We start from the raw sequence: 104,276 nt of genomic DNA on the forward strand, positions 1-104,276 counted from the left end.
CTGGAGATCCATGATGTCTGCTACCACACAAAGAAATCTGAGGGATGCCTGTAGTAAAGAAACCTTGTGAGCTCTGTTTACTCCTGACTTTCCCAAACCTTCTCTGTCACAGAACCCCTTTGAAGTGGACAGCATAGTACTGAGAGTGTGGGAAATGCTGCTCTGTGTTAATAATAGTCTGGCCTTGATTTGTTTAGGATGATTGTTCAGTTCTTGAAAAATCATATTAAATAAAATCCTAAATTATCCAGAAAATTGAAGACAAGCAGTGGTATGTCAGCTAGAAAGGGAAGATTCTAAATCTTTGTACTGCTCTAGTTTACCACTGCCTGGCTCAGCAGGTGATAACCCTTTCTCCTGGGACTGACTCAGCGAAACGTTGCATGGCTTTGCTGGTTAAACACCTGAGAATCAGTCTGAAACTGCAGTTATGTATAAAAATACTCATCAACCATCAACCTCTATTAAATGCAGTAATGGCTGCAAGCTGTTGGAAATAAGAATTTGATGGCAAGGCTGAGTGCAAACGTGATAGAATCCAAAATTCTCAATTAAACTGGAAAGAGATTTGACTTGTCGGCTCTTTCGATTTCCCATCCTTCTTACTTTGTTCCTTGTTCATTCCTTTAAGATTGTCAAAGCAGTTTACAGGCTTAATAGAACAGGTGAGACAACTGCATGGAAATTATCTAATCAGCATTGGTAACAGTGGCAGGTGTTGTTAGGCCAGTAGCTTCTTGAGACAAAATGCTTGAGCTTAGTCATTAAAACATTTTACGAAGTGTCAGTATTGATTCATGTTTTCTGCTGCAAATAAGAGTTCTTTCTAAATTCCAATTTGGTGGAATCTGTGGACTTAGCAAGTTCTACTCCCTGGTGTAATGTGATTTTCCATGCTGTCAAGTAATTAAAAATTTTCTCTATATATAATCACTAATGAACTGATGATGACCAATTTGGTTATTATATTTGGCGGTTCCAAGTCCTTCTGCCAGTCTGGTGTACAATATCTGATGGGTTCCTAAGCTACTCCAAAGTGAGCAAATAACAGTAAACACTGGTCTGGCAACGAACAAGGTGTGTTTTCTGGGTTCTCAGCCAGGTGTCAGAGAGGAAGGTTTAGTGGTAATAGGGAGACCATTTTTAGGAAGACTATCTTCCATCTGTCTTAGAAATTACAATAAATTAAAATATTTCTGAGGAAGAAACTTAAAATACATCTTTTTTTCCTTGAATTCATTTCAACCACTCTGTCAAAAATAATCTCTTCTCTATAATTGTTTTGCATCTAACTTTGCCAACCGGTCATTGCCTAGGGAACAAAAGCAAAAATAAACTCAAAAGATTGAAACCCAGCAAAATATTGATTAATATTTATATTAGCAAATTAGGATTAGATTGGAGTGAAAAGAATCCTGCTAAAAATAAGACCTGTGAATTTGGGGCTGCATTCAAAGACTTTTCCTACATTCCTTTCCTGGAAAAACTCTTATTTGTTCTTCAAGATCAAACAAATGTTACTTCCTTTATCAAACCATCCCTAACTTCCAGGTAGATACAGTCCTCTATACTTATAATACTGGAATTATTCCTTTACTATTGCACTAAAACCATTGTAATTACTTGTTAACATGCTTCCCTCCCCCTACTAGACTAGGATGCCCATAGAGGGCAGGAATTATCATTCATTCAGCACAAATTTATTGAGTGATACTCAATAAATATATGTGCCAGCAGGCCATTTTGCCACTCCTCAAGAACATAGTATTCATCTTTTTATTCCCAACACTTAGTACGTGCCGGTCCCATTATTATTATTTTTTTTTTTGGCGGTACGCGGGCCTCTCACTGCTGTTGTCTCTCCCGTTGCAGAGCACAGGCTCCAGATGCGCAGGCTCAGCAGCCATGGCTCAGGGGCCCAGCCGCTTCGCGGCACGTGGGACCTTCCCGAACCGGGGCACGAACCCGTGTCCCCTGCATCGGCAGGCGGACTCTCAACCACTGCGCCACCAGGGAAGCCCCCGGTCCCATTATTGAGTAGGCACTCAATAATGAGTTGCTAAATAATTGAATAACTGAGTGAAAGGATGAATGAATGAATTGAATGTATTGTGTAATGTAGAAAAGGTACCAGTTTTGCAATACAGTTTAAGTTTCCCAGTTTGCAAACAGAATCAGTACAAAGCGAAGTTAAGCTCCCAAGGAGAGCAGGAACTGTCATTCTGTAAGGAGACACAGTGATTCAATTCCTGGTGGGCCTTTAGGGTTTAAAGAGACCAAGGCTATAAGGTGGTATAACTGGGAGAGGGCAGCCTTAACCTGGCCTCTTCTATGTGCTGGAGCTCCACCTTGTTCTGTGATAAAGATTGATAGCTGGCTAAGTCAGGAGAATTCCCAGGGCTCCCTTGCTAATAACCAGAGAGGAGGGGCAGAGGGAAAATGGACCAAGGATGAAAGAATAATACAAATGAGATATTTAAAAGACTGTAGGGCTTTCCCTTTACTGCAATATGCTTGTGGCAGAATCCATAAGGCCTGTCGATTTTTCTCTTATAATATTTCCCTCTGATAGTCTATCCCTCTTCATAAGTAATATGTTAGGCTCTATACAGCTGTGGCTAATCATTCTTGACAGCAGGGAGTACTTTCCCAAGATGAACCTGAGCCATCCTCAGCCCTGAACTCACTCATTAGCAGTTTGCCCAAACAGGCAGTCTCTGGGGCTGGCTCAGACAGGCTGCAATGCCTCTGAATTTCACACTTGAGGTGAAGGCTCAGTGCATGGGGGCTGATCTAGTTCCAATATCAAGTGTGATTTCTGTGGTTGCGTTTGGCATAAAGGAAGAGAGGCACGAAAGGGAATCATTAATCTTACTTGTGTTCCTAGTAGATTCCCTTGCCTATTTTCTGCCTGTCTCTTCTGCCAGTCTCATCAAGCTACCTCATGGTCAGCAAATAACATGTCTTGTATTGTAATCTTAAGAGAAAATAGAGACCATCAGGCACCTACCTTTTCTCCTTTCCATATCATGCCTGTCCTCACCTATCATTCTCCACTTTCTGTCTCAGAGAAAGAGGGAGTGTTCGTTTTCTATTGCTGTGTAACAAGTCATCCCTAGATTTAGTAGCTTAAAAGTATGCTTATTATCTCAGAGGTCCCATGAGTCAGGAATTTTGAAGTAGCTTAATTGGGAGAGCCTGGCTCAGGGTCCTTCATGAGGTTGCAGTTAAGAGGTCAGCTCGGGCTACACTCATGTGAAAGCTTAACTGGGGCTAGAAGACCAACTTCCAAGATGGATCACTCAGCTGGCTGTTGGCAGAAGGCCTGAATCCCTTACCACATGGGCCTCTCCACTGAAATGCTTGCATGTTCTCATGAAATATCAGCTGGCTTCCCCCAGACTGAGTAATCCAAAGAACAAGTATGGCGGCCACAACAGCTTTTATAACTTACTCTCAAAGTTGCATACTGTCACTCCCACCACATTCTATTAGTTAGAGACGATTCACCAAGTACTACCTACACTCAAGGGGAGGGTAATTAGGGTCCATTTTTTGAAGGAAAGGGGATCAAAGAGTTTATGTACATCTTTTAGTACCACCACATAGGGATCCCTCCTCCTTTTCAGGGCTAATTCCTCCACCTATGAACTTGATTCCATCCTTTCCCACCTGCATTTGGCTAATCAGTTATGTTCTTTCTTAATCTCTTAACAGTAGATCTCATTTATTGAGCATTTAATACGTCCTGGCCACTGTGCCAAAAACTTCATTAAGTGGATAATCTCACTTAATACATACAACAACTCCATGAAGTAGGGGAATGATTACCCTGCTGTTACAAATGAGTAGACCAAGGCTCAGAAGGTCTAATTGAAACGTCCAGTGTCAGATAACTAGTAAGTAGAAAAGTGACTACTTAAACCCAGCCCCGACTGACTCCACAGCTGTACCCCTCTCCACTAATCTACTCTATCCTGCCCAACATGGACCTTTGGTCTCTACCTCTCCATCAGCTGCTTCTTAACTTTCAAAGAGGCTCAGTTCTTCTTCATACAAAAATTACCTTCATTTGTGTCCTGCCTCTTTCAAGCTTCATCACATCTTCCCATTTGTTAAGTAGTGGTCAGCAAATAGTTCCTACTTCCACACTCCCATTTGCTCCAACTCACAGCCATCCAGTTCTGCACTTACCAACTTAGTGAAATGGATTAACCAATGACTCCCTAATTTCCAAATCCAATGCCTCCTCTTCAGTCCACATTCAGAAATACATTCTGCTGTATTTCGTCAATGCTAAGATGCTCAATTTTCAACATTTCTGAAATAGAGATGTCTTAAAAGCAATGGCACTTTGTATGTGATCAAATAAATTTCTTTGCTCCTCTTTAATTTCATTGCATGGCTCAGTCCGTCTTCTTTGCCTGCTCCTCTCCTTCAGACATCCCTCAGATGGTGGCGTAGTTAATTTGTTGGTGTAGGAGAGCAAAATTTGCCACCCCAAAGTATCTCTTTGGCATGTGGATTATTTCGAGATGAAAACAATCAAGGCCCAAAAGACTCATGAAGAACCTCTGGCCGGCCCCCTAACTGCCTAAAGAATGTAGACAGAGGACCTGTTCCAGGAAAGGAACTATCACCATAGAGAACTATAGTGTGAACTAGGTGTATAGACAGGGAGGAAGCTAGCAAAGTCTGTTTGTTAGAATTTCTCTCTCTGTGTCCCATTGTCTCTCTGTGGCCCAGCAAACATTTGTTTACCAAACACTTGCTTTTCCGTCTTCACGTAAATTGCCTTCTTCTCCTTTGAGGTCCGAAACAACAACCCCCAACATCCTCTTTTGTCTTTAGCTAAAAGAGGTATTTAAGGTGAGGGTTTCAGTCATTTATGAGAGTTGTTCAGTTTTCCTGGGCTCTCCCATGTATACATGTTATTAAACCTTTGTTTGATTTTCTCCTGTTAATCTGTCTCATGTCAATTTAATTCTTAGACCAACCAGAAGAACCTAGAAGGATAGAAGAAAATTTCTTCCTCTCAGACAGTGGTGACTCACCATTTTAACATTATGCACTACTGGGTAATCTATTACAAAATCTTCCGTACCACATCTGTGTTAATCACCTCTAATTTCTGCTTCAGCCTCCATCTTTCCTTTAATTAATTGCTTATCACCTGTATGTCCTTTACAAGTACCACAAACTCAGCATGTTCCAAACGTTAACCCCTTTCCAGACTAACTTCCCTGCTTTTATTCCCTATCTTGGATGTTGACATCACCCTTGTTAAAGAACATCTCAGAGACATTAATTTAAAGCACAGCTGACATTTACTCATCTATAAGGGAGATCAGTTGTATACAGATTGCCATCCAATAGACAAAACAGGGTTTATGGAGGGAACACTCTCAGTCAGGGGAGAAATGACAAAATGTTTTGTTTTGTTTTGTCCTTGGGTGTGCTGATTGGCTAAAACTATCAAGAGGGCAATTTGCACCCAAGCAGACTGCATTATTATCAGGGAAGGTAATTTTAGTTATTCGTCATTTTTCCAAGAAATCTTGTGACTCAACTGTGGAGTAGGAAGGTGGTATGTTCACCTTGCATATTTCCTGCTGATGTCCTTCCTTTGGTATCTACACCATAGTCGAGCTAGGACTTATTATAAATACTTACTCCCTTTTTGTGGTCAAATTCAGATCAACGTCTGTGGTTGACCACGAAGAATTTTGTGTCTTCTTGATGTGGTATCATCCACTAGATGTTGGTTTGAGATAACAGTTTATAGTAATATTTGAACACATATTGGAAGTGCTCAAGAAATAGAATAATTACAAATATAATTTTAAAATTTGGAACCATTTGTATCCAGTTTCCTAGTCGGCCTACACCTAATCAGGAGAATTAGTCTCATGTCTCTTTATCCCTCATATTCCTTGGATTCCTTTGAGGCCTTTGTACATTTTAGGAACAGCAGCTAACGGTTGGGGGCCTAGGTTCAGTGAAGACATATGGATGTATGTTAGCAGGTCTTATTAAAGGAGTCTGAAGACAGATGGTAAAACCACTTGCTGGAAAAATTGGCAGCCACTACCATTGTTGGAGACAGGTAAATAAGGGCGTTCAAAGAGTTTATGGGAAAGAAGACAGCTGAGAGAAAGGCAAAAACAACCACGGCATTTATTTTACAGTCTAATACCTTGACCCATACAAAGGAAAGAAGTAATAAAAGGAGCCAAATGTTAAACTGTTATATCCTAATCACAGATCTTAATCTAAAAGTCTTGTATAGGAACTTGAGTAGCTACCCACTTTCAGAGCTCTGTGCTTCTAAAGCTTTTTACTGAGCCTTAGGTTTATACATCTCCAGTGGGACTGGATGTCCAGGTTGTAGAATCCTTAGTGACTTCACACTGGGAATCATAAACCCATGAGTATATACCCTGGAGTTTAAGAGCATTATTTGTGGTTAAATATACTAGATGTGACCTTTCCAAGGCTGACGTCTTGGCATCCTCAGTACATTTCTCTTTCTGACTTACTTCACTTAGTATGATGATCTCTAGTTGCATCCATGTTGCTGCAAATGGCATTATCTTTTTTAATGGCTGAGTAGTATTCCATTATATATATATATATAATATATATATATCTCAAATCTTCTTTATGCATTCATCTGTCAATGGACATTTAGGTTGTTTCCATCTCTTGGCTATTGTAACTAGTACTGCTATGAACACTGGGGTTCGTGTATCTTTTCGAATTACAGTTTTGTCTGGATATATGCACAGGGGTGGGATTGCTGGATCATATGGTAGTTCTATTTTTAGTTTTTTGAGGAACCTCCATACTGTTCTCCATAGTGGCTGTACCAATTTACATTCCCACTGACAGTGTAGGAGGGTTCCCTTTTCTCCACACCCTCTCCAACCTTTATTACTTGTGGACTTTTTGATGATCGTCATTCTGATATATACCGGTGTGAGGTGGTACCTTATAGTTTTGATTTGCATTTCTCTAATAATTAGCGATGTTGAGCATCTTCAGCAAGTGGTTTTGAATCCTTAAATCTTTAACAAGGTGGCGTGCTCTTGTTAAGAGGCAGAGAGTTCAGAAGTTACAGCTTATGCAGCACAGAATGTACTTTATTTTAAAGATAAGAACTATGAAAAAATAATGTATCAGCATTGGCCAGGGGACAGAGAATGCTGAGTTTGAAGAGCTATTCAGCAGTCGTGGGGTTCATTTTTATTAGGAGGGGGAGCTAGATTGGTTTCCTTAGGTTGGAAACTAAGGAAATAGGATTACTATTTCCTAGGATTACTAGGGAAAAAAAACCTAGGATTACTTAGGTTAGAGTGTTTCTTGACAATTATGTGGGAATTAGACAACGAAAAAATGCCATAGGTGAAATGTGACTATTGTTTTGAAACAATTAGGTTTGAACAGCAAATCTTATGAAGGCAGTGAGTGAGAAGGAGAGTCGAATAATTCCCGCTGAGGCACCAACTAGCTTAATTGTTTCTGCCACAACACCACAGCAATAAACAAGGTAGCTAAACCTACCACAGGCTTGCGATGAGATTTTAGCTTTTGCATAAGCACTTTTAAAGCACAACTTGCCTTTTCTGTACGAACAATTATGAAGGATTCAGTATAGTCAGGCTGCCCAAAGTCAGGCGTTGCTCTAATGTCCGAGTAGGAAAGAAAAAGGCCTATTTAACATTTGGCTCCCAAGGGAACATCTGTTTTAGTTTGCTTTTGTAGTGACTGAGCTAAAAGCAATATGGAAAAACCCAACATGCTAATGATCTCTAGGAGACAAACAGTGCTGCCCAGTGCCCTTCTGAGGAGGGTCTAGATTGCAAGAAGTTCTTAACAAATTTGCTAGTTTGAATTGAGGGCTTGAATATGGGAAATGCAAAATAAAAGAGTTATCACAGGTGAGATGTGAACATACATAAAGATCAGAGCATAAGTAATGGGTGTCTAAAGATAAGAAAATTGTTACAATCTTTGTAAGATGGACAATTTAAAATAAAATTTTTAAAGTAACAATAACTACTAGGAATCCTAAGTTAGAAGTAAAGAATTTTTGTTTAAAAATGATTCAAAAGTATGACAAAAAACAAAAAAAAGGTATCCAAAGATCATTCTTTTTCTGAACTGTCATTAACAAACTCCTTTACTAATTCACATGCCATATATATATATATATATATATATACACACACACATAATACACACATGCACATATAATTAAATGATAAATTTATAGTTTTATAAGACATATATATCACATTAAACTTACCATCTTAATAAAACTACAGCAATTTCCTTGAAAACCCAACAAAACAATTACCTTACATATTTGTATGTCTTTGCAACTACTATTTGAATACTCATTTAATTACAACTTTTAACCAAAGAAACTAACTTCTGTTCCCTCTCAGGCACAGAGAAAACTGGAAAGGAAGCAAAGGAGCACTGTCTGCCATTCTCAGGTACCTAGCAGCAGACCACAGCTCTACAAGGATGTCTGCTTGTGTACCACCAGCTCACATGCCACATTCATTCATTCTGCATGTTGATGCTATAAAATAATACAGTCACTGCTGATATCAAAAAGATTGTCAGACAGATGATATTATGAAATTTATATAGACAGTGGAAATAGAGTAACTAGTTTTTAACATTTTTTGAAATTCTTAAGAGCAAATACTTTTAAAAGATATAATTATAACTCAGTGTAGTTGGACATACAAATTTCTTACGCTTTTATGTTATTAAATAATTACTAATGTAAGCTTATCTGAAGAACAAGACTAGTAAAAGATTTAGGGAGTCCAGATTAATATGGATTTCTATGAGTAAACAAATCCAGGTCTTGCAAAAGTTAGAATATTAGCTAACATGATTTTTTACCCTGTTAAAAACAGAGAAAACTTATTATTGTTTTCAAATCAAAATTGTCAAACCGGTAGATTCAAAGTGTATGGAATTAAATCTTTCTTTTCTTGAATTCTATTTATATGAAAGAGGATTAGCTTCCTAAGTCAATCAAAATAGAAGCTCATTTACTTTTAAAGGGCTTTATAATTTATAAGGTTTCTTGGAGATAGGCAAAGACACACCAATCTATTTGTTTAGAAATTATTTATGCCCTAGATTTGTCAGAGTTCTCCAGAGAAACAGAGCCAATAGGATGTGGACCTATACGGAGATTTATTATATGGAACGGGCTCACACAATTCTGGAAGCTGCAAGTACCAATCTGCAGTGTGGGGCAGCGGGCTGGAAACCCAGGAGAGCTGATGGTACAGACGAAGTCGGCAGACAGTTTGCTGGCAAACTCCCTCTTGCTCAGGGAGGCCAGTCTTTTGGTCTATTCAGATCTTCAACTGATTGGATGAGGCCTACCCACATTATGATGGGCAGTCCAGATTTAAATATTAATCTCATTCCAAAGCACCCTCCAAGACAACAGAAAATTAACCATTACATACCCATACAATGAGAAAATCTTATCAAACTCTCAGGAAAGCTAGGTAATTATAGAGGGATATAGAGCTGAACTTCTACTTTATGATATGCTATTTTTCCATACTTGTTCAGTCCATCTGTAAGTTGAGCTAGGGGTTCAGCTTTCAGATTTATTGACACCTTGCTGTTGGGTCACAAAGCTTTCCCTCAAATCTTGACATTGCTCATTTGTATTTGTATGTTCTTCTGTAGAACTTCCCTATTTCTTTTACTAGAGAATGGAGGAATAGTCTTGTACTTAGAACCCTTTCAATTTCTTAGGATGTCATGAAGCTAAGGACAAGCCAGAAGCAATCATTCTTATTCCATCTGCATTCCCAAGACACATGTTTAGATACATTTATACAACTGCTATACAATTAGAGTTCTTTATTTTTCAAGTCATAAAAAAAGTTTCAATTTTTTCTTTTTTCTTTGCCAACGTTTCCCTCCCATCTGATAGCAGATGTGTCTGAGTTAGATATAACCTATGGTGTTCACAAATAACAAATTCCTGTGGCTAATCTCCGGTAATTACCAACAACAACCAAAAGAAGCTGTCTGATGGGACTTCTGAGATGCTGGTGCGAGTAGCCAAATAAATTTGAAAAGAACACAATTGGGAGATTCACACTTTCTGATTTCAGAACTTATTACAAAGCAGCAAGACAATGTGGTCCTGGCATAAAGAAAAACATACAGATCAATGAATTGAGAGTCTAGAAGCAAACCCTTGTGTTTATAGTCAATTGATTTTCAACAAAGGTAATTCAGGGGGGAAAGAACAGGCTTTTCAACAAATGGTGCTGGGACAACTATGTATCAACATGCAAAAGAGTGTAGTTGGACTCTTCTCATATCGTATACAAAAATTACCTCAAAATGGTCATAGACCTAAACATGAGGGTTAACACTATAAAATTCTTAGAAATATAGGGGAGTGTCTTCATTACCTTGGGTTAGACAAAGCCTACTAAAATGTGACATTGAAAGCACAAGTGAAAAAGAAAAAAAGTAGATAAACTGAACTTTATCAAAATTAAGAACTTTTGGGCTTACCTGGTGGCGCAGTGGTTGAGAGTCCGCCTGCCGATGCAGGGGACACGGGTTCGTGCCCCGGTCCGGGAAGATCCCACATGCCGCGGAGTGGCTGGGCCTGTGAGCCATGGCCGCTGAGCCTGCGCGTCCGGAGCCTGTGCTCCGCAACGGAAGAGGCCACAACAGTGAGAGGTCCACGTACCGCAAAAAAAAAAAAAAATTAAGAACTTTTGTGCTTCAAAGGGCATCATCAAGAAAGTGAAAAGAAAACACACAGAGTGGGAGAAAGCAAAAATCACGCAGTAGGTGAAACACTGAGCCTTGGATTTTGCCTTTGGGCAAGTTGATTGCCTGAAAACTACCAAGGAGAACAGTTTGCCCCAGAGGAGCAGAAGGGAATTTCAGTTATTTCTTGCTCTAGTTCAGGTCCCTATCATCGGCAGCCTCTTAACTGGATGCCCCCGTCCATCTGCCACATGGGTGCCAAAATTATCATAACAAAACACAGATGTTTGCCATCCCTCTGTTTAGCAGCCTGGATGGACTCTATATTGCCAGTAGAATTAAATCCAAATGACTTATAAAAATGGCATTCAAGGCTCTTCACAATCTAGCCCCTATGAACTCGGGCAGCTACATCTCCACCAGAACTCCAGCCCCACCTGCCCTTCCCTGGATGCCATCACCTGAGCTCCTCTTTCTATCACAGTTCCCTCTACCTGGATGCTCTCTCCTTCTCTGCAAGGAAAACCTCCACTCAGCCTTCAAATGTTACCTCTTCCGTGAAGCCTCCCCTGATTTGCTCATCAAAGCAAGTCACTTCCTTACTTGTGTTCCCAAAGCACTTCGTACTTACTTCCACGCCATTACTTAGCACTTACCACATCGTATGGCAATTATGTGGCTGCTTTGCTCTCACCCTGAGGCCAGGGGCAGTGACTGTGTTGTCTCTGTACCCTTTAGTGCCTATCTTCTGATTTGGCTCCGAGAAGCTTCTCAATTCGTATTTGGTCAATGAATGTGTCATCCATCACAGGGACATTGATCAGTGAGCGTTTTTCAGTGTCTGTACTAACACTGCAGGTGAAAAAAAAAAAAAGAGTTTATAGTCTGGCGAAGGTTAAAAGAAGTAAATATGAATAGCATAAACTATACAGCAAGCTAGAAGCCATAAGAGAATTATGAAGCAAATATTACGGGGGTCAGGTAAGGGAGAATGAATCCTAGAGAAAATTCTAAAGATTTCTACAGTTAGCGATGGGGGCCAGGTGATGGTAGGGAAGGGGCAGCCGAGGAGCTGTTTACAAATTGGACACAAGCCAATGTTGACAATTTCAATAACTTTCAGTGTCATACGCTATTGCTGAAATTAAAAGTCAGGGGTATTAGGGATTTTATAAAAGGGTTTCCCTCTCTGGGAACTCCCTCCACTTATACAGACAATATAACGGGAGTGCGTCCTTTGGCTGTCAAGGTGACCTTCCACTTGTTGGGGAAGAGTTGTTCTCACGGAGACTCCTGAGTCTGTCCACACTGCAGCAGAGGCTCCCTTATTGTCCCCAAAACTTTCAGCTTTGGTTAGTGGCAAAGCCTGGAACTTCTGGACCACTGTCCCCACCTTGATCTGATATTTCTATGACTACACTGGCCTGAGTGGAGGAAGGAGCAAAGAAAGCTTCACTCCTACAGCTCCACCACCACTAGACTTTTGGGCTGAAACACCTCAAGCTTTTGTTGACTGAAATAAGGACGCACAGCATAAAAGTTGTGAGTCAAATTTTATTTGGGGACCTTACGGAGGACTATAGCCTCAGAGACAGCCTCGCAGGTAGCTCTGAGGAACTGCTCTGAAGAAGTAAGGGAGGAACCAGGACGTATATGAATTTCTTTGGGCTGGAAAAAAACATGTAGTTGAACATCAAAAGATTACTGCAAATCACAAAGAACAGACATCTCAAGTTAATGATGTTAGTGCTTTTCTATATATGGGAATATGCAATAATCTAGGGTCATTTGAAATTTGTCCTTAGAGATGCATCTTAACTATCTAGGGGCCAGCACAGAATGCAGAATGCTTCCTGTTTTTCTCCATCCTGAATTCCTCTCAGGAATACAATAATAGTAGGAGACTTTAACACCCCACTCACATCAATGGACAGATCCTCTATACAGAAAATCAACAAGGCAACAGATCCTAAATGATACAATAGAACAGTTAGACTTAATTGATATTTTCAGAACATTACATCCAAAAAAACCAGAATACACATTCTTTTCAAGTGCACATGAAACATTCTCTAGGATTGACCGCAAAACAAACCTCAACAAATTTAAGAGTATGGAAATGATTTCAAGCATCTTCTCTGACCACAACAACATGAAACGAGAAATCAACCACAGAAAAAGAAATGAGAAAAAAACTATTACATGGAGACTAAACAACATGCTACTAAAAAAAAATGGGTCAATGAGGAAATCAAAAAGATAATTAAAAAATACCTTGAGACAAATGACAATGAAAACACAACCATACAAAATCTATGGGATGCAGCAAAAGCAGTTGGAGGGAAGTTCACAGTGAATTCCCCTCAGGTGCACTGTCAGTGGGCAACTCCAGTGGCTAATGGCTTTATCCTTGTAGAACTGGAATAGCAGGCAACATATTTTTCTTTACAGTCTGGTAGTGAGAGACTGAATATACAAATGGACAATGGCCAGACCATATATAAAACAGAACTCTGACCCACAGTCTGGAGCAACCAGCCCAGGAAGCCAACCTACTATCTGCAAGTCAGACTTCTATCTCTAACAACTAGTCCAGGAAGTGAAACAATAACTCCTGTAACAATCGGTCCCAAATGGCCAGGACTTTATTAATATCTGATAGCCTCCCTAATTTTTGTTGCAGCTTCCAACTTGGGATCAACTGGAGAAAGCACATATGCTCCCCTGACCAATCACATAGGATGCCATGCTTCTGGTTAGCCTGCCTTCAGCTTCCCATGTCAACAGCCTCCAATCAGGGCACACCTGCAGGGTTCCTCTTTGTCCAGTACAAAGCTTTCCCACTCCTCTGCCTGCCTTTGGGTGTCTGCCAAAACCTAAGTGATGTTGGCTGACTCTTGCTATAGCAAGCCCTGAATAAACAGCTTTTGCTTGATCTCAATCGGTTGGTATTTCTTTCCACAGTAGAAAAGGGTTTTTAAAACCAGATGCTAAATATTATTTCCAGAATCAAAGTGGGGAAAATGGTAAATGACTTATAAGAGTTCTCTCATGGGATAACCAGCTTTCGCCTCACTTTTTTCTCAGATTTAACCACCTTGTCAATTCCCTAGGCTGTGTAGGGAAGCATACACAGGCTGATCTCGCCCTGGTATCTCTTCCTCCACCCTGAACAGCACAGTGGAGCGTGGTAATCCACAGGAATCCCTTTCCCCAAGTATGAGTCTAGTTTAGAATCATATCACCAAGGAGCTCCAACAGAGGAGCATGGGGTAGGCACTGGCCCCCCACCCAGGGCAAGGTGAGGTCACAGCTCCTCCTGTTGCCTATAATCTTCCTGCCCCTGAGGGTGACTCTTGGACGGAAGCCCACAGCTCGCATGATAAACAATGCTCAGAGACAGTACACTGGGGAGCCTCATCAAGGAAGAAGAATATTTTCCTACAGCAGCATGATTGGAAAAGAATGTCCTCTTCCTTCTATATGACCTCGCAGGGAAGTTTTACTTGCACCGCCTCTCCTCCACTGCCCGGCCTGCCCTGGGTCCTCTTGCCCACAACGGTGTCCTGCTGTTTCCCCTTCCCTACACACAAAATTTCCATCTTAACCATTTTAAGCGTACAGTTCAGTGGTGTTAAATACATTCACATCGTTGTGCAAACAATGTCTAGAACTCTTTTCATCTTTTTTTTAGACATTCTTTTTTAATATTCTTTTCCATTATGGTTTATCACAGGATATTGAATAGAGTTCCCTGTACTATTGTTGTTTATCCATCTTATATATAATAGTTTATATCTGCTAATCCCAAATTCCCGGTCCTTCCCTCCCCCAAACTCCTCCCCCTTGACAACCATAAGTCTGTTCTCGATGTCTATGAGTCTGTTTCTGTTTCATAGATAGGTTCATTTGTGCCATATTTTAGATTCCACTTATAAGTGATATCATATGGTATTTGTCTTTCTCTTTCTGACTTAACTTAGTATGATAATCTCTAGTTGCATCCATGTTGCTGCAAATGGCATTATTTCATTCTTTTTTATGGCTGAGTAGTATTCCACTGCATATATGTACCACCTCTTTATCCACTCATCTGTCAATGGACATTTAGGTGTTCCCATATTTTGGCTATTGTGAATAGCACTGCTACGAACATAGGGGAACAATCCAGTGGGATTGCTGGATCATATGGTAACTCTATTTTTAGTTTTCTGAGGAACCTCCACACTGTTTTCCATAGTGGCTGCACCAATTTACATTCCCACCAACAGTGTAGGAGGGTTCCCTTTTCTCCACACCCTCTCTAGTGTTTGTTATTTGTAGACTTTTTAATGATGGCCATTCTGACTGGTGTGAGGTGGTACCTCATTATAGTTTTGATGTGCATTTCTCTAATAATTAGTGATGTTGAGCATCTTTTCATGTGTCTACTGGCCATCTGTATGTCTTCTTTGGAGAAATGTCTGTTTAGGTCTTCTGCCCATTTTTCGATTTGGTTGTTTGTTTTTTTGTTGTTGAGTTGCATGAACTGTTTATATATTTTGGAGATGAAGCCCTCGTCTGTCACATCATTTGCAAATATTTTCTCCCATTCTGTAGGTTGTTTTTTCATTTTTTTTATGGTTTCCTTTGCCGTGCAAAAGGTTGTAAGTTTGATTAGGTCCCATTTATTTTTGTTTTTATTGCTATTGCCTTGGGAGACTGACCTAAGAAAACATTGGTACGATTTATGTCAGAGAACGTTTTGCCTATGTTCTCTTCTAGGAGTAGAACTCTTTTCATCCTGAAAAACTGAAACCCAGTACCCAGGATTAAACAACTCCCCATTCCCCCCACCCCTGCCCCTGGCAACCACCCTTCTACTTTCTGTCCCTGTGATTTTGACTACCCTAAGTACCACATATAAGTGGAGTGTCAAACAGTATTTGTCTTTTTGAGACTGGCTTATTTCACTCAGCATCATGTCCTAGAGGTTCATCCATGTTGTAGCACGTGTCAGAATTTCCTTCCTTTTTAAGGCTGAAAAATAGGCCATTGTATGTATTTACCACATTTGGTTTATCCATTCATCTGCCAATGGACACTAGGGTCGTTTCAGCCTTTTGGCTATCGTGAATAATGCTGTTATGAATATGGATGTTATTTTCTTTATTCCTTTGTTCTTGACTCTGGCCAGAGATACTGATAGTACCTCAAGCAGTGTTATTAGGATGAAAATAATCAATGTTCAGTTTATAAACTTATTATATTGTTTTACTTCTGAAATACACTTTAAAGGAAAGTCTGAGGAGAACAGATCCGCAAGTTTTTGCCAAACAATAGATTTTGAAAGAAAACAGAACAGAGCTTCTCAGCTCTGGCTGCACTGAGGAAAGTTGAAAGAGCACCTATGCCCAGATCCTAGGCCCCGGAGAGTCTGAAGGAATTGATCTGGGCTTGTTAGCGTCACCTGAGAGCTTTTACATGGCACAATGCCCAGGCTCTACTCGAGACCCATTAAATTAGAGCTTCTGGGGGTGGAGCCCAGGCACTGATGTACTTTAACGCTTCCCCAGGTGAGTTTATGGCTAGCTGGGACTAAGAACCACTGGCACAGCCCACACCTTCACCCCTAGAGGGACTAAAGATGGGCCACTTGGACTGGAATGGAGTAGGGAGAGGGCTGGGGCATGAGCTTATAGAAAAAGGGACACCTGGGTGGGATTCAGGTAGAGGGAGGTCATCCCCTGAACCTATTCACATCTGTATAAGTGTCCTTTCATTAAACTCTCCTCAATTACCTTGTCTGAGTGAGTCACCTTTTCCTGCTAGATTCTGACTGATAGTTGCCCTCACCTTGACAAGGTTGCAAAAATCACTGAAGGGGCTTCCCTGGTGGCGCAGTAGTTGAGAGTCCGCCTGCCAATGCAGGGGACACGGGTTCGTGCCCTGGTCCGGGAAGATCCCACATGCCGTGGAGCGGCTGGGCCTGTGAGCCATGGCCGCTGAGCCTGCGCGTCTGGAGCCTGTGCTCCGCAATGGGAGAGGCCACAGCAGTAAGAGGCCCGCGTACCGCAAAAAAAAAAAAAAAAAATCACTGAAGGTCAGTTTGCCATGCACAGATGCTCTAAGGCTACATCTGGAAAAGACCTGGATCAGGAAAGCTGTTAAGAGCCGAGCATGTTGAGAGACAGCTACTACAGCCACTCCCTCCCCGAGCCTCTCTCACACTCTCATCTCTGCTGCTTCTGACTCTGCTCTCTCTTTGCTGCCCCCAAATCTGCAGCCCCAATGCCGGCAGAGGGCACCTGGTCAGCCTCTATCTCAGGTCCTGGCCGACCTGGTGCAGTGGCTGCCCCCCCCAACCCCACCCAGAGCAGCGCCTCGAGGTCCGCTGGGCAGAGGACTACAGGCAGGGCAGTGCCATCTAGAAGGGAGCACAAGACCAAACTGTGACTGACATTTCTGGGACACAGAGCCATCACTATCCGTTAGCCTGATGGATTTCAGACATTATTTTCTTTTTACTTTTTTGCGGATTAATAAATTACACAAAGTGCATAAAACTGGATGCAGATGAATACAGTTTTACGTAAGTGTACACCTGTGTAACCACCACTCAGAAGATAACAAAATTTCCAGCGCCCCAGGAGGCTCTCTTATACCCCTCCCAGTCAGCCTGCCCCCACAAGGGCAAACGCTATTTTGCCTTCTTTCACTAGAGATTAATTTTGCTTATTCTTGAACTCCACGTCAATGAAATCACACCCTATGTACTCTTTCGGGTCTGGCTTCTCTTGCTCAATATTACATCTGTGAGATTCAGCCATGTTACTGCATGAAGCAGGAGTGTGTGTTTTTCATTGCTGCGTGGAATTTCATTTCAAATACGTCACAATTTATTTATCCATCCTACTCTTTTTTTTTTTTGCTATACGCGGGCCTCCCACCGCCGGGGCCCCTCCCGTTGCGGAGCACAGGCTCTGGACGCGCAGGCCCAGCGGCCATGGCTCACGGGCCCAGCCGCTCCGCGGCACGTGGGATCCTCCCGGACCAGGCTACGAACCCATGTACCCTGCATCGGCAGGCGGGCTCCCAACCACTGCGCCACCAGGGAAGCCCTATCCAACCTACTCTTAATAGACATTTGGGTTGTTAACAGATTGGGGACTATCATGTATAAAGCTGCTATGAACATTTTCCAATGCATCGTTTGGTGAACATAAGCACTCATTTCTCTTGGGAATATACCCAGGAGTGGAACTGCTGGGTCATAGGGTAGACATAGAAGATGCTGCCAATTTTCCAAAATGACTGTACCAACTTACACTCCCACCAGCAATATCTGAAAGTTCTAGTTGCACCACACTCTCATTAATACTTGATATTATCAGCTGTCCTAATTTTAGCCATTCTGGGAAGGGTATGGTTATACATCATTGCGGTTTTAATTCGCATATTTAGTATACTATTAAAGAAACTAGTGAATTTATAAAACAGAGATATCAAGGAGTTTTTTATGTTGTTGCCACTGTCAGGGAGGAAGAAATTGTCGTCTATCCTTTTAGGTTCTTCTGGATGGTCTAAGAATTAAACTGACATGTGACAGATTAACAGGAGAAAATCAAACAGAAGTTTAATAACATCTATATGTTGGGGCCCAGAGAAGCTCACCCCAAAATATGCAATGACATAATGATTATTTTGAATTAAAGTTACTTAATAAACAGTCATTACAAGAGGGACACTCTGACCCTCCTTTCTGTCTCCCTGAAAGCAGGAAATAAATCTCCCATGTGAAAGGTACACCCCTGCATCTGGAGGTAGAAGGACACCCTTATCCCCAGAGGTGGGGGAATTACAGGCCTAGAAGCCTCTGGAAACAAACCTTCTTACTTCTTTAATTTACTACCCCAAGCCCACATTCTGTTTTGATTCTTCACTAATTGGGCACCCAAAACCCAAGTTTCTTTGTCCTGTCAATTCCTCACAAATTTATTGTCTCTTTGTCTAAAAAGTATAAAAGCTGCCTGCTTCGGCCACTTCTTAGGTCCCATTTCCACGAGACCTCTGTGTGCATGAATTAAAATTTGTTGTTTTTTTCTCCTGTTAATCTGTCTTGCATCAATTTTGTTATTAGTCCAGCCACAAGAACTCAAAGAGGGGTAGAGGGGGAAATTTCCCCCTCCCCAACATACACATGGGAGAGACTCAGGAAAACTAACTCTCCAAGATGGCCAAAACCCTCGCCTTAAATACCACCTGTGGTTAAAGACAAAAGGAGATGTTGGCGGGGAGTGGTTTAGAACTTCAGAAAGGAGGAAGGCACTCCATATGAAGATGCAAAAGAAACTGTTTGGTAAATAAACGTGGGCTGGGCCACGCAGGGACAATGGGACACAGAGTGGACTCTGATCTTTATGCTTTTGCAATTCAAGTAAAAAAAAATGACGGAGGCAGAGTCAAGATGGTGGTGGGGGAAGACACCGAGTTAGCGTCTCTCCACAACTAGGGCTCCTGCCGGCCACTGGGCAGGGTCTCTGATGCCCAAGGAACCTCAGAGTGAACTGGTAGGACGTAGCGGGACTGAGGGGGGGAGGAGAAGTGGAGGCCAGACAGGATCGTCGCCCCTGAGGCCGGGGAGATCAGGAGAGGCAGGCAGGAGGGACTCTGCAGGAAGAGTGGGAGAGAAGTGGAGGGCGATTGCCTGGCCCACTCCGGCCGGGGAGCCTGCTGAGCTCCCAGGCCAGTACCCCGCCCTCCAAAGCCCCATCCAGGCCTCATGGGTCCTGGGGGCATAGGAGGGAGGCCGGGGAGATCAGGAGAGGCAAGTGGGAGGAGCCATCCTGGAGGAGCAGGAGAGGCGCGGAGGGCGACTGCCCTGCCCACTTGGGCATGGGGCGCCTACTGATCTCCCAGTCTGGTTCCCTGCCCTCCAAAACTCCCTCCAGGCCATGTGGGTCCTTGGGGGCATAGGAGGGAGGCTGGGGAGATCAGGAGAGGCAGGCGGGAGGGGCCCTCCCAGACTGGAGGAGAAGGAAAAGAGAGAAGGGCATTTGCCCCGCCCACTCGAGCCCAGGAAGCCTGCTGGGCTCCCAGGTGAGGTTCCCTGCCCTCTGAGACGAGGGGTTGGGGGCACGCCTGGGCCCGTTCTGTTCCTTGAGCCTAAGCCCCACCGTCCGCAGCCTCCAGGGCCTTTTCCAGCCCTGTGGGTCCTGAGCATTGGCCCCATTCACCACCCAAACCTCACCCTTTCTTAGTTCCCGCCCTCCATAGCCAAGGCCTCCCCACCCCCCACCCCTTTTTTTTTTCTTCCTTTTTCCTCCTTCTCTTTTTTACTATTGTGGTACTGATGTACCTTCCGGTTGTTGATTCATCTATATTTTTATTTTTATATTCTTCTTAACATATCTGCTGGTTCCCTAGTCTAATTTTATTCCTTACTTTGTTATTGTTTTTTTTTTTTGCCACCCCAGGCGGTTTGCAGGATCTTGGTTCATGAGCCCAGGGTTGGGCCAAAGCTCCTGTGGTGGGAGCTCCGAGTCCGAACCACTGGACTAACAGAGAATCTCACACCCCAGGGAGTATTCATCAGAGTGAGGTTTCACGGAGTTCCTCCTCTCAGCTCCAAGACCAAGCTCTACCCAATAGCCTACAAACTCCAGTGTTGGAAGCCTCAGGCCAAACAACCAGTAAGACAGAAACACAATCCCAGTCATAGAAAAAAAAGGGGGGACGGCAAAAAAATATGTCACAGATGAAGAAGCATGGTAAAAACCTACAAGAACAAATAAATGAAGAGGAAATAGGCAGTCTACCTGAAAAAGAATTCAGAGTAATGATAGTAAAGATGATCCAGAATCTTGGAAATAGAATGGAGGCACGGACTGAGAAAATACAAGAAATGTTTAAAAAAGATCTAGAAGAACTAAAGAATAAACAAACAGAGATGAACAACACAATAACTGAAATGAAAAATACACTAGAAGGAATCAATAACAGAATAACAGAGGCAGAAGAACAAATAAGTGAGCTGGAAGACAAAATGGTGGAAATAACTGCCAAGGAGCAGAATAAAGAGAAGAGAATGAGAAGAATCGAAGACAATCTCAGAGACCTCTGGGACAACACTAAATGCACCAATATTTGAATTACAGGGGTCTGAGAAAAAGAAAGGGTCTGAGAAAATATTTGAAGAGATTACAGTTGAAAACTTCCCTAACATGGGAAAGGAAATAGTCACCCAAGTCCAGGAAGAGAGTCTGTATGGGACTTCCCTGTATGGGAAGAGAGTCCCATACAGGATAAACACTAGGAAAAACACACCAAGACACATATTAATCAATCTAACAAAAATTAAATTCAAAGAAAAAAATACTAAAAGCATCAAGGGAAAAACAAAAAATAATATACAAAGGAATCCCCATAAGCTTATCAGCTTATTTTTCAGCAGAAACTCTGCAGGTCAGAAGGGAGTGGCAGGATATACTTAAAGTGATTAAAGAGAAAAACCTACAACCAAGATTCCTCTACTCAGCAAGGATCTCATTCAGATTCAATGGTGAAGTCAAAAGCTTTTCAGACAAGCAAAAGCTAAGAGAATTCAGCACCACCAAACCAGCTATACAACAAATGCTAAAGGAACTTCTCTAAGCAGGAAACACAAGAGAAGAAAAAGACCCACAAAAACAAACCCAAAACAATTAAGAAAATGGTAATGGGAACATACATATTGATAATAACCTTGAATGTAAATGGATTAAATGTCCCAACCAAAAGACACAGACTGGCTAAATGGATACAAAAACAAGACTCATATATATGCTGTCTACAAGAGACCCACTTCAGACCTAGGGACACATACAGACTGAAAGTGAGGGTATGGAATAAGATATTCCATGCAAATGGAAATCAGAAGAAAGCTGGAGTAACAATACTCGTATCAGAAAAGATAGACTTTAACATAAAGACTGTTAGAAGAGATAAGGAGGGACACTACATAATGATCAAGGGATCAATCCAAGAAGAAAATATAACAATTATAATGTTTATGCACCCAACATAGGAGCACCTCAATACATAAGCAAATGCTAACAACCATGAAAGGAGAAACTGACAGTAACACAATAATAATAGGACTTTAACACCCCACTTACACCAATGGACAGATTGTCCAAACAGAAAATAAATAAGGAAACACAAGCTTTAAATGACACAAGAGACCACATAGATCTAATTGATATTCATAGACTATTCCACCCAAAAGTGGCAGAATACATTTTCTTCTAAAATGCACATGGAACATTCTCCAGGATAGATCACATCTTGGGTCACAAATCAAGCCTCAGAAAATTGAAGAAAATTGAAATCATATCAAGCATCTTTTCTGACTACAACGCTATAAGACTGGAAATCAATTTCAGGAAAAAAACTATAAAAAACACAAATACATGGAGGCTAAACAGTGTGCTACTAAATAACCAAGAGATCACTGAACAAATCAAAGAAGATATTTAAAAAATACATAGAAACAAATGACAACGAAAACACGACAATCCAAAACCTATGGGATGCAGCAAAAGCAGTTCTAAGAGGGAAGTTTATAGCAGTACAATCCTACCTCAAGAAGCAAGAAAAATCTCAAATAAACAATCTAACCCTACACTTAAAACAACTAGAGAAAGAAGAACAAAGAAAACCCAAAGTCAGTAGAAGGAAAGAAATCATAAAGATCAGAGCAGAAATAAATGAAATAGAAATGAAGAAAACAATAGCAAAAATCAATAAAACTAAAAGCTGGTTCTTTGAGAAGATAAACAAAATTGATAAACCCTTAGCCAGACTCATCAAGAAAAAAAGGGAGAGGACGCAAATCAATAAAATAGAAATGAGAAAGGAGAAATCACAACTGACACCACAGAAATACAAAGGATTATAAGACACTACGACAAACAACTGTATGCCAATAAAATTAACAACCACGAAGAAATGGACAAATTCTTGGAAAGGTACAATTTTCCAAGACTGAACCAGGAAGAATTAGAAAATATAAACAGACCTATCACAAGTAATGAAATAGAAATTTTAATTAAAAATCTTCCAACAGGGCTTCCCTGGTGGCTCAGTGGTTGGGAGTCCCCCTGCCAATGCAGGGGACGCGGGTTTGTGTGGGTTTGTCCAGGAGGATCCCGCATGCCACGGAGCGGCTGGGCCCGTAAGCCATGGCCACTGAGCCTGCGCGGCCGGAGCCTGTGTTCTGCAGCGGGAGAGGCCACAACAGTGAGAGGCCAGTGTACTGCAAAAAAAAAAAAAAAAACTTCCAACAAACAAAAGTCCAGGACCAGATGGCTTCACAGGAAAATTCTATCAAACATTTAGGGAAGAGCTAACACCGATCCTTCTTAAACTCTACCAAAAAATTGCAGAGGGAGAAACACTCCCAAATTCATTCTATGAAGCCACCATCACCCTGATACGAAAACCAGGAAAAGATGTCACAAAAAAAGAAAATTATAGACCAATATCACTGATGAGCATAGATGCAAAAATCCTGAACAAAATACTAGCAAACAGAATCCAACAGCACATTAAAAGGATAATACACCATGATCAAGTGGGATTTATCCTAGGGATGCAAAGATTCTTCAATATACACAAATCAATCAATGTGATACACCATATTAACAAATTAAGGAATAGAAACCAGATGATCATCTCAATAGATGCAGAAAAAGCTTTTGACAAAATTCAACACCCATTTATGATAAAAACCCTCTAGAAAATGGGCATAAAGGGAACCTACCTCAACATAATAAAGGCCATATATGACAAACCCCCAGTAAGCATCATGCTCAATGGTGAAAAACTGAAAGCATTTCCACTAAGATCAGGAACAAGACAAGGATGTACACTCTCGCCACTCTTAGGCAACATAGTTTTGGAAGTCCTAGCCATGGCAATCAGAGAAGAAAAAGAAATAAAAGGAATACAAATTGGAAAAGAAGAAGTAAAACTGTCACTGTTTGTCGATGACATGATACTATACATAGAGAATCCTAAAGATGCCACCAGAAAACTACTAGAACTAATCAATGAATTTGGAAAGGTTTCAGGACACAAAATTAATGCACAAAAATCTCTGGCATTCCTATACACCAACAACGAAAATCAGAAAGAGAAATTAAGGAAACACTTCCATTTACCATTGCAATAAAAAGAATAAAATACCTAGGAATAAACCTGCCTAAGGAGGTGAAAGACTTGTACTCAGAAAACAATCAAAGATGACATAAACAGATGGAGAAATATACCATGTTCTTGGATTGGAAGAATCAATATTGTGAAAATGATTATACTACCCAAAACAATCTACAGATTCAATGCAATCTCTATCAAACTGTCAATGGCATTCTTCACAGAATTAGAACAAAAAATTTTACAATTTGTTTGGAAACACAGAAGACCCCAAATAGCCAAAGCAATCTTGAGAAAGAAAAACGGAGTTGGAGGAATCAGGCTCCCTGACTTCAAACTATACCACAAAGCTACAGTAATCAAGACAGTACGGTACCAGCACAAAAACAAAAATATAGATCAATGATACAGGATAGAATGACCAGAGATAAACCCACACACAAAAGCGCACCGAATTTATGACAAAGGAGGCAAGAACATACAATGGAGAAAAGACAGTCTTTTCAATAAATGGTGCTGGGAAAACTGGACAGCTACATGTAAAAGAATGAAATTAGAACACTCCCTAACATCATGCACAAAACTAACTCCAAATGGATTAAAGACTTAAATGTAATAGCAGACACTATAAAACTCTTAGAGGAAAACATAAGAAAAACACTCTTTGACATAAACCACAGCAAGATCTTTTTTTGACCCACCTCCTAAAGTAATGGAAATAAAAACAAAAATAAACAAATGGGACTTAAAAGCTTTTGCACAGCAAAGGAAACCATAAACAAGACCAAAAGATAACCTTCAGAATGGGAGAAAATATTTGCAAATGAAACAACAGACAAAGGATTAGTCTCCAAAATATACAAACAGCTCATGGAGCTCAATATCAAAAAAACAATCCAGTTAAAAAATGGGTGGAAGACCTAAATAGACATTTCACCAAGGAAGACATACAGATGGCCAAGAGGCACACGAAAAGCTGCTCAACATCACTAATTATTAGAGAATTGCAAATCAAAACTACAGTGAGGTATCACTTCACACCAGTCAGAATGGCCATTATAAAAAAAAATCTAGAAACAACAACAACAACAAAAATCTAGAAACAATAAATGCTGGAAAGGGTGTGGTGAAAAGGGAACCTTCCTGCACTGTTGGTGAGAATGTAAATTGATACAACCACTATGGAAAACAGTATGGAGGTTCCTTAAAACACTACAAATAGAACTACCATATGACCCAGCAATCTCACTACTGGGCATATACCCTGAGAAAACCATAATTCATAAAGATACATGTACCACAATGTTCATTGCAGCTGTATTTACAATAGCCAGGACATGGAAGCAACCTAAGTGTCCATCAACAGATGAATGGATAAAGCAGATGTGGCACATATATACAATGGAATATTACTCAGCCATAAAAAGAAATGAAATTGAGTTATTTGTAGTGAGGTGGGGGGAACTAGAGTCTGTCATACAGAGTGAAGTAAGTCAGAAAGAGAAAAATAAATACCGTATGCTAACACATATATATGGAATCTTAAAACAAAAAAAAAGTGGTTCTGAAGATCCTAGGAGCAGGACAGGAATAAAGACGCAGACGCAGAGAATGGACTTGAGGACACGGGGAGGGGGAAGGGTAAGCTGGGACGAAGTGAGAGAGTGGCATGGAGATATATACACTACCAAATGTAAAATAGATAGCTAGTGGGAAGCAGCCGCGTAGCACAGGGAGATAGGCTCAGTGCTTTGCGATGACCTAGAGGGGTGAGATACGGAGGATGGAAGGGAGGCTCAAGAGGGAGGGGATATGGTGACATGAATACGCATATGGCTGATTCGCTTTTTTGTGCTACAGGAACTAACACAGTATTGTGAAGCAATTATACTCCTATAAAGATCTATTTTTTAAAAATGAGGGGCTTCCCTGGTGGCGCAGTGGTTGAGAGTCCGCCTGCCGATGCAGGTGACACGGGTTCGTGCCCCGGTCCGGGAAGACCCCACATGCCGCGGAGCAGCTGGGCCCGTGAGCCATGGCCGCTGAGCCTGTGCGTGCGGAGCCTGTGCTCCGCGGCGGGAGGGGCCACAACAGTGAGAGGCCCGCGTACCGCAAAAAAAAAAAAAAAAAAAAAAAAAATGAGGACCAGGGGAATTAAGCACCCAAAGTCACCAAGATTTTATGAGCAGAGCCAGGCTCAGAACGTAGGACCCCCTTATTGTCACCCAGGGCCTCTGACACAGCCTCTGATGATATGATTCTCACACAACCTCTGATGATCTTTAGTTCTGTCTGGAGGTCTCAAGGCTGAAAGGAAAAAAGTCTGTCTGACCCGTGTCCGGGCTGACCCTTCATCACTTGTTGGATTCCTCAGGCAAAGCCGTGTAAATCAAAATGTTTATTTAAAAGTAAGTTATTTCAAATCAGTTTTAATGCTAATTAGTTTAACATAATTCATACTAATAGTGCATGTGGTGTGGATCATTGGAGCACCCCATAATTAGAAGGACCCTCTGAAGGGTTCCAGGCAACGATTGCGAACCTTTGGGTAGGTATCATTTTCAGAAGCAGTTGAAAACTCTCAAATTTCTCCCCAGGGAAAAAAAGCACGCATTTTCTGACAAATTCCATCTTGCCTAATATTTCACGGGGCATATAGACTCCTTGAAGCCAGCCCTGAACTTGAGATTGTGTTCTATAGCATGTATCTCCTCCCACAGACATCCTGGACTGGACTTTTCATCTACCTTTGACAGAGATCCATATACCAAAAACTTTATAATTTTGGACATACATCTCTTTATTTTAAACTTATTTTTATCTAATTAATAGAGATATAAAACAATGATCACGATTCTCTAAGTTTTTGTGTTAGAAAAGGGAATAATAAGGAGAATTGCATCAAGTAGTCAGTATACATGGGTCCAATGGCAGGGGGGCTTTTGCTGTCATCAGTACCAGGATGACTAAGATCTCCTATCCTAGGCAAAGAGTGAGACGAACAAACCCAACGGATAGCACTTTAAAAAAAATTATTATTTATTTTATTTTTGGCTGCGTTGGGTCTTCGTTGCTGCATGTGGGCTTTCTCTAGTTGCGGTGAGCGGGGGCCACTCCTCGTTGCGGTGCATGGGCTTCTCATTGCGGTGTCTTCTCTTATTGTGCAGCACGGGCTCTAGGGGCACAGGCTCTAGGCTCGTGGGCTTCAGTAGTTGTGGCACGCGGGCTCAGTGTTGTGGCGCATGGGCTTTGTTGCTCCGAGGCATGTGGGATCTTCCCGGACCAGGGCTCGAACCCGTTGTCCCCTGCATTGGTAGGAGGATTCCCAACCACTGCGCCACCAGGGAAGCCCCGTGGATAGCACTTTTTGATCACTTACTTTGTGCCCTGTTCTTGATGTTAACTGCCAATCAAATGGCTCCTGATAATGACCTCGTATAACATTTGTTGTCATCTACTAAGCATTTAAGGTGTGTGAACATCAAAGGTAATTTCATTACAATAAAGTATAGGGAAAAAACATTTTAATTTAATTAGTACAGGGACATATGCATAACCTGTTTTTCCAAGCCTGGTCAGGATGTGGTGAGAGTTACGGGGTCACGGTAGCAGTTACAACTCTTGTCCCTACCTGTTAGTGCAAGGCTTCCCACTTCTTGCAAATTTCTCTCCAAATACTTCTTCTCCATCCCTGGGAATGTTTGTCTCTCAGGGCTGGTTTTGCGGGACACGGTGTCCTACACCACTTTCTCCACCAGGTGGCAGCACTACAGTAGCAGGGACAGCCTTCAATTCACCAAGCCCTCCTCTCAGATTATAAGGAAGAATTCCTTTCTCCCCTTTGCATTACTTTTAAGAGTTCCCAAGGAGACCAAGTTTTACACCATTGTAAAGCAATTACACTCCAATAAAGATGTTAAAAAATAAAAACAGACCAAGTTCTTTTGTTTTTAGAGGATATAGCTTTCTCAGCCCCTGTCTCTCCATACAAATCAGACATTAGTCCCCTGAAAGCCAAATCTGAGTCACAGCCATAGGGCTGTATTCAGAATAGCCTTGCCCCTCTAATAGTGAAGTCTTTGCTGCTGGGTCCTTCCAGTCCCTGGGCTGGTTGAGAGCTTGGGAATAAGACAGATCTCAAATGAGTCCTACCTCTTCCCATCCCTAACTATGAGATTTTGAGCAAATTAATCTCAAAACCTCTGTGTTCTCATCTGTAAAATGGGGACAATGATGGTACCCACTTCATCATGCTGACGTGCAGATTAAGTGAGACTATATCATAGTCCCTGGCACATGGAATGCATTGATCAGTGTTAGCACTTATTATAAACATATATACCTACAAAAAAGATATAAATTATTAACAGGGGTTATTTCTGGTGGTGGGATCGGAGTGGATTTTTAATTTCTTCTTTGTTTTCCAAATTCTTTTCCCTAGGCATGTACTGTTTTTAAAATCAGGAAAAAAAGGCAATTAAAATATGATAGATTGTTAACTCCAGTTCCTGATGATTCCACTGAAACACTGAAATACTTTCTCCACTGCTCAATGAGATCTGGAGGGCTGGGCCTATGTCTTATCTACTTCGGTATATTTAACATTAAATATATCATCTGATGCCCAGTAGGTAGTCAATACTCATTTCCTGAACAAAATCTGCATGGTAATTGCTTCAGATTTTAATTTCTCAGTGTAACTGGACATCTTTTCCTTCTTCATGAATTCTTTTTTCTTACTTAGGTCCTATTTCGAATCCTTTTACGCATTTAATTGAATCCTCTCCAAATTCTCCCCATCAAAATTCCTCTTAGACTGTTGAGTTGGTTTCAGGCGAGTTTTCAGAAAGCCTTTCACCTGAGCTCCACACAACTCTTACCAGGAAGGGATATGGATGGGGTCACTGAGTTGGGATCAATCTTTTTAGTAGCTAAACAAAGACACAAGGGCTGTTTCCTTCTGCGAGAGCACAAGAATCACAACTAACTGCTGAACAATCATCGACAGGAAGACACTGGAACCCACCAAAAAAGATACCCCACATCCAAAGACAAAGAAAAAACTGCAATGAGATGGTAGGAGGGGCACAATCACAATAAAATCAAATCCCATAACCACTGTGTGGGTGACTCACAAACTAGAAAACACTTATACCACAGAAGTCCACCCACTGCAGTGAAGGTTCTGAGCCCCATGTCAGGCTTCCCAACCAGGGGGTCCAGCAATGGGAGGAGGAATTCCTAGAGAATCAGATTTTGAAGGCTAGTGGGATTTCATTGCAGGACTTTGACAGGACTGGGGGAACAGACATTTCACTCTTGGAGGACACACACAAAGTAGTGTGCACATCGGGACCCAGGGGAAGGAGCGGTGACCCCATAGGAGACTGAACCAGACATATCTGCTAGTGTTGGAGGGTCTCCTGCACAGGCAGGGGGTGGCTGTGGCTCACCATGGGGACAAGGATACTGGCAGCAGAACTTCTGGGAAGAACTCACTCCTTGGCGTGAGCCCACCCACAGTCTGCCATTAGCCCCACCAAAGAGCCAGGTAGGCTCCAGTGCTGGGTCATCTCAGGCTAAACAACCAACAGGGAGGGAACCCAGCCCCAACCATCAGCAGACAAGCAGATTGAAGTGTTACTGAGCTCTGCCCACAAGAGCAACACCCACTTCTACCCACCACCAGTCTTTCCCATCAGGAAGCTTGCACAAGCCTCTTAGATAGCCTCATCCACCAGAGGGCAGACAGCAGAAGCAAGAAGAACCACAATTCTGCAGCCTGTGGAAGGAAAACCACATTCACAGAAAGACAGACAAAATGAAAAGGCAGAGGACTAGGTACCAGATGAAGGAACAAGACAAAACCCCAGAAAAACAACTAAATGAAGTGGAGATAGGCAACCTTCCAGAAAAAGAATTCAGAATAATGATAGTGAAGATGATCCAGGACCTCGGAAAAAGAATGGAGGCAAAGATCGAGAAGATACAAGAAATGTTTAACAAAGACCTAGAAGAATTAAAGAACAAATACATAGAAGAATTAAAGAACAAACAAACAGATGAATGCTACAATAACTGAAATGAAAAATACACTAGAAGCAATCAATAGCAGAATAACTGAGGCAGAAGAACGGATAAGTGACCTGGAAGACAGAATGGTGGAATTTACTGTCACAAAACAGAATAAAGAAAAAGAATGAAAAGAAATGAAGACAGCCTAAGAGACCTCTGGGACAACATTAAATGCACCAATGTTCACATTACAGGGGTCCCAGAAGGAGAAGAGAGAGAGAAAGGACCTGAGAAAATATTTGAAGAGATTATAGTCAAAAACTTCCCTAACATGGGAAAGGAAATAGCCACCCAAGTCCAGGAAGTGCAGAGAGTCCCAGGCAGGATAAACCCAAGGAGAAACATGCTGAGACACATGGTAATCAAACTGACAAAAATTAAAGACAAAGAAAAATTATTAAAAGCAACAAAGGAAAAATGACAAATAACATACAAGGGAACTCCCATAAGGTTAACAGCTGATTTCTCAGCAGAAACTGTACAAGCCAGAAGGGAGTGGCATGATATATTTAAAGTGATGAAAGGGAAGAACTTAAAACCAAGATTATTCTACCCGGCAAGAGTCTCATTCAGATTCCATGGAGAAATCAAAAGCTTTACAGACAAGCAAAAGCTAAGAGAATTCAGCACCACCAAACCAGCTCTACAACAAATGCTAAAGGAACTTCTTTAAGTGGGAAACACAAGAGAGGAAAGGACCTACAAAAACAAACCCAAAACAATTCAGAAAATGGTAATAGGAACATATATATCGATAATTACCCTAAATGTGACTGGATTAAATGCTCTAACCAAAAGACACAGGCTCACTGAATGGATACAAAAAAAAGACCCATATATATGCTGTCTACAAGAGATCCACTTCAGACCTAGGGACACATACAGACTGAAAGTGAGGGGATGGAAAAAGATATTCCATGCAAATGGAAATCAAAAGAAAACTGTAGCAGCAATACTCATATCAGATAAAATAGACTTTAAAATAAAGAATGCTACAAGAGACAAGAAGGACACTACATAATGATCAAGGGATCAACCCAAGACGAAGATATAACAATCATAAATATATATGCACTCGACATAGAAGCACCTCAATACATAAGGCAAATGCTAACAGCTATAAAAGAGGAAATGGACAGTAACACAATAATAGCGGGGGACTCTAACAGCTCACTTACACAATGGACAGATCATCCAGACAGAAAATTAATAAGGAAACGCAAGCTTTAAATGACATAATAGACCAGATAGATTTCATTGATATTTATAGGACATTCCATCCGAAAACAGCAAATTACACTTTCTTCTCAAGTGCACAAGGAACATTCTCCAGGATAGATCTCATCTTGGGTCACAAATCAAGTCTCAGTAAATTTAAAAAATTGAAATCATATCAAGCAACTTTTCTGACCACAAGGCTGTGAGATTAGAAATCAATTAAAAGGAAAAAAACGTAAAAAACACAAACACATGGAGGCTAAACAATAAGTTACTAAATAACCAGGAGATCACTGAAGATTTCAAAGAGAAATCAAAAAATACCAGAGACAAATGACAATGAAAACACGACAATCCAAAACCTATGGGATGCAGCAAAAACAGTTCTAAGAGGGAAGTTTATAGTAATACAATCCTACCTCAAGAAACAAGAAAAATCTCAAGTAAACAATCTAACCTTACATCTAAAGGAACTAGAGAGAGAAAAAAACAAAACCCAAAGTTAGTAGAAGGAAAGAAATCATCAAGATCAGAGCAGAAATAAATGAAATAGAATCAAAGAAAACAATAGCAAAGATCAATAAAACTAAAAGCTGGTTCTTTGAGAAGATAAACAAAATTGATAAACCTTTAGCCAGACTCTTTAAGAAAAAGAGGGAGAGGTTGGAAATAAATAAAATTAGAAATGAAAATGGAGAAGTTACAATGGACACTGCAGAAATACAAAGCATCATAAGAGACTACTACAAGCAACTCTATGCCAATAAAATGGACAACTTTGAAGAAATGCACAAATTCTTAGAAAGGTATAACCTTCCAAGAATGAACCAGGAAGAAATAGAAAATATGAAGACCAATCACAAGTAATGAAATTGAAACTGTGATTAAAAATCTTCCAACAAACAAAAGCCCAGGACCAGATGGCTTCACAGGTGAATTCTATCGAACATTTAGAGAAGAGCTAACACCCATCCTTCTCAAACTCTACCAAAAAATTGCAGAGGAAGAAACATTCCCAAACTCATTCTACTAGGCCACCATCACCTTGATACCAAAACCAGACAAGGATGTCACAAAGAAAGAAAACTACAGGCCAATATCACTGATGAACATAGATGCAAAAATCCTCAACAAAATACTAGCAAACAGAATCCAACAGCACACTGAAAGGATAATACACCATGATCAAGTGGGATTTATCCCAGGGATGCAAAGATTCTTCAATATACACAAATCAATCAATGTGATACACCATATTAACAAATTAAGGAACAGAAACCAGATGATCATCTCAATAGATGCAGAAAAAGCTTTTGACAAAATTCAACACCCATTTATGATTAAAAACCCTCTAGAAAATGGGCATAGAGGGAACCTACCTCAACATAATAAAGGCCATATATGACAAACCCACAGTAAGCATCATGCTCAATGGTGAAAAACTGAAAGCATTTCCACTAAGATCAGGAACAAGACAAGGATGTCCACTCTCGCCACTCTTAGTCAACGTAGTTTTGGAAGTCCTAGCCATGGCAATCAGAGAAGAAAAAGAAATAAAAGGAATACAAATTGGAAAAGAAGAAGTAAAACTGTCACTGTTTGTCGATGACACGATACTATACATAGAAAATCCTAAAGATGCCACCAGAAAACTACTAGAACTAATCAATGAATTTGGTAAGGTTTCAGGATACAAAATTAATGCACAAAAATCTCTGGCATTCCTATACACCAGCAACGAAAATCAGAAAGAAATTAAGGAAACACTTCCATTTACCATTGTAACAAAAAGAATAAAATACCTAGGAATAGACCTACTTAAGGAGGTAAAAGAACTGTATGCAGAAAACTATAAGACCCTGATGAAAGAAATCAGGGAAATCAGATGGAGAGATATACCATGTTCTTGGATTGGAAGAATCAATAATGTGAAAATGACTATACTACCCAAAGCAACCTACAGATTCAATGCAATTCCTATCAAATTACCAATGGCATTTTTTACAGAACTAGAACAAAAAAATCTTAAAATCGGTATGGAGACACAAAAGACCCCGAATAGCCAAATCAGCCTTGAGGGAAAAAAAATGGAGCTGGAGGAATCAGACTTCCTGATTTCAGACTATACTACAAAGCTACAGTAATCAGGTCAATATGGTACCAGCACAAAAACAGAAATATAGATCAATGGAACAGGATAGAAAGCCCAGAGATAAACCCACGCACCTATGGTCAACTAATCTATGACAAAGGAGGCAAGGACATACAATGGAGAAAAGACAGTGTCTTCAATAAGTGGTGCTGGGAAAACTGGACAGCTACTTGTTAAAGAATGAAATTAGAACACTCCCTAACCCCATACACAAAAAGAAACGCAAAGTGGATTAGAGACCTAAATGTAAGACCAGACACTATAAAACTCTTAGAGGAAAACATAGGAAGAACACTCTTTGACATAAATCACAGCAAGATCTCTTTTGAGCCACCTCCTCGAGTAATGGAAATAAAAACAAAAATAAACAAATGGGACGTAATGAAACTTAAAAGCTTTTGCACAGCAAAGGAAACTATAACAAGACGAAAAGACAGCCCTGAGAATGCGAGAAAATATTTGCAAACGAATCAACGGACAAAGGATTAATCTCCAAAATATATAAACAGCTGATGCAGCTCAATATTTAAAAAAACAAACAATCCAATCAAAAAATGGGCAGAGGACCTAAATAGACATTTCTCCAAAGAAGACATACAGATGGCCAAGAAGCACATGAAAAGCTGCTCAGTGGATGAAAGGCTCTTGGTGCTGCAGCCAGGAGTCAGGGCTGTGCCTCTGAGGTGGGAGAGCCAACTTCAAGACACTGGTCAACAAGAGACCTCCCAGCTCCACATAATATCAAAAGGCGAAAATCTCCCAGAGATCTCCATCTCAACACCAGCACGCAGCTTCACTCAACGACCAGCAAGCTACAGTGCTGGACACCCTATGTCAAACAACTAGCAAAACAGGAACACAACCCCACCCATTAGCAGAGAGGCTGCCTAAAATCATAATAAGTCCACAGACACCCCAAAAAACACCACCAGACGTGGACCTGCCCACCAGAGAGACAAGATGCAGGCTCATCCACCAGAACACAGGCACTAGTGCCCTCCACCAGGAAGCCTACACAACCCACTGAACCAACCTTAGCCACTGGGGACAGACATCAAAAACAACGGGAACTACAAACGTGCAGGCTGCAAAAAGGAGATGCCAAACACAGTAAGATAAGCAATATGAGAAGACAGAAAAACACACAGCAGATGAAGGAGCAAGATAAAAATGCACCAGACCTAACAAATGAAAAGGAAATAGGCAGTCTACCTGAAAAAGAATTCAGAATAATGATAGTAAAGATGATCCAAAATCTTGGAAATAGAATGGACAAAATGCAAGAAACATTTAACAAGGACCTAGAAGAATTAAAGATGAAACAAACAATGATGAACAACACAATAAATGAAATGAAAAATACTCTAGATGGGATCAATAGCAGAATAACTGAGGCAGAAGAACGGATAAGTGACCTGGAAGATAAAATAGTGGAAATAACTACTGCAGAGCAGAATAAAGAAAAAAGAATGAAAAGAACTGAGGACAGTCTCAGAGACCTCTGGGACAACATTCAACGCACCAACATTCGAATTATAGGGGTTCCAGAGGAAGAAGAGAAAAAGAAAGGGACTGAGAAAATATTTGAAGAGATTATAGTTGAAAACTTCCCTAATATGGGAAAGGAAATAGTTAATCAAGTCCAGGAAGCACAGAGAGTCCCATACAGGATAAATCCAAGGAGAAATACGCCAAGACACATATTAATAAAACTGTCAAAAATTAAATACAAAGAAAGCATATTAAAAGCAGCAAGGGAAAAACAACAAATAACACACAAGGAAATCCCCATAAGGTTAACAGCTGATCTCTCAGCAGAAACCCAACAAGCCAAAAGGGAGTGGCAGGACATACTGAAAGTGATGAAGGAGAAAAACCTGCAACCAAGATTACTCTACCCAGCAAGGATCTCATTCAGATTTGATAGAGAAATTAAAACCTTTACAGACAAGCAAAAGTTGAGAGAGTTGAGCACCACCAAACCAGCTTTACAACAAATGCTAAAGGAACTTCTCTAGGCAAGAAACACAAGAGAAGGAAAAGACCTAAAATAATGAACTCAAAACAATTTAGAAAATGGGAATGGGAACATACATATCAATAATTACCTTAAATGTAAATGGACTAAATGCTCCCACCAAAAGACACAGATTGGCTGAATGGATACAAAAACAAGACCCATATATATGCTGTCTACAAGAGACCCACTTCAGACCTAGAGACACATACAGACTGAAAGTAAGGGGATGGAAAAAGATATTCCATGCAGATGGAAACCAAAAGAAAGCTGGAGTAGCAATTCTCATATCAGACAAAATAGACTTTAAAATAAAGACTATTAGAAGAGACAAAGAAGGACACCAGATAATGATCAAGGGATTGATCCAAGAAGAAGATATAACAATTGTAAATATTTATGCACCCAACATAGGAGCACCTCAATACATAAGGCAAATACTAACAGCCATAAAAGGGGAAATTGACAGTAACACATTCATAGTAGGGGACTTTAACAACCCACTTTCACCAATGGACAGATCATCCAAAATGAAAATAAATAAGGAAACACAAGCTTTAAATGATACATTAAACAAGATGGACGTAATTGATATTTATAGGACACTCCATCCAAAAACAACAGAATACACATTTTTCTCAAGTGTTCATGGAACATTCTCCAGTATAGATCATATCTTGGGTCACAGATATAACCTTGGCAAATTTAAGAAAATTGAAATTGTATCAAGTATCTTTTTCGACCACAACACCATAAGACTAGATATCAATTACAGGAAAACATCTGTAAAAAATACAAACACATAGAGGCTAAACAATACACTACTTAATAACGAAGTGATCACTGAAGAAATCAGAGAGGAAATAAAAAAATACCTAGAAACAAATGACAATGGAGACACAACGACCCAAAACCTATGGGATGCAGCAAAAGCAGTTCTAAGAGGGAAGTTTATAGCAATACAAGCCCACCTTAAGAAACAGGAAGCATCTCAAATAAACAACCTAACCTTACACCTAAAGCAATCAGAGAAAGAAGAACAAAAAAACCCCAAAGTTAGCAGAAGGAAAGAAATTATAAAAATCAGATCAGAAATAAATGAAGGAAACAATAGCAAAGATCAATAAAACTAAAAGCTGGTTCTTTGAGAAGATAAACAAAATTGATAAACCCTTAGCCCTACTCATCAAGAAAAAAAGGGAGAAGACTCAAATTAATAGAATTAGAAATGAAAAAGGAGAAGTAACAACTGACACTGCAGAAATACAAAAGATCATGAGAGATTACTACAAGCAACTCTATGCCAATAAAATGGACAACTTTGAAGAAATGCACAAATTCTTAGAAATGCACAACCTGCCAAGACTGAATCAGGAAGAAATAGAAAAGATGAACAGACCAATCACAAGCACTGAAATTGAAACTGTGATTAAAATCTTCCAACAAACAAAAGCCCAGGACCAGATGGCTTCACAGGCGAATTCTATCAAACATTTAGAGAAGAACTAACACCTATCCTTCTCAAACTCTTCCGAAATATAGCAGAGGGAGGAACACTCCCAAATTCATTCTACGAGGCCACCATCACCTTGATACCAAAACCAGACAAGGATGTCACAAAGAAAGAAAACTACAGGCCAATATCACTGATGAACATAGATGCAAAAATCCTCAACAAAATACTAGCAAACAGAATCCAACAGCACATTAAAAGGATCATACACCATGATCAAGTGGGGTTTATCCCAGGGATGCAAGAATTCTTCAATATACGCATATCAATCAATGTGATAAACCATATTAACAAATTGAAGGAGAAAAACCATATGATCATCTCAATAGATGCAGAGAACGCTTTTGACAAAATTCAACCCCATTTATGATAAAAATCCTGCAGAAAGTAGGCATAGACAGAACTTTCCTTAACATAATAAAGGCCATAAATGACAAACCCACAGCCAACATCATCCTCAATGGTGAAAAAGTGAAAGCATGTCCACTAAGATCAGGAAGAAAACAAGGTTGCCCACTCTCACCACTCTTATTCAACAGAGTTTTGGAAGTTATAGCACAGCAATCAGAGAAGAAAAGGAAATAAAAGGAATCCAAATCAGAAAAGAAGAAGTAAAGCTGTCATTGTTTGCAGATGACATGATACTCTACATAGAGAATCCTAAAGATGCTACCAGAAAACTACTAGAGCTAATCAATGAATTTGGTAAAGTTGCAGGATACAAAATTAATGCACAGAAATCTCTTGCATTCCTATACACTAATGATGAAAAATCTGAAAGTGAAATCAAGAAAACACTCCTATTTACCACTGCAACAAAAAGAATAAAATATCTAGGAATAAACCTACCTAAGGAGACAAAAGACCTGTATGCAGAAAATTATAAGACACTGATGAAAGAAATTAAAGATGATACAAATAGATGGAGAGATATACCATGTTTTTGGATTGGAAGAATCAACATTGTGAAAATGACTCTACTACCCAAAGCAATCTACAGATTCAATGCAATCCCTATCAAACTACCACTGGCATTTTTCACAGAACTAGAACAAAAAACTTCACAATTTGTATGGAAACACAAAAGACCCCGAATAGCCAAAGCAATCTTGAGAACGAAAAACGGAGCTGGAGGAATCAGGCTCCCTGACTTCAGACTATACTACAAAGCTACAGTAATCAAGACAGTATGGTACTGGCACAAAAACAGAAAGATAGATCAATGGAACAGGACAGAAAGTCCAGAGATAAACCCACGCACATATGGTCACCTTATCTTTGAAAAAGGAGGCAGGAATGTACAGTGGAGAAAGGACAGCCTCTTCAATAAGTGGTGCTGGGAAAACTGGACAGCTACATGTAAAAGTATGAGATTAGATCACTCCCTAACACCATACACAAAAATAAGCTCAAAATGGATTAAAGACCTAAATGTAAGGCCAGAAACTATCAAACTCTTAGAGGAAAACATAGGCAGAACACACTATGACATAAATCACAGCAAGATCCTTTCTGACCCACCTCCTAGAGTAATGGAAATAAAAACAAAAATAAACAAATGGGACCTAATGAAACTTCAAAGCTTTTGCACAGCAAAGGAAACCATAAACAAGACCAAAAGACAACCCTCAGAATGGGAGAAAATATTTGCAAATGAAGCAACTGACAAAGGATTAATCTCCAAAATTTACAAGCAGCTCATGCAGCTCAATAACAAAAAAACAAACAACCCAATCCAAAAATGGGCAGAAGACCTAAATAGACATTTCTCCAAAGAAGATATACAGACTGCCAACAAACACATGAAAGAATGCTCAACATCATTAAGTATTAGAGAAATGCAAATCAAAACTACAATGAGATATCATCTCACACCAGTCAGAATGGCCATCATCAAAAAATCTAGAAACAATAAATGCTGGAGAGGGTGTGGAGAAAAGCGAACACTCTTGCACTGCTGGTGGGAATGTGAATTGGTTCAGCCATTATGGAGAACAGTATGGAGGTTCCTTAAAAAACTACAAATAGAACTACCATATGACCCAGCAATCCCACTACTGGGCATATACCCTGAGAAAACCAAAATTCAAAAAGAGTCATGTACCAAAATGTTCATTGCAGCTCTATTTACAATAGCCCAGAGATGGAAACAACCTAAGTGTCCATCATCGGATGAATGGATAAAGAAGATGTGGCACATATATACAATGGAATATTACTCAGCCATAAAAAGAAACGAAATTGAGCTATTTGTAATGAGGTGGATAGACCTAGAGTCTGTCATACGGAGTGAAGTAAGTCAGAAAGCAAAAGACAAATACTGTATGCTAACACATATATATGGAATTTAAGAAAATAAAATGTCATGAAGAACCTAGGGGTAAGGCAGGAATAAAGACGCAGACCTCCTAGAGAACGGACTTGAGGTTATGGGGAGGGGGAAGGGTGAGCTGTGACAGGGCGAGAGAGAGTCATGGACATATACACACTAACAAACGTAGTAAGGTAGATAGCTAGTGGGAAGCAGCCGCATGGCACAGGGATATTGGCTCGGTGCTTTGTGACAGCCTGGAGGGGTGGGATAGGGAGGGTGGGAGGGAGGGAGACAAAAGAGGGAAGACATATGGGAACATATGTTTATGTATGACTGATTCACTTTGTTATAAAGCAGAAACTAACACACCATTGTAAAGCAATTATACCCCAATAAAGATGTTAAAAAAAAAAAAAAGAGAGATTAGATCACTCCCTAACACCATACACAAAAATAAGCTCAAAATGGATTAAAGACCTAAATGTAAGGCCAGAAACTATCAAACTCTTAGAGGAAAACATAGGCAGAACACTCTATGACATAAATCACAGCAAGATCCTTTTTGACCCACCTCCTAGAGAAATGGAAATAAAAACAAAAATAAACAAATGGGACCTAATGAAACTTCAAAGCTTTTGCACAGCAAATGAAACCATAAAGAAGACCAAAAGACAACTCTCAGAATGGGAGAAAATATTTGCAAATTAAGCAACTGACAAAGCATTAATTTCCAAAATTTATAAGCAGCTCATGCAGCTCAATAACAAAAAAACAAACAACCCAATCCAAAAATGGGCAGAAGACCTAAATAGACATTTCTCCAAGGAAGATATACAGATTGCCAACAAACACATGAAAGAATGCTCAACATTATTAATCATTAGGGAAATGCAAATCAAAACTACAATGAAATATCATCTCACACCCGTCAGAATGGCCGTCATCAAAAAAATCTAGAAACAATAAATGCTGGAGAGGGTGTGGAGAAAAGGGAACACTTCTGCACTGCTGGTGGGAATGTGAATTGGTACAGCCACTATGGAGAACAGTATGGAGGTTCCTTAAAAAACTACAAATAGAACTACCATATGACCCAGCAATCCCACTACTGGGCATATACCCTGAGAAAACCAAAATTCAAAAAGAGTCATGTACCAAAATGTTCATTGCAGCTCTATTTACAATAGCCCAGAGATGGAAACAACCTAAGTGCCCATCATCGGATGAATGGATAAAGAAGATGTGGCACATATATACAATGGAATATTACTCAGCCATAAAGAGAAATGAAATCGAGCTATTTGTAATGAGGTGGATAGACCTAGAGTCTGTCATACAGGGTGAAGTAAGTCAGAAAGAGAAAGACAAATACCGTATGCTAACACATATATATGGAAATTAAGGGGAAAAAAATGTCATGAAGAACCTAGGGGTAAGACAGGAATAAAGACACAGACCTACTGGAGAACGGACTTGAGGATATGGGGAGGGGGAAAGGTGAGCTGTGACAAAGCGAGAGAGAGGCATGGACATATATACACTACAAAACGTAAGGTAGATAGCTAGTGGGAAGCAGCCACATGGCACAGGGATATCGGCTCCTTGCTTTGTGACCGCCTGGAGGGGTGGGATAGGGAGGGTGGGAGGGAGGAAAATGCAAGAGCGAAGAGATATGGGAACATATGTATATGTATAACTGATTCACTTTGTTATAAAGCAGAAACTAACAGCATTGTAAAGCAATTATACCCGAATCAAGATGTTAAAAAAAAAAAGAAAAAGAAAAGCTGCTCAACATCACTAATTATTAGAGAAATGCAAATCAAAAGTGCAAAGAGGTATCACCTCACACCAGTGAGAATGGGCATCATCAGAAAATCTACAAATAACAAATGCTGGAGAGGGTGTGGAGAAAAGGGAACCCTCTTGCACTGTTGGTGAGAATGTAAATTTATACAGCCACTATGGAGAACAGTATGGAGGTTCCTTAAAAAACGAAAAATAGAATTACCATATGACCCAGCAATCCCACTACTGGGCATATACCCAGAAAAAACCATAATTCGAAAAGACGCATGCACCCTAATGTTCATTGCAGCACTATTTACAATAGCCAGGTCACGGAAGCAACCTAAGTGTCCATCGACAGATGAATGGATAAAGCAGATGTGGTACAAATATACAATGGACTATTACTCAGCCACAGAAAGGAATGAAACTGGGTCATTTGTAGAGACGTGGATGGATCTAGAGACTGTCATACAGAGTGAAGTAAGTCAGAAAGAGAAAAACAAATATCGTATATTAATGCATAGATATGGAATCTAGAAAAATGGTACAGATGAACCAGTTTGCAAGGCAGAAATAGAGACAGAGATGTAGAGAACAAACGTATGGACACCAAGGGGGGAAAGTGGCAGGGTGGGTGGTGGTGGTGGGATGAATTGGGAGATTGGGATTGACATGTATACACTAATATGTATAAAATAGATAACTAATAAGAACCTGCTGTATTAAAAATAAGTAAATAAAATGAAATTTAAAAAAAAGACATCAGGGCCAGGGTAACCTAGATTATGCAAAAAGATTTTAAAAGGAAATAGACTTTTTGAGAAACGTATCATATTTTAACTTGAAATCCATGGTGAAGAGGGTGGTTGTCTTTTACCTATAGGGTAAAGAGTGAAGGGTTATTGATGATGAAGCTTGGCTGTTGCTCTCCTTTGGTTCCTTTGATCTTCACTTTGCATGAGTGGAACCGTCAGGATCTCTCTAGAGAGGACAGGTTCCGGCACAATGCTGCACCGGCGTTTCTTCTACTGAAGCAAGAGCAAAATAGATGACATCAGGCTTTGGCAACTGATACATTTTAGTTCTTTCCACACATTGTTGATACACCTTAGCTTCTCTCTTTCCAGGGAATTTGAATCTGATGGGGAGTCCAAAGATGATTATCACTGAGCCACCTGCAGCAGGGCCTCTGAGAGACATGGAAACTCTACAGCAGCGCCCCATCTCTTCAGAGTCTCGATATTCAATCCCTCTTTTGACCCCACGATCTACATTAGATACTTCTTCGATTAAGATGTCCAAACACTTAGACTCCTAACTGGGTCTTAAAATATTCTAAGCCAGGCTTGGGTCCAGGGCCCAGGTGGAGGTGGTGAGAGGTGTTGAGATGTGACAAGATGTGGCGATGGTGGCCCTGTCACTGACGGCTGCATCAAGACCATGTGGAAGGTGGAGGGAGAAAGGAAAGTTGGGTGCTTGCACACGTTGGTCAGGCTGGTTTCTGTCCCCAGTGACCTAAGATTTCAGTTGACGTGATGCCAAAGCAGGGCTGTGTTCCCTTTGGCCCCTGCACCTGAGCCCCCGATCTTGGCAGGAATGTGAAGAAGCTCTTGCCGCCTCTGCCGTGCTCTTGCATCTCACCTGGGCATGTGGCCCCCTGACAAAACAGCTCTGTCTTCTGCTGCCTGGAGGCTCCTCTCTGCAGACGGCTCAAACCTGGTCCTTGTGAGGCTGAAGTGCAGACACTGTCTTTCCACCCTCTGTCTCTGCCCCCAGGCACTAGGATGTAAATGTCCTCTCCCAGCATTTAGGCAACAAAGGAATAAATAAGTGAAAGTCAAATCATGCAAGTCTCCTTGACAGAGGCCAAGTATCTCTGTGTTGCCAAACTTGCCCTGACACGCCTGAGCTGAGAAGTAAAGGCCGATCAAACTCACATCTAAAACCCTGGATCATAAGGAAAATTCCAGCTAACAGGGACCGTTGCCCTGACCCCTCCCCTACGATGCTTCAGCAAAGAGCTGCTCTGGGAAAAACTCTACTCGTTCAAAGATGAGTCAGCAAAAAGGAAGCTGCAAAGGATCTCTCCAAGCAGAGGAAAGGGATAGGAAACGCAAGTGGCAAATGCAGAATCCTCACCAGAAACACTGCCTTAGAGCAGACGAGAGCTGTAACCAAACAACTGCCAGGCATTTTAAAAAACTTAATGAAATGGTTGCCTCTAAGAAGACAGAGTACAGGGAAAAATGGTGAGACATCTGGAGGCGAAACATGAGCTCAGGAAAAAAAAGTGGAAAAAGAAAAGAAAATAGAAATTAGCCCAAGGAAGGAAAAACACTGCGGAAAATGTAAGGACATAGAGGGCAGTAATAACAAAAAGTCAGCAAAACGAAATGGAAATAAAAGGGTTTAAAAGGCAAAGTCACCTGATGTTTATTAACTGATTAAGCACCTATGATGTAACAGGCATTATTCTAGGCACTAGTGTAGCGGAGCAAAACTTGCCCACCCCAAAATATCTCTTTGCCATGCAGATTATTTTGAGCTGAAAACAATCAAGGCCCAAAAGACTCAGGAAGAGACTTTGATCTTCTCCTTAACTGCCTGAAAGAATTTAGATAGAGGCCCTGTTCCTGGAATAGAGCTATCACCAGGGATATCTGCAAAGAATATGGGCCAGGGGGCTTTCCTGGTGGCGCAGTGGTTGAGAGTCCGCCTACCGATGCAGGGGACACGGGTTCATGCCCCGGTCTGGGAAGATCCCACATGCTACGGAGTGGCTGGGCCCGTGAGCCATGGCCGCTGAGCCTGCGCGTCCGGAGCCTGTGCTCCGCAACGGGAGAGGCCACAACAGTGAGAGGCCCGCCACCTGGTTATCAAACAGTCGCTTTTCCATCTCCATATGAATTGCCTTCCTCCCCTTTGTAGCCCCAAACCACTTCCCCCAAAGTTGTCTTTTGTCTTTAGCTGAAGATAGTACTTAAGGTGAGGCTTTCACTCATTTTGGAGAGTTACTCAGCTTTCCTGGGGCTCACCCATCTATACATGTTATTAAACTTTCATTTGAAAGTTATTAAACTTTCGTTTGATTTTCACCTGTTAATCAGTCTCATGTCAATTGAACTCCTACACCAGCCAGAAGAACCTAAAAGGGTAGAGGAACATTTCTCCCTCCCTGACTCTGGGAATACAGCAGCTCCATAATGACACTGGCCAGGCCCTTACGGCCCTTGAAACAAAATTGGGTCTCGTTTTCTGCTTTCTACACCATCTACGGTCGAAAATGCAAAGACCGCTGTCGAAGGATCAGGGGAATGGAAAGTGCCCATTGAACTGAGAAGGTATCTTGAGACAAAAAAATAAGGCAGGCAGCTCCGTATAATCAATGGATCCGTTGATTATAGGGTAACTTACTCACAGGGTGGGATCTGGATCAGGTGGCCCACAATCCAGAGCATTTACAGCGGCACTCACACCACCGAGGGGCCACGGGGACAATTTTGTAGTTAACCTAAGATATGGGGGCAGGTGCTTGGAAACAGGACATGCATTCCCAAGGCAAGATTTATGAATGGGTAATTAGTCTCATGGGTGCTGGGAATAGGTCAGCAAAGGTTTTCATCATTGTTTGGGGACTGACTGAGCATAGAGGCCACCTGGTCTTAATGATTATTAAACAGTATCTATTAACTACAAAGCCCTTGATGACACAGAAGTGATTTACTGGACAGTACAGTCCCGGGTAGGGTCAGCAGAAGGAAAGGAAACTGTAAGGTCTCAAGACGGGGTCAGTTATGCTAACAGCCATACAACCACCCAACAGAGGATCCATAGTCAAGGTATTCCATGGACCTCTCCTGCTCCCTCCCATTGACAGGCATCTGGTATGACCCAGCATTTGAATAGCCTCCTCAAAAACGAATTTTCCCAAGATTTCTAACTTTACCTTGTCATCTCCTCCACACCTTGGTCACTGTTATGGGCTGAATTGTGTCCCCCCACGCTGCAGTTTATAGGATGAAGCCCTAATCTCCCCAATGTGACTGTCTTTGGAGATACGGCCTTTAGGGAGCTAATTAAGGTTAAATGAGGTCATAAGAGTGGGGCCCTGATCCAATATGACTGGTGTCCTTATAAGAAGAGGAAGAGACACAGGAATGGGTGCACACACAGAAGAGGCCAGGTGAGGACACGTTGAGAAGGAAGCCAGCTACAGGCCGGGTAGAGGCTCTTAGCTGAAACCGAATTTGTGGCACCTTGATCGTGGACCCCTAGCCTGCAGAACTGTGAGAAAGTAAATGTCTATGGTTTAAGCCACCCAGCCTGTGGTATTTTATTACTACAGCTCAAGCAATCTATGTAATACAGTCACTGAATTAGATAGATTACAATCTATCTAATACAGATGCCCAGAGAGGGACCATCTCCTCTTTTTGTTTCCTGGGTAATGATCAGAACAAAAGTGGTGGTGAGCCATATAAGCTTATTTTGAAATTTTGAGATTCCACCCTGACCATTCCTAGGCATGATGTTTCTTTTTTTTCCCTAGATGCAACACCAGGCCAGGCTGGTGTATACCCTCCTGGTGGCAGATCAACCAAAAAGGGACTGAGGGGATCCAAACTGAATTCTGGTTCAGCCACGCAGATTTTCTTCTTGGCTTGAGATGGTCCTAGAGCATAAAGATAATAGCTACTTGGTTGAGAGCCCTGCTTGGGGCTCCTCCTGGAGCAGCCCATGTAAGCACTCTTGTGGGTCTCTGTGAATTTGGTAAAAGTGCCCTTGTCCCTCTCGTATGTGACCCTTCTGGACGGAAGGTCTGGGCAGGTTGTGGGGATGACTGAAGGAAAGATGAAGGTATAGGCACTGGAACAGGGTGTGCCAATTTTGCAGTGGTAGAGGAAGAACAATAACCCTGGCATCCATGGAGGGCACACCTTGGACCCTGGAGCTGTTGAGTTGCAGGGTCAGGGGTGCAATTAATGGCTTCTTGTCCACAAGACCTGGCACAGTCACACTGTCTGCCTAGACCAGGCAGCAGCTATTACTACAACCTGCCCTTCTGTGGGTTTTGTCACCCCGGTCTGAATACAATGAAAATAGGAAAATTCATGTGGGCACGGCCGCTTCTGAAGTACCCTTCTGTCCCTGACGCTGCCAGGCGCAGCCCCAGTCACGCCTCCCAGAGCCCCCTCACACTGCTCAAACACCCAGACTGGTACAACCTCGTCTCTACTTGACGGACACAAAATTCACATGCTTCTTCTGATGCCCAACTCGTTATGCCATATGTGGTAATCAAGGCTGCATCAACCTGGTGACCTGTTTATGTTCCTATCTAAACCACCACAGTGGTGACACAAATCAAACTGAACAACTAATCCCAAACTGGAGTGACCCATGCCCCCTTGGATTGTCTCTTTGTATGTGAGGGAGAATGGGTCACAGAATGTCTCTCCAATGGGGTCTGAGTCTCAGCCCTGGAAAAGGCCTTCTCCAAGGTGATTTCTTCCTTGGGTACTCCTTCAGTCCTATCCACTCTTCCTGTACTTTTTTTTTTTTTTTTCCTGTTGTGGTAAAATGAACATAAATTGTACACTTAAAATGGTTAAAATGGTAAACTTTGTGTCATTATGATGACATTCACGACATTGGATTAACCATCACCGTTACCTATTTCCAGACTTTTCCATCACCCCAAACTGAAACTCTATACTCATTAAGCAATAACTCCCCATTCCCCTTCCATCAGCCCCTGGTAACCTCTACTCTTCTTTCTGTTTCCATGAATTCACCTCATATAAGTGGAACCATATATTTGTCCTTCTGTGCTTGGCTTATTTCACTTAGCAAAACATTTTCAGGGTTCATCCATGTTGGTGCATGTGTCAGAATTTCCTCCCTTTCTTCGGCAGAATGATATTCTGTTGTATGTATATACCATATTTTGTTTATCCGTTTATCTCTTTCTGTGCTCTTCAGAGTTTTTACCCTTTAGTGGTTAACCCTCTGTTATCAGTTAATAATTATTCATATTAAACTTTCCTTGTTCACATAGTGTAGTTCCTGTCTCCTGACTGGGACCCTGACCGACACACCTGCCTTTGGGAACTGCCTTTCTCTTCTCACTCAGTGTGACTTTGATGGGGCCAACCATGGAACCTTGTTTCCCTCATCATGAATCATACTGCCCCATCAATCTAGTAACGGTGATGAGTTTCAGGGCAGGAACACGACCCAACCAGTGCCCATCAGAATCCTTCCCCAGGATGGATGGGTGAATATGGGAATCCCCATGGGATTGCTTCTCTGGAGTTCTTGCAGCCACATTCCCAGACACGTACAGGAGGCTTATCTTGTGGTAGGATAAACTGAGACCAATATTCAAAGAGAACTAGAGATGGAAATGAGAAATGAAGAGGTTTCTGATATACCTAGAGGCAGTGTAGCTAGAGAAGAAGGTCAGCATTTAAGGAAGTGGGGGAGTCAATAAGAATAGTGAGAAAGGGCAGCCAGACAGCAGAGGAAGCATCAGGAGCTGGTGGTATCCCGCTATTGTGATCAAGACAGGATCTTTCCTTTTTCTTCTTTTTTTTTTAACATCTTTATTGGAGTATAATTGCTTTACAGTGTTGTGTTAGTTTCTGCTGTATAACAAAGTGAATCAGCTATGTGCATACGCATATCCCCATATCCCCTCCCTCTTGCATCTCCCTCCCACCCCCCCATCCCACCCCTCTAGGTGGTCACAAAGCACCAAGCTGATCTCCCTGTGCTATGCGGCTGCTTCCCACTAGCTGTCTATTTTACATTTGGTAGTGTATATATGTCCATGCCACTCTCTCACTTTGTCCCAGCTCACCCTTCCCCCTCCCCGTGTCCTCAAGTCCATTCTCTACGTCTGTGTCTTTATTCCAAGACAGGATCTTTTAAGAGAAAGGAGGGGGTGGGAGTTCCCTGGTGGTCCAGTGGCTAGGAGTTGGGCTTTCACTGTCATGGGCCTGGGGTTCAATCCCTGGTTGGGGAACTGAAATCCTGCAAGCCACGCGGCGCAGCCCAAAAAAAAAAAAGAAAGAGAAGGAAGGGGGTTAAAAAATGGGCTGGAGAATGGCCCCTGGACTGGGCGCTAGCTGATGGTGGACCCCAGTGAGAGCAGTGTGGGCAGAGCACTCTGGTTTAGCACCGTGGGCCTCTCCCTGTCCGTCTCTGGGACCCTCGAGGGCCCTAGTCTCAGGAAATGCTTGCTGCTCCTTAAAGGTGCTCTCAAGCTTCCCCAGCTCATCCTTTTGACCAAGTCTGACTGATTCTCCCAAATTCAGCTTGAGCTCAGCTCTTCAGAGAGGCCCAGCAGACCAGCTTCTTGATCCAAAGAGGAGAAGCGATTCCCGTGGCACTCGGTGTGTTCTTTCCTCGGTCAATCACTTATCACGCTGTTGCCATCGCAGGCTTGTCTCCTGCTCCAGCCTGTGGACTCCTTTAAATCGGGGACTTTGGTTTATACATCTCTGTGTTCCAAGCACTCAGCACAGGGCCTGGCCTTGAAAGGAGCTCAGTGCACACAAATGGATCAATGTCTGCAGGGGCGCACTTGTGATTCTTCTGTGAGAGGAGAATGCGATCTGGTTGCCATGGTGCTGAGAGAGAGATTTCTCCACCTGCTGTTTCCAAAAGGAACAAGGCACAGTGAGCTGACTGCATTTGGGCATCTGGCCAGCAGGGTCTGCAGAATCCAGCAAGATGGATGCGGTGCTAACCCTGAGGTGGCCGAGACACTTTTCCAGCTATGCAGACCTTTCTGCCCTTTTCGCCCAGGCAGGTAAGCTGTCAAGTACCAACAAAAAATTGTCTTCTTTCTGTCCTTGGCAGATTTAAAGGGCTCCTCTTTTGCCAATATTCCCTTAGCTCTCATGGCAGTTTTTTCTCTCCCCTTGCACTGTTCTTTCTACCTCCTTGCCCACTGCTACCCTAAGACAGGGGCTTCCAAACTATAGCCTGTGGGCCAAATCCTCAGAGGACCTCAGTCTTTTCCTAAAGGCTGTCTTCACCTGATTGGATGAGACCCACCTACATTGTGGAGATTTACTTTACTCGAAGTTGACGGATTTAAATGTTAATCTCATCTAAAAAATTCCTTCATAGCCACATCCAGATGTGTTTGCCCAAATATCTGGACACTGTGGCCTAGCCAAGGTGACATAACATTAAACATCACACTGTATGGCCCAGTGCTGGTCAACGGGATGTCAGCAGAAGTTGTTGAGCGGGGAGGGCTCCTGAAGAGGGAGGCAGCTATGCTTGCCCACGTTCTGTTATTTCTTCCTCATCCTTCCTGCCCAAGAGGTGAGCCTGGTGTTCGGCACTTCACTAGCCATCTTGAACTCGCCCTGGAAAAGTCAAGAGAAGCTCAAAGAACTCAATATCCTCAAGCCCCGCATCTGCCCTGGACTTGTCACCTTTGGGCTTCTTCTCAGATGAGAGAAAAACAGAGCACTGTGTTATTATGCCTGCTGTTCATGTCTCTGTTGCTTGCGGCCAGAAGCGATTCCTGACTAATACTCTCTGCTTCTTGGCCATTCAGACCTCTCTCAGGTCTGAGCATTCTTGAGCCAGGCCCCCAGGCTCCCACTGAGACTCCCGGCTGTCCCTCCAGTAGGTGTCCTGTCATTTGGGCTAGCCTGAATGGGATCTTGTTTGTATCCAAGAACTCTCCCCGGTATAAAGCATAAGCCAGGTGGGAAGGACTAAGGGGATGAGGGGCATGATGGGGGTGAGGGGGCGGTGGAGATGAAAGAACATGTTCCAGGTAGAGATATGAGTATGTGCAGAGGCCAAAGGTGAAAGACCATGCCTCCTGCAGGATAGTAAGGCTGGATCATAGAGTGCAAGGGAGGACTGGCTAGAGTGAGGCTGAGAGGTAGGCTATGGTGAGAATGGATTTTAACCCCAAGGGTAAGGGGAGTCGTGGGCAGGTTCTATGTGTGTATGTATAGGTCACATGACCATATTTCCAAACTGGGAAGCTCACTGCAATTGTAGCAAGGAGAAAGGATTACAAGGGGCCAGTCTGAAGACAGCAACCTGTTGCAGGGATGCAGGTAAGGAATGATGGAGGCAGTGGGGAAAGAAGAAACAAATTTTAGAGAGGTTTGGAGATAAAAGAGTCAAGAACTATATTTGAAGGGTAAAGGCGAAAAAGATGTCAAGTTCAGAATCAAGAATTCTGTCTTGATGAATGGATAAAGAAGATGTGGTATATATACACAAAGCAGTATTACTCAGCCATAAAAAAGAATGAAATATTGCCATTTGCAATAACATAAGTGGACTTATAGAATATCATACTAAGTTAAGTAAGACAGAGAAGGACAAGATTATATGATATCACTTATATATGGAATCTAAAAGATATGAATGAATTTATTGACAAAACAGACACAGACTCACAGAAAACAAACTTATGGTTACCAAAGGGGAAAGGGGAGGGGAAGAATAAATTAGGAGTTTGGGATTAACATATACACACTACTATATAGAAAATAGACAAATAACAAGGATTTACTGTATAGCACAGGGAACTATACTCAGTATCTCATAAACTTACAATGGAAAAGAATCTGGAAAAATATATATATATACACAATTGAATCACTTTGCTGTATACCTGAAACTAACATAATACTGTAAATCAACTATACTCCAATAAAATAAAGAATTCTGTCTTGAGCACCCAGATGGATACCATTTTTTCCCTCCAGCAGGCAGTTTAGCATCCTCACACCACACCCCTGTACCTGTGGAAGTGTTCTCGGACCAAAGAACACACTGTCTCTCATCTCTCCCCTGGAGTCACAATGGTCACAGCCTTTCAGATGGTCTCAGGCTGCATCATCAAAGGTACTGAGTTCAGAACAAGGCAGGTGATGCTCCTGCCCTCTTGACTCTGGTTAGAACATATACCAGGTGTATTGTGTCTAGTCTTGGTCCCTAACCACAAAGAGAAGTTTAACAACTGGAGCTTGTCCAGGTAAGGCGACCGTCAGGAAACCACAGCAACGAGGGCGTTCTGAGGGACCGGGGACCAGACAAACTTTAAGGGGATGAGCCTCCTGTGCGTAAATGTCTAAAGGCGGAGGGAGCAGAGGGTTCTCAGTGGCCCTAGGACACAGCAAGGACTGCTGGGCCGAAGCTGTAGGGATGCAGATTTTTGCAACGTAAAAACCCCGTGTGGACAGGAAGCCTGGGGACGGAATGAACAGCCCATGCTGAGAGGGGTCTGGAGGGCAGCCGAGGGGTTCCCCCTCCCAGATGCCAGGGACATGTGGAACAGAGACCACAGATCAAATGCCCACGGGTGCCAGGTGAGGCACTCAGAGGAGCGGTCCAGCTAAAGGCACAAAAATTCAAAATTAAAACCAATGGCAGCAACAGCAAGCACTGTGCACGTGGAACAAAGTCTGCTGCAGAGGTGGGACTGAGTGGATGCACAGCCTCTGCGCAGGAATGTGGGGCGGCGTGTATCATTTCCTGGGGCTGCCATAACCAAGTCCCCCAAACTGCGTGGCTTCAGAGAAATTTATCATCTCTCAGTTCTGGAGGCTAGAAGTCCAAAATCAAAGTGATGGTGGGGTCGTGCTCCCTCGGAAGCTTCTGAGGAAGGATCCTTCCAGCTTCTAGCAGCCCCAGGTGTTTCTTGGCTTCTGGCAGCAGGACTCCAATCTCTGCCTCCGTCTCCACGCGGCCATCTTTCCCCTGTGTTTCCCTCTTCTTACAGACACCAGTCACATTGGAGTAGAGGTCCACCCTACTCCAGTAGGAACTCATCTTAACTTAATTAGTTACATCTGCCCTGACCCTATTTCCAAATGAGGTCATATTCTGAGGTGACCTTGTCTTTTTGAGGGACACAATTCAAACCATAACTGGGAGTCTGAGGTCCCGTCCAGCTGGAGACATGTCAACCTAGAGGCAGCCACTAGCTTTGGTGAATTTGTGTGGTTTTGCTGTCTTGTCTTCCCAGCTTGCGTAAGCTTTCTCCTCCCCACCTAACTGGCAAAGCCAGAGCCCCACTGATATTTAGGGACTGACCCACCCTGTCTCTGCCAGACAGGTGTAGAGGGTCGGGATGCCTTAAGGAAGGGCTGAGAAGGGGCTCCAGGGCTTCCCTGTGGTCACTCTCTGGGGCCTGGGTCTCTGGGGCTCAGAAGTCTGGCTCAGAGGCTACTTCCCGCACGAAGGCCCCAGAAGCTGGGCCTGCATAGGGCTGTCACAGCGCTCACGCTGCGTAGCTGCTGGTTTGTGCGGAGATGCTCCCCTCTGCTGGGCAGAGGGAAATCTGCTGTCCTTCCATTTCTTAGGGGTTTGTCTCCCTAAGTCGCAAGTTCACAAACCCACAGTAAACACAGTCAGGGGCCAGAGGCCAGCAGGGCCAGTTCCCCCATTTTTCAGTGGGGGAGATTGAGGCTGGAGAGGGGAAAGGCCTTGTGTAAGGCCACACAGAGACCAGACGTGTGCCACCTCCCTCCCACACCAAGGTCTGGGAAGCATCTCTTAGGATCCTGGAGGCGCGGGCTCGAAGAAAGCCAGGGTGGGGCTCCTGGGAAGCCTGCATACAGCTGAGCTTGGAGGAAAAATGGCCAGAGAAGGAGAAGGCAAAGAAGGTGGGCACCTTACTTCAAGTACAGGCCTCAGAAAGCTGGCCAGGTACCGACCCGGCGAAGAGAACCAGGACCGCCAGTCAGTCCACTCACTGGACGATTCCCCATCAGCCTGTGTGAGTGATCCCAGCATAGCCTAACTCCATACTCCTAAGAAGTCATGTACATACAGAACTTTTGTAAGTCAGATGCTCTTTGTACCCTCTCCCTCCTTCTCCTGTGTCCCAGATACCCTGACCATCTTTCTCATACGTGGCCCAGTGGTAGCACAGTAGTTAGGGCAAGTTTACTGCTCTAACAGGTAGCCCAGAAGGCATCACAGCTCAAACGCAATGGAAACTTACTTTTTGCTTGTCAACAGTTCACGGAGTTTATCAGAAAGGGTTGGGGCGAGGGGCTCTGTCCCCCATAGTCTCTCAGGGACCAGGCTCTGCCGTCTTTAACATATGGACATCGAGAGACAATCAGCAGAAAAGGGAAGAGCGTAGAGGATGACACACAGGAGTTCTCCTAAGCCAGGCTGGGAAGTGCTGTACAGTACATTTTAGTCATGTTCCATACGCTAGAACACAAAGGATCCAGAAAGGCCAAGAACAACCTGGGTTACATGGTGGTCTGATGGGAGGTGTGGCAAGAATACACCTCACAGACCTCCTCCCACAGCTGCTGCTCTTTGGAATCCATGACAGAGCTTGTGCCAAAGCACGCCTCCTACAGGCTGCTCCCTGCCAGTGACTGAGTGCAGCTGATGCACTGAGGCAGCTGGCTCCTTGAAGTACAGCGGACTCCTGTACTGTCAACTTTCGTTCCAGAACTCCCAGTGGCTTTGCTGAACCTTCCTTAGACTATGTGGCAGGTTAGGATGCTTCACCCAACTGTCATTCCCTCTTTCCTTCCCTTGGGGTCAGACTTGCATCATGGTCTGGTGGTTCTCCCAGTCTCCCTGGCTTCCTCCCGCTTTCCTTTCACAGAGGTGTTTCTCTTAATAAAATCCTTGCACACTCAATCCCATCTTGGTGTCTGCATCTTGGAGGACTCAGTCTAGCACAGGAGACTACGCCCTGGTATTCGGACTACCCCAACTCTCGTTGGGGTCATTTAACCCAGGTGGTGAAGATGGACCAGACTTGTTTGAACAAAAGATGCTCTGGGTAATCCCAGAACCTGCTAATTTCATATAGACAGGTACCAGGGGTTAGGATTTCAACATACTTTTTTGGGGGGAGGTGCAATTCAACTCATATCAGTCTTCACCTTTGGTTGGGCCTCCAGTACCAGCCTGACTCCTGTCCACATTTCCCCAACAGGGTTACTCTAACTGTTCTTCACAAGGGCTTTTCCAAACCTTCTCCACCCTCTTCAACATTTCAGCCCTGCAACTTTTCCTTTCATATTCAACAAATGACTTTACCTACCCCTTCACAGAAAAACAGACACCGACAGAAGGGGGGTCCCTTAATCTCACGCCGTGTCTGCCTATCACTTTCTCCATCTGAAGGCTTTTCCTGTCCTACTCACCGTGTTTTTCCTCAAGTCTAATCTATGTTCTCTTTTTTGGATCCCTTTCCTCTGATGTAGGGGCCCTGCATGTCTCCCAATTTTCTCCACATCAGGAAATGACACCACACCACAATCTACCCCACTGGCTCATGCTAAAATATCTACAAGCCCATCTTTTTTTTTTTTTTTGGCGGTACGCGGGCCTCTCACTGTTGTGGCCTCTCCCGTTGCGGAGCACAGGCTCTGGACGCGCAGGCTCAGAAGCCATGGCTCACGGGCCCAGCCGCTCCACGGCATGTGGGGTCTTCCCGGACTGGGGCACGAACCCGTGTCCCCTGCATCGGCAGGTGGACTCTCAACCACTGCGCCACCAGGGAAGCCCAAGCCCATCTTTATTATTTGCTTTTCCTGACTCTCCTTCATCCTCCAACACAACTAATCTACAGCATGTATGATTTGCTTTACCTTCAGAATATTTCCTAAATCCAACCCCTTTCAGTATCACCACTATTACTACTCTGATCTAGGCAATCTAATGGGCAACTATGGGTAACGACCTCTTAACTGGTCTCACCACCTCCACTGTTAAGTTATTTCAGCCCAATCTCCACACACAGCCAGAATGATCATCTTAAAAGACACATCAGACCATTCACTCCCCTGCTTCAAATGTTTCAATGACTTCCCTTTGCACTGAAAATAAATAATTTTTTTTTTAACCATGGCCAACAAGGTCTATATGATCTGGTCTCTGTTTACTTCTCTGATATTATTTCATGCTTCTCTCCTCTTCACTCACAACATTCCAAGCACGTGGGTTTTCCTACTGTTCTTTACACAGACCAAGTAGGTAATGCTATTACCTCAGATCTTCTCATGGCTGATTCCTTGTCAGCTTTATAGCCTTCAAATGTCACCTCCTGAAGGAGGCCTGACCATCTATCTACAGACCACCTTGACCTCAGATCATGCTCTATACAATTTCTCCACTTTGTTATTTTTAGAGTCTTTATCACTGTCTGAAACTATTTACAAATCAGTTCATTTTTATCTTGCCAGTCTGGTCCCAAAGAACGTAAGCTCCTTGTGAACAGGAAGTCTGTCTGCCTTGTTCATTGCTGTCCCTCCAGTGTCTAGAACAATGTCTGGCACCTAGTAGGCACTCTGTAAATGTCACTGAACGACTATGTGACAGGTGCCAGGGTTTTTAAGCAGCATGAAAGATTCAGGTAGGCCACTGTCTCTCTGCTGGGACATTCACTGAACGAGTCCTAAGAAGTCCCTTGAAGGCTAATCGTCTGGTCACCTGCATGCCAAGCTGGAACACAGGAAACCTTTCAAAGGCTAGGAGTCCCGGCACTTGGATCCAGCCTCCCTAGGGGTACTGCATAAGCGTTTCTCACCGAGACCCTGGCACTGTGGCCAGAATGGTGTTTCGGAACACTTGCTGGTCTCCGTTTCTTGAGATCTGCAGACCTTGGTTCCCTGTCTCAGAGAAAATCCTGCCACTCTAGCCACTTCTGCTCCTCACTTTCCAAGCCCCTGGTTGGGCATCTTTCCCCATGCCCCCTAATTGCACAGTGTTAGAAGGTAAAAGTCTTCCTTTAACTATGCCCTGGGAATCAAGGAGGGAAGAAAAGGGAAGCAGTTTTCTTTCTCCTGATGCTTCTACATCAGTAAAATCAAACCAGAAATTAATCTGATGATAAACTCATCTGCCTCAGCCATAGACGACTTCACTCAGGTTCAAGGGATCTTGCCTCCTTATTCTTAGAGGACAGAAGCTGAAATAAACCTTTGCTAAGGCAGGCTGGAGGCTGAGACAAAACTTTGTTAATGACCCAGGAGCCAGAAAAGAAAGTCAGTGAGACAGAAGCAAGGAAGCTAGATCAGCCGGAGCACAGGGTGTGTTCACTCACCCTGCATTTAAAATCTTTTTCAGGCCATCTCCCTGCTTGAGCCCCCATTTGAGCTGCCTGCACCTAAGGGAAGAAGACCCAGAAAATCAAGCCTTGGAGACCTCTGCGTCTCAAGTAAAAGGTAAATGTTTACCGAACAACTGTATGACAGGTTCCTGGCTCTTCTGTACATAGTAACGAGATTCATGGAGGACACTATTCTTACGGCTGTGACACTGTCACTGTCAAAGCCCCACAAGGTCTCTTGAAGGCCAACAGTTTGGCCACTCACTTCTCAAGAAAAGGGATTGTATGGTCAATTCAGGGGAGAACTCTGTATTAGTTATCTATTTTTTGTGTAACAAATGACCCCAAAATCTAACAGCTTAAAAACCAACAAATATCGGGACTCCCCTGGCAGTCCAGGGGTTAGGACTCCACACTTGCACTGCCGGGGCCTGGGTTCCATCCCTGGTCGGGGAACTGAGATCCCACAAGCCACAGGGCAGGGCCAAAAAAAACCCCCCCAAATGCCCAGAAAACCAACAAAAAAGAAAACCAACAAATATTTATTACCTCACAGTTTTTGTAGGTCAGAAATTTGGGAGCAGTTTAGCTGGGTGGTTCTGGATTAGGACCTTCCAGAAGGTTGCAGTCAAGATGTTGGCTGGAACAAAACAAGGCTGCCCACTCTCACCACTCTTATTCAACAGAGTTTTGGAAGTTATAGCCACAGAAATCAGAGAAGAAAAGGAAATAAAAGGAATCCAAATCGGAAAAGAAGAAGTAAAGCTGTCACTGTTTGCAGATGACATGTTACTCTATGACATAAATCACAGCAAGATCCTTTCTGACCTCCCCTCCCAGAGAAATGGAAATAAAAACAAAAATAAACAAATGGGACCTAATGAAACTTCAAAGCTTTTGCACAGCAAAGGAAACCATAAACAAGACCAAAAGACAACCCTCAGAATGGGAGAAAATATTTGCAAATGAAGCAACTGACAAAGGATTAATCTCCAAAATTTATAAGCAGCTCATGCAGCTTAATAACAAAAAAACAAACAACCCAATCCAAAAATGGGCAGAAGACCTAAATAGACATTTCTCCAAAGAAGATATACAGATTGCCAACAAACACATGAAAGAATGCTCAACATCATTAAGTATTAGAGAAATGCAAATCAAAACTACAATGAGATATCATCTCACACCAGTCAGAATGGCCATCATCAAAAAATCTAGAAACAATAAATGCTGGAGAGGGTGTGGAGAAAAGGGAACCCTCTTGCACTGTTGGTGGGAATGTAAATTGATACAGCCACTGTGGAGAACAGTATAGAGGTTCCTTAAAAAACTACAAATAGAGCTACCATATGACCCAGCAATCCCACTACTGGGCATACACCCTGAGAAAACCATAATTCAAAAAGAGTCATGTACCAAAATGTTCATTGCAGCTCTATTTACAATAGCCCGGAGATGGAAACAACCTAAGTGTCCATCATCGGATGAATGGATAAAGAAGATGTGGCACATATATACAATGGAATATTACTCAGCCATAAAAAGAAACGAAACTGAGCTATTTGTAATGAGGTGGATAGACCTAGAGTCTGTCATACAGAGTGAAGTTAAGTCAGAAAGAGAGAGACAAATACTGTATGCTAACACATATATATGGAATTAAAAAAAAAATGTCATGAAGAACCTAGGGGTAAGACAGGAATAAAGACACAGACCTACTAGAGAATGGACTTGAGGATGTGGGGAGGGGGAAGGGTAAGCTGTGACAAAGCGAGAGAGAGGCATGGACATATATACACTACCAAACGTAAGGTAGGTAGCTAGTGGCAAGCAGCCGCATAGCACAGGGAGATCAGCTCGGTGCTTTGTGACCGCCTGGAGGGGTGGTATAGGGAGGGTGGGAGGGAGGGAGACGTAAGAGGGAAGAGATATGGGAACATATGTATAACTGATTCACTTTGATATAAAGCAGAAACTAACACACCATTGTAAAGCAATTATACTCCAATAAAGATGTAAAAAAAAAAAAAAGATGTTGGCTGGTGCTGCAGTCATCTGAAAGCCAGACTGGGGCTAGAACTTGTTTCCTAGGTGGCTCAGTCACTTGGCTTATGGTAAGAGGATTCAGCTCTGCATTGGCCATTGGCACTAATCATAAAAAAGCTGGACTGCCTATACTCACATGAGACTAAATAGGTTTAAAGATAAGAGGTATATTTAGAGATGAACATTTCAGAATAACAAAAATGTCATTTGGCAAGAAGATGTAACAATTACAAATGTGTATGTGCTGAATAAATTCAAAATATGTGAAGCAAACGTGACAGAACTAAAGGGAGAAATAGACAAATTCACAGTCATAGAGATTTTCACATCCTCTTAGTTATGGATAGAACCAGTAGACAAAAAAATTAATAATGAAGAGGACCTGAACAGCATCATGAACCACCTTGTCTAGCTGACATTTATAAAACACTAAACATAACAACTGCATAATGCACGTTCTTTTTAAGGCATGGAACGGTCACCAAGGTGTGCCATATGTTGGGTCATAAAACTGATCGGAGTCAGCAAATTTCAAAAGTTTTTCCCAGAGCACAGAAGAATTAAACTAGAAAGTAATTCTAAAAATAATAAGATATGTTTAAAAGCCCCAACTATTTGAAAATTAAATAATGCTCCTCTCAAGAACTAATAGGACAAGGAAGAAATCATAAGGAAAATTAGAATTTTGGACTAAATGGAAATAAAAACAACAATCAAATTTTGGGGATTCAACTAGAACAGTACTTAGAGGCAAATCTATAGTTTTAAATGTTTGATTTAGGAAAGGAGAAAGGTTTACAATAAATTATCTAGGTTTCTACGTTGAGAAGCCAGAAAAAGAAGGGCAATTTAAACCCAAATTAAGTAAAAGGAAAAATGATAAAGATAAAAGTAGAAATCAATGTAATAGAAAATGGACAAAACAATAGAGGGTATTAACAGAGCCCACGAGGGAACTTTGTGAGTTGAGGGAAACGCTCATTATCTTGTTTGGGATGTGGGTTATAAGTGGGAATTCCTTTGTTAAAATCCATTGAACTATGCTTAAGATTTGTACATTACAATGTATGCAAATTTCACTCCTTCAAATAAAGAACTTTAATAAAGAAAGAAAATAATATGACCATGTGTAGTCAGTGCTAGGGCCTCTTCCAGAGCCTTGAGAGAGTGCATCCAAACGAGGAGGTTCCCATGCTCACTAAAAGCTTCACCAGCTTCGTGAGTTGCACGGCAAAACTGCCACTCCCCTCCACTCCCTGCCCCAGCCTCATATTCTGGTCTCCACTCTCAGTAGTTGTGTGACCATAGCTGTTTAATATCTTAGTGTCTTCAATCCTGAATTTGTAAAATGGGAATTATGTAGCCTGTCTCACTGGATTGGTGAGTAAATTACACGAGGTAACTCAGAACACTAACTGGTACCTAGTGAGCGTTCAAAGAATATAAGTCATTATTACTGTCTTGCAGAAGTAGTTTCCTAAGGAAAACCACTTAGGAAATTCTACTAAGGGCCATGTGGACCTAATGGGGTGTCCTGAGCAGAGGTGCAACAAGCACAGCTTTGTCTTTTAGAAATACTCACTGAGGCAGCAGTGGGGAGGATGAACTGGAGCAGGGAAAGGATAGATTTGGAGACTAGTGATGAGACTATCCTCACATGAACACAGATGAGACATTACTGACCCAAAGAATTTTTTTTTTTTTTTTTTTTTTTTTTTTGCTATACACGGGCCTCTCACTGTTGTGGCCTCTCCCGTTGCGGAGCACAGGCTCCGGACGCGCAGGCTCAGCGGCCATGGCTCACGGACCCAGCCGCTCCGCGGCATGTGGGATCCTCCCGGACCGGGGCACGAACCCGTGTCCCCTGAATCGGCAGGCGGACTCTCAACCACTGCGCCACCAGGGAAGCCCCGACCCAAAGAATTTTTAAAAATATGTAACTGTATTCAAAGTGTACAGAATTTGAACATACACAAAAATGTAACTAAGAGTATGTGTAAAAATTTTAACTGCTTTGCATATTGAAAACTATTAATATAAATTCAAAATTACCTTTAAAATACAGCCAAGGGGCTTCCCTTGTGGCACAGTGGTTGGGAATCCTCCTACCAATGCAGGGGATATGGGTTCGAGCCCCGGTCTGGGAAGATCCCACATGCCGCGGAGCAACTGGGCCCGTGAGCCACACCTACTGAGCCTGCGCGTCTGGAGCCTGTGCTCCGCAACAAGAGAGGCCGCGACAGTGAGAGGCCCGCGCACCGCGATGAAGAGTGGCCCCCGCTCGCCACAACTAGAGAAAGCCCTCGCACAGAAACGAAGACCCAACACAGCCAAAAATAAATAAATAAATAAATTTAAAAATACAGCCAAATAAAAATTACGGTTAATAAATATCAAATTTTGAAATAAAAGTTGTAAAAATGCAAATAATTGTAAAATTTGTATGGAAATACAAAAGACCCTGAATAAACAAAACGATCTTGAGAAAGAAAAACAGAGCTGGAGGAATCATGCTCCCTGACTTCAGACTTTACTATATAAAGCTACAATAATCAAAACATAGTACTGGCGCAAAAACAGACAGATCAGTGGAACAGGATAGACAGCCCAGAAATAAACACACACACTTACGGTCAATTAATCTATGACAAAGGAGCCAAGAATATACACTGGAGAAAAGATAGTCTCTTCAATAAATGGTTCTGGGAAAATCAAACAGCTATATATAAAAGAATGAAATTGGAACATTCCCTCACACCATATACAAAAATAAAATCAAAATGTATTAAAGACCTAAATGTAAGACCAGAAACCACAAAACTCCTAAAGGAAAACAGAGGCAGAACATTCTTTGACATAAACTGTAGCAATATTTTTTTGGGATCTGTCTCCTAAAGCAAAGGAAATAAAAGCAAAAATAAACAAATGGGACCTAATTAAACTTAAAAGCTTTTGCACAACAAAGGAAACCATCGACAAAACAAAAAGGAACCTACTGAATAGGAGAAATATTTGCAATGCTATGACTGTTAAAGGGTTAATATCCAACATATATAAACAGCTCATACAACTCAAGATTAAAAAAAAAAAAAAAGGCAAAAACCCAAACAACCCTATTAAAAAAATGGGCAGAAGAACTGAATAGACATTTCTCCGAAGAGGAAAAGCAGGTGGCTAACAGGCATTTGAAAAGATGCTCAACATCGCTAATCCAAGGAAATGCAAAACAAAACCACAATGAGATGTCACCTCTCACCTGCCAGAATGGTTATCATCAAAAAGAACACAGATAACAAGGCTTCCCTGGTGGCGCAGTGGTTGAGAGTCCGCCTGCCGATGCAGGCGACACGGGTTCGTGCCCTGGTCCGGGAAGATCCCACATGCCGCGGAGGGGCTGGGCCCATGAGCCATGGCCGTTGAGCCTGCGCGTCCGGAGCCTGTGCTCCGCAACGGGAGAGGCCACAACAGAGAGAGGTCCGCGTACTGCAAAAAAAAAAAAAAAAAAGAATACAGATAACAAATATTGGTGAGGACGTGAAGAAAAGGGAACCCTCATAAACTGTTGGTGGGAATGTAAATTGGTGCAGCCACTGTGGAAAACAGTATGGCGGTTTCTCAAAAAACTAAAATATCACTTATATGTGGAGTCTAAAAAATTAAACTAGTGACTATAACAGAAAAGAAATAGACTCACAGATATAGAGAACAAACTATTGGTTACCAGTGGGGAGAGAGAAGGGGGAGGGGCAATATAGTGGCAAGGGATTAACAGGTACAAACTATTAGGTATAAAATAAGCTGCAAGGATATATTGTACAACACGGAGAACATAGCCAATATTTTATAATAACTATAAATGGAGTATAACCTTTAAAAATTGTGAATCACTGTCTCGTACACCTGTAACATATAATATTGTGTATCAACTATACTTCAATTAAAATTTTTTAAATTACCTATTAAAATAAAGCCAAATAAAAATTCTGATTAGTAAATATCAAATCTTGAAATAAAAGTTTTAAAAATACAAATTGTTTAATATTGCAGAAGGTCCTTCTGTACCTGCTCTGCTTATGGGAAATTGTGTGTACTTCTCCAGAACCACAAACCGGAACAGGAAGAGAATATGAAATTTCACAGTTCTGGGAAAGGTGACTTCACTCTGTTGAGCTTGTCTACTCTTGTATACTCCTAGGGTGGAACTGCTGGTCACCCATAAGGTGTGTATGGTTGGCTTCAGTAGCCACTGTCAAAGAGTTCTCCAAAGTGGCTGTACAAATCCACATTCCTCTCAGCTGTGTGCGAGAGTCCCAGAGCATCACTGCACTTTCCATCATTTCCATTTTAGGCATTCTGGTGGGTGTGTGCAATGCTATTTCTATAACTAATACATTCTTTATTTTTCTATTCCCTCTGTAGAAAGGGAATCCAGCTTTTGCAGCCAACCCGCCCTTGGGGCAGGAGGGAGGGAAGAAGCCATTTCCGGAGGGTCCATCAGCGGGGGCCTAACTACAAGAGGGAGGTCAGCTGAAGCAAGGCCAGGCAGAGGGAATCCCAGGCACCTGGACACTCATCTCCACTCTCTGGCACATTATCTTTTCCCAGACTTTCCTCATCTCTGCTGATTCAAATCTTGTTCGCCCTTCAAAGGCTGGTCAGCACTGATCTTCTCCAAAAAGCCCGTCATTCTTCCCCTTCCTTTCCCCAACTTTTGTCTTGACATTGGAAGGCATGGATGGGTGAAGGTGGGCAAATCATTAACCTCTCGATCTGTTTCCTTATCGGAGGATCATCTGAGCTGAGCAACACTGAGTCTAAGTCCTTATCTGATGTGATGTCTAATGAGCCTTTAAGAACCAGGGGGCGAAAGAACACAAACAGAAGTGTGTACTCCCGTCGGTCAGCCAGGGCGTCAGTGCCCCTGTACAAGCCTGTGCTCTGAAGGTCCTCGTGAGTTTCGGTCAGCATGTGTCGGATGGAGCTGCGTCCTTGAAGGCCCACTGACGCATAATCGTGCAAATCTGTTCGCTGGGGGGGGGGGGGGGGTCTACCTGGGACCTCGCAGCCCTCCCGTGCGCCCACTGTGGGGTAAGCCCTCTCGGGGCTCTGAGGGACTCCGGGTCCTTCCGGGATTTTGTGTCGAATCGGCTGGTGGCGACCCGACGCCGCGTCGGGGGTGGGGAATGTGCGGCTGCGCGCGCACCGCGGCGTTTACGCGGCGATTTCATCATGCACCCGGCCTGGCCGCGCGCGCCGCTTCCGCCGCCGCCCCCTCCGGACTTCCCAGGGCAGCGATCTCATGCCCTCTCTGCGCCCGGCGCTGCTTAGAGCCACCCGCGCCGCTCTGCTGCTGTCGCCGCTGCCCCGGCTCCCGGCCCGGCCTCCTCTTCTGCCCTGCCGGCCCATCAGCAAGCCAGCCCGCGCCCCGACCTCGTTCCCCGCTGCCGCCTCCCGGAGCAGCATGGATGGTGCGGGGGCTGAGGAGGTGCTGGCACCTCTCAGGCTAGCGGTGCGCCAGCAGGTACCGGCATTCTTCGCCTTCCCCTCAGCCCCGGCTCTCCTCTCCCTGGTCCCCTCCTTCTCCTCCTCTCTCTCTCTTCCCCGGGCACCGGTCCACCTCACCGATTATCCCTCTCCTTCATTCTCTGGAAGCCCTTGGTTTCTAGGCATCTTCCTCGCCTTCCCCACGTTGGACCCAAGTCCCCGCGTGCGCCGGCCACCTTCCCTCCGGTGGACCCCTGTCCTCCCCTCTCCTGGGGTGATTTCCTCGGATCCCTCGACGTTCTGCCTCCCTCCTCATGCGATCTGTTCTCCCTTCCCAATCCTTGTTACTGCCCGTACCACTTGCTTCTCCGATGGCGCTGGGATCTGTGACCCTTTGCTTCTCCTCCTGTCCTAGCTCAATAGCCTCAACTGAAGATTTCCAGTCCCTGCTGTGTTCTTTGTGCTTCCTGGGTGGCGAGATTCCTAATTCTTCCCTGATCAATTACGTGCCGAAGCTGCGGGTTCTCCTCTTCTCACTGCCTGACTCTTGTTTTTTAATCTTCAGGATGCTTTGAATAGTGTTTCCTCCTTGACATCTTCCTTCATTCGGTGCTTAGTTAGCAGAATGGTCCGTTGAGGAAATAAAAATAGTTGAAACGTGGATGTGGGGAGGTGTTGAACTTTTTTTTTTTTCGTTTCTAATAATGTGAGTTGATCGTCCTTCACTTCTGTCACCTTTTCTGGGTTCCCCAGAATGAGTGAGCTTTCAGATCGTAAACGTGGGAAGCTGTAAATGTCCCTGAGTGACTCGGTGAAGTCAGCCATCCTTCGTATGGAACATTTTGAAATTTGATTTTGCGGAAGGGAGGGAGGTTTCATGGGCTGGAGAGCTTGGTGATCTAATACAGGCCTCCTTTTCCTAGGGCACTGCATGAGTGTCAGAATTTAGAGAGGACAAGGAAAAGATTATTTCAAAGGGATTCTCACATCCAGTCAGGTAGAGCCAAAAGCTCGGAATAGGACCCCGAGGATTGATGACCTAGTAGTGAACACCGAATGGGTTTCTCCTGCACGGGCGCCTGATGCAATAACTTGCCTTAGCTATGGAGGGTGGATCCCTCCCTCGGAAATAATTCATTGGGGCAGAGCTGCCGAAAATTCGGCAAATTCTGCCACTTTATCTACTTCTTTCTAGTTTGAGCCTGACTGATTCAGTAGTGTTTTATTTTGAAATTTCACTATGGGCTTAATTTTTTCTTCATTCTTGATACCAAAGCTCTGTGAATGCTTATTCTCCATGTCCCTCCACCCACCCTTCCCAAATGAAATTAGGTGTGGTTCCTTTGTCTTTTCTCTAACTCTCAACTTTTTTTTTTTTTCCACTTCACTTTAGAAGGGAGAATACATCTAATTTGGAAAAACATACACCCAAACCCCTCCCTCTGCCACGTTAGCCTGGAACTGCAGTGCAAATTATCCATCTGTAGTAAGACTGTGGAACTAGTTAACTGAAGTAAACTTTGATGATGGAACAGCCTTCCGATGTTATTACTATCTTGTGTATTGTTTATGTTGGCTTGATTGTTAGTTTTTTGGTACTTCAAGGTATTTTTTGAATATGTAAGTTAGTTTTTGTTTTTTTCCGTACTTTTCCAGGACCACACATATATTAGTTAACTACCTGGAACTTTGAATCGCACTGATTCCAGGGTCAGTTGGAAGGGAATTTAAAGATCATCTAGTTAAACCGTTTTTTTTCCTTGGTTTTTTTGTTTGTTTGTTTGTTTGCTTATATGAGGAAATGAGACACACGGTCACTTCTTCTCATTCTACATACTTCCACTGTGAAGTTTGTGCAGTTGAAGGCATCCTTGGAGTGGGATTTTTTAAGGTGCTTAATAACTGGTCTTGTTAGTGGCATGTGTTTCCGATAAATATGTATTTCATATAAATTTCCCAATCTGCTATGCTACGTGGATGCTGTTTTTTAATGATTTGGTTTGTTGATTGACTGAAATGTATCAACAAACTACCATCTTATTTCCCCTTTCATTTCATAAAAGGAAGTGTATTTTAATACCAAAGAAAGGACAGACCATAACTCAGAATAAAGAACAGTCTTTTATATTTAGCAGGTTTAGCTTTGAAAAAAGGTCTAATACATTGTCTTTTTTTTTTCTTTTTTTCCCCCCTTTTACTGCATATTGGTGAAAACTTTGTCCTGGAGTATCTTGTTTGGGAACTATTGCTCTAGGGCAGTGGTTCTTAAAGTGTGGTCTGCAAATTCTTGGAGGTCTCCAAGGTCAAAACCATTTTTATAATAAAACTAAGAATGTTATTTGCATTTTACACTGTGTTGACATTTGCACTGATGGTGCAAAGCATGGTGAGTAGAACTGCTGGCCCTGAGCACTAATCAAGTCAGGGATACTAAGCCAAGTCATTATATTCTCTGCCACACTCTCACGTGTTTTAAAAAAAACCAAAAAACAAAACAAAACCTCAGTTTTGCTTTAGAGTATCCTTGAAAAAGCAGTAAGAATTATTATTATTATTTTAAATATTTATTTATTTATTTCTTGCTGCATTGGGTCTTCGTTGCTGTGCACGGGCTTTCTCTAGTTGCGGTGAGCTGGGGCTACTCTTGCGGTGTGTGGGCTTCTCATTGTGGTGGCTTCTCTTGTTGCAGAGCACAGGCTCTAGGTGAGTGGGCTTCAGTAGTTGTGACGCATGGGCTTAGTTGCTCCGCGGCATGTGTGATCTTCCCGGACCAGGGATCGAACCCGTGTCCCCTGCATTGGCAGGCTGATTCTTAACCACTGCACCACCTGGGAAGTCCCAATAAGAATTATTAATTTTATTAAATTCGGACCTTTGTGCACACATCTTTTTAATATTCTGTGTGACTAAATGGGAAGTATGCATAAAGCGTACCCACGTATGATGATTGTCTGAGGAAGAGCACTTATGATTGTTCGAGTTGCAAGAATGAAACACTCTAAAATGTCTGACAAAAAATTGTTATTCAGTCTTGGGTTCCGGAAAATGAGTGAAGTGAGACTGTCACTTCAAAAAGCAACTGATGGTATTTGTGGCCAATAATAAAATTCAATTTTGGGAAATTTTAGAGCCCTGGATTTTTCTCTGCTTTGATTTTCTGAACTGAGAGTGCCCATTAAAACTGTTGCTTAATCCACAGAGGACAAATGATAAGTTTATGAAGTTTTTGTCAATGGTTATAAAACTTGGAAATCTGAAATTAACTTTTTAATCTTAACAAGAACCTTCTAGGCCCATGTGTAAAGCCAAACATCTTAAAAAGGTGAGGAAATGTTTTCTTGTTTTTCCTTGGCCAACTGAATATGCATCATGATATATATGAAGGATGCATGAAAAAGATCCCTTGAAGTGATTTCTCACCTAATAAGTATTCTGCTTTATAATCACAGACTCTTAGTTCTAATATATGTCTTTATGGTAAGAATTTATACAGGAATTAAGCTTCTAGATGATGTTTCTTAAAGGTAATTTAGAAATATTGATGATGTTTCACATCGGTTTCGTTCAACACACACACACACTATAGTTGGTGGTGAAGAAAGAGGGAAGAAAATAATTAGAAATTAGGAATCCTTAAGTACTTACTTTCCATGTTTCGATCACCTCCAATTCTTTTGTTTACACAATTAAATCATTATAAATCATGGTTTTAATTATTCCATTATTCAAAATAAACACAATTATTTCCTTAATTCACTGAGATTTTTTAGAGATGATTAACTCAGTGTAGGAATCCTCACTTTCCCACTGCTTCTGTTGATAGCTAGCCTATCCTTGAATGTATGTGTGCCTGATTGTGTGCCTGAACTTTAAGAGACAGAAAAATGATTCAGGAAAACTAATTTTAATTTTAAAAATTTTAAATTCTTCCTACCTTTACCTTTACCTACTTGTGGCCTTGCTTACCCAGTGTCCTTTGAAAAGCTCCAAAAGAAAATATGGGAGTGCCAATACTTGACACATCAGGGTAGGTATTCAAAAGAACTGCTTGCTTACTTCTTTAAGACATTCAAAAAGAACTGCTTGCCACTCTCTTTTCAGAACACAGACCCTCACAAGGTTCTTATCCCCGTCAAAAAGCACTGTCAGTGAACATTTATGAGATAAGTGTTCTGACGGGTAGAGGAAGGGAAAAGAACCACTGAATGAGTAAAGAATAAGCCAGTAGATATTTACCAAGTACTAAGTGCTTAGCGTTGTGCTAGGTTTAGGTTGTGATAGCAGGCAACAAATATTTGAGTGCCAGAATTGACATGCCGGAGTTCCTGTCTTAAAAGAGCCTGCTTTATAATGACAGGGACAGATAAAATGTGTGTAAATAAAGAAGCCAATCAATTGATAGGGTGATTTCAGGTATTGTACGTGTAATAAAGAAGTTAAAGTTAGAAGGTGACTAAGGATGTTGCTTTAGCTAGAGAGGTCAAGATAATAGAATAAAAACTGCTAGTATAATAACAGACCAGATTTATTTGTACACAGTAAGAGATTGAGAGGAAGAACCAATTCAGTGGTTCTCAACTATATCAGACCCAGTGTACCCTTTTACACCAGATATTTTGGAATTCTCCATTACTACCCTGTAATGAAATTCATATGAAATATCTACATAAATTAAAGAAAGATATGTGTACGCATAATGCTCTAAATGTAATACAAATAAATAAAAAGTAATTTATAATAAAATGATATTATTTTAATATGTAGATTTGGGGGTATGACTCCACTGGAAGTTATATTGAATTAAGCAGATGCTTATACCTCTACGTAGGTTTACTGTGAATGCAGTTGCTCTAAGTGCGCATTGATAAAGGTATACCGTATTGTTTACTCAGGATGGCAGCATAGCCTGTGGTCACATGGTTTGTTTTTTATTTCAAATAATAACAACTTTGTAAAATTCTGAACAAAGCAAGGTACAATTTTCCTTTTTTTAAAAAAACTGAAGTATAGTTGATTTTAGTCTTGCTTTAAATTACATTTTCCTGGGTGCATTCCTGGAGAATTCATGTATGTTAAAACTGGGAAAATTCTTCTCATGGTATATAAGCAGAGTTAGGCTCTAGGTTGAGATCATTTTAAACAGCTTTTTCACCTCCTAACTGGGACATTCTAAAGTAGAATGAATTGCAGGAGAGGGGGACTCATTGAATGAGGGAAAATAGGCAGGAGCTTAGAAAATATCAACAACAGAGAGAAAGGTTGATGACAGGCTCCTCAAAGGAGCTGGAGTTTTAGAAGGAGAAAAGAGGAATTAGTTTGAAAGTACAGAGGGGAATAAGGAGGACATCTATCCCATTTCCATTCTCTTCTCTGTGTCTCATTACCTCATTTGTATTTTCAACTTTGTCTCTCTGCTACATTCCATGGGATGGAAATTATCCATGGATAATTTCTTTAGGTCGTTCTTCTAGGTCACTAATTCTCTCTTCACCTGTGTCTGATCTGCTATTTAAACTGTCCAGTGAGTTTTGAACTTCAGTGATTTATTTCCAGATCATCTGTATGGTTCTTTTTCAAGTCCCCTGATTGTTTCTGATATTCTCTTGTTCTTTGCTCATGTTGTTGATTCCTCCTTTTATTTTAGTTTAAACATCTTGAGCATTTAAAAAGTATATTTGGTCATTCTAATACTTTTAAAGGATCTAATTTTGTTATTTGTCATTTCTGCTGAGTCTCACACATGGTGGCTTCTTTCCTCATGGATTTTTAAATTTTGAGTTTAGTGCTTATTATTTTGGTAACTCTAATCTGTGAAAATCCTGAAAGGCCTATGGAAGGTCTACTCCTTTAGAGAGCAGTTGCGTCTGTTGGGCACCCAAGGGCTCTATTAATTTGATAACTTTAATTTCTCATCTTGAAGTTTCCCAGACCGTGTGATAGTGTTTTGTTTTCTCAGATTGCCTATTCCACCACATTGCTGTAATAAAATCAGTGTACAGGGTTGTTGGAAGTGAATAAAGTAGTCTAAAGAAAGTAGCAAGGAAAAAATTCCAACAATAAAGGGCAGAGGAAGATTAGCCAGTAGTGACTGAGAAGAAATGGTCAGAGAAGTAAGCGGAAAACTAAGATAGTCATTTTTTTGTATGCAAGAAAGGAGAGGGATTCAAGGAGAGGGTAGTCTATTTATTGGTTCTTCTGTGTTCTCAGTAGTTATATTGCTCTTTACTTTTTTTTTTTTGCTCTTTACTTTTTATCAATGCTTTTCTCTCCACCATCTGTCTCCTCCCCACAAAGAAAACAAACAAACCAGTAATAATCACCCTGCAAGCATAGTTATTTATGTACTTGTATTTGGATATTCTGCTAGATTATAAATGCTGAGGGCAACGACCTACAGTTATTCATAATGAACTTTCACATAATAAACATTTGAATTTCCTCATTCTTACACGGATACTTTTTAAAAGGCATGCTTAAAAACCCATTCCTAACTTTTGACTTCTGAAACCAGTTGTGAATACAGATTCTCTTTGTTGGCTAGGGAGATCTTGTGCGAAAACTGAAAGAAGATAAAGCACCCCAGGTCGATGTAGACAAAGCAGTAGCTGAGCTCAAAGCCCGGAAGAGGGTTCTGGAAGCAAAGGTGAGTCTCAGGAGCCTCAAAAAGGAATGTAAGTAGGTATAGGATTGTTTATCTTTATTTAGTCTCTTTGGGCAGGAGAGACCTAGAAAAGTTTCTGAACAAGTAACATTTGCTTTATCTCTATTTATCCAGTATGTCTTCCTCTCCTCCCCCTCTACTTGGCAGACTCCTTCTTCATCCTTTCAACGTGTAATTCAAAATTTCTCTACAAAGCCTTCCTCAACCCTGACCTACCCCTTCTCCCCCCAGACTCAGATCCTAGACTGGTTATGTTTCATGAATTTCCCTGGAAGGCATTGTGTTCTTTATGAATTCTCCTATACCTGCAAATAATGGTTATGCTGCTTTAAATTATTTTCTTTTAAGGAAAAGTTCTAGTCACCTGATACCTGCTTCCAAACTTTTCAAATTATAAACGTCCCATCAACAAACTGAAATCTTTTGGAGTTTTTTCTTTTTTTGGCTGCACTGCATGGCTTGTGGGATCTTAGTTCCCCAACCAGGGATTGAACCCAGCCCTGGCAGTGAAAGCACCGAGTCCTAACCACTGGACCATCAGGGAATTTCCTGTTTGGAGTTTTAAGTCGCTATTTTGCTACAGGGATCCACTAAAAATTCAGATATTGCTTATCAGTATCTGCATCTAAGTAAGCTTAGTCTTGTAATCTTGGAAATGATCTTATACTTTCCTAAATAATTAAGTAAAAGTATCTTTTCTGTAACTCAAAGGGGAAAAAAACCCTAAGGTTTCTTTTGTTTTAAGGGTATCAAAATCTTGTCTGATAAATTTATAGTGAATTCTGCTGAGGAATAAAGTAAATTCACATGTATAAATTGAAATTCCCACTCACTCATTCAATCACATATTTTCTCTTTAAAAATCCCTTACAGGAGCTAGCGTTACAGCCCAAAGATGATGTTGTAGACAGAGCGAAAATGGAAGATACCCTGAAGAGGAGGTTTTTCTACGATCAAGCTTTTGCTATTTATGGAGGTAGGGGATTAATGAGAGAAAGAAAAACTGTGTTGTTAGTGGCTTTAATATTGTTCTTAAATCAAAACCACAGCTTGCTTGATATCTAATAGTTTCAGGTCACACAAAGCAGGGGATAGATATCTTGCTTTCATTTGTTTAGAGTCATTCATTTGGCATGATATCAGTTCTTATTTCCCTCAACCCTATTTATTTTTGGAGATAGCGTTTTTCCATTAAGACTTAGGGAATTTGGAGAGGCCCAGATATTAAGTGTTTGATGTGTCCATGTACATATCAGACCCTTCTTAAAATGCCAGTGAAGACCTGAGAGCAGTAGAGGGCCATTCTAGCACTGGCTGACTGTACTGTGCCACTCCCCACAAGGGCAGTGGTAAACCATACTTTCTAGATTATTCATTATGGCAACTGCCAGGAGAAAACGTTCTTCATGGCTATGCAGATAAATCTCTACATCTTTCTGAACACTATGAATTTATGTAGACAAGTATAATTCACTGATATTTTTCATAGTTAACAGAGATTACTGCAACAATATTAGACTTTCAGTACTTTGCCACTGAAACTTGATTTGAGTTTTAGTCTGAGCAGATCTCTAAATGTCTTACTTCTTGAGGTTTAAATAGTGGCTCAAATACCCAAGAATAAATTAGAGAATTGGGTGCTAAAATTTGAGATCATTGTTATTCAGCTGATGCAGCAAATTATTTTCTGATTTCTATAATCTGCTTTTTCATTTTGTTTCTTACATATGGAGGAACTTCTTCTGTTTTTAGTTTTTTGCTAATCCTACTTGAAATTTCAAATATGGAAATACTGCAGTTAATGGAGTAAGACCATTTTAGTTTCACTTCCGTCAGCTACCTGGAAATAAGGCGCTTCGGTGTTAAGGGATTTGAAGTGTTGACTTGAATACATCTTTAGGGAGTATGTGAAGTCTTACAAGTATCAGTTTCTCCCATCTGCTTGCTTTGATTCGTGCAGAGTGACAAGGTAGAGTACCCGTTTTCCTGTCATATTTTGCAGGTGTTAGTGGTCTCTATGATTTTGGGCCAGTTGGATGTGCTTTGAAAAACAATATTATTCAGACGTGGAGGCAGCACTTTATCCAAGAGGAACAGATTCTGGAGATTGACTGCACCATGCTCACCCCTGAGCCAGTTTTAAAGTAAGGTCTCTACTTTGAGGGTTGACATTCTTGAATATGCATACTTAAGTAACTTTTTGATTCAAAAAAACTACCCATGTTCATTGTGAAAATCTGGAAAATAAAGAAAAACAAAGAAAATATATACTCATTGCCCACAGGTAGCCGTGTTAAAAATGTTGTATTTATCCTTTCTGTCTTTTTAAGTTCATGTGCGTTTAGTAGCACAGTGCTTTTTTTCACATAATATAGGTGAACATTATGTCATTAAGTATTCTTCTAAAGTATTTTTAATGACGTGCCATAATTTACTTAACTAGTGCATGAGGGTAGGCATTTAAGTTGTTTCTTATGTTTGATTACATTGAACATCCCAATAGATGAGTTTTTATGTATATCCTGATTATTTCCTTAGTATAAATTCATAGAAGCTCTGGGCAAAGGTGTGTATATATTGTAAATCAAATGCTACTATTTGTATTGATGTTTCAATGCAAAAATTTAGATTATTCCTACCAACGTTGTTGAAAGCAAGTCAGGATTTCTCAAATACGAAACTGAAAGAGGAATTCTTACATTTTGTATCGCATCACTTCATTCATTTAATGTTGCCTGTTAAAGAGCTATTTTTCGCTATTTGTGTAGTTTAGGCTCTCTCCTAATTTCAGCCAATTAAAACAAGTTGAATTCTTGATGATGGATCAGGACAGCCTATTCTTTAACTACTTGCCCCACTAATAGCTGTACAGAGATGATGCCAGTGTCCAACCAGGTTTCGGTGGCAGAAAACTCTTTCCTTAAGGTTCAGTGTCTATACTGAGTTATCACAAAGTCTTGGCTAGTCAAATTCCCCATGGTTTTGGCCTTTGCTTAGATCAGTAATAATAATGGGATAGGCATGGATTTATTGATTCTGCAAAGTAGCACAGACTTTATGACAATTTGTGGAAAAGTGTAATCTAGTTAGTATTTTTTTTCCTAAGGGGAGGAAGAAGTTGGGGAGAGGGTGGGAATAGATTTGAGGAAGAATTTTCTTTGGTGTACATTTTTATCTACCATGGGATATATCATAATAGATATGGGAGCTTCCATCTTTCAGATATACAGATGTAAACTTTGGATAAATATATAGAAGGGAGATTGTCTTATAAGGGAAAGTTTATGGGTTAATTTGTATGAAAATGACTAATTGGCTTGGCATTTATTAACTTAGGACTTCTGGCCATGTAGACAAATTTGCTGACTTCATGGTGAAAGATGTAAAAAATGGAGAGTGTTTTCGTGCTGACCATCTATTGAAAGGTATGGTCCTTCATCTCAGATAAATAACCTTTCAAGTAGGATTGATCAAAACAAAGGGTTTGGATTAAACTTTTTTCTCAAGTTTTAAAATTTTTTCTTGGGACATAACATATAAAGAGTAAAGTGCATAGATCTTAAGTATACAGAACAAGTCTCTTATTGAAAAAGAAAGTTATATACAGATAATTAGAAGTTCTAAGTAATGGAAAGAATCAAGACAATATCATGACTGTCCCTGTAAAATCAACCATGGGATTCATATAAATTAAGAACATTATCCTTAGTTTCGTTTTTTTACCTGCCCAACATTGAAACTCAAAAGTACATTGTCCTGGGGCTTCCCTGGTGGCGCAGTGGTTGAGAATCTGCCTGCCAATGCAGGAGACACGGGTTCGAGCCCTGGTCTGGGAAGATCCCACATGCCGCGGAACAACTAGGCCCGTGAGCCACAACTACTGAGCCTGCGCGTCTGGAGCTTGTGCTCCACAACAAGAGAGCCCGCGACAGTGAGAGGCCCGCTCACTGCGATGAAGAGTGGCCCCTGCTCACCGCAACTGGAGAAAGCCCTCGCACAGAAACAAAGACCCAACACAGCCAAACGTACATACATACATACATACATACATACATAAATAAATAAAATTTAAAAAAAAAAGTACATTGTCCTTTTTCCCATTGATTGAAATTGACATGTACTAATACTTGTTCTTATATAGCTCATTTACAGAAATTGATGTCTGATAAGAAGTGTTCTGCTGAGAAGAAATCAGAGATGGAAAGTGTCTTGGCCCAGGTGAGTACTTGAGAGATCGCAATAACCCAGGTAGGTGCTGTCTGTCTTTCAGCATTTGATAACTGTTGAATTCCATATTGTGCTGACCTGGTCACAATAGTAAAAAAAGGAGAGTTTACCTTCTGTCCCTCATACCATCTCTTTTTGCATTTTTATTTTCTTCTCTGTCAGCCTTTTGTGGCTAACCTTTATTTCTGTCAAACTAGCAAGTCAATGTAAATAGGCATGAAATTAGTTCTCTCTCCTTGGAAACCAGTTTTCTGGATTTAATAGCAAAAACCAGGACAGTGTCTAATGATGGATAGCGTTCAGTGTGGAGATTTAGGGCAGATATCTATATGAGCACTGTCTCATCAGCCACTTGATCTGCTTCTGGTTGCACTGTCCCTGACTACATGCTTCTTTTTAGAACCTGATGGAGCAGACCCCTGCTTTTCCTGTAGACCTTTAGTTTTATAACTTGTATTGAAGTTGACAAGTTTTAGGAAAGGCATTGAGATCATCTATTCTGACTTTTACCAAGTGCAGAAATACCTTCTATATCAGAAGTAGTTCTTATCCTTTTTTTAGGTCACATACTACATTAAAAATACGATGAAAACTGCACACCTTTGCCCCAGGAAGTTGAACATGCCTGTATGTGAATGTTGCTGATTTCTCACCTCATCCATCCTTTTAAGCAAAGTACATTTCTCCAGCACCATATTTGATCATGAGGTCCACCAGGGCTCACCTCTTAAACTTTTTTTACTTCCTTGGATAAAAGAAAACAACAACCAGTGCTGTGTTTATATATTTTTTCTTTACATTGGTATATAAATGAGGCTGAATGTAGGACTCTAACTCTGCTTTTCTCTCATGAAAATTACTGGATACTTCTCCACTGTTGCCCTAATTTTTTTAAACATGCTGATTTTCCTCTGTGGTATCTAGCTTTCCAACATTAGCTGAGAAATTTTCTCCTTCCTCATTTAAATTGAAAAACCTCTTAATCTGGCTATTGACTCATCTGCCAATTTATTTTGAACCTTGTGAAGTATATTTTATCCCTTGCTTGAAGCTCATTGCTTTAGTGTTGTTACTCATGGTTTAGAAAATCAATTCTTGTTCTTTGATACTGTTATGGCCACACCCTCATTTCTCATTTCCTTCCTTTTCCAAAGGTATGACCTTTATAAGAAAGGAGAAATGAAAAGCACCTCAAATTACCCTTAAATTATTCTGTTTCCCATTCAGAATTTTAGACTTATTAAGGTTTTGTGTGCACATGTCTTTGAGTGTCTTTGATCTTAACAGTTTTGTTCATTTCCAAATAAATTGTCAGAGACAGGAAGTAATTAGTTGTTTTGTTAAGTCATAATTTGTAGTTTGAGCACTTTCTGTTTCATCTCAGATACGTGTTCCCGGAGAACAGTTTGGGTTTTGATTTGCCATATTGTATCATTTGTTGACCCTTGAACAACGTGGGTTTGAACTGTTTAGGTCCACTTACACTCTGCTATTTTTCAGTAGCAAATACTGCAGTACTACACGGTTTTGGTTGGTTGAATCTGCAGATGCAGGGGAACTGCAGTTACAGAGGGTCAGCTATAAGTTTTATGTGTTGTTCAAGGGTCAGTTGTATATAGCTGTCAATTTAATCTTTAGTGAAATGTTAGGAACCCATGGAAACGGCCTGATACTCAGAAATGGCCTCAGTGGATTCCCTGGCCAGAGGTGCATCTGTTGCTTCAGCACATAATGGCGTTTTCTGGACCTGTTAGTGCCTGTGACTCCTTGTTAGCTTTATGAAGCATGATAGTTTATCTAAAAGGCATTGAGGGGGCTTCCCTGGTGGCGCAGTGGTTAAGAATCCGCCTGCCAATGCAGGGGACGTGGGTTCGAGCCCTGTTCTGGGACAATCCCATATGCCGTGGAGCAACTACTGAGCCTGCGCTCTAGAGCTCGCGAGCCACAACTACTGAAGCCCGTGCGCCTAGAGCCCGTGCTCCTCAACAAGAGAAGCCATCTCAATGAGAAGCCCGCCCACTGCAACGAAGAGTAGCCCCTGCTCGCTGCAACTAGAGAAAGCTGTGCGCAGCAACAGAGACCCAATGCAGTCAAAAATAAATAATAAACTTAAAAAAAAATTAAAAAAACATAAAAGGCATTGACGGACTTCCCTAGTGGCACAGTGGTTAAGAATCCACCTGCCAATGCAGGGGACATGGGTTCAAGCCCTGGTCCGGTAAGATCCCACATGCTGCGGAGCAACTAAGCCCCGTGTGCCACAGCTACTGATCCTGCGCTCTAGAGCCCGTGAGCCACAACTACTGAAGCCTGTGTGCCACAACTACTGAAGCCCACGTGCCTAGAGCATATGCTCTGCAACAAGAGAAGCCACGGCAATGAGAAGCCCGCGCACTACAACAAAGAGTAGCTCCCCGCTCGCCACAACTAGAGAAAGGCTTTGAGCAACAATGAAGGCCCAATGCAACCAAAAATAAATAGATAAATAAAAAATTTTAAAAAAATAAATAAAAGGCATTGATTCACCCTCTGGTTAAGAAGTGAGGTAGAATCTGTTCTCCCCATTTTACAGATAAGCAAACTGAGGCTCAGAGAGATTAGGTTGGAACTTGATCCTGAATCACACAACCCATAAGTGGTAGAGTTGGGTGATTTACCCTGGTTTTTCTGACCCCACATGCCATCACTCATTAGTTGATTTATCTAATTATTTTATTTCTGTTAGAAGTTTTTTTTTTAAGTTTTAAATATTCTTTACTATTAGATGGTTTGTCATAGTCATTTGAAGGTTTTGAATTGGAGCTCATATATCATTTTAGAGGGTTTGGCATTGATATCAATGTATAGGATGTGCAGTGCCCTGGAAAATGCAGAAGTGAATAAGACACAGCTTCTACCTTCAAGGAACTTAATATCTGGTGGGAAAGGAAAGTTACATGCACATTTAATTAATAGACAGGGAAGTGCACCTGGCTCTTAAGTGTACAGAGTAGTAAAATTCAACTGTGAAAACTTATTTATGTGATTCAGATTCTTGCCAACCAGTAACTACTATAATTGAACAAAAGGTATTTTACCTTATCTTTCATTGTACCGTTGTATCTTTCAATGGTATGTGTGTGAATTTTAGCTCGGTCCCAGAAAGATACTCCATTTCTCTGTTGGTAAATGGAAAGAGTATAAACTGTTTATGGGTTTAATGTAAATATCTTGAAGGTTAGGTTAATTCTGATGGTTTTATTTTGGGTGAATTTTAATGATGGATGGGGTTTTATATATAATACTTTATCGTATGCCTTGTTTTTTCTGTCTTTTACACTAATCATTTTCTTGATGTATTCTTTAGCTCGATAACTATGGACAGCAAGAACTGGGGGATCTTTTTGTGAACTATAATGTAAAATCCCCCACTACTGGAAATGATCTTTCCCCTCCAGTGCCTTTTAACTTAATGTTCAAGACCTTCATTGGGCCTGGAGGAAACATGCCTGGGTATGTATCACTTATTGTTTATGTAATGAAGTTATTAAAATTACTTGTAATAAAAGGTAAATATCAATATCAGCCATGAAGGAAGAGGTTTGAAAAGTGATTTGTAGAAAGTATAGACAAATATATTAAGGAGAAATAATGACAGATGTATTCTTAAATTTTATTTCTTCTAATTCTTTCTGAATATAGTTTTTATTTTTTAGTATATATGATGATTTTTTTTTTGGTCACAAAATAAACACAGAAGTCTGTGATCATCACATCTTGTAGTTATAGCTGCATAGGGCAGGAGAGAGGGTTGAAGAACGATTTTGAAAGACATTGAACTTACTGTCAAAGGAGACTTTGGAAACCATTTGTTGTAGATCAGCACTGCCCAACGGAGCTTTCTGCAGTGGTGGAGATATTCTATAATCTGCTGTCCAATATGGTAGCCACTAGCCACATGGGGCTGTTGTGTACTTGAAATGGGGCTGGTGCTTCTGAGGAACTGAATTTCTAAATTTATTTAATTTTAAGAATTTAAATAGACATGTGACTAGTGACCTACCATGTTGGACAGGATACGTTTAGTTTGTTGATTCAAGCTAGAGTGTGGTTTTCACAGATAGAGTAAAGAAAACCTGAACAGTTTACAATATGATTCAGAAGAAGAATCTGTATGTCCAGATTCCTTGTCCATTGTTACAAACTTAGTCAAAGTATTCCATTTCATAGCTTCAGATGTTTTTCTCATGGTCTCATTTTAGGATAAGAGGATGGGTTTTGCTAGATGAAGCTAGATAGATCATATTTCCTGGAGTAGAAACTAAAGAATAATAAAAATTAATTGTGACAGAATGTATTATTGGAATTATTTTAATAAGACAGTGGGTTGATTTAGGATATTTTGTGGAAGGAGGCCAAGGGTGAACCTTTCATTTTGGCAATACATACAGAGAGTCATAAAATGGGCCATGCCCTCTGACCTGCCTTCCCACTCCTGTAAATTTATCTAACGAAATAACTCAAAGGAAAGGAAGCTATACTTATCAAGAGTGTATAAATGAAAAGTAGAAATAACCTATTTATCCCATAATTTCAGGACGGTTAAATAAATTATAGTAAAGTAGGTTATTTTAGTAGAATACTCTGCAACTGTTAAATATGAGAAAATTTTACTATTTTTTTAGAAAATACAAAAGTATAAAGTATAATTTAGTGCACTCTACTTAATAAATATACATATTAACTGTAACTATACTTATATTTGGATAAAAACCACAAAATGAAAAGAGTTGTTGAAGAGAAGAGTGAGACGAGAGTAAAATTTTAATTTTTCTTTACTTTAAAGTTGTTTTCATAAAACGTTTCTTTTGAAGTAGGCTGTTGGGAGCGCTTTCTTATGTGATGTTTTGCCCAGAATATTGTCTCTGAAATTGAGAAGAAAACAATGGCTCTCAGGGTGTATTTGAGTGACTGTAACTTTTTGAAATGTGGAGAAATACAGAAGAGGCCTCTGGCTGAAGATATAAAGTACCACAAAGAGTCGATCATTCTGGACTTCTCTGTTTCTTTGTGTCTCTGGGTACAAAGAAGAAAATGATATGAAAAACCCTGAAAATTGCTTGCCATGGTGTGATGATTGTGATGAGTGAGCTCTAATGTTAAATGTCAGCCCATACCGGCTTCTTTTTAGCTCCACGGTTATGCTTTAATATGTAGGTTAACAGCAGAGGTATACTTACTTTATTTTCAAAAGGATCTAAAATTGTCATCTGCCTCCAAAGTAAATGATTAGTCAGGAGAATATCAGAGGTTTTAGAGATATTGTAAGAGAGGTCATGTGTGATTCACTGGAGTGATGAAATTAAATGACATGTCTAACAGTGGTATTGCCCTGCCAGCCACCTGATACCTTCTCTATTACCTGTTTGAGAATGTTTGCTACTGAGGAAAATTTCTATTTCGAAAACTTCTTTTTATTTTTAGGGCCCATACAGCTTTGTGTGAAGATACTATATTTAGGACTTTTAGGATTTGTATCTAGAATTTCAGATTTATTGGAACACATAATTTCCTCCTTTATAACAGATTGATTTGTTTAAATTTCCAGATACTTGAGACCAGAAACTGCACAGGGGATTTTCCTGAATTTCAAACGACTTTTGGAATTCAACCAAGGAAAGTTGCCTTTTGCTGCGGCCCAGATTGGAAATTCTTTCAGAAATGAGATCTCCCCTCGATCTGGACTGATCCGAGTCAGGTACTGCCCATGTTATTCTTCTGGTGAAATTAGTAAATGATTTTGGTATTGAAGTGGAAACAAAAGCTTGCTGTTTCAACAACCTTTTTCCTTCTTACATGATTATATACTTGTTGTTTGTTTGTTAGCTCCAAATGTAATCTCTGGGATGATGGACAGTTTTGAGTGACTGAAGTGGACTTGAAGGGAAAGGAAGGAGGGTGAAGAATAGCTGAAGTTTCACATCTGATCCAAAATGATCTTTTCTCCTTGTTCATCTTATGTTTTGAGGATGGCAAGATCTTGATTGTCTACACCGAGGCATTTTCTGGCGGTGGTGGTATAGATGAATGTAGGGTGAGGTGGGGAGGAAGTGATGGTTAGGGCAGGAGGGCCATTCTAGGTGTCCAGGGCAGATGGCATTGCTGGTATTGGGGTGAGGGTGTTTCAGCAGCCAGATGGTGTTCCTCCAGATATTTGGGGCACCTTTATGACAGTGTCCAGGTAGCAAGCTTACCGCTATCTATGCTAGTTCAGATGCTCTCTTGTCTCTATTGTAATAACCTCCCTTCATCAGGTGTATCCAGAATGTGCGGGAAGGCATCCTGGCACTTCTGAGTTACGTTTTTCTTTAGAAACTTATTATGACTTAGATATTTATGACTTAAGTTTTTTGAGATTTCTATACATTTTCTTACTGATATCATCTCTTAAGGTAGTAAATTCAATATAAAAATGGGATATATAGGTAAACTTAACTTTCTTAGACTCCAAAAGTATTTTCCACAGCCCCAGTGACCTTCATGAGGAAGGAGCTTGCACAGCCTAGAGAAATGGAGTGGGGAGGACCCTCCTGGACCTTGCTGCAGAGAGAAGAGATAGTCCTAAACTTTAACTAGGTGTTGTAACAATGAAAAACTTGTCAGACTTAAATCTGTTTTATTTCTCAGTGTCTGGGTTTCTTCGTATCTCTTCTCGTCTTGCTTCTGGGCTTCCCCTCTGTCCCAGTAGTGTCTGCACGCATGCTTTCAGAATACTGAGGAAGCTGTGTGAGACTGAGCTTGTCTAAAGCCACTGTTTTGGAGACGATTTACATCAAGTAGAGTAGCTGTTGGATGATTATAAAGGACCGTGAAGAAAGCAAAACCTGGGGCCTGTGGAATAAGAAGTGGTAAATAGGAAACCCAGCTCAGAACAGAGGAGCAATCCCAGGAGTTAACTGGGGAAAGTCTCCTGGGGCTTCCTGACATTTTATTCCTTGGTCACTTTCAGTTCAAAATATTCCATCTGGATTTTGGTTGGTTTTGTCATGTGCTTCTGCAAGATCCTGGCTGGAAATCCACTCATCCTTCCACGAGTCAGTATCCCCATGGCCTTTGTTTCATGGTAGGGCTAGGACTTGTTTGTTTAGTGTTTCTTCTTGACATAGAGTTATCAGGTGATACGTCTTTGTATAGCTATGATTCCTTTGATTTAGGTTGGGAGCATTGGATTGTTCATACGAAATTTTTTTTAATTAAATTTTATTTTGATTGGCTGGCTCTGTCTTCTAGTCCTGTGTCTATTTTATATCTCCAGGGTTCCAGGTAGACTCTTTGAACTCAAAGACAACAGACAGCTGATACAATCAGTATTAGTGTTGATTTCTGTCTCCTGTCTTTGAGCTGCGATTACTTCCAGAACAGATGGAAAGACTGGCAGCAGATGATTTGGGGATTCTGGACAAGGTCCTTATTTTAGATGTTCTGTTGCTGTCATCCCACTTGGAAGCTGTGTGAGGACAGACATCATGCTTTTCTCTCTCATATTTCTATGCGCACAGAATGTTTGATAGCTGTTGAAAGACAAGACATAGGTGCTGCTGGACCAAATAAGGGATACCATTAAAAACTAAAATTGAAAAAACAAAATCAGAACTCTTTTGCAATGCATTTCATGTATTTTTAGGAGCCATTTAAGCAATTTTTCATTACTTCTTAAACATCTGAGATAATCATGAAAGTGCACTAGTAAATTGTGTGTGTGTTTTAAAGAAGAGAGACTTGATTTTGACTCCTAAAATTAACTTAAAACTCTTTTCCACCCAATAGCTACTAAATTACCATTCAGGGAAATCTCTTTGGGAAACCATTACTGTGTGCCTACTTATTTCATCATTATGCATTTAGCTTGATGTTAGCTTTTTCAATTCATGCCTTATGTCCTCTGCCTTGAATAACACTTTATTTGAGAAGCTGCTACTCTCAAGACACCAGCTGTATGGTGCCATTAGCAGTCATTTACTTGTTCAGAGCAAGAAAAAGGAAGAAATCACACTGTTATAAAAGCTAAAGGATAATTTCAATTCACTTTTAATTTCCCATTCTATGAAAAGTAAATAATCAGGACTTCATTTCGTGTACGTCTATAAAGACTTGCTAATGCTTTAAGGAAAATCATTTTATTTGGAAGCCATTATTCAGTATCCCATTTTTTGTGTGTGTCTGATGTTCGCTCAGGTTTTCCTAACTTTAAAAAACTGTATCAATCTGTTCTCTAAAACTGTTTTCCATATCATTCTATATCATTGTAGAATGAAGTTGAAAATAATGGCTTTTGTTTATTGTCTTTTATAGTGAAGTGTGCAACTTTTATCCCTTATATTTCGGCTTTCAGAGAATTCACAATGGCAGAAATTGAGCACTTTGTAGATCCCAGTGAGAAAGACCATCCCAAGTTCCAGACTGTGGCAGACCTCCACCTGTATTTGTATTCAGCGAAAGCCCAGGTCAGCGGACAGTCTGCTCGGAAAATGCGCCTAGGAGATGCTGTTGAACAGGTAAGATTCCATAGGTAACTTAATTTAAATTATACCTATTCCAGGTTTTCGGCACTTAGCAAATTCTGTGTACTGGATGACAAAATATTGTATTTTGGCAGGCATTTTATTTTGATACAGTATGTGTTTTTATACAGTATTTATTACACACTATTATAGTGGGAGGAAATTACCTGAACACGCCACTGTGCGGACCGTTGGGGCTAACATGAAAAATATGTTTAGCAGAGCACTTGGAAAAAAGTTCTTGGTTTGAACTGTGCCCCGTCAATCTGACTTTTAACAGTGTATATAATACTTTGGGGGAGACATTTTGACTCACAGAAAGCAAGCCCTCTGGATTTTTTTTTTTTTTTGCGGTACGTGGGCCTCTCACTGTTGTGGCCTCTCCCGTTGCGGAGCACAGGCTCCGGATGCGCAGGCTCAGCGGCCATGGCTCACGGGCCCAGCCGCTCCGCGGCATGTGGGATCTTCCCGGACCGGGGCACGAACCCGTGTGCCCTGCATCGGCAGGCGGACTCTCAACCACTGCGCCACCAGGGAAGCCCAGCCCTCTGGATTTTAAACTCTTCTGCATTACCCATAGCAATTGGGGTAAGGCCTTGCCTGTAATAGAATTTCTCTGATCATTTGCTTGGAGAAATAAGTGAGTGAAAACATTCCAACGGTAGCTGCTGCCTAAGAGTGGAATGAATTGCCCTGGGAACAATGAGCTTCCTGTCTGAAAATATTCAAGTAGAGGCTGAGTGATAACTTGTCAGTTGTTTTGCAGAAAAGAGCCCTGCAGGGACTAGGAGACGGGGCTAGACGATTTCTAAGATCCTTCTGTACTAAAAATATAAGATTACATGTACTATGTGGGATTCACAAATTTCAGTGGGTAAGAGTACATTAAAATCCCCTCAACATGTCTTATGACTTTTGCTAATTCAGAAGGAATATATTTACAATTCCTTAGGACCATTATTATGAATGTCATTTTTAGCACTGTAGGTTTAGAAGGTATGAGGTATTAGGCTGAATTTTTGCTGACCCAGTGAGTATGGTAGAAAGATGACGCCAATAATGACGCCATTATTATCTGCTTGTTCTCTTGACAGTTAAACCTTTTGAAAATAGCCAAGATCACATTTCGGGTATTTAAGATTGTTCTGAAAGCTGGATAAATTGGCTTACCTTGTGTTTCAAAAATGTTTCAGTAGATGATGAATAACTCAATGGAAAATGGTACCTTGGCCTTCAAAAGCATTAATGTTTGTGTTTTTGTTCGTTCCTCTATGCTTGCTTGCGTGATGCTTGCCTATTTATCTACTTAGTTGTCTATTCATTTATTTTTAGGGCGTGATTAACAACTCAGTGTTAGGCTATTTCATTGGCCGCATCTACCTCTACCTCGTGAAGGTTGGCGTATCTCCAGATAAGCTCCGCTTCCGACAGCACATGGAGAATGAGATGGCCCATTATGCCTGTGACTGTTGGGATGCCGAATCCAAAACATCCTACGTAAGTAGAATGCAATGGTTTTCACCATGTGATTTTCACATTGTTAACCTAGAAGCATGGATATCAGAGTTGCCTTTTGTGTGCTTCATGTCAGAGTGGAACAAAAAGAAAAAAACAGATTTCTTCCTGAGCTAAATGGAAAAAGTAGTTGCCCCCCTGCGCTCTCATAAGTGGGGGTCTACTCTTGTGTCCCAGAAGCCCTTTGTAGACTTGGATGGCTTTTACAGAGAGAGTAAGAGTGAGAGAGAGCGAGAGAAGGCCACTGATGGGGCAGTGCTGGTGTGTCCTTTCCTGGTGTGGGCAGTGTGATTGGTAATATCCCTGAGTGCAGCTAAGATGGGGTGGCCTTCCTCCTGACAAGGACCCCGGCAAACGTTGGACGTGGTGGTGAGGCTGAGTAAAGAAGGTCATAGTGCTCTTAGTTTCGAGAGTTACTTGGTAGATTTGGGGGATAGACTAGTAGATTCTGATCTCTTGTTTAGGAGCTACCTTTTCTCAAATTCTGTATATTTAATAATAATTCAGAGAAGACCTCCAGGTTACCTCTTCACTGTTGCTTCCCACCCCCAACCCTCAAACATGAACATTAGTGCTGAAACGTAGGATTGAAAGGCATTTGGATATAGGAGATGCTTCCTGCATTGGTGGCAGTGGGAACAGGGTGGCATCCAAAACAAGGGGGCCAAGAGCCTTCTGGCGTCTCCCTCGTTTGGTGCTAGGGAGGCTTCTCACCCATATGGAGACTTTAGCCCAGGAGTCCGTGGTTCCCACATGTCCTTGGTTGCACTTTTTACTTTTTAAAGTGACTTCCTTTTAATGGATACATTTTTTTTAATTAAAAATAAAAGTCATTAAAAAAATGATGACCCCTTTTTGTAAAACAGAAAGCAAAAAATAATTCTTAAGTGTGTTATGTAGAAAGGGAAACTTCCTATTGTATGCTCCCCAGAAGTGTTTCATGTCTCTTTTCTAGATCAGGCATGAACAAATGTTTTCTTTAGTAAATATTTTAGGCTTTGTGGATCTCTGTTGCCTCTCTTCTTGGTTGGGGGGTTTTGTTTTCTGGTTTTGTTTTCGTTTAACAACCCTTTAAAAATCTAAAAACCATTCTTAGCCTATGAGCCTTGGTTTGTCAACCCCTATTCAAGATAATTTTATATGCTTTACAAACATATAAACATGTGTACATGCATAATGATATGCATATACCTGTAGTGGCTGTTACTGATATTGTTTTTAACATGTTCTCTTTCCTTTGTGGAATTAGGAAAGAATCTGTTAGGTTTTTCTTGTTACTTTACTTTCTTCACAAGCTTACTTGACATATGCTAAAATGATAGTGGTAATTATTTTTGGATTGTAGGTGATCATTAACTTCAAAATGTATTCCATTTTCTGGAATTTCTTTTCATTTTCAAATTAAGCCAATAAACTATTTTCTGTTTTGTATAAGAAGATTTCAAGCCAAACTGGACACAAAGTCTTTTTTTTAATAGATTTATTTTTTATTTTATTTATTTATTTGTTTATTTATTTATTTATTGGCTGCGTTGGGTCTTCGTTGCTGTGCGCGGGCTTTTCTCTAGTTGCGGCGAGCGGGGGCTACTCTTCATTGCAGTGCGCAGGCTTCTCATTGCGGTGGCTTCTCTTGTTGCGGAGCAGAGGCTCTACGCGCGCAGGCTTCAGTAGTTTTGGCATGTGGGCTCAGTAGTTGTGGCTCACAGGCTCTAGAGTTCAGACACAGTAGTTGTGGCACACGGGCTTAGTTGCTCCGTGGTGTGTGGGATCTTCCCAGACCAGGGCTCAAACCCGTGTCCCCTGTGTTGGCAGGCAGATTCTTAACCACTGTGCCACCAGGGAAGTCCTGGACACAAATTCTTGCTATCTCAATTTAGATTCTGAATCTACGTTTCATTTGTTTGTTCATTTAATATTTGGAACTGTTAAGGGCTGTATACCGTTCTAAGTGTATTATCATCTTATGTAATCCTCACAGTGATTCTGTACATTGGTCCTATTTCTGAGGAAACTGAAGTGCTGAGAGGTTAGGTAATTTGCCCGAGTCTCACAGCTAGTGAGTGGTGGAGCTGGGATGTGAGCCAGGGCTATCTGACTCCAGGCCCCTGCTCTTAACCATTGTGCTACACTGCTTTCATAAACCTTACTGCATTCCTGCTCATCCTTTCCTGAGTGTCACTGTGAGCTGTGGCCAAACCCTCAAGGATGAGAGATCAGAAAATGTGAGCCTAGTAAGTCCTGAGGATGTAATGTACAGCATGGTCACTATAGTTAATAGTACTGTATTATATATTTGAAATTTGCTTAGAGAGTAGGTCTTAAAAGTTCTCATCACAAGAAAAAAAAAATTGTAACTGTGTGTGGTGACGGATGTTACCTAGACTTACTGTGGTGATCATTTTGCAGTATATACAAATATCGAATCATTATGCTGTACACCTGAAACTAATACAATCTTATATGTTAATTATACCTAAATCTAAAAGAATTAAGAAAAAAATTTAAAAACAGAAATGTGGGCCTAGCTTTGAGATTAGGCTACAGTGTTTTGTGTAAGGTCATTGGAAGACTGGACTAAAACAAAACCGGAAGCTCCGAAGTAACGGACTTCGAAGGAGAGGGGAGAACTCCTTTAAAGCCTTTACTATTTTCTTTTTGTGTGCTTCATATTTTATTTTTTTAATAAAAAAGTTACTGATATAGCTAACGTTCCACCCTTTTCCTCTCTCTGCTCAGAGGTAACCACGATCCCAAAGTTGTTGTCTACCATTCTTAGGCGTGTTTTTGTAGTGTCACCTTTCAGTACATAAATATGTTCATTGACATCTTTAGTAAATGATAATGAGCACGTTTATATGTTTAAGGGCATAGATATACTAGTTGACATCTTTAGTGACTGTCAAATGATCCAGTTACATGTTTTTAAGCTTATTTCTTTAATTCCTGTTTTTTTGTTGTTGTTAAGTGTTGGGGTTTCTGAGCTTATATGAGTTTTATATTTGCCTCTTTATTTGAAATACCCCATGTGGTAGCTTGTGCTTGGAAAACTTAGTAGTTGTGATGGTTGAATTTTCCCAAACTCTTTTGATTAAAGGCAAAAGTAAGTATTCATGAGAAGGACTAACTAGATATCTACTTGACTAAGCTTTTTACCTCTTTTGTTCTTATTCAAATAACAGGTTCTTAAGAATTTTTGAAAACACTTTGCTTTTGAAAAGTAACTTAGGCGTTAACAAGAAGTGGAACCTGCCACCCCTGTGGTAGTAAATGCTGTTATTAAGTTTTATTCTGTGACCGAAACAGTACCTGTTCTTCACTGAGTTTTCTTTTGTTGGGTAGGAAACTGAATTGAGCACAAATGCCCACATTTGTGGCCGGCTTAGCTGTGTGTTTACTACAGCTATCTGATGCCAAGTTTTGAGGGCAGTAGACACTTCATACAGAGGGAATACCGTCATCCCTTGGTGTCTGCTGAGGCTTGGTTCCACAATCCCCACGGACACCAAAATCCTGGATGCTCAAGTCTCTTATATAAAATGGCTTAGTATCTGCATAGACCCTATGCACATCCTCCCGTATACTTTAAATCATCTTTAGGTTACTTATAATACCGAACACAATGTAAATGCTATACCAGTAGTTGCCAGATTCGCAGCAAATTTAGGTTTTGCTTTTTGGAACTTCCCGGAATTTTTTTTTCTGAGTATGTTTCATTCACAGTTGGTTGAATTCGCAGATGCGGAGCCCACAGATACAGAGGGCTGGCTGTATTATTGGGTGTTAACACTTAAGTACACCCTTCAGAATCTACTTAACAGTTTTTTCAAAACTTTTTAGAGGCAGAAAGTCAATAAAACAGTGAAATAGCAATATAGAAAAAGTTCCTTTTTCCTCTTTGAGCATCTGTCCTCTGTCCATTCTATTTACCCTTCAAGGCTGATGGGATGCGTTAGCACTCTATTCATTTCCTCCTTCTTGTGATGCATCGTAATCTATTATTTTTCTTTTTCTTTCCTTTTTTTTTTTAATTAAAAATTTTGCGGGGGGGGGCCACGCAGCGTGGCTTGAGGGATCTCAGTTCCTCAACCAGGGATTGAACCCGGGCCCCAGCAGTGAAAGCCCAGAATCCTAACCACTAGGCCACCAGAGAACTACCTTTCTTTCCTTTTTTTTTTTGTTTTTTAATTTATTTATTTATTTTTGGCTGTGTTGGGTCTTCGTTTCTGTGCGAGGGCTTTCTCTAGTTGCGGTGAGCGGGGGCCACTCTTCATCGCGGTGTGCGGGCCTCTTACTATCTCGGCCTCTCTTGTTGCGGAGCACAGGCTCCAGACGCGCAGGCTCAGTAGTTGTGGCTCACGGGCCCAGTTGCTCTGCGGCATGTGGAATCTTCCCAGACCAGGGCTCGAACCCGTGTCCCCTGCATTGGCAGGCAGATTCTCAACCACTGCGCCACCAGGGAAGCCCCTCTTTCCTTTTTAATGGTTCAGAAAAATGCATTACACACTATATTGTTTTCTTTGTAATTTCTCATAAGAGTCTTCTGGCGAAGAGTTATGAACCTGAGTGACGTAGGTGCGGGGCATGCTGTGATATAACGAACTCCCAACGGATTTCCCCGCACACGTGTTGTCCTTCGTAACTTTGTCACCTATGTTCAGACTTACCATCACCACAGCATCATAATAGCATGTTCTTATTTCTGCTGCTCTTTTATTGTAATGTCATGATTTCTGTTGTAATATCTCCTCTTCTCACGTTGCTAATCCCCTTGGTGAATCCTTGCCTTCCCACCTGCTGCTGTTGACCTTATTTTTTGTCACCTGTGTTGGTCTCTGAACCCTAAAGGGATTTTCAGGTGGCTAATGGGGTCACTAACCCATGAACTGTTGTTATCTGTGGTAAAGACTGGTGAAGTACTTCCTCCTCTTAACTATCTTCCATGCTTTTAAAAGATCAGGAAAGTTTTTCTTCCTGTTTTCCTTCTCCACAAACCTTTTTTTGAGGTGAGCACCAGGTTTAGATTTGTGGGTGCATATGTTCTGTGTGGACTCACAAAAAGGATCTTGGTTGACCCCTCAACCCTTCGTGTGTGTGGCGCTAGGAAGTCTCTGGGAATGTGCTGTTTGTGCGCTCTGTGGAATTCAGGAGGTCGAATTCTGGCCAGGGATGTGATTTACTTGCCTGGTGTAGGGCTCTTCCGAAACAGCCATGCCCTTCTCTTTGGCAGTTCTTAAAAATGCACAGAGAAGAATGACTTTGCAGGTTTTACTTCTTTGATTTGAGCCAGAGTTTTAACAACATAAATGTATGAGTGTGAGGGGGGAAGAACCATTACAGTGGTCCCTCGGTATCTGTCGGGGATCGTTATCCAGGAACCCCCCTGCAAGTTTGCCAAAATCCATGGATGCTAAAGCCCCGTATGTAACACAGTGTTGCCCTAGCGGATTTTGCCAGATTCATTTTGAATCCTGGTCACAAATTGGAAACAGATCTGCTGCCAGTTTTGTCTTGGTTCACATTTTATTTCCATAACTAAATCCTAGAAAATATTAGTTTACCCCACATTCACAATATGGCAAAATATTTCTGTCCAGAAAATGAAAAGACTACTTTGTGTACATGTGTGAATTATATTTTGTAAGGGTGTTACTACCCGATGTATAAAACTATTCCCATTTCAAACGTTTATAAAAGTTGAGTGAAGATTCTGTAATTGAATTATTCTTGAGTATGTGAAAGAGTTACCTATAGTCCGCATGCATTTGTGAATGAACCTTGTGTGACTTACAAATGTTTTTCTCTATTATGTCTTCTTAGGGCTGGATTGAGATTGTCGGATGTGCTGACCGTTCCTGTTATGACCTTTCTTGTCATGCGAGAGCCACCAAAGTCCCACTCGTAGCTGAGAAGCCTCTGAAAGAGCCCATATCCTTTCTGGTCACTTCAGCAGCTCAGGACTACAGTGTAAACATCTTGGAAATGGATAAGTCCAAGTCTATACCTTGTTCTGTGGATAAACTGAGATGTTTGTGCACTATTTAAACCTATTATTTTACCCATCTCATTGCTCCTTTCCTATTCTCTTTACTTGTAATCTGACATGTGCCCGCTCAGTGTCTGGTCCTTGAAAGAAAAATGCTCTGTATGTCTTTCAGGATGTTGACCAGTTTTTCTCAGCCATTTCCCACACCTTCATCTACATACATGCTCTTTAATTAAAGGGTGCCTGGTGAATACTTTCTCTATTAAAAGATGAGTGCCTTTTATGGTAGATGAAATAATTTAGTTCACTTGATCTGTAGATCATCAAAGGAGAAATTTTCTTCTTTTACAAGCCAGTGAGATTGTGAGCTGATCTAAGGGCTAGGCCAGTGACAGGAAATAGATCCTGTCATGTTGAGATATTTGAGAAATGAATGAATTGTTTTCAGAGGTTATTAGGCTATGTATTGGGTTATACTGCTGATTAGATAATATCCCTTTATCTCACTGTAACTTTGAAAAAATCTTTCTTGATGATGTTTACTTATTTTGACTGAGGTTTATCTGAATGATTCTGTGGGTGGTTGTTTCATCTTGCACTGGAAATCAGCATATAGAGGATCTCGGACACCAATAGGGAACTGATAGCTGTTTTAAGTCGATGATGGCTTGTCCTCAAGATCATTTCCCGAAATACGAAGGCAGTTCTGTAGTTTTGTATTCCTTGACTACTTCATACAAAACAGTCAATGTTGTTCAGTTTGAACCTAATAAGGGAGCAATTGGCAAGGCATATAAGAAGGATGCAAAGCTGGTGATGGAGTACCTTGCCGTTTGTGATGAGTGTTACATTACAGAAATGGAGAAACTACTGAATGAAAAAGGGTAAGGTTTAAGATGCGTACTTTTACATGGGCTCCAGTCAGCTATGTCTTCTCCGCCAGGTTTTGAAAGTTAGGGTGAGATGAGTTTCTTTAGAAATGTTTTGCAGGTAAGTACTATCTCTTGGCTACATTTAAAGGACTGTGTTTGTCTAGATTTTGGCATTATGGCCTGGAAATAGACTTGATATGGACTATAAAGATTTTGTTTTTTCCCCAATAACTTTCTTAGAGGAGGAGACTTATCCAAGGTAATTAGAAACTACATCTATCTCTTAAGTCAGTGCTCTTTTTTTGAACTTTGGAGTCGTCTGTGTAATTGTTGTAAGTATAAATGTAAAAATGATAGAGAAGAATCTTTAAAGGAATTCAACAAAATCCATCACTAAACAATGTAAAATTTACTGTGTCTGGCAAACAATAAAAAATTTCTAGACATATGAAAAAGCATGAAAATATGACTCATAAAGAGGAGAAAAATCAGTCAAAAGAAACACCCAGAAATGACAAACGTGATGAAAGTAATACAGAAGGATGTTAAAACAGTTATTATAGGGGCTTCCCTGGTGGCACAGTTGTTGAGAATCCGCCTGCCAGTGCAGGGGAGACGGGTTCGACCCCTGGTCCGGGAAGATCCCACATGCCGCGGAGCAAGTAAGCCTGTGAGCCACAACTATTGAGCCCTCGTGCCACAACTACTAAAGCCTGTGCACCTAGAACCTGTGCTCCACAACAAGAGAAGCCACTACAATGAGAAGAACGCGCACCACAGCGAAGAGTAGCCCCCGCTCGCCGCAACTAGAGAAAGCCAACCCGTAGCAACAAAGACCCAACACAGCCAAAAAGAAATAAATTTTAAAAAAACAACAGTTACTATAAATATGCTTCCTGCGCTCAAGGACGTTAAGAGAAAAAATGAACATATGAGGAGAGAAATGGGAATGTATATGTAAAAAAGAACCAAATAGAACATCTAGAGGCAGTATCTCAAATGAAATTGTGTGTACCTACCCACAATACAATAGAATGAAATCTTTTTAAGTGCTTACAGACAAAAGCCGTATACCCAGCAAAAATATCTTTCAAAAATGAAGAGAAAATATTTTCAGACAAAAACTCAAGAGGATACATTGCCAGCCAGACCTACACTGCAAGAAATGTTAAAGAAAGTCCTTCAGGCAGAAGTGTGGAAATTTAGAGGTACCCAAAGAAATTAAGAGCTCTAGAAATAATAAATATGTGGGTGAATATGAGTAACGTTTTCTTTCATTTCTTTAAAATGACATCTCTGAATTTCTTTAAAAGATAATGGGTTGTTTAAAGCAAAAACAATAACAATGTATTGTGAAATTTATAATGTGTAGAAGTAAAATGTATGACATCAGTAGCCCAAAGGATGGGAGCGAAGACTTGGGAATACGTAAGAACATGTATACTGTTTTGAGGTGTGTACATTACGTGTGGAGGTACATACACCATGGTAAGTTTAGAAAAGGACATACCGTAAACTCCAGAGCAATTGCCTGGATAAAACACACAGAAACCAAAGGGATATAACTAATAACCCAATGAGAGGGCTAAAATAGAATAATAAAAAATGCTCCAGAAAAAGACAGGAGAAGAGGAAAAATGAACCACGAACAGATGAGACCAATAGAAAATAACTCGGGAAATGGTAGATTTCAACTCAACAATATTGATAGTTATATTAAATATAATGATGTAAACACTCAAATTAATAGCTTTTAACTGTCAAACTGGTTAAAAGATTCGAGACCCAGTTAAATGCTGTTTCCAGGAAACTGGCTGTAGCTGTCATATACGGGCATACCTCGGACATATTGTGGGTTCAGTTCCAGACCACTGCAATAAAGTGAATGTTGCAATAAAGTGAGTCACACAAAATTTTTTTGGTTTCCCAGTGCATGTAAAATTTATGTTTACACTGTAACCTACTCTATCAAGTGTGCAATAACCGTTATATTTTTAAAATAGGGGGCTTCCCTGTTGGCGCAGTGGTTGAGAGTCCGCCTGCCGATGCAGGGGACACGGGTTTGTGCCCCGGTCCGGGAGGATCCCACGTGCCGCGGAGCGGCTGGGCCCGTGAGCCATGGCCGCTGAGCCTGTGCATCCGGAGCCTGTGCTCCGCAACGGGAGAGGCCACAACAGTGAGAGGCCCGCGTACAGGGAAAAAAAAAAAAAAATAGGGAATTCCCTGGTGGTCCCGTGATTAGGGCTCCATGCTTCCACTGCAGGGAGCATGGGCTTGATCCCTGGTCAGGGAACTAAGATCCCAAATGCCATGCGGCGTGGCCAAAAGAATAAAAAATAAAAACCAATGTACATACCTTAATTGAAAAATACTTCATTTCTGAAAAATGCTAACGACCATCTGAGCCTTCAGCAAGTTGAAATCTTTAGTGACGTCAAAGACCACTGATCATAGATCACCATAACAAATATAATAATGATGAAAAAGTTTGAAATTTTGTGAGAATTACCAAAATATGACTCAGAGACATGAAGTGAGCACATGCTGTTGGAGAAATAGCACTGAGAGATTTATCAATGCTGGGTGGCCATAAACCTTCAATTTGCAAAAAATGCGGTATCAGTGAAGCACAATAAAACAAGGTATGCCTGTACACAAATAGGCTTAAAAGGAAAAGAATTTTAAACTATTTCCCATACAAACATTAATCAAGAAGGTGGAGTGGCTTATTAACATCAGGCAAAGTAAACTTCACAACAAGGAGAATTACCAGGTTGCATTTCATAATGGTAAAGGGATCAATTCATCAAGAAGGCACATCACCTCTAACCTTGTATGCCACTAAAAACAACCTCAAAATATATAAAGCAAACTTAACAGAACTGAAAGGAAAGTTAGACAAATCTACCATCACAGTTGGCGATTTCTACACCCCTGTCTCAGTGATCAGTAGAGCAAGTAGACAAAAAAGAATCAATAGGAATTTGAAGATATAAATACTGTTAATCAACTTACTCACCATTTATAGAATACCTGATAACCAAAGAGTATACATTTTAAGTACACTTGAAACATCTTTCATATTGTTTTTTGTACCACTATCTAGCTAACAATGACTTGCATTTTCAAAGCATTGTTTAAAAAAACAGAGTATGAGAGTCTGCATATGGCCTGCAAACCCTATTTCATACACAGAAATTTTGCCAAACCCTTTTTACACAAAGGATTATACGCCAAATTCTAGGAAAGACAAATCTAGTTTATAGCGATAGAAACAGTGAAGGGGATTGAAGGAGAAGGGACTTAGGGGAACATTTGCGGCGATGGTGGTTGCATGTGTATGGGTATTTGTCAAAAGAACTATCATAAGATGAACTCTTGTAAGTTGCAGATAAAATTTACAAGAAATTTTAAAACATTTCTGGTCTCCCAGAATTAATGTCTGTTTATGCTAAAATAACATCAAATGCCAATAAAGTAAACATAGGTTACTAGCAGATATCATTATCTGCAAACAAGACAGGTTTTAAAAAATTATTCTCAAATAATGGCTATCTCCTTGCTAATTTCAGCTTTTTTATAATTGTTACCTACTCTACACTTAGATTGTGCTCACAGAGACAATATATATGATACTGTTTATATGGAGTCTTTAATGCATGTGTGCACAGACTTCAGACAGAATAGTAAAAGTGGAGGCAATCAATGAAAACCATTCATATGATGCATGAGATTATCACTGCAGGAAACTAGCAAAACGCAGTGTACCATGTATCAGCCATACAGCTTCAAGGACAACCACATGAGGGCACTCTTTTCCCTGCCCTGAGCTGCTTGTGAGATGAGACACATCCAAATTGATCTTCATAATGTGAGGAAATACTTCATAAGCTGAAATACAGGTATTACACGAAGTGCTTTATAAAGGTGAATTTTTTTTTTAAAAAATTTTTTTATTTTTGGTTGCGTTGGGTCTTCATTGCTGTGTGCGGGCTTTCTCTAGTTGTGGCACGCGGGCTTCTTATTGCAGTGGCTTCTTTTGTTGCAGTGCACGGGCTTTAGGCGCGCGGGCTTCAGTAGTTGCAGCACGTGGGCTCAGTAGTTGTGGCTCACGGGCTCTAGAGCGCAGGCTCAGTAGTTGTGGCGCACGGACTTAGTTGCTCCACGGCATGTGGGATCTTCCCGGACCAGGGCTTGAACCCGTGGGGTCCCCTGCATTGGCAGGCAGATTCTTAACCACTGCACCACCAGGCAAGTCCCAAGGTGAATTCTTATAACCTGAAATGGAATGGGCGTATCTCAGGATGTGAACATATGGCATGCAGGCAGTAATTTTTGTGGGGATAGTATTTTATATTGACATGTCAAGCAGAATCATTAAATTTGTTTTAAGCTGATCTTCATCAACGTAAGTGTCAAAGTTTATTTTGGAAATAGTGTGGGAGTTTTAAAATTTCTTTCTGTAAGATGACAAGTTGGTCATTTTTACATTTGTTGGGACAGTAGTGAGAACAGTGGTCTTTTTGCCAGCAGGCCTGTTTTTGACAAATTTATTGTAATTATTCTAAAACTGAATTTTAAAAAATTTTTCTTTGGTTTTACCTTGATCTCAAAACCAAAAGAATTGGTCATAAGTCACTTGTGGAATTTTATAAGACTAACCACATTTTTGGGTGCCTCCCCAAATACTGTTTGGTGCCGTTGTTAGAATAATTAATTTGGTATTCCTTATGAACTAATTTAAATTTGACTTCAGCTATTATATCTGGATTGTTGACCAAGTTGTATTACACTTAAAATGAAAAACAGTTTAGCAGTCTGTATAACTTCTTTAAACTAAGGCATAGGATATGTGTTTTCACCAATATGTAATGTGCCTTGTTTCTTTGCAGGGAATTTACTATTGAAACTGAAGGGAAAACATTTCAGTTGACAAAAGACATGGTCATTGTGAAGAGGTTCCAGAAAACACTACATGGTAAATTTGTAAAAATAATTAAGGAACAAACAAAAATCATTACTCCTTAAAGGCATTTTGTTTTTTTAAGTTTCATAGCATAACCATTTTATGGAAAATTTGAAGAAGAAAAATCCTTAATGCTATAACCCTAAATTTGATGCATATGTTCAAGGTATTATCTCAGGTTTTTTTTTAAAAAAAACATAATTGTACTCATACTGAAGAATAATTTATAATGCCACCTTTATGTTTCCTGTGTGACCTGAGGTACATATGAAGAATATCTCTTTGATTAAAAACATCTTTTTTTTTCTTTTCTCACTTTAAGGAAAAGTCCTTTTGTTTCTTAAGCAAAAGAGAGAACTCATCCCTTCTGTCTATTTTAGCAAATTGTTAAAAGTAGTTTAGATTAGTGATCTTTCATGCTTTTTTAAAAGCCGAGGAGATGATTATTTTTGGTAGAACAAATTCCATGAATTGGGAAATGACTATTTTGGAGAATATACGAAGGATGCTTGTGGTTAACTGGCTGAATTGAAGCTTCTGGAAACTAAGAGTAGTGGGTATTTGAGATGCTACTGCCCATGGAGCAAGCAGGCCTCCTTTTCCATTTGTGTTTGGCCTGCATCGTTGTCACCAGGCTGCAATGAGCTGTAAAAGGAGTCTGAAAAGTGATAGGAGGAAGCAGGGGATCCTTCTTCTTGCTCTGGGGCTTTTTAGCCACTATCCTGGCAGCTGGCTCAGAGCTGTACTTCACCATTGCTTGGATGCCAGGAAAGGATGGGCGGGAAATGCCTTGATCATATTTCTGAAATGTTATTCTCATGTGTAAGTTTTTGGTTCCAATTATCTCATTTCTCTTGAAACATAAATTCTCCAAGGTTAGGGTCAGTTACCTTAGACCTGGATAGTGCTTAGCCATGCTTCCTTTCTGAATAATAAGTAACAATGAAGACAGTTCCTGTGTATACCACAGGCATAGCCTCACCCATGGGAAGAGCCGTGGCGCCCCACGTAAATGTATTGGATTGAGTGCTGGTCCCTGAGCCAACTCTTCTCTGAAGGGCTCCTGACCCCAGAACCTTGGAAATACGATGGCAGTAACTTGGCTCTCTTAAGGAGTTCTCATCCAGATAGCAAGATAAAGAGTAAAACACAAATCAATGACACTTGTTGTACGTAGGAGTTGTTTTTGTTAATTTTGCCAGCTGTGGTGGTAGATTTTTTAATTCTAACGAAGTCTTACAGATACTCTAGAGTTTTAATGCTTTCTGCATAGCCGAGGCAGATGATAGAGTGTGGTAGCTGTTGTTCATAGCTTACCAACTGGGGAAGGAATACCCTGGTATCTTGTTTCATTTTTATGCTGTATAAACAAAATTAAATTTGGTAAAAAAATTTTCACTCCGGTTTTCTCTTTAAAGGCACTGTGTTTTCTACCAGGAAATAGTTTTTAGGATGGTTCTGATTTCTTTGTCCTGATGTACAAGGTCGATCACCATCTATCTAGAATAGAAATATTTTTAGGGCCAGTAAGAATTGTTTAGAGAGGACCTGAAATGCATTATGTGAGGTTTGAGAGAGTGTTATTGAATTTCTCTCTCTCTTGCAGTGGAAGAAGTTGTTCCGAGTGTAATCGAACCCTCATTTGGCCTGGGTAGGATCATGTATACAGTATTTGAACATACATTCCAAATACGCGAGGGAGATGAACAGAGAACGGTGAGTTGTCACGTACAGTGTACTGTTTGTTCTCTTACAGTGTCAGAGAACAACATTTACTGAGTGATGTTAAGACAACTCTGAAACAATCAGTTGTTATTTACTGTAATGTTAACACCTTTGCTTAACTGTTTACAAAGCAAAGCACTTTTTTATCTCATTTGAGCTTGGATGTGTAGGTTATTCTAGATGCCATTGTTTTAGTTGCATTTGAGTTCTGAGACAGAACATATTACTTTGGGAGAACTGTCTGTATTGCATCAATGGAAGGAATGGTACTTTCTGGATATGCTCGTGTTTTCAGAAAATTGGGAAGGAGGAGATAATTCATAGAATTTGGTCAAACCAAAAAACTGTATTTATACATTGGTAAAGCATTGAAAGGAACCTTCTCAAATTGCATGAAATAGTCTGGGGTTTGTTGGGGGTAAAAGATGTAAATTTCTAGGTTCTATTCCAGAGATACTGATTCTCACTAGGTCTGAGACTCAGGGATCTGGTTTTTTGGTTCTTTTTTAAATAAGAACCCCAGGTGATTCCAGTGTGGGAGATTGACAGATAATAAATTGGGCAGTAGCATGTGAGGTGTAGCCTTTCCTAACATTCAAGCCTAACTAAAGATAAATGTTTTTAAGAAGTTTTCATCCACTCCCTCAAGTTTTCTTTTGGCTCGGATGCTTTTGAATCACTGCTGCATGCCTACCACGTATCTCTTCATTCTGGCTAATTTCACTTTTCTCACCTCGCCTCTGCCTGTGGAAATTATACTCCTTTAATTTATAGCTTCAGGTTTCCAGGAAAGGCACTCAGAAGAAGAACGCTAGGGAGGAGAGGTTGTATAGGTCAAATTAACTGAAAGAAGCATTGTTACCTGCATGACCAGCTAAAGCTGAGTGTGTACCCAATGTTGGACATGTAGTTCTTTCTAGGGTGTTTCATCTTGAAAACGGACTGATGAGTTCTTGGCACCAGTATTTTTAAAAGTCTGACGTACCGTGGGTAACGTGTAGCTAATAAAACTACTTTTATTCTCTGCCGTAAAGTTATATCTTCATTTCCTGACATTTAAGGAGCAGCTTTTCATTCATTAACAGATAGTAAGCACCTGAGCTGGACACCAGACATGCAAACATAAGGCATGGTTCTTCCTGAGGAATGATGTCATACTTAACGGAATGTGCTCTTTTTAGAAGTCAAGTTTGCTTCAAGCTTTTCCTGCTATTTTTCTAATGAAAAGTTTTTTAAAAAATCTTTTAGCTGTTCCTTTGAATCTAATGATATTGATATAACTAGAGTTTTAATAAAAATTTCATAAAGGCTAGGCAAGAATAAATTAGTTATAGTGTTTTATGAATTGCATAGAGATTCTCATCATGGAGAGAAATTTGATTAGGCTGTGAGAAGCCAAGTATGTTTCTAAATTGTTAGCACATAGTCCCTCGATCCATCTTCCTGTAAATTTGGTATAAAAGCATTGCTAGTGAGATAAAAAAAATTAATTTTCTATAAAGGCAGGTCCCCACTTCTCTCTCACATTAAATGAAATTGTCACAAGATGGAGGAGAGGAGTAGAATTCTGAGTGTTCCATGATTCAGGTACTATGTTGGTAGAGTCTAGGGTTTACTTACAGTGGAATATTCACCATTGCTTGGCATTGAAGATTAATCAGGCTTTGGGGGGGCTACACTGGACCCTGTGTCATTCATTATTTTAATGGGACCTATTCATTCTGAGTCTCATATTCTTGCCTTCAAGTGAACCTTTTTTACAGATATTATTTAAGAACTATCTTCAGCTCTCATTTCCACCCCCAAATGGTAGACTAGTTTGCCTTCAATAGAGTATCTTTGTTTTATTTCTGAATAAATCTGAAACCTGTTTCAGGAGCAGTTTAGGGGGGCTGTACTTTTCTATGGGTATACAGAGCATCTTTCTTGTTTGTTTTCTACTATTTCTCTGGGACACACATTTGTGAGCTGATTAAGCTTTTCTGTTTTACGTAGTCACTAAGGCTCAGAGAGCCTTCACCTATGCTGAATCTCTTAAAGGACAGAATGGAATTTTGTCTTTTGACACTACTTCTCTGATGATTTGGGAGGAGGTTCTTTAGGGATCTCCATGGAAAGAAGTAAGGCTTTTAAGTGGTACCAAATAATTACCATCTTAGATGGTAGCTTTCAGAATGCCTTTACGTCATTTAACTTTCTTACAATAGACCTGGCAAGTAAGCAGAGCAGATGGTAGAGGTCTACTTTTTAGATGGAGAAACTAAGCTCCAGAGAGGGAGAGTTCACTGAGTTGGTCCAAATTCAGAACTGAGAACGAGATCTTTCTGATTCTAGTTCTGGATATCCTCCTCTCTCTGTTTTGTCACACTGCTTTTTCATATCATGTTTTCTAGTATTTTAACAGTGAAGATTGGACATTAATGTTTAGATCTTTATACACTAACGTATTTGGATTTCTTTCTTTCCAAACCATCTAGTTCTTCAGTTTCCCTGCTGTAGTCGCTCCATTCAAATGTTCCGTCCTTCCACTGAGCCAAAACCAGGAGTTCATGCCGTTTGTCAAGGAATTATGTAAGCAAATCCAGTTGGGTGATCTCCATGGGAATACTGTCAAGTAGACTGAATTTTAGGAAATGTTTCTCTTTGTTTTATATATATAAATTTATTTATTTATTTATTTATTTATGGCTGTGTTGTGTCTTCATTGCTGCGCGGGCTTTCTCTAGTTGTGGCGAGCGGGGGCTACTCTTCATTGTGGTGCGTGGGCTTCTCACTGCGGTGGCTTCTCTTGTTGTGGAGCACGGGCTCTAGGCACACGGGCTCAGTAGTTGTGGCTCACGGGCTGTAGAGCACAGGCTCAGTAGTTGTGGCACACGGGCTTAGTTGCTCTGCGGCATGTGGGATCTTCCTGGACTGGGGCTCGAACCCGTGTCCCCTGCATTGGCAGGCGATTCTGAACCACTGTGCCACCAGGGAAGCCCCAGAAATGTCTCTTTTCTTCAATAAAAATACATATTGAATGAAGACTAAATCTAAGGGATTTTAGCATCTGGTCTTATTTCTAAGAGAGAGAGTATGCTTGCTCGGGATGTTTTCTCCTGCATTTGAATGAGTCAGCGTAGGACCCAAGAGTCAGGTTTCAAACATCCTTGCTTCTCCTGTTGACCCTGCTGCTTGCTTCATCAGGGGAACCCTAGTGGAGGGTAACATCCCCAGTGGGTCTACAGCCACTGGACCCACAGCACTGAAAGGGATCCTAGTGGCCACCTGGTGTGGCCCACATATTTCAGAGTTGGGAAACAGGAAGCGTTCACTGAGCTGCTCAGGGTCATGCAAGCCTCCTGGCCTTGGCTCCTAGTCTGATGCTCGTTCCCCTGCAGCTGAATGAGACGTAGGTATGAGTGAGGGGTTGGGCGCCAGCAAGGGATGATACTTTTGGAATTTTTCTTTCTCTTGGCAACTGCAACTTACTGCTCTTTGGTGTAAGTCCCTTTTATAAGCGTCCTGAGCTTGTACGACATTGAGATGACATTGGGACTTTCTCATTTTTAAATTTTTAATTTACTTAATTTATTTTGGATAGCGGAAGCCTTGACCCGGCACGGCATCTCTCACAAAGTAGACGATTCCTCGGGGTCCATCGGAAGACGCTACGCCAGGACTGATGAGATCGGCGTGGCTTTCGGCATCACCATTGACTTTGATACAGTGAACAAGGCCCCTCACACGGCAACCCTGCGGGACCGAGACTCCATGCGGCAGATAAGAGCAGAGGTGGCTGCCTTCTCTTTGGCATTTTTAATCTTAGAAATGTGTACTGGTTCCTTCTGATTTGAGATGGATTTTGTTGTGTTTATGCTCCCCTTTTTTTTTCTTTTTAATTTTAATTATAAGTTACTATCAGAACACAGATTCCAAACCTCCTTGGCTTAATTATGAAAATATTCATTAACACTTCTCTAATGTGTGTATATATATATTTTTTTTTTTTTTTTTTTTTTTTTTTTTTTTTGCGGTACGCGGGCCTCTCACTGTTGTGGCCTCTCCCGTTGCGGAGCACAGGCTCCAGAGGCGCAGGCCCAGCGGCCATAGCTCACGGGCCCAGCCGCCCCGCAGCATGTGGGATCCCCCCGGACCGGGGCACAAACCCGCGTCCCCTGCATCGGCAGACGGACTCTCAACCACTGCGCCACCAGGGAAGCCCTGTCTAATATTTTATAGCCATTTAGATCACTCTGGGCTCATTCTCTCACGGTTCCCTTTTATAGTTATTTATTTGGACAAGGGAAATATGATCCCTGGTGGTTGTTGCCATAGCTTTATTGGTAGGCTTTCGGGGGCTTAGACAGCTTTATCTTTATATTTCTATATAAATGTACACATGAGTACGTATAAACTTTTTCAATTAATCAATTCAAAACAGTGAATAATGTTTCAGTAATTTTACTTGATGGGAAGGGAACAGTGGAGATGGGAAAAGTACAGGAGGGAAAGGAAAGAGTGGCCACTTTAATTGACAGCCGCCTGACTATCTTGAGCAGGTTTTTATTTAGAGTGCCTATCGTGTGCTCTGCTTGTTACAGAGAGTAATAGGGAAAACATAAGTGAAAGACTGCTTTTTTCCAAGGGAATTTTTAGTCTACTACAGAGGTCACAGATTTCTGGCTCATCTTTTTACAGAACCAGATCTGGCTACTCTGAACCGATGTTCCCGTCGGGCAGGGGTTCTCAAAGTGTGGTCCCTGGGCCAGCAGCACCTGCATCACCTGGGAACTTGTTAGGAAAGAGAAGTCTCCACCCCAGACCTACTAAATCAGAAACTGGGTTGGGGGAGAGAGAGAGAGGTCGGGCAGAACTGGTTTAACAAGCCCTCTGGGTGATTCTGATGGTTACTCAAGCCTGAGAACCCCTGCTGTGTGGCAGCCAATGTTCGGTTCTGGCTGAGGAACGGCTGGCCCCCTTCATGGGAGCTCTCCAGTTTCCCAGCTCCCTTCACTCATGTTACTTGATTGACCCCAGTTTTAAGAGTTAAATTTTACACACATGAAGTAACTTCAAGTGGCACAGAGATTTGGAATAATTAGGAAAGGCTGTGCGGGAGAATTGAGTTATCCAGGGAGCAGGCAACCGTTCTGGGCGGGAAGAAGAGCCTGAACCCAGGCCTGGGAAGGAGGTAAAGAGGCTTCAGTGGGAGTCACAAGAAACATGGTATGGGGACCAGTTTGTAGAGGGATCCTGTCATTGTGTAGACACTGCCTTGGCTCTCTATATAGTTTCCTGAGTTCAGGGTGAATCCTCTTTTGGACAATCTAATCGAGGTGGTTGATTCTGGGACTTCTCTTTCCTTTTACCCCAGGTCTCTGAACTGCCCAGCGTAGTTCGCGATCTGGCCAATGGCAGCATCACGTGGGCTGATGTGGAGGCCAGATATCCTCTCTTTGAAGGTCAAGAAACTGGGAAAAAAGAGACAATCGAAGAATGAGGACAGTTTTGGCAACTTTTGACCATTTGCGCTAATAAAAGAATAACTCTCATCATGTCCACTTTACAAAAAAAAAAACAGCATTGCATCTCCTCCCGGGGACTGCATTTTATCCTCAGTGGCTGCCTGATCTTACTCCCACAATTAAAGCTGAAGGAATTCTGAACAAACCTGTAATCCGCTTGCTCATCTTTCCGCGTTCTCAGCAAAGCTATTTCTCCTACCTTTGGGTAGACACTCACGGCTTAATGTTAAACACAGTTAATACATTTTAAAGTTAACTTTATTCAGAGAGCCGTAAAGTTCACCTGTTTGAAGCTTACAATCTGATGGCGTTTAGTGTATTTACAGAGCTGTGTAACTGCCTTCCAATTTTAGAACATCTCCGTCGCTCCAAAAGGAGCTCTCATGCGCCTCCCAGCCCCAGCTGCAAGCAGCCACTCATCTGTCTGTGGACTTGCCTTTTCTATCCTTTCTCTTTCTCCGAGAAGGTGGTGATGCACTGTGCCAAAGAGGCAGCAGTCTCTGAGTGGGTGGGCGGCTTCTGGGAGGAGCTGAGGTGCGGAGGAGGCTTGCCGGGGTGGGGTCAGGGCTGCTGACCCCATTGTCCTGCTGACAGAGTCTCCGGGAGGGGGTGCCTTGACAGAAAGCCTCTATTTGA

General features: G+C 41.2%; 1 protein-coding gene and 1 long non-coding RNA gene across 2 annotated transcripts; one reads left to right on the forward strand and one right to left on the reverse strand.

Annotated features, from left to right (window-relative positions):
- Positions 1–11,415: 11,415 nt before the first annotated feature.
- Positions 11,416–63,143, reverse strand: LOC132431111 (uncharacterized). Its single transcript, XR_009520637.1, has 3 exons — positions 62,223–63,143; positions 61,417–61,643; positions 11,416–11,634 (listed from the first exon to the last, which is right to left on the reverse strand). It is a non-coding gene; the product is annotated as an uncharacterized lncRNA (long non-coding RNA).
- A 270-nt stretch (positions 63,144–63,413) lies between these two features.
- Positions 63,414–103,999, forward strand: GARS1 (glycyl-tRNA synthetase 1). The gene is made up of 17 exons (XM_060020681.1): positions 63,414–63,681; positions 70,186–70,287; positions 71,179–71,281; positions 72,308–72,449; positions 73,642–73,730; positions 74,447–74,523; positions 77,879–78,024; positions 80,120–80,269; positions 82,904–83,066; positions 84,405–84,569; positions 90,405–90,512; positions 91,309–91,454; positions 96,335–96,420; positions 98,015–98,124; positions 100,611–100,704; positions 101,717–101,907; positions 103,490–103,999. Exons 1-17 carry the CDS (start codon positions 63,460–63,462, stop codon positions 103,613–103,615), a joined length of 2,220 nt encoding a protein of 739 aa, XP_059876664.1. The 5' UTR covers positions 63,414–63,459; the 3' UTR covers positions 103,616–103,999.
- The last annotated feature ends 277 nt before the right edge of the window (positions 104,000–104,276 follow it).

This window comes from Delphinus delphis, chromosome 9, assembly GCF_949987515.2.
Source record: "Delphinus delphis chromosome 9, mDelDel1.2, whole genome shotgun sequence".
Lineage (NCBI taxonomy): Eukaryota > Metazoa > Chordata > Mammalia > Artiodactyla > Delphinidae > Delphinus > Delphinus delphis.

Bases quoted from the DNA above. Each gene is read 5' to 3' on its own strand.
- GARS1 (XM_060020681.1), top strand. From the start codon at position 63,460: ATGCCCTCTCTGCGCCCGGCGCTGCTTAGAGCCACCCGCGCCGCTCTG. The intron at 70,288-71,178 runs GTGAGTCTCAGG...AATCCCTTACAG, and splicing joins AGAGGGTTCTGGAAGCAAAG to GAGCTAGCGTTACAGCCCAA. The intron at 72,450-73,641 runs GTAAGGTCTCTA...TTATTAACTTAG, and splicing joins ACCCCTGAGCCAGTTTTAAA to GACTTCTGGCCATGTAGACA.